The sequence below is a fragment of the Glycine max genome, chromosome 15 (assembly GCF_000004515.6).
Source record: "Glycine max cultivar Williams 82 chromosome 15, Glycine_max_v4.0, whole genome shotgun sequence".
Classification (NCBI taxonomy): Eukaryota; Viridiplantae; Streptophyta; class Magnoliopsida; order Fabales; family Fabaceae; genus Glycine; species Glycine max.
Window position 1 is genome coordinate 11659487 of NC_038251.2, and position 115821 is coordinate 11775307.

Consider the following 115821-nt stretch of genomic DNA (forward strand, 5'->3'; position numbering starts at 1 on the left):
GACAATCATTTCAGTGAGAAATTTATTCCTTTGTGTTACACGTAAGTTATTTTATTAACTGTGACAGATGAAAGTTAATGGCTGAATATATTTATTACATTTTTTATATTTTAAAAGACTAAATTTTATATTTTTATCTTGTATTTATTAGTGAATTAAAGAGGATAAAAATAACTATTTATCCAAAATAAAAATTTATAATAACATGAGTGGAGAGGCATTAAGAAAAAAAAACGCCGTTTTGAAGCACGAGTTGTTCCAAGATACACACTGACACAATAAAAATTATTATTTTATTGAAATCCCTGCAAAACGCATCGTTTCGTGGAGGGAACGCGACGGTACCGAAAGGCATAAAACGCATCGTTTCGTCCAATCCCTTTCCTTCTTTCAATTTTTTCTCCTCTCCTTACTTCTCTCTATTCTGTTTCTGTGCCTCTCCACACTGAAAAAACTGTACGCATAACACAGCAGAGAGAGCTCCCTCGTCGATTCTAAATTCGCATTGTGGCGCGTGGTTCACACTCGACGCGTTTTGCGGAATTTCGACTGGCCCAGGGCACCGTTACTCTTTTTTCGAATTTCACTCCTCAAAGAGGTAAAGGAACCAAACACAACCCTGTTTCTTTGTCCTTATTATGCATACTCAATCTCATTGATGAAACTCGTTTGAATTTGAATTGTTTATTTTTTTTTTCAATTTGGAATGTTTTTGCTTTTTGATTTTTCAGGGATTGGTGGTGGTGTTGTTTTTTGCGCGTGTGTGTTGGATTTTGTTTGATTGGTTTTCTTTGTGGACGTTTTTACTGTGTGTTGTGGTTGTTTTGTGTGGTGGTGAAGCTTTGACGTATTGAATTTAGGGTTTTTTTTTCCAATGGTGCAGAGGAATGTGTGATGGATTCTGTGGAGAGTCAGGGTTTCAGAGGTGTGGATGAGAGTTTTGGAGAGTGCTTCTCCTGTTGAATCTGTCACTCATTTGTAAGTTTTTTGTTTTTTGAATTTTAATTACTCTGCTCTTTGGATTTTCAGTTTGGTGGATGGTGTATGGAATTTGAGTTTGTTCATGGAAGAATTGTTTTGAAAATCGAGTGTCGGTTGAATGTTTGTTTTTTCATTTTATTAGTGCATCTTACGTGTAATGCTGCTGATGTTTCGTTATCCTTTGCTTTTGTTTGAGCAGTTTTGATTTGTTAACGCAGGGAGGATGGACATTCTGGTGCTTAATTGTTTTGTGTGTGCTGATCCTTTCTTGTGTTATTGGTTTACATCTTGGTGTGTGAATGCTGAATAGGTTTTCTTTTGAGAAATGTTCTGAATTTGGTGGGAGACCACACAATTGGGTGATGTTTTCTGTTTTTAACTTAAATATTTGAGGGACTAGTTGCTTTAGGTCATGCATTAGCAGAACAATTGAGGATTTTCTGTTATGTGGCTGGAGCAATTGCCATTTGCCACATATAATGTAGGCATGCTAGAAGAGGGATAAAAAGGGCAATCCAGTGCATGAGGCACTCACCTAGTGGGGTTTGGGGAGGGTGGATGTATGCAACCTTAATATATGAATGTGGAGCGGGAAAAGAGGGATGTAGAGTGGAAAATGGTCGGAAGGATCAGAGTACTTAATTGGAAGTTTAATATGAATGTGCTTGCTGGTTCATCTCTTTGAAAGTAAATAAAGATTACAGAATTTGAATATCTTCTTCGTACTGTGATTGAGTTATGACTTTAAAGAGAAGTTCACCTGCAATTTCATTGGAAGTGTGCTGACTTTCAAAGGTGGTTGATTTCTGGATTATATTTTTCCATAGCTAAATCACATACTATGAAGGATGTTTGGACAATTCTAGGTGATGCATTACAGCTGAGAAAGGGGGGGGGGGGGATATAATGTCCAGTTTTTGATGCATGCTTATCTCATTATTATGCCAATGTCATCAAATTCAAACTCAAATGGGGAAATTTCTTTAGAAAATACTTTAGCAGATTTTAGACCTGATTTCTGAAACAAGTTAGGTGTTAAGGACCTACACCTTGATGCAGAAGACTTGTTGATTGGAAAGCGAAGCAAGGACAGTGCTCTGCATTCCTCAAAGTCAAAGAAAATAGAGGGGGCTTACCCAATGACACATGGGAACTATTTACTGTTGCAAGATTTGGGATGAAAGGTGCCTCCCTTGAGCTTACCAGATCATAAGATGAGAGACCCCACTGCTAGCAAGGCACAACACACATTATGTGTGTGATCATTTAATAGTAGCTCGTTTATTTTAGTCAACCTGTTACTATCAACTTTACCTACCACTTTGCTTACTGACATGAAACTCATCAATTAAACAGAATGTTGACCAATCCCTATCACAAACTCTGGTCACTGTGCTTTGTTTCCTTAAGCAGGTGCTGCAGAGATTGTGCCTAGAGTAGAATGTCACTACATGCTCTCCTATTGCTATACATTGAATGCATGATGGTGATGTGCCTATAGATGCCAATGAAGCATCCATCCATGGTGTGACCCTATAAATATCTGATACTGTGCTAGAGAATGGAGAAAGATGCCTCTGTAAATATAAGAAATAACAAGGAACTCTTCTATTCCTTCCTCCAAAATCTGAACAATCAATTCTCTATGTCCACTCATTTCAGTACATCTTCCAGCTTGAAACATATAAGAGATCTACAAACTTGTGAGGAGATGAATACTTGGAGTATACTTAGATCATACTCTAAGTGCTTGTTGACTGTCTTGGTTTATAGCTGTGACATTTTATTTCATTTGTTCTTTTATCACTTCCTGCAAGGTAGTCTCTGTCTCTGATGGAAATTACTCTTTTCTGGACAGGAACCCACCCTCTGTATCCCATTGTTATCTGTCTGGGGGCTAAGGATAAGCCTCATTTTCATTAAAAACGTTTTTGTTTTTCTAATGTTTTTACTATACTGTTGACAAGCCTTTGTGCAATGGTGAGGTTTTTTCCTTTGAGTTGGAGTTTCATGGGTTCAAATCTTACTGCTTGTAAATTCTAATTAGTCATGTCTCTTGTTCGATAGCATAATTTTGAGATAAAATTAAAATTTGAGTAGTTGTTTGGGATGAAGGTGTGATAGGATGGAAGGGTGGTAATTATGTTTTTCTCAGGACAGTGGAATCATGGGAACAAGCAGGCAAAAGAAAGTGTTACTTTTGTTTTATCTTGTATTCTTTCTTGATAAAGGAATTCAAAATTAGAGTCTTGGCCATTTTCTGTTTGTTATCATCTATTTAATGATTTCCTTAGTTATTGTCTTTTAATTTTTTTAGTTCTATTTTTCTTAACTATATAGGGGCAATTTTTAAGATTAGTGCTTTATTTGTTCTTTTGATGCTTTACAGGAATATGGCTTTGCAGAAGTATGCTCCTTCTGGCAATGCACCTTCTGTTAATATGAAACATTTGAGCTTCTCCAGTAAGGTGCCTAAGAAAGCTGAGCTCGATGAAGCAAATCTGAATCACAACATGGATGTGGATATTGACCTTAGGGAAATTTATTTTCTCATTATGCACTTTCTTTCTGCTGGGCCATGTCATAAAACTCATTTACAGTTTTGGAATGAGCTTCTTGAGCATCAACTTTTGCCTAGAAGGTATCATGCTTGGTATTCAAGGACTGGGGCATGTAGTGGAGACAAAGATGATGATGGTCTATCATTCCCTTTAAATTACAATATGTTAGTAGAGAGGTATATTTATGTATTACATCTCCTTTATGATTTTTCAGTGTTTTATAATTAATTATTATACAGGTATACTCCTTTATTTATGCACCCCTTCTCCTTTATAATATTTTCATTGATGTTGTAATTAATTATTATACAGGTATTCTCATATTGAAAAGGATCACTTGGTAAAGCTTTTGAAGCAATTGTTGTTAAATACAGCCTCCCCATCACTGGGTATGAATCTTGGAAATGCTCCAAATGCAGCTGATGTACCTACTCTTCTAGGAAGCGGTTCATTTTCACTTCTGAGCTGTATGTGTTCTTTATTTGTACTTTAATTATTATCAATTTTTATCACTTTGGATTGCTGTGAAAATTCTCATAATGAATTATGAATTTACTGATAGTTAAATATGGAACAAATGTTGAGTACTTTGTTTAGTGTTTTTGGTGAAAGTTGGGTTTGTGCCTAGGATCTCCAGAAGATACTGCCTGTTAATTTTAGAGATTTTGGCGCCAAAAGATGCTAAAAGGCTTTGGGGTTGTTCTTGATTTGCAGTTGTTTGGTGTATATGGTTGGAAATAAATGTTAGAAATTTTATTGGTTGAGTATTACCTCTTGAGTTTATTTGTGATTGATTGAGTAGTTCACTTACTTCTTTGTGGTGTTCTGCTGTCGGTCTTTTCATGGAGGGGTGTCTCAGGTAGATCTCTAGAGAGATTGGCTTTGGCTGCTAGCCTGCTGCATTGCATGTGTTGTGTTTTTTTTTTTTTAGCTTGTGTTCTGCTATTGATCTTTTATAGGGGTGTCTTTGGTAGAGATCTCTAGAGAGATAGGCTTTGGCTACTGCATTACATCCTTTACATGTGCCATGTTCTGTTTTTTTCCCTCCCCTTTCATTCTTGGTTTAGTAGTTTCTTAGGATTTCTCATCTTTTTTCATTTGTGTCTCTCCTTCTTGATAAATTCTTTATAAAAAAAGTTGCCGTATTAACTATGCCTTCAATTGAATTAGCTTTTCCTTTCTCTATCTGTAATTATTATATTGCTTCTCTATGACAGATGATAGGGACAAAATGAAAGAAGTCAAATGGCCGCCTCCTCATATGCGCTGGCCTCATATGAAAGCCAATCAGGTTCATGGGCTTAATTTGAGGGAAATTGGGGGTGGTTTCCCAAGACACCACCGTGCACCATCTATACGTGCTGCATGCTATGCCATTGCAAAACCTTCTACCATGGTGCAAAAGATGCAAAATATCAAGAGGTTAAGAGGACATCGCAATGCTGTCTATTGTGGTAGGTTATTCCACATAGTACTAATTACTTAAGCATATATTTATTTAGACTTATTTGTGTAACTTAGTAGTACACTTGTTGAAATGAGAATTGTTCTTGTTTCTTTTTTTTTCTTTAATGGTTATAGTAGACACATTATTGGGAGGCCCTATTACTTAATATTAATATTGGCAACAATTTTATTAAAAATAAGATGATTGATGGAATTGTGTAATCCCCACATCAGCTGAGCGGGAGGTATGGGACACTAATTTAAAGTAGAGGTCCTTCCCTCCTAAAGGTGTGGCTAATCCTGTACATCAAGATTAACCAAAGCTCCATTGTCCACCCATTGGAAGTAAAGAAACTTCATGATGGAAAAAGAAGTGGAAAAAAAATTCTTATAAAAGCAATAAAGGCGATTTAAATTCTCTGCAGTATTGTAGGGTCCTATCAAGGTTTGAGAGGAAATTTAGAAGAAAGATTTTGTATACTGGAAAAATGAGTTCTCAATTGCACAGTGATTGATTAGCTATATTAATATATAGCTGAACAGATGAAGCACCTGAAGACTAAAACCACCTATAACTAACTGAGAGTTAGTTACAGAGTACAGTACAGCTGTCAAGAAACTAACTACTGAAAGCAACAGCTATCTACAGTAATTCAGAAGTTATACTCAACTGACCAGAGTAAAACTATACTCTAATAGGTCCCCCATAGGTGAGAGTAACAAAATCAGGTTGGCTTACCAAAACACTTAAAATGAACAATAAACTGCTCTAAAATAACAGACAGATGATGCCTTTTTTTCCTCCTTCCAAATTTGCGGTATATTTTGAATGATCTCAATTACCTTACCTTCCCAAGATTGGATAAATTCATGCTGCCCTATTGTAATTTGGGTATTCCATTGAATTCTTTGTTTTTGAAGGCATGCCGCTTCTTGTCATGCAACTGAGTTTAGCTTAACATGTATTCTACAGCTATATTTGATCGGGCAGGAAGATATGTGATTACTGGTTCCGATGACCGACTTGTAAAAATTTGGTCAATGGAAACTGCATATTGTTTGGCCAGTTGCCGTGGACATGATGTGAGTCTGTTCTTGTAAATATGTATTCTTCTGCTTGTATAAATTTGCATTGCCTTAAATTTGTTGGCCATTAGATTGAATTATGTCCTATATTTAATAGGGTGACATCACTGACTTGGCTGTGAGTTCAAACAATGCTTTAGTTGCATCCTCATCAAATGACTGTGTCATTCGAGTTGTAAGCTTTCATTTGACCGAGCAAGTTTCTTGTTTTTGTTTTTGTTTATCCCTTCTCCCCAGGTTTTTTTTGGGTACATTATGTTTGACTATTTGATTTTCATAGTGGCGCTTGCCAGATGGCTTGCCAATATCAGTTTTGCGGGGACATACTGGAGCTGTTACAGCCATAGCATTTAGTCCCAGACCGAATGCTGTATACCAGCTTTTATCGTAAGTCTTCTGTTCAATAGAGAAAGTAAAGGAGTCAATAGTATAATCTTATTCCCAGCAATGTGGATGCATATGCATGTCAAGTAAGCAAATGCAATAGTTTCATTATTATATTTACAAATATGTTTAGTAATATTGAAGGTGCCAATTCAGTCTTGGTATATTATATTCTAAATATATGTAGTTTGTTGTAATCATAGTAGTCAATGCACGTGATTGTGCTACGATCGTGGGGTGGCGAAGCAGAGTGGCCCCTTGCCACTCCTAAGGCACTCGCTGCGGCATGCTTGGTTGTTGCAGTGCCATTCATGGAACAAATTGCAGAAAATCAGGGTGATTTGTGGACTTCACAGCTGCTCCTTCATTTGCCCTGTTGCCAAACAAGCCCTTGCGACCTTTAGCGTTGCTGGGCAAGGCTGTGACATTTGCTGTCCCTGGAAAAGCGTCTGCAACCTCCCATCTTCCATCCCCTTCTCTTCCACAGGGGTGGTGCTAGCTAACCTAGCAACTGATGGGTAGAGGGTCCTAGTTAGGGTTTCAGTTTTAATTCTCTTGTCTTTTTTGATTTGTTGGGCCTCGATTTGAGTCCAATAGTTGTTGTTGTTATTGTTGTTATTGTTGTTTTTTAATGTAAAACATAGCATAATAAAAGAATATAATAGTATTAAAAAATATAAAAGAACTATTTAAAGCATTGTATATAATAATGTAATGAATAAATAAATTAAATAAGTATAATAATAAAAAAATAAATAAAGCATAATGTATGATATAATAAATTAAATAATAACATTAATAAAAATTAAATAAAGTATAATATATAATATGCTTAAATATGCATTTAGTCCCTCTAAAATTAATGAGTTTTGATTTTAGTCCTTATAAATTTTTTTCTTTGATTTTCATGCCTTAAAAAGTTGAAATCTTGTTTTTGGACCCTACTTTTATGTGACACTCGCTAACAACTTATGTGTTTAGCAAAAGGTCAAATGACCATCCTTGGTAACGCTTGCTAGTCACTAGTGTCTGTGGTACAATGTTTGCATAGGATTTTTTTTTTTTGATCAGCAAAGATTAATATGTGTATTAATTGAGTACCAGAGGTACCAAAAGATACAAGTTAAAAACCAAACAATTTGTTTGCATAGGATACCTCTAAAATTTTTTCAGATCCCTAATATAAATGTTATTTATTTACCTTAAAATGAATTTTACAAACAAAAAAATAGTGATTTTAGATTTTGGAGGGATGAAAATCAAACAAAAATATTTTACAGACTAAAACCAAAATTCACTCATTTTCTACAAACTAAAAATGATATTTTCAAATTTTAGATGGATGAAAACCAGAGAAATTTTTTATAAGGAGAAAAATCAAAACACTGATTTTATAGGGACTAAAAATATATTTTTTCCTATATAATATAATAAATTAAATAATTATAGTAAAAAAAATTCTAAATATAATATAATAATAGGAAATGTTTGTAATAAATAACAAGAATATAAAATAATTATCAAACAAATACATATATTGTTATATAATATAAACTATATATATTAAACATTTTCAAAATTCTTACACACAAAAAAGTAAAATATCGGTCAACTGGCTACCACTATCCTACTAAGCGTTTTCAGGAGTTGGGCATTCTGCACCACTATCGGCTATTGACTTGCTATGGTTGAAATAACATGCAATCTTTCTCATAGCAGCCGACAGGCAAATATGTGAATTATATATCATCCAGCTATTATTGCATACAGTGAAGTTTGTAATTGTCTTTTCTATTTGTTGTATCAAATTCTTAATAAAATCTCTCTTATTTTTCCTTTATTTTAGGTCTTAATAATTGTTCATGAAATATTAAGGGGCTGCATTTAGTATAAATTCACCTGTTACTTCGATTAGTTTTTGAGATATCATCCATGTGAGTTGGGTTGATCCATCAATTGATTTGATTTCTTTTAATGATGCCTTGAACTGATGCAATGTTGTGTGATTATGACATGAAAATTTCCCTTTCAGCTTCAGGCAACATGGTTTTGTGTGCATTTAATCTTCTGGCATGATTTATGTGGAAGATCCTCACCCTTAGGCTTTTCTGGTTTTCTGTTATAAATTAACTTGGTGATGTTTTGTTTACTTTGCAGTTCCTCTGATGATGGAACTTGTAGGATATGGGATGCAAGGTATACCCAGTCAAGTCCAAGATTATATGTTCCAAGGCCTTCTGATTCTGTAATTGGTTAGTAGATTCTTTTGTGAACTATGATTGATTGATTTATTGGTGAAAAGAACTAATTTGGAATACCTTATTGGCTTTAGGGAAGAGCAATGGCCCATCTTCAAGTACTGTACCACAGAGCCATCAGATTTTTTGCTGTGCATTTAATGCTAATGGAACTGTCTTTGTAACTGGTAGCTCTGACAATCTTGCTAGGGTATGTGTTTGTGTGTGTGTCTAAGTGTTTATCTCAGTATCTGTAGTTAGCTGGCATGCATAAGTAACTTTATAATCTTCACACTCAAGGTAAAATGTAGGTTCTATTTGCTTTTTTTCTTTAAATTTTTGTCCTTTCCCCTTCCTGTTGATCTTCTGGTGTGAATTTGTGAATTGTGACAGTTTGAGGAAAAAATAACCTGTACCTCTCCAAAGCAGATGGTTGCCTTTCTATAAATAGAAATCTCTTTTTTCATCCCTTTCAAGCTTTCTATAGGAAATCACTGTCCATGTCCAATGAACATCACCACCGGTTGATTACTGCTAGTTGATCCCTGGTCCCACTTTATCAATTACTTGTTAATGCCTGTCTGTTAGTAATAACCTTTGAGGCTTTAACCATTTTGCAACCACAAAGACATGGTCACTGGCCATTTTTATACAGGCTGTCAAATGCTAGCAATACATCCAGTTGGCTATTAGGTACTTTGTTTGGACCCTGACATTTACTCTGAAGAGTTTGTCAGGTGTTTGATCCTTTTCGGTATAATAAGATTATCCATCTGTAATCAGACATATTGGTAACATCTAAAGGCATCTTTGGTAAATGTAAAATGATGAAAAACCATACATGCCCTAAATTTGTTAAAAAAGATTTTCAGCTTCACAATTTTTTAAACTAAAAAAGTTTTGCAGGTGTGGAATGCTTGTAAACTTAGTATGGATGACACTGGCCAACCCGTTCATGAGATAGATGTGCTATCTGGGCATGAAAATGATGTGAATTATGTGCAATTCAGGTTAGTGTGTTTCAGTATGTTGTTATCATTGATAGATGAAAATTTTGCATGCTGATCACTGCCACTCCTTATTTTGCAGTGGATGTGCAGTAGCATCTCGGTTTTCCACAGCAGAAACTTGGAAGGAGGAAAATATTCCCAAATTTAAAAATTCCTGGTGTGTTTGGGAATTAGGAAGTAACTTCTTAAATGATCTTATTCCTGGCACCCTCCTTTGCTTCTCATAACAAGAAATCATATTCCCGATTCTCTGGGCTTTTACTATGATCTAATATCTAAATGGCCATATTTTATTCCAGGTTGAATCATGACAACATAGTTACCTGCTCTCGAGATGGGAGTGCTATTATATGGATTCCTAAATCACGAAGGTCACATGTAAGTCTTCGGGGAATTTAATTTCCATCTACGAATGTTATCTCTCTCTTTAACAAAAAGTGAGAGTTGTTGGCCAACTTTGTTATTCAAATTGCAAAAGTTGTTGTATATTGGATAATAAGTGGTACTTTATATTTCAATTTGTTAAATTTATTTTATTTAGGGAAAAAGTGGTCGCTGGACCCGAGCATATCATCTGAGAGTTCCACCTCCACCTATGCCTCCTCAACCTCAAAGAGGTGGTCCTCGTCAGAGAATTCTACCAACTCCACGCGGTGTAAATATGATTGTTTGGAGCCTTGACAACCGCTTTGTCCTTGCAGCTATTATGGGTAAGTTGGTTTTGTTTCCCTTTGTTGGAAATTGTTTCTACTCCAAGGGAATTAATGCCTAGGATAGCTAAAAAGGCATATTCATGTATAGTGGCTTATCATTATCTTACGGAGGTACATTTTCTGATTCTTGCTCTTAAATCTAATTCAATCTGAATGATTATAAATAGAAATGTTGTTGTGTGCTTCTTCACTCAAGCATTTCCACCAAAATCTAGTATTCAACTTGGCATCAAAGTGGTTCAGTCCCGCTCTTCCCATCTCCTCTTCTGATCAAGTTTCTGCCACTGTCTAATGTCGTCTGTAATTGTCTGCCACTGCACTGTTTACCACACACTGTTCATCTGCTGCACTATGCATCCACTTTGCACCTGCACACTTCAATGTTGTTGTGCATTCGCAATTACTGGTCATTTATGACTCATTACTAGCTGTTGACTTGCTGTCTCCTCTGTTAATGGAGAGAGTCAAAATGATCTTTCTCAAGTTAACTCACAGTCTAACACTTGTACCTTTTCAATACCTGGAACCATTTGCTTTAATTTTTGACATATTTGGATGACTCATGCGATCATGAAGAAGCTTTGAAGAACACCGGCAGCACAATGATAGAAGAGAATTGACTCTAAGTTTAGCGCATTCAACTTATATGCTCCAAGATGAAGGGGAGTGTTGGAAACTGTATCTATTCCTAGGGAATTAATGTCTAGGATAGCTAGAAAGGCAGATTCTTGTGTAGTGGCTTATCATTATCCTAGGGAGTTATATTTTCTAATTATTGCTTTTAAATATAATTCAATCTAAATGATTATAAATAGAGATTCCCGCTAAGTGCTTCTTCACTCAAGCATTTTCACCAAAACTAGTCTTCAACTCCCTTTCTTGTCTTCCTACCCTGTTTCCATTTTTTCTTGTTTATTTCTTTTCTGCTTTCTTTCTTTTGTTTCCTTTTAAACCATTTTAATGTACAAGTTACTGTGGGTGATATCATTTATTCTTATTAGTAATTGTTCAATTAAAATGGAGAAAAACCTTACTTAAGTTGGCACTAATGATGTTAAAACTTGCTCCATTGTATTTAGTTATCTATCTTTTTTTTTTGGTGTGTTTGAATTTAGCACAAATTTATGTAGATTTTTTTCTTTCTCAAAGAACAATAATTATGCATCAGTAGACTTAGTTTTACAAAAGCATGTTTAGAGTTAGTCTACAGAATAATATTTGAGGGCTTCTGTCACCTTGAGGAATGAATGCATCATCAGTATCATAGAGAACTAACGAGGCCAGTGTTAAAGTCTAGATTCTCCTCTATACCTTTTAGATATTCTTTCTAAGACAATCAGCAATTTGGACCGTTTCAATTAGTCAATTCAAGATTATTTTTTATATGCCTTTATGATTGCAATATGGTAACAATATCTGAAAACACTTTATGATTACTTGGGGAATGCCTGGTCTGAAAAAATATTTTCTGCTTTTATTTAGTATTTTCATTAAAAAATTGGCCAAGTATCACATTGTTTTCAAGTTATTTTTTCTTCTTAAATATTTGATTTGAACAGGAAATGGTGGAAACTACATTTAGGTGTTTTCATCATTTTATGTACAAATATTTGAAAACATGAAACAAAATGTTAACAACCTGGCTCTTTTGTAATTACTAGTTAGTAATAGAGACAGTTGATAAAAACATAAAAGCATTTTCTTTACTTAACATGCATTGCCCTAGTTATCATGCCAATTTTGTGCACGTATAAAGATAATGCTACAGCCATTGTAATCTTCTTTCATGGTTTTAAAGGTAATAGACTATTATTTTGTCTGATTGCAAGATATTCTTTCAGACTGCAGAATTTGTGTTTGGAATGCATCTGATGGAAGCTTAGTACACTCATTGACTGGGCATACTGAATCTGTAAGTGTTTAATTTATTGGTTTTGGTTAATCTTCCTACTACTGTCTTGTGTGAATATAATACTTATTATATGGCTTTTTATGGTAGTATTTAACTAAAAGCATGACATTTGATGCTGAGTGTTGTGTTTCTCAGTTGTTGTTTCAGACATTGCTTAGGACTTGCAGTTTAATTTGATTAATGTTTCAAGAAAAGTGGTCTTTTTATTTATGATTTTACTTCTATAAGTCTGTTTGGATACAAATAGAAACTTCTTTTGCATTGTGAAGATGTTTGGCACCTTTGGAAAAGACTTATTGGCATATTTTATGAACTTCATGTTGATTTGGCCTCTTCATACCAAGTTCTTTTTTTTAACTATTAACAATGAATGTTAAAAAAGAAGAGAAAGGTACAGAAAAGGATAAGAAATGCTCAAGGGCATTCTGGTGGCTTCTTTCCCAATGACGATTACACAAGTGGTGATTTCTCTTCTCACCAACTGCCATTCAACCAGTACTTCTTTCCTCCTGATGAATCATAATAGTGGTGTTTTTTCTTCCATTGGCAATCATTTTGATGGAAATCTATGTTAGCAATTGTTAAAGAGAAGAGAATTTTAGGAAAATGCTTCTGTTAGGAAGCACCCAGCAGCTTCACTATATAAATAATTCAGAAAGAGTACATTTAAGAGCAATAATCATAAAATGTAACTTCTTAGAATAATGATAAGCCACTAAGACTATTCAGCTTTGCTAGACTTAAATTTCCTTAAAACCATAGGAATATTTTCCAACAGAAATTATTGGAAACTGATCCATGGTAATTGATGCATTTAAAAGCTTAGGTTTCATTTTTCAGATTCATGCATGGTGCCTTATCCCATGGGCCTCTTGTATTTATGCTTCTTGTGGATCTAATATGTAATTAATTCAGAAATGTGTGTATATATATATATATATGTATATATTTGCAACCAGCTGGGTGCTTTAACACTCAAGCATTTGACAAATTTCAGTCCCAATATTCAACTGCAATGATTCACACTAGCTTCATTCAATTCCTGAGTTTATTAGGGTTTTTTTCTGAGTTTTTAGAGAGAAAATGAAATCAGTAATCAGTAATTGTATATCAGAATTATGATTTTGCCTCATTGATCTTTCATGATTGAATTAAATTTATATGATTGTACACAAGGTTGTTGGACAAGCTGAAACCTATCTGATGGTTACATCATTACAGCTGTCATAACTAACTATAACAGAAACCCAACTAACTTGGACACTCTAGAATAGAAAGAGTTACGCGAGTATGCTGTAAACTTTATCATTTCTTAAGTCTTAATGTTTGAAGCTTTCAAATGCTTATCATGGAGTAGTTAGTTCTTGCTCTGTATATTTGCATGCCAGGAAATTTCCACTTAGCTTTTGTCTAGTGAAGTCTCTTCTTTGATCATGTAATATTCTTAGGCTGATGATCATTCTCTCTGTCTCGTTGAGCTATCTTTCTAGGAGTTCATCCTTCCGCCATCTCCAGATCCTTGATTGTTTTTCAGCCTTGTTTTATGTTGTCTACTTTATTTTCTTTTTATTCTGTTTTAAGAATTCATCTTATAACATATAACAAGCTTAATGCTTAATAAGCTTTAACATGAGGGCAATGTTAGAATATCTAGAAAATATCTCATATATGCATGATTTCCTTCTCTCAAGTATTTTTTTTTTCTTAGAACACTTAACCTGAAAGTCTAAGCAATTAAGATTTAACATATCAACAATGGGCTTGAAATATTGTAGAGTTTACTATTTCTTGGAGAAATTTCAGTTATAAGAGCAAGGGTAACATGGATCAAACATTTTAATCCATGGCTGACTAGTTTTTGATTTTATAAAAACAAAGTAGTTGATGTTGAAGTTTATAATATTAAGAAAGAAAATTTTCAATGGAAGTTACTTTGCCTTCAGGAGGAATTTGATCAATGTGAGATTATATAACCATTAAGTTACATTGTCAGCCTTTGGTTAGCTTAGCCTCTGCATGCTCGATCACTTTTTCGTTGCTTAGTTTGCTGCTTTTCTCTCTGATGATATGCTAAATTTTTTCTCTTGGTACTAAGTCAATTACTGAAGGAAAAAACTTTAAAATATTGGATGCGTAATATTTTTTGTTGGGTCTATCTGGTTTAACTTGATTTGACTCTTTGCATTTTAGACATATGTTCTGGATGTTCATCCTTTCAATCCCCGGATAGCTATGAGTGCTGGATATGATGGAAGAACCATCGTGTGGGATGTGAGTCACCAGTTACGTTTATCTCACTTCTTTGTAGGCTTTCCTTTACATTTTAAATAACTTTAACATTGTCTGACTTTAGATATGGGAAGGCTTGCCTATCCGGACATATGAGATATCACGTTTCAAGTTGGTGGATGGAAAGTTTTCTCCGTAAGTACACAATGAGTAAACTAGATTAGAACTTTATTTTGCATCAAGTGTTTTTGGGTATATGTGTCTCCCCCCCCCCCCCCCCCCCCCAAAAAAAAAAAAAAAAAACTATTCTAATATCATAATCATTTACAGTTGTTATTTTCAGATTTTTTTTTTTTGCTCAGCAAAAATAAATATATATATGAGTACCAGAGGTACTAAAGATACATGATGGGTTAGGTAGACATTTGGTTCCTATGAGCAGACTTGAATCAGTCTGGAAAGGGACCAAAGCTACATAGTTACAGTAAAAATATACTACCTAGATCCTATAGATCCTACATCTGCTACCCTCTCCTGATCACAAAAGCCTTCTCTTAGGTTGCTCGACCATTGATTGAAATGTATTACAAAATCTGAGCCATAAATCTGAGCCATGTCTAGAGTAAGAATACTGCATCATCCATCAACTTCCATTGAAGGTCTCATTTGAGAAAACTATCTTGTTCCTCTGCTGCCAAATAGTCCATGTTAATGCTACCCACCAACACTTCCATCTATTATACCTTATCCCTGCATCCAACCCATGGCCATGCTGCAGAAAATGTTGTCTCGGATTTTGCGGGAAGGTATCCGAGATATTTACCCAAGACAAAGACTCCCACCATAGAGGTACAATTTTATTGCAGCTGAAAAAAAGGTGAGCTGCATCCTCCTCGTTGTTCCTGTAGAATGGGCATAGCAGGTCATTGATCTGTACATGTCTCCTTCGCAGGTTTAATTTTGTTGACAATCGGTCTCTAATTAACCTCCATGCAAAAAAAGATGATTTGGTTGGGATCTTTAATTTCCATACTTCGTCAAAAACTCCATCTAAGTTCTCATCCGTTGATTCCCCCATCAGCATATTATATGCGCTTTGTGTTGAGTATTGGCCATTTGGGTCAGCTTTCCACACCCAATTATCTCCTCTATGTGCCTGGATTACAATCCGTGCTATATCCGCCAAGAAGCCGTCAGCCATGTCGACTTCATTATCAAATAAGGGTCTCCTCCATGTGAAATTCCATTCCCAGCCTGCATCTGTGTGACTGCCCAGCTGCTGAATGAGGTGCTTTGGCTGACAGGAAATGCGATACAACCTAGGATATTTTATCATTAAAGATACATCATCACCAGTCCAGCAATCCTCCCAGAATCTGGCCTTATCTCCACATCCTACCCTCCAAGCTATTCCATTTTGAAATGCAGTGCCCTGTTGCAGTTGGTTAAATATCGCCATTAGGTCCTGCCACCAAATAGATTCATTGCTACCTCTTGTTCCTTCAGCCATGCACCTCCAACCACCATATTTAGAATCCAGTATCCTGGCCCATAATTCCCCATGATGCTGAAATAGATTCCATCTCCATTTTCCAAGCAGTGCTATGTTAAATGTCTTGATGTCCTTTATGCCTAGACCCCCTTTTCTTTTGCAAGACACATTGTATCCCATTTAATCCACGCAATCTTCTTTTGGTCGATAACACCTCCCCATAAAAATCTGCGTTGAATACTGACCAACTTATCCACTACTGAATTGGGTATCCTGAAAAATGAAAAGAAAAAGATGGGAATGGATGTTAGGACTGATTGTATAAGGGTCACTCTCCCCCCAAAAGAAATGTGTCTTTGTTTCCATTTTGCTAGCTTTCTCTGACACTTACTAATGATAGGATCCCACAACTCACAACGCCTAGGGTTTGCCCCAATTGGTATACCCAAATAGATGAATGGTATGGACAACAGACTGCAATTCATGTATTTTCAGCATCCTTCTTCCAGTGGTCCGGTTTCCCAATTGCCCCAAAACAACTCTTCGCAAAATTAATTTTGAGGCCTGATACAAGTTCAAAGCTCCTCAGAATGGCTTTGGTTGCCTTAACATTTTTCATTGATGTCTCACCAAAAAATATAGTGTCATCAACATATTGTAAGATGCTGACTTCCACATTGTTTTTCCCCACTAAGAATCCACAGAATAGATTCTTGTCAACAGCTTCTCTCATCAATTCGGTTAGAGCTTCAGCAACAATATTAAACAATAGGGGCGCTAGTGGATCTCCCTGCCTGAGTCCTCTTTGTGGAATGAATTCAGCGGAGGGGCTTCCATTCACCAATACTGAAACAGAGGCAGATTTAAGGCATCCCTCAATCCATTGTATCCACTTAGGGCAGGAGCTCAGTCTCCTTAACATGTATAACAAAAAATTCCAAGAAACAGACTCATGCCTTTTCGTAATCTACTTTGAACACCATGCATGGCTTTTGGCACCTCTTTGCTTCCTCCACCGCTTCATTGGCTATAATTACACTGTGCAGCAAGTGTCTGCCACCTATAAACGCGGACTGCCTTTCATCTATAATGGCTGGCATTACCTTCTTCAACCTTTTCGCTAGCAACTTGGCCACAATCTTGTACATATAGCCTATAAGTGAAATAGGTCTGTACTCATTAAGATTTTGTGGAACAGCCACCTTAGGGATTAAAGCGATAAAAGATGCATTGCAACCCTTTGGGAAAATTCCGTTGACATAAAATTCATCCAAGAACCGAATAACATCAGGTTTTATTATGTACTTGTGACAGAATTGTGTACTCTATAATTTTTTGCAACAAATTTTTATTATGTGACTTTCAAAATCATTTCCAATCCCTCATTACATTAAATTTAAATTACTTTAGGGATGATATATCAGTTAAGTATTTTGCTGAGGATGTAGCTTTTGTGTGATTTAGGATCCTCTCTATCAATACACATTCATTATTGGTTAAATTAAAAATTTGGTCCCTATACTTTTTTTTTTTTGAACGGCCAAAATAATCAAATATTATAATAAGATAGTACCAGAGGTACTACACAGGTACATATAGAAAGCCATATAATAAGGCTAGAAAACAAAAGCTACATAGACCTCCCCAACAAGAAAGCTTACAAAACCCAGCCAACCTTCCCCTCCTAGGTGAAAGCTAAAGACATAGATGATGACCATTGTTGAAATGGGACATCAAAGTCCTTTTCCCACCCCTTCAACCAAGTCCAGGTGAGAAAAATTGCATTATCCACCAACTTAGAGATAACAAACTGTTGATCTTTGAAAATCATATCATTCCTGTAATTCCAAATAGACATTGTGGCTGCTACCCACCAAATCTTCCACTTTCTATTAGTAGCCCTCGAAACCGCCAACGAGGAATGCTGAGTGAAGTTGTCCACTGGCCTACAATGCACTACTCTTGCTTCCTTGACCCAAGAGTTAAATTCCCACCACAATGGCATAATTTTCTTGCATGTGAAGAAAAGATGAGAGGCAGATTCCACTTGGCTTTGGCAAAAGGTACAAAGATCACTTTCAAGAGCTACTTGTCATCTAGATAAATTATCCTTGGTTGGTAACCTATCCCAAAGAAGTCTCCAGGCAAAGGATAGAGCTCTCGGGGGAGCTTTTATTGCCCACAGCTGGCTGAAAGCATGATTAAGGTAGGCTGTTGATTGATCACCTTTGATACAGTGGTTAGCAGTGGATGTAGTAAAAGCTCCTTTTGGATCAGCACCCCACACCCATTGGTCCTTGATAGCTGCATTAGGAATTAAAGCTGAAACCTGGTCAATAAAATCTGATGCACTTCCCAGCTCATAGTCAAACAGGTTTCTCCTCCAAGAGAACTTCCACTGCCAGCCTTCTTCACCAAAAAACCCCATGTTCCCCACTATCTCAGATTTGTGAGAAGATATTTGATACAAATCTGGATATTTTTCTCTAAGAGTTCTTCCATCACTCAACCAAGCATCCTCCCAAAATAATATTTGGTCGCCACTACCCAATCTCCATTTGAACTGATTTAGGACCCCTGCCATGCTGCTGTGTAACATTACAGACTTCAAATCAGACCACCAAAAGGAGTGGTTCTGATTGTGAGAGGCCTCTTCCAATCCTCTCCATCCTTTGTACTTTGAGATGAGAATTCTGCTCCAAAGGTGATCTGATTGTTGGAACATCAGCCACTTCCATTTGATGAGAACGGCTCTGTTAAAATCCTTGATATCTTTGATTCCTAGGCCTCCTTTACTTCTAGGAGCACAGATTTTATCCCATGCCACCCAAGCAATTTTCTTCCCTTCATTTGGTCCCTATACTTGATATCACTTTTTTAGAATCACCTTGTGACTTGCTTAAAATTGACTTGCTAAATTTCCAATGCCTTTGCCACTTAAATCAGTGCCATGCTGGAATTGAATCCTTTGCCATACTCAATACAGATTGCAATTTGTATTTGTAATATGATGCTGGAATCACTCTGTGGCATTGAATGCTGTTTTCTAGTATATTTAAATAACATTGACTGGAGAAGACATCATGATTTGTTGGACTCAATCTTCTTGTCTTCTGATTTATAAAAACACATGGGGTGTAGTTATGTTATGTGGACCTTTTTGTAGCCTTGTTTTATTGGTCTGCTGTGTTTCATATATTCATTGTATACTACCTAAATGAGTTCACTTTTGTGTTTTGTTAAAATTTATTTAATGTCACAGGGATGGGACATCAATTATACTTTCGGATGATGTTGGTCAACTATATATATTAAGCACAGGCCAAGGCGAGTCTCAGAAAGATGCCAAATATGATCAGGTACATACATTATCATCGTTTTATGATTTTCTCTTTCCTTTGCTATTGTTTTGGCACTAATGTCGCCTGCTAATATTTGCAGTTTTTTCTTGGTGATTATCGACCTCTGATTCAAGACACTCATGGTAACGTACTAGACCAGGTTAGTTGATCACTTGCCTGCTACTCTTTTCATTTAAGAAAGTTCAATCCTAGGATGTACTGATACAACATGGGTTATGGATACAATGACATTGACACAAAAATATGGCAAATTTGAAAATTTATAGGACACCACAGCTATAGCCTTATATATAAAACTAATCTAAAATAAAAACATTAAATCATGAGAGAATTCATGTCACAAGTCATTATAAAGAAAATATAAAAAGCTATCTAATTTTTGGTATTTTTATCAGTATTGGTATGAAAGTTTTAAAAATTAAAAAAACTCAATAAAAATTATTTCAAGTATCTGACATGGACTCGGACATGACATAGCTGCTATTTTGAAGTGTTTGTACTTCTTAGGTTTCAACATCCTTTCATCTTGGTTGTGTTCCTATGTTATGGGTTTATCATTTGGGTCAGGTTGGGGTGGGGAGGGGGACATTGTGGCTTTTTACTATTAATGTTACTCTATTTTCTTGTCTCAAGTGAAAGATTATGTACTCAAAATCACAAATACTACTTTTTTTACATTGAGAAGTCATTTTGGGCTAAACCAATTCTCAACATGGTTTCTTTTTAATGCATTTAGAAAACCAACTTATTGATGTACGTAGTTATCTTTTATTTATGAAAAAGAAAATACAAGGGAAGTTGATTTGGCCAAAACCAACTTTTTAAATGCATTTAAAAAATATTGTAATGCAAAAAAAAAAAAAAAAGAAGCAAAGTATTTGGCTCCTATAAAGTAAGGGTTTCACTTTAGATGGAAAATTGGGAAGTTATATATAGCCGTTGATTAAAAAAACATTGTTGAAATTGTGATGAAATGCTTGTAAATGTATAAACTGTATAGTTGTTTGAATTTAGATTTTCAACTTTTCAATTAATGGGTATGATTCCTCAGTTCTCCCTCTAAAGTGATTCCCTCACTCCCTCACTGTCAGTTTAGAGGAGCTAAGTTCAAAAGGTTAAAAGGAGTATTTGGGTACAAAATCTTTGATTTATATTAAGAAGGGGGAAAATTAGGAATATTAAAGTATAAAAACCTTTTTGTTAACTGATGTATTTTGGGATGAACCATTTACTAGCTCTGCTTGTAATAAATTTTGTAGAAGCATACGTATGTGATTTTGGTGGGTGAATCCTGTTGTTTAAAATGGCTTTCTTTGATATTGTGGGTTTAGTTTTGAATACATGCTTTCTCTACTATCACATAACAGATGTGTTTTCTAATCTTACGTAACATTAAAATCTGAGCCAGGAAACTCAAATTGTTCCATATCGACGGAGTCTGCAAGATTTGCTTTGTGATTCAGGTTTTTGTTTTCTTGGATATATTCTTTAGTCTTTACATATATCTATTTCTTTGCCGTATTTCTTTCACATTTCTTTATCCCTCGTGTATTCTTATTAATTGTTGGTCATACGCTGCCAAATTTCCAGCAATGATACCATACCCAGAACCTTATCAGAGTGAATTTCAGCAAAGACGATTAGGAGCATTAGGCTTTGAGTGGCGCCCATCATCACTAAGACTCGCTGTTGGTCCTGATTTCAGTCTGGACCCCGATTATCATATGCTTCCATTGGCAGACTTGGATTTGCTTACAGAACCACTGCCTGAGTTTATAGATGCTATGGAATGGGAACCTGAAGTTGAAGTGTTTAGTGATGATACAGATTCAGAATATAATGTCACTGAGGATTTCTCTTCTAAGGGTGAGAAAGGGTGTTCAAGCTCCAATGCTTCTGGTGATTCAGGGTGCAGCACAGATAACAGTGAAGGGGAGGACACTTGCATGGATAACATTCGTAGATCAAAGAGGAAAAAACAAAAGACTGAGGTAAGTACAGATTGAAAATATAATGTGAATATTGCTTATTTTTGTAACAACTTTAAATCATTCCTGCTTTCTTCCCCCCCTGCAGACCGAGGTTATGACTTCTTCTGGGAGACGTGTGAAACGGAGGAATTTGGATGAGCGTGATGGCAATACTTTTGGCAGTAGCCGAAGTAGGAAGGGGAAAAGTGTCCAAAAAACATTAAGAAGGAAATCTTCTAAATCAAAATCTTCCCGACCTCAAAGGGCTGCTGCGCGCAATGCTCTGCATCTATTTTCCAAAATTACTGGTACACCAACAGATGGAGAAGAAGATAGTTTGGTCGGTGATTTTTCAGGTAGTGAATCAACATTGCAAGAGTCTAATATTGACAGTGATGAATCTGATGGAACTTTACAGAATGAACAACTGAATTATTCTAAGGGAAAAGAAGTATCATATTATGAATCAGAGAACACCAAATCTCACGAGTTAACTGAAACTCATGTGAATTTGATGAACAAGAGGAGGTTGGTTCTCAAGTTGCCAAATCGTGATATATCCAAGTCCACAAATGAGTTTGACTACCAGACTGAGTTGGTTGGCTCATCATCAAAATCTTCTCAAGAAGCTACTGATTTTAATGGGAATGGACCAAGTTCTAAGGATTCAGGGTATTATTCTGGCAGTACAAGTTACCCCACAGTTGAAACAACAGATCAAGCAAAACTAGACCAGGTGACAGACCATGTAGACTTGCTGGGGAAAATTAGATGGGGAATGGTTAGGGCTCGTTCATCTAAACCTTTGAGAGTGGGAGAAGCTATGCCATCAGACACAAATCCCTACTCTGGAAAATGTCCTAATCATCTTGATGAAAAAGAAAATGTTGGCAGTGGGCATGAGAAAGAGGACAAGAATTTTAGTGCACTAACCCCCGAGTTAGAAATCCAAAAGGATGACCACAAGTTAGATAGTTTGACAGAGATTAATTATGAAAAAGAAAATGTTAGCAGTGGGCATGAGAAAGAGGACAAGAATGCCAGTGCATTAACCCCCGAGTTAGAAATCCAGAAGGATGACTATAAGGTAGATAGTTTGACAGAGATTAATGAAAATTGTGCTGGTACTACCTCACAGCCTTTTAATCCTACTGAGGATGGAAGAGAGATCACAGCTTCCAGCAATTGCAGGGACAAAGATGAATCACTAATTTCTGCTTATGTGATTCCTCAGGATATTGTTCCTGCTTCCATCAGCTATAGTGAGGTTGACCAACTACCTGAACTAAATATTGGTTTTCCTTCTGTTTTAACAAAATTAAGGTCTAAAAGGGGTTCAAGGGATCCTGAAAGTCCATCCAAGCATGAAACAAAATCTTCAGTGCTAAAGAATAGTGCATGTAGCACTAATGATAAGAATAATTTCAACAATGAACAGCATGTGGTTGTGGATGACCACAACAACACTAGAGTAGCATCTAATCAGGGAGAGAATGGATCTCAAGAAGTAGATCCTCAGATTAGGCAAAATAGTACTTCACAGGATTTGCCAGAACCACATTCACAAAGAGATAAAATGTATAAAGCTGTTTATAGAAGATCAAGATCTCATAGGGCTGTGACTAATTTAGCTGACAGTAGTGGCCAGGGAGAATTCAATTCAAATGGGAGAAACAGTAATTTCAATGCTACAGCAAACTTCAGCAATGGCACAAATGAAGCTATTCATACAAATGGATCCTTAGAGTTGGAACCAACCACTTGTGATCCAAATTATGAGCGGAATAATCTCAAAGTGCTGCAAGGACCTGGAAATTGTATGGTTAAAAGTCCACAGAATGTTTCCACAAGTGGAGGACAACTCACAGAAGAAGAAAGGGGTTCTAATTCAAAATTGACTGTTGGTTTAAGGTCCAATAGAAATCGGAGGTCTAGTTATAATATTTGTGAGACTAGTCCTGTAAATAAAAGGAAATCACTACAATCAGCTACCAGAGGATCATGGTTGCTGTTATCAACCCATGAGGAAGGATGCAGATATATTCCCCAACAGGGGGATGAAGTTGCATATTTGAGACAGGTTAGTTATAAGAGCTTACACATATTTTATCTGATTGTATATTTTTTACTTTTGCATGTGTGTGATCTTTTTGTTTCTTTCTTTTGTTAAATTTTGAATTTTGAATTACCTATGCAAATATCTGTTTTTCAGGGGCACCAGGAGTATATAGATTATTGCCGTAAAAGAGAGTCAGGGCCTTGGGTATCACTTAAGGGACATATAAGAGCTGTAGAATATTGTAGAGTTCAAAGTCTAGAGTATTCCCATCTTCCAGGGTCCGGTGATAGCTGCTGCAAAATGAACCTTCAGTTTGTAGATCCTAATTCAAGTGTTGTTGGAAAATCTTTTAAATTAACCCTACCTGAAGTGACCAGTTTCCCAGATTTTCTTGTTGAAAGAACCAGGTTTGACGCTGCTATGCAAAGAAATTGGACACGCAGGGATAAATGCAGGGTTTGGTGGAAGAATGAGGATAGTTCCTCTGGTAATTGGTGGGATGGTCGAATTCTGTGCATGAAAGCCAAGTCTTCTGAATTTCCAGACAGTCCATGGGAGAGTTATACTGTTCGTTACAAGAGTGACCTCACTGAAACACATTTGCATAGTCCTTGGGAGCTTTTTGATGCTGATACTGAATGGGAACAGCCTCACATTGATGATGACATGAGAAATAAACTGCAGTCCACACTCACCAAATTACAGCAGTCAGGCAACCCAGTCCAGGTATCTGTCCAAAAATTCCATAGGATAGAATTGAGTTTGTGTGCAGGTAAATGTAAATACTCACTTTGTTATTAATATCCAGGATCGTTATGGAGTGCATGAATTGAAGAAAATTTCAAATAAGTCCAAATTTATAAACAGGTATTCCATCTATAGCCTTTCTGATGCGAAACTAGGAAATCTATGAATAACAGTGCATTGGTTGTAAGGAGGAAGGGGATGGGAGGGATTTTAATAGGCTAGAGGTGAAGGAAGGAAGGTTCCGTTGTTATGTTTGGTTCAAGAGAAGGGTAAGGAGGAGGGGGAGGAGGGAATTGGAATTATGGATAAATAAATGGTTAAAACCTCAAAAGTAATAATATGAAGATGCAATTTAGTCCGCGTACCATTCAAAAATTACAGAACTTTTTCCTTCTGACTAATCCTCCCATTTTTGGAGGGGAGACAAAAATACGAGGGAGGGATTTGTTCCGTCGTTTCTCTCTCTGGTTCAAACTTTTTAATCAAGGAAGGAAAATTAAAAAAAAAAAAAAAAATCGCCCCCTCTCCCCTTGGTTCTACTTTCCTCCAACAAAACACTTAAATATTTCTGTTAAATTTGCAGGTTTCCTGTTCCTATATCTATTGAATTGATACAGTCAAGGTTGGAGAACAATTACTACCGTAGTTTGGAGGCACTGAAGCATGATGTGAGTATTCTACTGTCTAATGCCACCACTTTTCTTGAAAAGGATGCAGCGCTGTCAGCAAAAATCAAACGCCTTTCAGAATGGTTCACACGGGCATTATCATCTCTATAGCTCTTGGCTTTCTGGAGTCACAGGCCAGCATTATGGCCGAAGCAGCCTAGCTGGTTATTCCCCCCCCCATACATTTTTTGTAGATAGATTTTTAAATTATCCCCTTGGATTCGTTTTCTCTTGTTCGCTGAATTAGCTTCTGAGGATAGAGATAGGAATATCGAGATAAAGTAGCATTTTGCTGTGGAAAATTCATGCGGCTACATTCATTGTTTGTACAGAGACACCACATTGTGGCAAATGTATAATTCGCATTCAGAATTTCTGGTCCTTGTCTTATGGTGTGGTTGGGGCAATTACTTCCGATGCTTTATAATTTTGATAATTGGGGTTTCTATAATGATACAACCTGAATTGCATATTATTCAAGTATTAAAATATGATGATGAGTTTTAGGGTAAAATAGCTTTTTGGTCAATCAGAATATTTTAAAATATTATTTTAGGTTTAAATAACTTTTTGTCCTTATATATTATAAGGTTGATTTCGTTTTCTTAATTTTTATCCCATTTAATCTCTATTTTTTCCATTTATTTCGTTTTAGTCTCCTTTTTTGCTATTTCAATTCTTATAAAATTATATATATTTTTTATAATTGGGAGATTTTTATTTTAGTTTTTGTTAGTTAAAAAATACTATATGTTTTCAACCATTGTTATCTATGTCATTCCTATAGCAAGAATTTTGACGCCAGGGATTAAATGGTTTATATATAATAGTGATCAAAACAATAAAATTAAGTGGATCAAAACCAAAATAACTACATATTAAAGGAATTAAAAAAAATAAAGGAAGGTGGTATGGTTTATAGAAAGAAAATGGAAGGCGTTAGATTTTTCATTTTGTTTGTATATTCATTTCGCTAATTACTACTATTGTGTAAGCGTTCTTGGTAGCGAGCTTACATGTTTTTATTTAAAATGACGTAATTATGTATCGCGTAAATTTTTTAGAAGCATTGTTTTGACTTGAAAGGCTAACTTCACAAAATCCTCACCCAAGTAACTCAAAACACTGCAAGTAAATTTACCTTAAATTATAGTTTACTTTTACTATGACTTAACATTGCAAGTAATCATAACATGATTTGAGTTTTGCAATAATTACATATTTATTATTTTTTTATGTTATATGTATTTAGGTTTAAATATATTTTTCGTCCCTATAAACTTCTTTTTTTGTTTTAATCCTTACGAAATATTTTTTTATTTTTTGTCCTTAAAGCATTTTAGATAGTATTTTTTCACTGTTTAAAGCTTTTTTTTACAATCCAAAGCGGTATCTAAAGTACTTTAAGGACAAAAAGTAAAATAAACACATTTTACAATCACTAAAACAGAACTATCGTCATCATTATCATTATTTAACCTGGAGTCATGCATTTTCTTCCCATAATGGTTGGAATTAGTCTCCTATGTACAAGAAAAGGTGACCATTGACGGGTATCTTGAGAGGAATACAAATGGAAGGAGGCTCCCAATAATAGTTAAAAATACTTAATTGTCGACTTCTAAATTCTTCATATCATTATTGCTAAGTGTAAATTTTTTCTTGATGACTAATCAAGTTTCAACATTGCAATTAGTGTGCATCAGATTTTTAAAGTTGGAAGCAATGGCTCAAGCCTCAAAGATTAGTTGAAGATCCTATATCAACTAATTATATATGGCCAAAATAATGTATACAATAAGGGCATTGTTTTATGCACCATACACAATTGTTGCAGTATCTAAAGCACTTTAAGGACGAAAAGTAAAACAAACACATTTTACAATCACTAAAACAAAAAACTATCATCATCATTATCATTATTTAACCTAGAGTCATGCACTTTCTTTCCATAGTAGTTGGAATTAGTCTCCTATGTACAAGAAAAGGTGACTATTGACAGGTATCTTGAGAGGAAGATACAAATGGAAGGAGGCTCCCAGTAATGGTTAAAAATACTTAATTGTCGACTTCTAAATTCTTCGGATCATTATTGCTAAGTGTAAATTTTTTCTCGATGACTAATCAAGTTTCAACATTGCAATTAGTGTGCATCAGATTTTTAAAGTTGGAAGCAATGGCTCAAGCATCAAAGCTCATTAGTTGAAGATCCTATATCAACTAATTATAGGGTGTTGCTAGGTGCACCCAGCATTATTGCTGATGCACCCAGCATTTTTAAAAAATACCAAAACTGTCCCTGCGTTTTTTTCGCATTTGTGATAGATGTGCATAAGGGTGGTCCGTAAATCGTATGGATCAAGTTGATCCATAAGGTTGATACAAATCAAGTTGATCCTTATGTTGATATTAAGCATACGGATCAAGTTGATCCATAAACCTTTTACGGATCAACTTAAAAGGCTTACGGATCAAGGATATTTTCGTTATTTCATCTTAAGTGCTAGGTGCACCTAGAAACACCCCTAATTATATATGGCCAAAATAATGTATACAATAAGGGCATTACTTTGTGCACCTTGCACAATTGCTAGTACACCCAACAAAATAGTGAAATTCCATTTCTACCCTTTCATAAAGCTGATACAGAATGACGAATCCGTAAGTCCAATACGGATTCACCAATCCATATGAGGCCCAAACGATGTCAATCCGTATGAGGCCCAAATGATTTTTTTTAAAAAAAATCAACAATATGTTTTACAAATTAATGGCTCATATAAAAATCAAACTTGTGACTTTTGCATTATTAGCATGACGCTCTAACCAACTAAGCTAATAGGCCAATTATGTTATAAAATAATTAATGTTGTTATGTATAACAATAAAATTTCTAATGTATATTTAATACACATGTAAATTTAAATAATTAATTTATTTACATATATAAATTGTAAATAAAAATCATACGGATTGACCAATCCGTAAGTCCAATACAGATTGACCATTCGATAAGCCTCATACAGATTGATGAATCCATATTGAACTTACAAATTTGTCAATTCATATCAACTTTACAGAAGGACAAAAATGAAATTTTATTATTTTGCTAGGTATATAGAATGAGAGCTGGTCTTAGTTATTATTATGCAGATACCGAGCCAACCACCCACAAATATTTAGTCATCCATACTTCTTACACTCAAGAGACTCAACTCTCAACGTGGGGGGCAATGTAAGAGATCTCATCAACCAGCTAGTTTTACGGAATTAAGCAAAGTCCTAACCCAAACTCAAATGATAAATTTTGTGGAATTGAATTAAATCACCCAAATTCATTAAAGTCTTTGACAAAATTGTACTTATATATACTATTATTATATTTGCTTTCAAATCCATAAAATCATAATAATATTTTTACATAATCATTGTATTTTACTCTGAACGTCAAACCCCTGTAGGGGCAGACGGATGGCCTATCTTTCTATGTTAAACCAGTGTCATTCCTCTGGTAAAATAAAAGAGTCCAATTGAACTTTCGATAAGAATTTCTCATCAAATAATATCGCATAAAACAACAAAAAGCAAGGCATTTTGATTCCTAATTCCCCACCAAGAAAGTTGGGCCCATCCATAAAATCAGTGTCACTCATCTTTCTCCTTTTAACAAACCATGAAATTTATGTCCATCCACAAAATTTATCAGCATTAACCAACAACACTTTGTCCATTAACCGTATTAATCATTTGATCAGGAACTGCAGTTAAACAGGAAACGCTTGAGATGTTTGTGGATTGGATTAGTTTTAAAAAGGAAAATCATCCGATCCAATCATCTTAATTTTGTTAATTTATTGTCCAATCGATTTAGTTTAAACTCTTAATCCAATCTAATTTAAAACAGTTTAATTTAAATTAATTTTTTATTTTAATTCTACTTATAATTTTTTTTAGAAAATACAAATTAAAAGATAAGATATACAATAAAAATTTAATATACCAAATATTTTGTTTATATGTCAATATATAACTAATAATAAAAATTATTTATGTATTTTAACTCAAATAATTGGTACAAATATCTTTACTTAAATATATTTTTCATAAATTGATATAAGTTTTATAATAATTTTATAAATATATAAGAAATAAAAAATAGAAATGAGTAATATTATAAATTTATAAATAAAAATATATACATATGTATAAATTCGTTTTAAATCAGTTTCTAAAATCAAATCCGATCCAATAAAAATTTTTAATTTTCCAATTTTTCTATCCGTTCAATTTTTGCTTTATTCAGTTTTCAATTTTTTTAGATCAAATTTTTCATTTCACATTGTATTGAATCGGTTTATGAACCTGTAGGTAACAACACATCAGTATTACTGTCCCCGCATCAGCCATGTTTTTTCAGATAACCACAAATTATCTCTCCTCTATCATAGGGTGGACCACAAAGCCCATCTTTGTTTTAGGTTAGATTTTGAGCAGCAGTTTTTTTTTTCATTAGTTTTTCAGGAAGTTGACAAGAAAAAAAAAAGATTAACTTCTCAAAATAAGCTAAGCCAAATACAAATAAAATATGTTAGATCTCCCCAACATTGAATCTTGATCCGAGGAAGCACAAACTTCAGTCTCTCCATCGGTGTCCACAGTTTGGGTTGCAGCAAACGAAAAAAAGTGTCATTCCTTCTTCCCCTCTAGCAGTTGCCTGAATACATAAAAAAAATTTAGATGTTCCATAAGTAATTAAAATAAAGTGTCTTAACAAGCAGTTTTAAATTTTGCCAAAAATGCGTTCAAGAGTTATGAAGAAATGTGCATTATTTCTTCAGTGTTATTTCAAAGGGAAGTACAACATTTCAGATTCAGAAGGTTATACTGAATGTATCTGCATAATTTATAATGACAGATAGACATGTTTTTAGAGTGTCAAGTGTAGCATGTATATTGGCAGCCAATAGTAGGTCCCTCATTAATGTGTGCTAAACCAGTGTCTAGAGTTCAGTTAAGCAACTAATTTAGCATTTGAAGACCCAACATGAATCAAATCTAGAATTGAAAGACATAGTTTCCAAACCATGAATCAAATCTTATCATGTATTGTAAGATACATGATCAATAACTGAAAAAGAAACATTAAAACATAAAGATATTAGCATTTTTAAGTCAAATTAGTATATAATAACTGAAACACTTCCTAGTTCCTATTTGGGTTGTTGGGGGGGGGGGGGGGGGGCTTTGTTTCTTATTTGAGGATAGACTGCAGAAGGACACAAAATCATCACAGTACAACATTTCACCAATATTTTTTCCAAAAAAGAAAAATTTATTCATCACAACAATCTGCCCAGAACCATGAGCAGTACAATGGATACTAGAGCGGCATGACAAAACATACTGAATAAAAGTCAAACTTGTTCAAGCTTAGTTTTCATTTTAAACTTGAGCTGCCGAGATCCCAACTATTGAAAGTCATCAAACCAAAACAATGTAAAGACAAGAAAAGGTTCTCAAGCAACGTATAACCTATATCTCATGCCTCCTAGTATTCTTAGTATGTATGCAGTAGTCAAGATACTTTCATATCCCTAAACAGATTCACACTAGGTTTTGATATCTTAAGCAGCACAAAGTGTAATATCTGTACACCTTTACACATTATCGTATCGAATTGTTAAGACTTTTAACTTTTTTTAAGTTGCTCTCCTTATACAATTCACTTATTCTTCCAAATTAAGAGGGGTGGCAGTAGAAAGATCAACACTAATGTTAAACAGTGAAATTTTTTACTATATCCACAAAATAATAAACTTGTAACTATCTTCAAATCTTCACGGCTCTACCTCCACATTGTTCCATGCACACAAGGAATAAGGTAATACCCATCTAATGTGGAACTAAATCATGAAGCTCGAAATATGCCCCAACCTTGGCAGGGTACATTGTACAACCTATCTACCCTCTAAATTCTTAATACCAACGTACCAAGATAGCAAACTGCAATTCATACTTGGAACAGGGACTTTACCTGGAAAAAGACAGCTTCACCATGATTGCATTGAGTGCAGCGAACAGACTTGGTTCGAGGAAGCGTTGGATCTGCAGCTACATCCTGCAACACCTGAGTGCGCTCTCCTACAGGGTGCTGTATCTCATTCCTATACACACAGAAGTTATCAGCAACCTCCTAAACAACAACAACAACAAACAACTAGTCAGACAAGTATATCCATCGTATCAAAGTTGATCATATCAGAACTGCAAAGGGTCCATCTAAACACCCGCTTCAAAAGAAAGACAACCAACAAAATTGTCCCATGTTTGGGTACAGCTTAAATCCAGAAAATAATCGTTATTTTCTGCTAAAAAATTAAACTTTTTTTGGTTCCAAAAATAAACCAATGCAAACAAAAACTTGATTTGGCAAAAGCATGAAGAAAAATTCAGTTACACTTGGAACAAAAATCGGTTGCATTCTTTCAAACAGTGATTTGGGGTGTGTGTGAAGCGCGTACACAAAAGGGTAAGAGAGAAGAACCTGATGGTCGCAGTTGCGGCAAGCGAAGAGAAGAACCTTCTGTTCTCTGTCTTCCTTAGGGTACAAAATGTTATTGCTGAACCACAATCAATGAATCAGCAGAAAGAAATTGAAGAAAAGAAAAAGGAAAATCAAAAAGAGGAATATGCAAAGGGAACGAACCATTCACGGCAAAATTTCATGGCACTCATCTTGGCAACGATGAGAAGGGAGTAGCGAAGCTACTCGATGTTCCTTCTTCGCTCCTTTTGGGTGCTCCTGTTTTCCCTCCTATGGCCCGCTGTCTCTCTCTATTATATTTCAAGTATATTTATACTACTAATTACTACTAGCCTTCAAATAATAAGCTTAGTTTTGAAAAACAAAACTTAAAAAATGTCTAAAATCAGAAAAGTCATATATATAAAATAAATAAAAATTAATTATGTCTTATTTTATAAAAAGTTTTAAAATTTTAAAATTTTAATTTTAGTTCCTCATTTTTAAAATAAATAGTTTTAGACCCTTAAATACATTTTAATATTTTAAAAAATTAATCTTTAACTTTTGGCCTAAATATTTTTTATTAAAAAAACATGATTATACATTTTTTCCTCCTAAAAGAGATAGCCCAATTTTGATTCTAAATATTAATTTTATTGGTTAAATAATTATGTTTCATAAGAAATCTTATCACCCCTCCCTAACATGAAAAAAATATCTTCTTCATTTATGGGAAGGTCCAATAGGAAAGAGATAGATATATGGGTTATATAATCCCATCAGGTGGGTCCACAAATCCCATGTGTGAGACGAATTAGACCCACTAACATAACCATTTAATCAGATATGACATGTTTATGTATAATATATTGATCAAGTCATTGTGAAAAAGGTCTAAGGTGAAAAAAAATCAAAACAAATGAATGACATTCATAAATAAATAAAAACTTAAACAGTTAAAAAAAACTTAAATTTCTTTTGTACTTCAAATATAACAAAATTTGATTTTGATCTCCATAATTTTTTATTATTATTCACACCTCTAATGTCTAGTGTCTTGTTTGCAATTTACAGTTATTCTTCACCACAAAAATGTTGATGTGGCTAACAAAAGTCCATTTGATCTAGTTGTGCAAGATTAGTGATGTCCCAATGCATAAGTGTTAGATGACGACATGTCTCAATTAAGGTTTCTCTTTGCCTTTTTTCATCCCTCTCTACTACTAGGGATGTTAAAATGGGTTGAACTCAACTAGTCAACTCATGTAACTCTACAAAATGGGATTATTTTTCATGTGTGATCATAAAAAGCCCAAATGACAACATATCTATTGAACAAACTAAAACCTAGAGTCATTGGCCAAAAGTTGAATCTCCGCAAAGCAGGAAGGAGAATAAAAAATCCTATCATCATCCTTCAGGGATAAACCAAATTTAGCAAAAGTGCCAGCTACACTATTAATTTCTCTATACACGAGTCCAACTAACAACTTGGACCTATTGATTTGAAGAAGAAATCAAAATAACCAACTGATATATGTGTGACTGGGCGGCAAATAACCTTAAAAGATGAGATTATTTGTTGTGAGAGAGTCTATGCGTGTGTATGGATTGGCACTAACAAAATTGATTTTGAATGAAAACGATTTTATAAAATTTATTATGATCAGAATTAACTATGAAGTAATGTGATTTTTGTTTAAAAAACAAATATAAAAAAAGTGATTTTTAAAAAAAAAATATTGTTTGAAAACTTTGAATCAAAATTGATTTTAAAGGTGGGTTTTGATGTCTATGTACACTTTTCTATTATAATTATATATAATTATAATTAAATAGGCAGAATGCAAATTAAGATAATATGTGTATAATATGCTAACTTTTGGAATAGAAACGCATTTCTTATAAAACATTAAAATTAAAATTGGATAAAATATATAATAAAAGTTAACTTAACATAAAAAGCGTAACATGTGTATTATGATTCCTTATATGCAAATTTGAAATTTGGATTACTATGTTGTGTGTGTATCATGTGATGTTTTATTTTATTTTTTACTTGTGTGTTTTAGTATTTCACCTTTGAAACATAAAAAATTTACAAAAATTTTATAATTAATTAATTGAAAAGTTTTAAAGAATTAATATAAAATTTTTCATTTGATATAATTTCTAGTTTAATTCATGTAACAACGATGCATTGTTACACTCAACGAGAATTGACTTGCTAATTAAGCCAAAACCATTCAATGGAGGTACTCTCGCTAAGCCAAAATGTAATTCTACAACTTTGTGATTTTACCGCAAATTTGCGTCTCCTATGCCATAAATGACTACCCTACCATCTAAAATCACCCGAAGAGACCCACAAATGATTCCTTAACCTCAAACATCAAACTAACACTAAATGCCCCATTAATAATGGAATCCCTTGAAAATCTTCAATCTCCAAGTTATGGTTCATAAACTCACTTTGTCCTAAATTCAATCGTAAGACAACCCCTAGACCTCACGATCGCTCACAATTTCTCTAAACCTCGTCAAATTTCTAACTTGGGATGATAATCGAGTTTAGATCTGATCGAACCTAACTAACATACTTCCATCAAGTTTAGATATATTAAGCCTCATGACATAATAATTGAGATTGTTAGCCCACAAAGTAGGTGTGGTGAAGATTGTTAAAGACCATAAGGGGTGTTCAAAAAGCTAGAACTGAGTTGAACTATATAATAACTAAACTAATTTAGACAAACCTTTCGTTTGAATCAAACTAGACAAGAAAAAAATATGCATTATTTTTTTAGTTCAACAAATTATTTTCTCAAATTCAAACTACATTGTACTTTGAATCAAATTGAATTGTTTTCCAACTAGACTGAAGTATTTTTTCATTAATATTAGAAGTAGGAGAATTTATACTCCTTTATAAAACTCGGACAAATCTGGCTTGAGAATATTTGTCGAGATAAATAAATAAATCTTATTATAAATAATTAAAATTAAAACACACAATTCATGAGATTTTTTTTTAATTATCACATTATAATTTTCTAAATGATAATACAATTGATCACTCAATCTTCACCATACACATGGTGACTTGCACTAGCTGGTAATTTGTTTATCTTATTCTCATATAGTGTATGTATGAAAATCAAATAGATAAAAGTCTTTTTACAAAATGATCAGAACTCTTACTTTTCTTTTGGAACGCGAATCAAAGTAACTTCAAGTGCATATTAAACGTGCACTATCATAACCCAAAGGACACAGTATGCTATAAGGGTTACTGTGTTTACAAGAGTGAGAATTATTTATTCAACAGAAAAATCTGTGTTCAATTCCCATTATTTGTAAAATTTCTTTAGGCAAATGATAGTCATTTAGCGTCAGCAGGATTAGTCTCTCACTCAGTGAGCTAGAGAACACCATGATCTCAGACCTAGGACCCAAAAACAAACATGCACAGTATGAACTAGTTTTAATTTGTTCCTCTTAAACGTCTCATGCAAGATACAAGGTTGGATTAATAAGTCGATTATTCGTATGTTGAGTAATCAAACAATGCATATGCATGCGAGAGTCATCACCATCCTCTCTGTTATTGCTGCCCTTAGGCAAACATTGACCCACAGTGTTTCTAACAAGACCCACCGTGCTTGCCTCCTTCTAACTCTTCATCTTCCTCTCCATTCTTGAAACCACATGATTCATATAATCCTTTGTAAGCTTCACTGGCCCCTCCACTTCTACCAGAAAGAGAAGTTATTTGTTACTTTTGTCGCGATGGCGACTTCGGCGGTTGTTTCACTTTGGAGAAGAAGAAGTACGAGGATGATGTCATTATCGCGGAGAGAGTGAAGGCCACACACAAATTTGTTGTCGGCGAAGAGACCATGCACGTGAAAATAAGAATAATAAGGAATGGTGGTGGGCGAGAAGGGTTATAATTCTCCTTAAAGGAATCGTACGTACGAGCCCTCGAATTTGGTGTTCACATAATTACATAAGATTCTGTACCTTTCATTTTTTGTGACCCGCAGGTATAGGTTTGCAAAAGAGCCCTTGCCGCTGTCCTCGGAGATGTCAATGTATACAACGTTTATGCGACCTGCGAAACCCTCCTCGGTTATGGACAATGTTACGAGTGTTTTACCTAGTGAGTATGTGATGCACATTCCCGCAGAGACTTCGCCTGTTTCACCCTCCCTAGATTTCTGCATTTCGGTGTTGACTTGCAACAAAAAAATGCCAGACTTAAGACTCACAGCACTCTTATTTTTTTACTTGCATTGCTTCTGGAATTTTTTTATATTATATATATGATACTATCTTTGTTGAATTCACGTTCTCAAAATTAATCCCGGTCATGCATAATCATTCATTTATCGGTAAAAGTGAACCTACGTACGTAGTACAGATTCAAAGCGTTAAAAGAATGCAAGGCATATATGTTAAAGATCACCACTAAGAAGATAAGAAAGTGACCTAAAAGAGGGGACACAAAAAATCTTATCAAGGGCTTGCTTGTGAGATTGTAGGGTTGGAGTTTCATTTTTTCCTGTGCCATGCTGCAAATTTTAAGTATGGCATCGTGGAAAGGGTAGATATACTTACCATTAATGGGATTAATTTTAGATTTAATACAATTAACATTTAGGAGCTATGGAGGTATACACATGTTCTCGTTGTATCCTGGAGATACATATTCGTCCCCAATAAATGGGTCGTAGGGTAGTAGGATATTCCGGTGCTTGTGACAATATGCTGAGGTTGTTCGGTGTTGTTTCCAAAAAGTAACATCGCACTAGCCCCTCTCTCTCTTCATCTTCTCCTTCATTTTCTGCAAGACATATTCTGAATAATTCATCGCAACCTTCACGGGACCATCCACATCAACACGTAAACCAACTCTGCTAACATTTATTATTTTCACTTTCACATTCAGAGTTTCGTCCCCAACAACAAAGGAATGTGTGCCCTTTACCCTCTCCACCACGTTACTATTGGCGATCGCCTTCTTCTTTTCCATGGTGAAACAACCATAGTTGTGAAATGCATTCCGATTATTGATATGGTCGAAGTAGTGATTCAATGATGTAACTAGTGGGCAAATAATTAATTTAATTTCACCCGTATATATAAAAAATTTAAAATTATATAAATATATAATTAATATTATTTTATTCATTCTTTAAAATCTAAAATAATAATTAATAATAATAAGACATCAAAATAAAATTGTGGAGATGATTTATTTTTTAATTATTATTATTTTTAAAATCGGTCAAGTCGAATTGATCCAATTAAGATCTAATACCTAGTCGACCGGGTTTAATAGGGTCATCCTAATTTAATTATGTGATCGATCCAATAATAAAATTGATTCGATTAGGTCATCGAGTTTCTATTGGACCGATTTGATCAAACATGACCAAAGAGTTTCACAATTATGAAAGTAACTTTTGTGTCATTTAATAAGATGCTACAGCCATAATTTTTTGCAATTTTCAATAAATTTTAATCAATGTTTAAAAAAGTATATTTTAGAATCTGAAGCTAACATTTCTATTTTAGAAGTATTGACACAAAAAGACTTCCATAAATACTAATAAGTTTACTAAGTTTTTTTGGTCAACAAATTCTCATTAAATCATTTACATATATCATGATCATGATTTGTAAATGAAATATTTATCTTATCTAGCACATAATTATCCACTGATCATTCAGCAATTAATAAAAAAGAAAGTAATATTTTCATTTCTTTTTAATTGTCAATTTTTTTTAAGAAAAAAATTGTTTCTATTTTTCTGTATTTGTAAAGTTAATAAATACATCAAACTTCGTACCCCATTGCCCAGAGGCTCTTCGTTATGCGAAGGTATGGGGGAGGGATATTGTACGCAGCCTTACCCTGCATATGCAAAGAGGCTGTTTCCGGATTCGAACCCATGACCAACAAGTCACCAAGGCACAACTTTACCGCTGCACCAGGGCTCGCCCTCTAAAGTTAATAAATACATCAATTTCCTTTTTTTTATCTATTATACATTTACTTATTACATTAACTTTAATTAATTTACACATATTTATTATGAAATTAAAAAAAACGTCACAACTATTTTATTAAAAAAAATTATTATATTTCTTGATTTATACATAACAAGCACGTAATGATGAGGGAGTGTCAACTAATTTCTCTCAACAGTAAAAATATCCATCATTGGATCTATGCTGGGAGTAAAAAATATAATTAGTATTATAAAAGAGTGGATTATTGTTAATAGAACCGTTACCATTGCCTTTAAAGTATCCTCCATTGCCAATAACGGCGATGGGGAGGTTTTGGAGGCCAGGATTAATATTAGCAATTGTAGGATTCTTGTTTTGGCTGGGAATTGGCTCGATGGGATCAGGGCACCACCCTTTCCCTTTGACATCATCAAACATGGACAACAAGGATCCTTTGGGCCGAATAGAAGGCTTCCCAAGCTCAACACTCAAACCTCCATCGCTGCTGCGAATCTTTGCCACAAAAGAGACACCATGAGAACAACACGCCGCCACAAAATAGTGCTTCACGGTGATCATGTAAGGAAGCTCTTCATCGTCATCGCTTCTCTTTTCCCTCAAAATGACGATAAGGCACTTTCTGTCAGTGTCTCGTCCATACAAGAAGGAGGAGGACTTGAGAACCCCACCACCTTGCGAAATAGGGTTTTTTCTCTCGGGAAGTCGCTGCATGCTTCTTGGTCCGTTTAGGGTGGAGCTTGCTAGAAGAAGACCCTCTTCGACACTCATTTTCACCTGAAAGTAGACGTTGTCGTTTGTGTGGTTGGATGCGTGGTCGTGGATTGAGATGGACAACTCTTCTCTGTGATTCTTGGGGTTGGTTTTGGTTAGTTCGAGTTCGCAGCTTGCTCTTCCGAATAAGAAGTAATCTGCACTCCAAGTGTCCACAACTTCACGCCCTTTGGGGCTCTTGCTTTTGCGTACGAACACCACGGATGAACTGTCCAGCGAAAACATCTCGGAGTAATTGTTGCTACTTTGAAAGTTTCCCATGATGGAAAACCTTACACTGGGATTCTGATGTACAATGATGAATATTGCTATTGTGATGAACACTGAGTGACACTGGCATTTCTTATAAGATGCGCTTTTATACACTATTTTATACACTATGAAGCACGGATACTCCAGTTTTTTATTGTGTTCGGTGTTTGACAAGTGTCCTGTTCAATACCGACACGACACCCATATTATATTTTATATTTTGAATATTTTGAACATTACAGGTATTGACGTGTTTATATCTGTATCGTGTTCGATGTCGGTATCAGTACTTCATATAGCTTATACAGAATAATAAATCATTGTCTTTGAATAGAAGGAAGCGTTCATCTTCCGCAATGGTTTTTACTTTTGGATATATATGTATAAAAGTTGTTTGACTGACCCTAGAGTGTTCATTGAAATGGAGAATTCTATTCTCTGTGTGTGTGCGTGTGGCTCGTTTAAGATGTGCGCACTTGAGCAAATGCCAAGGATTAGTGAAGCATCAGCTGTCCGCAATAACTATTTTTATTCCTTATTCTCAGTGCACATCAATTCTTAATTAATTTATATGAAATGATTGATAATTCTCTTTCGCGGAATATGGAAAGATATAGAACAATTTTCCAATATTGTGACGCACAAGCACGTTACATCATCAACATATCTAAGCTGATCAATTTTATGGATAATCATGAAAAAAAAAATTAAACTTATTTAATAAAATAAGTATTTGTTTTAATAAAAATAAATATTTTTGTTTTTTAATGTATTTTTTAAAAATTGTAAAAGAAAGTAATTTTTTATTTTAAGAAATAAATTTTATTTGCTTCTTAAAAAATACTCAAATATAAAAAGTTTTATTTAAAATTTATTTTTTAAAATTTAAATAAACTCATCATATATCTGAACACCCCATAATTTTAAAAAATAATAACATGAAATATTTCATTATTTTAAACACTTTATCAATATTTCTTTTTTTTCTCTCTCATTAGGTGTATAATAACATTTCTAATTATATTTATCTTATTTTTAACATTCAATCAACATTTATCATTTTTCTCTATCTCTCTTCTTATTAAACAATGACTCATTCATCTCATTTTTTTATCAATCACTTTAACCTATTTTTTTAATCTCTCACGGCCTATTGCATCACATCACATGTATGTCATATCTATTATTTTCTCTCTATATATGTCTCTTTCATGGATTCACCCTAATCCATCCATCTATTTTTTTTCTATTTTCTCTCTAGGTATAGAATAAAATTTTAAATTGTTGAAATGTATTTATCCTTTTTATATTTGAGGGTAGAGTACTATTACACAAACACGCACTTTTTAAACACTTATCAATACCCATATAATTTTTCTTTATGTCTCTCGTCATGCTAAATCATAATATCTATAATATATACCTATACTTTTTTTCTTTTATCTCTCACTAAGTATATAATAATACATTGGATGTTTATGAATACTTTTCCTTGGCGGAATTGTCTATGTTGCTCTAGTTGAGACATGACCTATCTGAGCTTATCAACTTTTATATTTGGTGGTACTATCTATGGTGCACACCAGTTGAGATGTGGTGTGTCGGGTTAATAATGTTTTTTTTATCAGCTACAAAAGTATTCATTAGAAAAAATGGTACAAGTGGTACTACGTACCAATATCAAATACAAGCCTGTCTGTTATAGAACAATCACTACCCTAAAAAATCTGGCATAAAACAAAAAGGTTATTTGAATATTTGTGGTGATGAGAAACCACAAATACTTAATAGCCCCCTATTGGCTTAATAACGGTTAGTTGGCTTCTCGTAATATTTCAATTTCCATCGATTTCTACTTCTGAATTATTCAAAAATTTATATTTAGAAATATAAAAGGAATTTAAAAAAATTGACACACACCATGCATTTTCTTCAGATTATCAAGTACTATTCGAATATGATTTTTAAATAATTCAGGACCGGTGCCCAAACAGTTACAAAAATTTCCCTAGTGTCATCAAACTAACTAAAACCCTATTTTTAGCCAAAATATAATTGTAAAAAAATTATTTTTACTTAGAATATTAACTATAATTTAAAAGCATTTTTTGATAATTTTTCGGCAGTTGTCTAGATTTCTTTAAAATTACCAAAAATACCCATGACCTTCTAAGATTAATCATCAACAAAGTTATTAAATACTTCATACCAATAACACAATTAAAAAATGAACTAAATTATTTTTTTTTAAAAGAAAGTAAAAAAAAAAAAAGAAGCCTGCATCATTAAAGTAAAAGAGATATTACCTAGGATAATACCTTCAATAAAAATAAATGTTTAGAATATGTGTAATAAAAATATATTTAAATATTATTGACATATCTATTAATATATATTTATTAAAATTTAAACTGAATAATTAATAATATATTCAAATTTTAAAATAATATAAAAAAATTAGTCCTAGCTATATATAAATTACAAAATGCGAACTTAATATCCTTGAAAGACACATATTTATTAGCGGATATGATAATATAAAAAAGGTCGACAAATTTGAGGCCTTATATATAGGATGATTCTCCAGGTAAAGTTTAACTGGTTATTATATTACATTTATTTACTATTGATATCTGACTTATGTTATAGAGTTCAACAGTGTTATGCTTATTGGTCTTCCTAGACACAAGATATGACTATGATAGACCGTTACATGTTCTGATATAGGTGTTGATTATTGATCCTAGAATACTTGGCTGCACTCGGTTTGCTACAGACAGATAATCATCAAAGTGACACAGCGAAAACGTAATGGAAACCATCCACTATATTTCCTTCCTAGAAAAAAAATCTCTTTTTTCATTACATGCAGTTAGCTTTCGATCCTTTGTGTATATATTTAGGCACGATGTATTCAATTTTATTTTTATATTTTGAATGTTTTGATTTGTTCTCAATCAGATACTAGAATATTTTAGTAGTGTGTTTCATCAATTCGTGGACAAATAACTTAATTTGTCAAGTGTAGATTATTATTCTAGTAGATGAACGGTTATTAAGGAGAAAAAGAGGTATGCGTGAGCAAAAGGAAAAAAAAAAAGAACTCAAAATCCTTTGACAAGAAACTCATCACTGATGACTAAAAATCCAAAAGGAAATGCTTGCAAGTCCATCTTAAATATCTATAAATAACTGTCACAGTTCAGAAGAGAAAAAGGTCACTAAAAGCCAATAAGAACAGGGCATCCATTTAGAAAATTCCAGTGAGAAGATTTGCAGCAGTGGAGATAGCTGCTCCAGTGATGGCACATTGCACAATCTGCTCATGAGTGGAGTCTTCCAATGTAAGTGCAAGGGTCGCCCCAGTGATTGCTCCAGCAACTGCACTGTTTTTCTGCATCAAACATAATACAGATTATGATGTTATTATTGTTATGAACATAATATTTTATGATGGTACTAATGTTTTTTTTTATCGACAAATATGACAAATATTAGTTATTAGAATGTTAGTTTTTGTTATCAGAAGGATTGAACCCGTGACTTTTCCTTTCTCCATTCCTTTCTTCCTTAATCAGTGACCTTTCCTTTCTTCCTTAGTAATCCAACCCACCTTATATCTTGTGATGTTACTAATGTTATGAACACTAGAAGGCAGAGATATATCAAATGGCACTATGCTGATTGCTGAGCACAATACAAATGCAGTATTTTTATCATTCACAGGAGAATGACAATTATGAAGGTAAAAATGGTCCACAAGAAGGGATCAAAATATCCCAAAAATAGGTATTGTTGTTCCAGCAACTTAAAAGTGTAGGATGAGATAGATGTGATGTTCTGCCACATAAGTTCAAATATTTAAGTATATTGTATTATGGTTGAGATCATGAGATGTCAAATTTAAACTCATAAAATATACCGAGAAAAAAATAAGTATTACCCAGTCATGAGCTCCACGAGCTTCCTTTAGCCCATATGTGAGACCTGAATACAATCCTGCAGCCACTCCTGCATTCAACAGAATCTTTAAGGTTCATATGTCCTATAAATAGGGAAATTTGCGTTTAAAATTGTGCAATACAGGAAAATAACCATTTAGAATAAACACAGAACATAAACAAGAGGAAAGCAGAAAATGTTGAGACTCAATTAAGCCTTGCAACTTTGGCAAATTTAAGTTATTACAGAGCTAAAAACAATCACTATTCCTTTTAGCAAATTCAAATTTTAATATAACATAAGCAAGTGGTAATGTTTCATTACCCCACTGTAAGGACTCTTTGCCCGTGCTCTTCACCTGAGGATGAGAAAAAAGAAAAGAGAAGAGACTACACAATTAACAGAACGGCAGGCGTTGAAGGATTATGTTTGAAAAAAGTATATATAATATTATAAACTCACCATGGCCTCAAGAGATTTGTTACTGGTCTCTCCTAAATGCACAAAACAAAAATTAGAACAAAATATCAATGTTTTCCCAACTTAAAGCTTTCCTCCCCACAGAAAGTAATAAATTCAGCATAACAATGAAGAGATTGACATAAAAAGACTTGGACACAATTTCTTTTCTTTCTCTCTTTTTATTTTTGGTGGAGATAGGGAGTTGTCAATCTATTTTCTACTCCAATTCTTTGAAATATTCATATTAGACCCACACTTCATTTGAGAACTGAACAAGAGCAAAAAGTAATTGGATGTAGTTATTAAAATTATCACTGATAATGAATCGGGCATGGCATGTACCTTTAAGACCTGGCAAACGATTTTTCTTGGCGCTTGAAATTTCTGGTGGCAAACCTCCACTATTATCAGCCCCGGTACCTACGATTATGAATAGTTATCATGCACAGCAATACATCAATATCATTGCATAATATTCGTATGTTTTATTTGAGCAACGATTTTTTAACACCCAACTTTTTCAAACATCTAATTAACACTCATGATTTCTATATTTTATCTTCCTATCACATCCAATCATCTATCATATTTATTCTTTTCTCTCTTTTATCTGAATAGGTGTCAATTAAGTTTTTTTGTCCAAAAATCGTTTTTGTTTCAAATTGGATCAACATTAGTTCTGCTGAGAGAGAAAAAAGTTATTCTTTTTCAAAGAAAAAATATATGAAAATTGATTTATCAAGACACCAGAGAATTACATTACATTACATAACATAACATTTCCAATCAAATCTTTAAATCTAATCAATGAATGATTTGTTTAAACTTAAAAAAATAATTTTAAAATAAGTGTTTTAAAAAAGTGGGGTTTTATTAAAAGATGAGATTTGTTTCTCAAAATAACCAGCAAATATCTTTTCTTTTGTAAGTAGTAAGAGTTTAGAGAATCACACTAAGAATACATAAAATTACTTATTTTATTAGAATAAGTATTTTTTTTTCTAAGAAATAAATTTAAACAAACTTCCTGCGTGTTATTTTATATAATAATGAATCATGATAATTTACATATTTAAACATGAAAAACAGCAAGTGGAGGAGTATTGCACCGTCAATGGCTGTGAAATAAGCCTCACGGGACACAGCTTGAACCGCTCCTATCTATACAGTGAAAGAACACACGATCAACAAGCCATGAGAGACAGAAATAGAGAATTAAAACAACAATGAGAAATTAATTGGTTCAAGATGCATATATGCATGCATGCAAACAACAAAATACAGAAAGAGAGAAAAGGGTATATGTAGATATACTCCAGCAGCTTTGACGAAGCTCTCAAAGATTCGATTGAGAAGAGGGTGTCCAAGGTCTAAGAGTCCCTTCTTATTAAAGTTACAAAGCTCATCAAGCAGAGACCGAGTCTCCAAGTCACTGCTCGTGTTCAGGTTCATCTTAACTAATATAAACTACTGATTCAAGATCTCTCTGAGATTCACTTGGTAAGAGAAGAAAAAGGAAGCAAAGTGTTGGTAATAATAGCAACAAAGGGAGAGAGAGAAGAGATAAAAGAAAGAAACCAACAGAATTTTAGAGAAGTGGGTTGGAGAACACGTGTAGCCACACGTGGCGCTTTTCTGAGAAAACGAGAATGCGAAGTTGGTGGCAACTCATTTGCAACAGATTTGACACTTAGAATACGAAGTGATATTTCTGCAACTCCTTTCCTTCCACTCACTACACTACTAATTCTAGCTACTAATCACTGGTTAATGCCTACGACCGAGTCCTCTTCTTCAGATTTTATTTTACAAATTGAAGTCCAATAAGAGCCTCTTTCAACCTTCAATAGATACAGTTTAACCATTTCATAATTTTGAATTATTTATCTCTTCTTAATTAATCTCATAATGTTAAAATCATAATTACTCTAAATCGTGTAGTGTTTATTTATTAAAAATACTTACTACCTCCTACCTAAAAGTATTAACATTTTGACTTTTTTATTTCAAAATAACTGATATTTTATAAATTTCAAGTCTTATTAATTATACTTTCAAAATATCTCAATATATATATATATATATATTAAATAATAAGATTTAATACTTAACAAAAAGAATATTACATTTGTAACCTATATAAAAAATGTATTAATAAGAAAAACTACATTTATATCTAATGTCAAATAAAATAATTTAAGCTAAATACATTAATATTTTAGACTTACTAAATATCCCTTAATGTATATACAATAATATTAAACATTGATAATTTTAGAATATAATTAATAACATTTTGATTAATGTTAAATTTCTCTATTGTAATTTGAAATATTTGAAGAGCTTACGAAATTCAGAGTATCAGCTAAATACATAATTCATACTTTGATGTATTAATGTAAGAATATTCTAATATTTAAAAAATCCAACATTTTGCTTTAAAAACTCTTAATAAAATTTATTAATATTTAAAAAAATTGTTTGATAACACGTCAAATTTTATAATCTTAAGCTCAAATTTATCTAAAACAGATAAGATGATATGCAATATTTAATCCACTAACACCAGCCTAGTAGTTATAAATTTGTTCGCACGAGGACATAAGTTCTATGTTTATTGCCGCGAATGTAAAAAAACAGCATGCAGTATTTTATCAATGTTTCATATGTATTGGTAACTATTGTTATTCGTTTTTAGCATTGTTTCTGTCCGTAAATTTGAGTAAAAGGATGTTATCAAGGCATAGTTTTTTACCGAAAACTTGAAGCCACCTGATTTCAAAATAATCTTATCTGAGCGTAGTAATTAGCATAGTCAAACACTTTTTTTAATCTCTGATCATTTATATTTAGTCCTTACTAAAAACACCTTCAGCATCTGCCTCCAGTCAATACTGCCAGCTCACAACAATGATCTAGGGTTTCATGGCAATGGTAAAACTGAATCTGTGATTGATATCATGGTATAAAAGAAAAAAAAAAATCAAGCTAACCTAATACAAAACGGTATTTCGATGCTCAAAAGCTAAGTGTGAGTGAGCATTGTAATATACCACCACTTGGAAAGTTTCCAGTGATTCCATTGAGTAGAGTAAGAGTTAGAAGGTGAAAGATCCCCATACAGTTTGGGTAGCTGTGTCTAAAGAAACGGAAAAAGGAATGTGCCCCATAACTTAGGACGGGAAAACTGATAAGGCTAGCCATCACAACTAGAGTTTTATACCTAAGACAGTATATTAGGAAATGCCCAAATATAGAATTAATAATAACTAACCAACGCAATTTTAGTTACGATGACAGAACTGTATGGGAAGTCCAACGCATAAGTTACAATCTAATATAGATTTACATCGGATCGTGTTTTCTCCCCTACTACATTTGCAAAAATTGGCCCTAGAAAGTTGAAGCTCACTGCACATATCCCTATAACACATCCACCACAAAAATTGGGGAGGAAAAAAAGTAAAACCTGTATAGGGCGAATATTGGCGCCCTCTATCAATAAGTTAATATAACTATTATAAGTAAAAAATGATAAGAGGATCAACCCCCCAACCCAGAATCCTCTGCAGAATGAAAAATGAACTGTAAGAGGTTGAGAAGGAAAGGTAAAAAGAGAATTACTGCTGGTGAATGTTACACAAAAGCAACAATTACCATGCTCTAAGCCCGAAAAGCCTACTAAAGCATAGGATCGAAGTTGCTGTATAATATCTTGCCCACCTCTCAGTGGCACTGTACACTATTTCCACATGTCCTCCACAGAAGGAATAATCAGAACCTACCCCTTTGTAGAATGCAATCATTTCTTTCACATAGGCACAGCAACCACTTTGCACCAACAAATCCATAGGTCAAATAACACAAACAATCTGCCTTCCTCTGTATGGTTTGAAAATCTTAAGATCCATTTACGGCCATCTCTGGGGAGGATTTCGGTGAAACCAATGTATGTTCCTCACCACCCAACTGTCCATTATCTGAAGTGCCGTACAGCCCATCAGAAAAATTTCTATAGGCAGAAGTTTCTTTCTCTACATGGTTCGCTTCAGCTGTTGCATTGCTATTCTCACAGCAATTTCTAGAAACATTTGGTTCCTTTTCTTTATTGTCTTCTCTACAAGGATCGGTATGAACGTTGATTGAAGGTTTCTTACCAGGTAGCACAGCCTGGCTCAATGTTGAACACAAGGCAGCAAAAACACTATCTTTCGATTTTGAATTTTTGGACAACTTCTTTGCAAGCTCAGGGTTCTTAGAAGGCAATTTTCTTTTCCGACTGAGAGACTCCATTGTCCCTTCATCCTCTTCAGAAGCTTCTGGCTTCTTCTTTGGGGGAGGCCTGTAATCTTCATCATCATCATCATCATAGTCAACCAGTCCACCAGACCTTGGACTGAAAATCATGAGAAATACCTTAAAGAAGTTGTTGAGAAAATTAAAGTAATAGACTAGTGAAATACAACGAAAAACAAGTATACCTTAGCTCTGAGTAGCTTGCAGCAACACCATTGGATAATGCGGGTTGTTGTTGCTGCACTTTCTGATTATGTGAAATAGACGCAGAGGTTGTATCCTCCTCGTCACTGATTAACCACCAAATGTCAAGAGACCCCATGCCAGTTGTATAAAATCTCCTACAATACATGTGAAAGAAGATAAATACCTGTCATTAAAGTAGTCTTCCTCTTCTTTCTCCAGAGCACGCTCATCAAGTCGTCTTCGAAGGTCAATCATAATAGCAGTACCTTTTGCCCCATCATTATCCAAACACTGCAAGCAAGCACATAATCTTGAGTCAGAACTATGTGCTTGCGTAAGGACTGGTAAATATAAGTTTGAAAATACCTGCTCATATTTTACTTTCAGTGAATGAATGGAAACCAAATACTCAAATTTCACTAACTGGTCCCAGAAAGAATCAACTATATACTTCAGCAATAATTTCAGATTCTCCTGCATTATACAATGTTATATCAGTAGAAAATTGCTTGAAGCAATGATATCCACAATGAATACATATAAAAGAATGATACCTTACGAATATACTCGAAAAGTTCAAGAACAGCAGAATGGAGCAGATTGTAGCGATTACCATTAGCAACAAAGGCGTCTACTATTGGTTTGAGAAGGTCACTTCTAACAAAATGATCTACCAGATGCTCATCCTGCAGGGCAACACTTCAAACGGTTACATTTACTGCATGAGACACAATTCATCACATATCCACAAAAAACAAGAATGATATAAAGGGGATTAAAAAAAATAGAATCAGGCAGTTACAGCTTAAAACAATGTTAAAAGCTACCAACATGCAAAACAGCTATTATAACAAAGTAAACTAAAATGCCCAAAAGTTACTTTCTGGCTAACTGATACCATCATCCCCTCTTAAAAATCAGAAGCCAGAGAATAACTTGATCGAAAAGAAAACATTACAGCTATTGTTAACAGTTATTGAGAAAGAAGATGCTCTCTAACTGTCCAAATTTCATTCTCAAAGGTCCTCATACCTAGTTAACTTCTACAATAAAATTTACTGCGATGAGCTCCAAAATGACCAAAAATGTAAAATTCAATAAGTGATAATATGATTTTGCAAGAAAGAAATTGCAGCAGACGAGAACTAAACAACAATGCAGTTCATGTAGAAGTTGATGGAGGGAAATAACTGATAGAATAAAATGAGTTACAGGTTTCACATACAAAACATTTCCAATATTCCATTCATAACGAGATAAAATGAGGAAAAATAAATTTCAGGCCATCCTCAAGCTTAAATCACTTAAACAACTATTCAATATTGCCTTACCCTAAAAAAGAAATAAATCAGTAAAAACACCTCTTTAAATATAAATACTCAGGTAACAAGGTTCATTCTATAATGATTGAGGGAGGGGGATTGTGCTATTTGCACTTGATATAAGGCTATAAGACCCATATGAACCCTAAAATTACAAACCCATGGCGGAATGTCAAGATTGGATTGATACATATATAGAGTTGGGGAAGGGGGTCTTCACTCTGAAAGTTGCCAAAGACAAAACAGAATGTTTAAACATACATGACGTGATAGAATAGTACGAACAAATCGAACAGCGCCAACAACGAGGTATTTCTCTCTTCTCCGTGTCAGTAACAAAATTTTATCAATTACTTTATTAGGAAGAAAGTTGCACCTGCAAAAAGCAGAGACCCATGTTCACAATTACATGAAATGATCAGCAACATTAAGTCATTCTAATTACTGCCTAGCAAGAAGGAAATACTTTATCCTGTATGGGTGGTGTAAGATACAAAAGCATAGCAAGTCACATATGTTTGATAGTATCTCTGGCTTTGTCCCACTCTGATACTTAACTAGGCCACGATCTATTGATTTACTATTCACATGAGCAACATTTTCTGAAAGACATGATGCTGTTATCACTTCAATCAGTTGACCCAGATGCTTCTCATAGAAAATGTCAATAATTGTATCCCTCTGTCAAGTGAAACTGGAAAGTTACTAAAAACAACTCCAGTAATAACCAATCTAATAAGCCAAGAATGAGTCACATGACGCATAACAAACCAGCTTTACAGAAGAAATAGAACATCATATATTATTGCACGATGAGTCAATGACACGACTCAATTTTCAAACTAGCTTGTCCAACAAGCTAATAAGTTAATAACAATAATTAATATAGTTTAATTTAATTTTTTTAAAAGAAAAAGTAATTTTTATACTTTACATTAAGATATGATTTAAATATGAATTTAAAGATAATAGCATACCAATAATAACAATAATTTAAATTTACAAAAAAATTGTAAAATCTTAAAAAATCAATCCAACTCCCAATCCTGTGATCACTCCTAGAAAGCAAGGCAAAAAATAGAGAGATCAGGAAATGAAAATAAACCTGTGCTCCAGACAATGAGCATGAGTCTAATAGACAGCGAAGAATCTCAAGAAACTGGCAATGCATGTCATCTCCAAAGTCTGTTATCATGCCTCTAACCTGTACATTAGAGAACTTAACTAAACAAAAATACTTAAAATTCAGAATCCACATATTTACATTCCACATTTCCATGGCAAAAAAAATCAACACTTTCACATTTTTACTGGGGATAACTTTTCTGCACGAAAGTTTATTTCCATATACTGTTAAGGCAAAAGTACTTTCAGGAACTCTAAAAAGGTCAATATATTGGTGCAACTTTCAATTTAGCTTCTAACAAACTTTCAAAAACAACATAGCAATGGACTACTTAACAAGTATTTAAATTCAGGAGATGTAGCACTTTACATTAACAATTAACAGATGCAACAGATTTAAAAAAGCATTCACATAGAATCTTTAAATGAATAACAAATAGAACATCCTGGTTGTCCTTTTAATATAATATCCATAAGCAAGCTTACTTACACCCTTGATTACTCTATTCTTTTTTGTTAATAACTCTGATCTTACGATCAGAATACAGGATTATACCAACTTTCACCACCAGTTACTTGTGTCTCTGCTTCCTCAAGCTCTTCCATCAGCGCCTAGGTTGCCCTAGTCTTAATAAGACGGGTCTTAAGGTTCCTACTTGCTCCAAAATTTTGCCTTTTGAAATGTGTCTTGTCACTTATGAAAACATACTCATCATACTTTTAGTTATCAAGTCAAAAAAATACTTCATCACCTGGTTCACTCCAAGTCCTGGTCATGTCTATTCAACTTTAGGCTACTATTATTTTATCACTTTCATTGATTATTTTTCCTATTGTACTTCATCACTTGCTTAATGAAAAAGCATTCATGTGTTTTTACTATATTTCAAGGTTTCTTGAGTTAAATTCAAAACCAATTTGGTACTTCAATTAAATTTTTCACATTGATAATGTAGGTGGATATGTCTTCCCAGCTTCAGTCTTTTTTTACTTTACAGGGTATTATTAATCAAACATCTTGTACACACAACACAACAAAATGGTGTTGTCAAAAGAAGGAATAAATACTAGGTTGAAACCACTCATACCCTTCTTCACCATAAAGTTCCCCTTCGTTTCTACTTCTCACATCATGTTATTTGATCAATCACACTTCACGATCAGGTTCCCTACTCTTTCTTGTATAAGATTTCTACCATGTTTCTCCGTATCTTTGGTTGCACATTTTGTCCATGACTTCACTACAAGTAAAGATAAAATTGCAAAATCTCTCAAATGCCAAAATCACTTGATACTCTGATGCTATCTAGGCAGGAACACCATCAAATAGGAGATCCACTTCTGGATAATGTGTTCTTATTGGAGGAATCTGAGTTCATGGAGGAGCAAGCAATAGAACATGGTGGTCATATCCAATGCATGCAAGCTTACATGGCTTAGGCAACTAAGCCAATAGCTAAAATTGGGAAACATCTAGGATACGAAGTCGAAACATATTTGTGACAATCAAGTTGCACTCCATGTTGCATCAAATTAGTCGTCCATGAACGAACCAATTCTAATGACCAATTGGAAGACATGTTCACTAAGTCCCTCATAGGCTCTCATGTTTACTACATTTGTAGCAAGTTTGTCTCGTATAACATATATCTCCAGCTTGAGGGGGAGTGCTATGTAAATAGTCATTACTAAATTCATTAGAGATGTAGTTACCACAGTGTCAGTATTTGATTATTCTAGTGTATCAATAATTGATTATTCTAGTGTATTAATAATTGATTATGTTGTGCTCAAATATTTGATTATAAATAACACTCCCATGAAAAAACAACAGACAACATTCCAATACATTCCTTTTCTTCCTATTACCTCTATCTTCTAATTTTTAACCAACAAAATTCCAATAACAATAATCGATTATTCTCCAAAGCCGTAGAGTTCGACTTCAAATTACATCCTCTCTTCCTATTACCTCTATCTTCTAATTTTTCCTAAAATCAATTAAACCATAGATATTTAAACCTACTAGTGCGGTCGGGGTTTGATAATTTGCATAAAGGTCCTAGGTTCTAACCTTTTTGCCACCATTGTAGAAAAAAAAGATACTTTCTCAATAACTCTTCGCTACTCACATGAAAAGAATCCATTGTTTCAATGTTTAGTTCCTTTCCTTCAACTCCAAAATCCTTTTAGAAATACCATGTAATCCTGTATTCGTTCAGATCCATAAAATAGATGTAGTCCTAGCTACCAAAAACCCTTACTCCTTTTTTTTCTGAACTGCAAATATAATTTATATTAATATAAGAATAGTACCAGTGGTACTACAAGACAACACAGGATATTAACTCTCCTGTAAGATAATAAGGATCAGCAACCCAACAACAAACCCACAAACCCACCCTTCAAAACAAACTTTATAAAAAAGCTAAAGACATTGCTGAGGACCAATGGTGAAAAGGAATATTGAAATCCCTTTCGCACCCCTTCAGCCAAGACCACATGAGGAAGATTGTACTGTCTACCGGCTTAGAGATATCAAAAGACTGATTATGAAAGACCATCACAGGCTCCACAAGCCAACCACATATTCATCCTACATCAGTTTCGAGCTAGACTTTACACTACCATACACTTGTACAAGGAAACAAGTGAAGGTGTGAAACATGACATCAAGCAGTATAAATGGTTTCATAGATCAGAAATACAGAAAGAAAATATGAAGATTTCAGCTACACTATAATATTTGCAAGTCTTCTTAACAGTTCAAACAAGGCATTGGTGATCAAACCCATCTCTCAAATAAATTAAACACAAGCAGAAAGACACACACACAAACACCAAGGTCATTTCATTTCGACTATTTCTTTATATGTGCATTCATCTAGAAAGAAGATGAGACCTCATTTGCATACAAAAACTTACCAATAGCCCAAGAAGTGTAATTCCCTCCTGTTGAACAACATAAGACTGCAGAAGATTAGGATCCTGATTCAAGAAGAGAATGAGGATATCTGTGCTGCAACCATCACAACATTTGCCTCTTAGTAATTAATTGAAAAGAATGTCAAACAGAACACTCAAAAGCAAAAAGGGGGGGATCAATACCCAGTAAGAACAAGCTTCTTGTCTTGACTTTGCAAGACATCAGTGACGATGTCAAAGACGCCCTCATTCATCAGATCCCTACAAACATAAATTCAAATCAAAGAACCAATGAAATTTAATAAGATCCCAAAAATAGAATATGTAGCAAAATAAAATAAAAAAATAACCAGGAATTCAGGTAGATTAAGCAACTGAGTAAGGCATCTATCCTACATGTCAAAAAAAAATTGAGAGCTTACAAATAAAAATTTCAAAGACATGGCTTTTAATGATTATACATGAAGTGCTTTCAAAAGATGTTTACTGTTATAATAAAAAAATTACTAGGCATACACTTGTGAAAATACGAAACTGAAGATATCAAATTTTCTGTTAAGATATGATAATGATAATAGTTTAAAAATCAAAATTATGGAGTTTGAAAAATTTAAAGCAAATGCAAGCCTCCACAGCTCCACCATTGAAGATTCCCATGAAAGAAGCAGTAGCACTTTAAGACATGATTGATCAAATTATTCCTTAAGAAAAACAGCAAACTTGAGAAGAAATACCCCGCTCTGCCTAAATAGTTACCAAGAATGCAATCAAACAATAGAAACTGATTCTAAAATTTGGAGAACACAAACTGCATAACAGGTTGACACTGTCAACTGTCAAGATTCACTACTCCAGATGCTACATACCGAAAAAACCGAAGCTGATGTACCATCTGTAAGCTCTTGCTTAAACTACAAAACTCGTGCAAGAAATGAACCTGTCCACCAAATAGAGAGGCAAAAATATTTAACATAAGAATCACCAGTAACATCAATCATGAACATAAAAAAGATGTCATTAACATTAAAGCAGTTTAACAATACAAGATAAGAAAAACACTACATTAATATAATCATATATCATATATAAATAAAGGTCAAGCAGGCATGCTTCATTTTGAAAGAAAGTGAAGCTCAACCTCAGGTCAAAATCAAATCACAATCTATTTGTCCAAACACAAGGGTGTAAGTAATAAAAACACATTCCATCACAGGATGGCATATGTAGTGCAACAACAAAGATTGGAGAACAGGAACTTCAATTAAATCGGGCTGAGTTTAGCTCTAAAGGACATGCAGTGATATGAAGATTAAAACTAAAGGAAAGAGATTCATATTTGATTATAATGGTACTCTATTAGAACATAACACAGCTACTTTACTATGTGCATACATGTACTGTAATTCCAAATTGTTCTACCAGGGTAACTAACTGAACTGTATTCAGTTAGGGGTTCGTTATTAGCCAAGTGCTCTATTAAAAATCGGTCACATATTCAAATGAATAGAAAATTATGATATTATTTACATATCTGCCTCAAACTCTATCAGTACTAGTACCTTGAATAACTGCACAACAGTTTTTTTTTTTTTGGGGGGGGGGGGGGGGGGCTTGAATAACAAAATGCATATTTTCCTAAGTTTCGAAACAAAATCAACTGATTTGAAAGGGGGAGAATAGAAGATCAATAGTTAATAGAATAATAACCCAAAGAAAGTGTAGAGACAGGGACCATTTATTGTTATAAACTCACACTGGAATTCCGTTTCTTCTTTTAGTAAAATTTCACCAAATGTGACTGCACACACACAAATAATAAGCTACGCAACCAGGAGGGAAAACGTCAACTTATGAAATAGCCATGTCATGCTGGAATAGTAAACGAGTATTAGTCATGGCCAGTAGAAACAAAAGACTTACCATATTTTTCTTTGATTCAGGAGAGGTGGCGGGCGATTTTAACCTAGCAAACAATTCCTGGATAAATGTATTGTCATCCTTCAATAAAGAAACAACCTAAAAATAACAGAGTAGTCAAAACAAAATATATAACAGTCACTATATTATATGTTAAGCCTTCTTTCCATACAAATCAAAATCTTACAATGGCATTGTTTGCATGTATTATGGAGTTAAGATTTGCAACAGTAGCCTCATCCAATACTCTAGCCAAAACAACATCCTAAAAGCAATAACTGAAGATAAGGAACAAATCACAAATAAATAAATAGAGTAAACAAGGAAAGGCTTAGAAGGAGGAAACCTTCAAAAAACCAACTCTATATGTCTGATGTATCTTTGATAATACAGTTGTATTTTTAATAGGTATGGCCTACAAAAGAAAATAGTTAAATACTATGAGTAAGAAGTAAAATTTCCTTGCATATGTAGAGATCTACCTATCACCTAGCTTCTCTCCCAAAATAGAATAAATGATCAGATCCCAAAATATACCTCCTTAAAAATAACATGCTCCTTTAAGAATTTACGGTGATGTTTAACATGGGAAACCTCTGGATCATCTGAAATGACATGAGATTCAAGAAAACTCATTTTTAGTGTTTTTTTACTACAGTACAGTCACTACACACACATGCACGCACACATGTATAACACAGAATATGTTCAAAGGCTAACACCAAAAAACTCATTTTACAAGGTTGAAGAGAAAATCATGTAATGAACTCACACTCAAGGGCACCAATAATGTCCATCATAAACTCATCACTGAATATTCGCTCAAAAATTTGTGTACTATTAAGCAAAACTGCAAGAGAAACAAACATATATCAGAAATGGAAAAAGAAATGTCAACAAAGTGACAAATTAAAATGGCATAAAAGTAAATACTGACTGATCCCTTTGACTATTTTGTAAATCATGTGAAGGCCATCCATATTTTCCAAGTCTTCACAAACTCTAAAAACATCCATGAGCTTCCCAAAAAAATCTTGCTGCATTGGAAATGTAAATTACAAAGGGAAATCTAAAATATACAGGGAGAAAAAAGGATGAAATTTACATAATTCTAATTTCTAAGGTACTCTGACATACAGATGATCAATGTGATGTGTGTAGACTTCAGAATAAAAAAACGGAAAAAAAATGTACTGGAATTGACTCACTAGATAATCATTATAAATTTGCAAACAAGATATGCATTAGAAATTAGTAATTAACATTAGTATATAATGCTGCAAGTAAAAATCAACAGCATAACCATCATCAATATCACATAAGTCTCAACTGTGATACCATACACATTGAAAACTTACTTGACAATATCATCAGGAAGTACACTTTTCTTCAACCAAATAATAAAAGAAACATGCCTCAAAAATTTTATAACTCATGGTAATCTTCATCTAAATTTATTTGAAGATAAGAAAAGTCAACGACTTGTTTAAAAAAAAGCTAGAAACATTATATGAATGAGAAATCATGGATGACTTAAAATAATTATCTAGTGCATCTTATCCTTTCAGTCCTTTTAATTAATGGATGATCTACAGCTTATAGTGAGACATTGCCAAATCATGCAAAATAAAGGTCACCAGCCTAATCTATGAAGATATCATATGCACACATGCTAGTGGTTTATTTTAGCTTACATAGCTTAAAATTAGTTCCACGAGACGCAAATGATCTGTATTGCCACTCTCAACCACCATCTGTGAACAGAAAAAAAGGATGAATTTCACTGAAGCTTGATAGATAAGTGTAAACTTTTTAACTGAAGTACAAGAATATCTACCATAAATCGTGAAAGGCATTGCACTTTACTAAAATTCAACTTAAGTACAACAATGTCAACCATAAATTGTGAAACATCTTTCTCATCAGAAGTAGAGAAGGAATGTCATACAAGCAACACCAACGAGTGTTCGCAACAAAATCATTAAAAAACAACACAAAATGAGTGTGTAACAGAAATTATTAATTTGCAAGTAAAATTGTAAGAAATAAATATCATGAATAATAGGGGAACCTTTGAATGTTCCTCAACCGTTTTGTAGACTTATTTATCTCTCCAATGTGTACAATGCTCCTACAGTTCAGCTTTACTCTTTATCTGATTCTACTGTTTCTTCGAATTTTCATTTCTTAGAAATGTATGATAAGATTATACTTGTTTGAGTTTTATCCATATCTCATCAAATCCAGACCAGAGGATCAGGTCATTTGACACCTCAGGTTATTTTCAAGCAAATCTTATTTCCAGTCTCTCACTTCATCTCCCAACAACGATTCTTTCCTTTCCGATAAACCAATTTGGAAATCAATTACTCCGGCAAAGGCTAAATCTCTTGTTTGAACTGTTGTACTGATCCAAATTAAAACCAATGATTTACTTTAAATTTGAATAATCTTACAACTTTGTCTCCTGATTATTGTGTAATGAGCAGATTGGTGAAGACTAGATTTGCCTCAAGGATTTCCAGAGGTTCCTGTGTTAGTTTTAAAGGTTTTGAAACCAATAAGATGCCAAAAGACTTTGGCATTTTGGCACCGTTCTTTGTATTTGCTTGGTGTATATGGTTGGGAAGAAAAGCTAGAATTTTCCCTATTCAAGTGAAGCCTTCATAGTTCATCTAGGATTAAGTAGTTGACTTGGCTTCTCTGTGATGTTCTGCTGAAGTTCTAATTAGGGGTGCTAATAGAGTAATAGAGTACTTCTCATTTGTTTGTAACATGATTGGCTATCTTCCACATCAGCATAGTTACAGTAGTTAAATCAGTCTCTGTAAGCTGTTTGGCTTCTGCGACATCAGTGGAGTGAGTTCCCTTCTCTTGTAAGCCTCCTATACTGTAACTATATAAACTGATCTCTTCTCTGTGTTCAAAATATCAAATAACAATTTACAAGTTTCCCAAATCTCTTTCTCTTAGAACCCTCCATCTCTGTTTTCTACAGGTGCCCAAAGAGATTGGCATGCTGTGCTAAATGTTTCATTCCATTCAATTTTGGTTTAGTTTCAAAAACTTCAAATCATCTTGCATCTGCATCTCTCGTTTGTTTCTTAAATAAACTCTTTGTTTATTAAAAAATTCTATAATTGTAGGCTGACACTTCTGTTTAGGATAGTTTATTAACATCAAGTTGTCAAATGATCTTCAGTTTGGCTTATATACCAGTTTGTGCATCTAATGATGATCAGCATTGGACTTTGTGCAAGGAATTAGACATAAGGGAAAAGGAATTGATTAGATCAGTATAGTTAGTTAGTTAGTTAGAGGAGTTAATAAGATATAAATAGGGGGGAAGGGGCAGAAGGATTCATTCAGTTTAGTTAACATTTGTGAATTTGTGAATTAGTCAGCAGCCATTGTAGAAAGGGAAAAACCTTGGAAGACAATTATCTCCTTTTCTTTGTTGTCTTTCAATATTCATAAGAAAATTATTCTGTTCTCATATTCTGCTTCTGGATTCCTAATACTGTTGAGAACTCAGCCAAGAGTTAACTAAGGTGGGCTTAAAAAAAGGCTACCTGTGACGGTAGGATGGGTTTGGCAGTTAAGATTTTCATTAGAAGTGATAAGGAACACTATTAAAGAAAAATAATTAGTAGTGAATCCATCATTTGAGTGTATTTATTAAAGATTCTTTTAACTTATCAGAATTTGGCATTTTATTTGTTATATTATTGGTAGTAATTGTATAAAACCAATGATAATTGTACAGCAAATTTGTTATATTATTGTGATAAGTGATAAGGAACACTATTAAAGAAAAATAATTAGTAGTGAATCCATCATTTGAGTGTATTTATTAAAGATTCTTTTAACTTATCAGAATTTGGCATTTAATTTGTTATATTATTGGTAGTAATTGTATAAAACCAATGATAATTGTACAGCAAATTTGTTTGAGAAAGTAAATCAAAAACATGAATGAATAGATTTCAATTAAATAAACTAAGGTTGTAAAGCAATTGAAACAAGTACTTCCAAAGTTCACTCAGAATTGTGAAGATTAAAAGAAAAGGTCAACAATAGCCACAGTTAATCTGCATAAAATTAGATTTCAAATAAAGAGAAATTTGGAAGAACATGTGAAAATGATAAATTGCAAACAATAAATAAAACAAAAAAAGGTAGAAATAAAATAACTGAGGGGATTAAGGAAAATGCCCAAACCTTAAGAATCAAAGGAAGCGTTGACAATTCAACAGCGGGCAACTCCCTTGACTCACTGTTTACACTGTTAAATGCCTCACCTGAAATACACAACAAAACAGTAAGGCTAAGTCCATAAAGCACCAAACAAAATAATTCTGCAATATAACCATTTTCCCCTCCTTTTTAGTCTTTAAACTGTTATAAGTCCAAATTCAGATAAAAGTTTGACATTTAACACAGCAACACTGACATTGGTACAAATTTATCCAAATAGTCATTTATACAAAAACTAAAACAAGGAAGTTTCTCACAAAAGCCATAATATATACAGTTATACACACACTGCAATCTACACCCAAAACAATGGTTACATTACATGAACTCACTACTCAGAGCTCTAGGAGACTAGCACCAATACAGTCATATCATAGGTATTTTACGCCTTAATAAGTAGGAGTAATAGATCCACTCCAGTTCAAGAAGGAATTCTATGTATAGCACCGTAGGGCATTTCAATGCTAAAGCAGTAATTAATTAACATTAATAATCAGCACATGAGATGGTATATAAATAATTCAGTAAAACAAAAATTTATTATTGTAGAGAAGAAAAAACAACTCACATTGAAATAATAATAAATAAAAAAGTATTAAAATATATTTAATAGATAACAAATGTAAACAATCTCCAGTAGAGAGGGAATAATAAGATTCATATTTTGCATTACTTACTATTTAAAGTATTAAAATGCATACTCCTTTGCACATTGCAAATATTGTCCCTGAATAAAACAAGCATAGGAATTAAGATCAATTCCATAGCAGAGAGACGAAAACCAAGAGAAGGATGTGAAGTAATTAAAATTTAACAGTTATTTGCTACCATATGTAAGAGCAACCACCAGATTCTTGAAAGCTAAGAGCCAGTTCTGCAGCATATTCTGGATCTCTCCATGAGATAATTGTATCTGCATGACAAAATAGTGTCTACCATTAAACTGAAACAAAATGATCCCTGATATGCTTCAGGGACAAATAGTGGACTAGTCAATATTAAAAGTATAAAATGCTACGGATTACCTTCTTGTTTCCTATAAATATCATCAGGAGAGATGCGATGCGAAAGTATGTTTTCATTGTCTTCTTCATCAAAAACAAATAAACCCAGCTCTTCCAATCGCTGCATTATAAGATATTATTATTTTTCATTCCTTGTAAATACAAAAATCAAGACAAATCAACCACCTATTTCTGTTGAATATTAGAATCATATTGTGTTGTTAACTCTAAATAGCATCTTTATGCTCTAGGACAGGGAAGATATAATGTTATTGTTATCAGACATGGTAAGACATTAATCCTGATCAGCACCACCAATCCTTGAGGAGATTACATCTCATAAATTATTATTGTCTTAAAATGCAAAGGTAAAAGCCTCTGACCACACACATAACCTGATAACCAGCATTAATGTACATGGGTAAACGCCAAGCGGAAGTCAAGCATACAATGTCCCCAAACAGAAGTGCTCACATATGTAATATACATGCTGGTCACAAATGAAAGCTTTACCAAAACAGTGTACAAACCTCCAAATAATCAACAGTGACATGCCCAGTGCCCTTGTCATCCCATTTCCCGTCATCATTCATACGGTAGACCTTGACACGCTGAAATCCAATAAGAAGAAAGACTGAGTGATAAGTCGTATAAACATCTTAACCACATGAGATATCAAGATTGAAGACACATTCCTTGTAACTTTTTTCCAAATTGAAAAGTAACAAAGAAATACAGAAACTATATTCATTCAGCAAGTTCGGGTAGCCCAAATGCTACTTGCTGTGAAAATAGCAATTTTGTATGACTGAATCACTGAAATCCAGAGTAAAGCATTTATTCAGAGCCATCTTATTCTATCATTTAGCAAAAACTGGATATGATAATAGAATAAGCATTTTTTTAATTGCAATGAGTTCTTACTTCACCAATGACTAGAGAAAAAACGGACAAAACTGAGTGTGTGCTAGAATAAATACTAATCTTGATGTGGTATATGTCCATATTACAATTCATGCCACTCCACATCATTACAGGCAAAAACTAGAATTTGATTCCCAAAAGAAAATAAAGGGGCAATAAATAAAGCACACGTAGCATACAGAAGAAATAAATGCCAAAAAGTTTAAGACAGTAAATAAATAACTAATACCCTTTTGTGCTTAAATGTAATTCTTGATTTAACTGGGAAAAAAAATAAAAAACGGAGGCACATTTCACTATCAAGGAAGAAACCAGGTACATTTAGCAAGCACTAAATGTAACTGCATGAAAAGATGATAAAAAGAATTGAGTGGAACTAGTGCATTGCATCCTGACAATGACATCGCAAGTGTGTGGGAGGGGGCACAATACCAAATTATTGTCTCATAAATCATAACTACAACCCCCAATCACCTCCCAGTGGATGAATAATCTTCACCATTCAGTTCAAGCTTTTAGAAGAATTTAATTTTGATCCACTGTCATTGTATAACTCCTTAACATTATCAATGGAGCCCTAAAAGCAGATATGCAACTAAGCTAAGAGAGAGTGACAGAGAAAGTGACGGTGGGAGAGAGAGAAACAGAGGGAGACAGAGAGAGAGTAAACACGAAACGGCGAGGACGAGAGTGATTGGGAGAGGGAGGGAGAGATTGAGAGGTAGAGCTCAGAGGAGTGCAAGAGATCATTCCTTGTCTTGCGAACGTCATCGGTACCAGAGGAGCCTTAGAGGAAGACAACAAAGGAGATGGAGTAGCAGTGAACAAAGGGAGATTTATGAAGATAGAGATTGGCATAACAAATATGGGAAGGAGGACAGCTATGATAAGGAAGGAAAATGGGCGAAGGTAATAAGCAGGAGGTCAGTGAAAGAAAGGAAGAAGAATGTAGAAAAGAAAAGAATTCCCGACAACCATGGAACAAGGAGCAAACCCACAGATCACCACCTCAACTGGAGAAATAAGGACGACATCACGTCCTTCTACTTCACACACTTCACTGATGAAGTTAATGAAGTAACGCTGTGGGAAAACTTTAAGATATGGGGGGATGTGCGTGAGGTCTACATTACAAAACGCCGCAATAAGGATGGAAGAAGATATGGTTTCGTGCGCTTTAAAGGAGTTTCAGATGTTAAACGCCTGGAGGTTCAGCTAGATAACATCTTCATCAACGACCAGAAGCTTTTTGTCAATCTACCCAGGTTTGCTAGACCAACCAAGACACAATCTGTGCAGTCAGTGATTGTTAACAGAGGGGAGCAAAACAAGGACCTTAACAAATGCCGAGAAGAAGGCCGTACACCACGACTGCGATCATACGCAGAGGTGACGGCCCAGGGTGGTGCTTCAGGAGGTATGGCGACAGGCGTAGGAACACCATCCCTGATCTCCATTCCAACCAACGAAGACGGCGACTACTGGTGCAACGGGGCTTGGGTCGGGAAATTAAAAACACCAATGGCGATGGAGAGTATGGAGGATCGCATATCGTGGGATTTAGGGTACAACTTTCGTACCAAATTTCTGGGTGACGATATGGTTCTCCTTATCGGACTCTCTGATGATAAAGCTCAACAAATTATCTCATCGGAGATTGACGGTGGCAAATCAATATTCTATTCCCTAGAGAAGTGGCGACCAGGGCTTAGACCAAATAATCGGGTTGTTTGGCTCTAGTTATGGGGATTCCCGATTGAGGTTTGGGATATCGATCACATGAGGAAGGTCGTCGCATGTATCGGCGATGTGATTGAACCTGACGACGACACGGATGATCGCCGCCGGTTGGATCGGGCTCGCCTGTTAGTCCGAACTCCACTCCCGCCGACGATCAACAAGTTAGTCACTGTTCGATTGGGGAAGAATGATTATAATGTATGGATGGTGGAGGAGGTTGGAGACGACGGAGACGCGAAGTACAGGCGGACCCCTCTGAACGACGACTAGACCGATGAGATACCCTCCGACGATGGGTTCGACGGGGCTGATGATGACGCCTCCGACACAACGTTCTCATTCTCGCCGGAGCTGTCCTCGAAGAAGATGATCCACAGTACGAACCACTGGTCCCACGACATAACCAACAGTCTCTGCCAAGATACCATTACTCATTTTAGTCCGCGGGATAATAAGACCTCTGACGACATTTGCAGGGAGAAGTCAAAGGTTAGAGGGAACCATACCCAGTGTCCCTTTTCGGCTAAGGTTGACTCTGTTGAGTGCTTTACAGAGAAGAACACAGGTAATGAATCACTAGAAAAGGAAACCTCGGTTAACACAAAAGCTGGGCCATGGCAGGAGAATGGAGATCATTCGGGAAGCATTTTGAATCGTGAAGGAAGACCAAAAAAGGTGCTAGACCTAAATGGGGAAAGCTAATGACTACGGGACTCCTCCTAGACACATTGTCTATGCAGTTCCAAAAAGATATTGGCCCAAGTACTAAGTTGGGCCCAATAAGGAATAATGAGGGGTACAATAAGAATAACTATCCAATCAAGGCCCAATCATCTAAGGGAAGCCCAGACATGTTCTCTAAAGTGTATGTTAGGCAACGAAATGCTTTATCAAAAGCTGCACCTCTCGAGCCTGTTGCTGAAGAACCAAACTTGTTAAATGAAGGTACTGGTCAGCAACATGTTAGTGTGCTTAACGACAGTGACCCAAAACATAGAGTCTCTGAGGAATGTCAAGATTTAAAAAGTATAGAAGAAAGCAATTCCCAAGTTATGGAAGAAGCCAAACAGCAATGGTGTCTTGCAAAGATTATTGGTGTACAAGCTAATACAGAACAAGAAGATGGTATTCACAGCTTTGCTCTTATGGAGTCTAGGGACAGGAAAGAAGCTATGGAGTTGGGGAATAGGAATATTCTTTGATGAATATCCTCTCCTACAACATTAGAGGGCTAGGTAGAGGCATTAAATGGGCCTCTATCAGGAATTTGGTGGGGAAATTCAAAATTGATCTGTTATGTCTCCAAGAAACTAAGAGGGAAGCTATGGATAAAGCTTGCTGCCAATCTCTGTGGGGTCAATCTGATGTGGCTTGGGAATGGCAGCCTGCTGTGAATGCTGCTGGGGGGCTCCTTTGTGCTTGGAACCCTAATAACTTTCAGGTTGACTTTCGGGTTACTGACAAGGATTTCATTATGCTAGGTGGGATATGGCTGCCTGATATGCAAAGGCTGGTTGTGGTTAACATTTATGCTCCTTGTGACCTCCTGGGAAAGAGACAGCTCTGGCAGAACCTAAGAAGTAAAAAGATCCAATCCCAAGACACATGTTGGTGTCTTGTAGGGGATTTCAACTGCATTAGGCACCCTACAGAAAGAATTGGGTGTAATCGCAGCAGCTCTGATAACAGCATTATAGATGAATTTAATGAGTGGATTACTGAATTAGAAGTTGATGATATACCTTGCATGGGAAAGTCTTTTACCTGGGTCAGGCCAAATGGAACTTGTAAAAGCAAGATTGATAGAGTCTTGGTCAGTGATGGGTGGCTAGATAAATGGCCAGATAGTTCCCAATGTAATCTGGAGAGAAACTACTCTGACCACTGCCCCATTATTATGAAATCTAAGAGCATTGACTGGGGCCCCAAGCCCTTTAAGGTTTTTGATGCTTGGCTTAAGAACAAGGAGTACCAGAAAGTGGTGAAGGACTGTTGGGCTGCCAATCAGCCCTTTGGATGGGGTGGATTTGTTTTAAAAAATAAGCTCAAGATCTTAAAAGCTAGACTGAAATTGTGGAGTAAAGAGAATACAGCAGACATATGTAAAAAGATGAAGCAAATTCAGCAAGATTTGAATGATCTGGAGAATTCTATGTCATCCCAGCCTTCTGTCCAGCAAGTTCAGCTGCTGAAGAATCTTCAAGCTGAGCTTTGGAAAAAGGCTAACCTCTATGAATCCACCTTGAGACAGAAGTCTAGACGCAGATGGATTAAGGAGGGGGACAGCAACACAAAGTATTTCCACAAATTAATCAATCACAGCAGGAGAAGAAATAACTTGAGAGGGTTGATAATTGATGACTCTTGGGTTGAAGATCCTAACCTCATTAAGGCTGAAATCCTTCAGCATTTTCAGAGAAGATTTCATGAATCCCAGCTCCATAGACCTAACTTGGATGGAGTCTCCTTCAATGTTTTAACCCCTATTCAGAGGGATATATTGGTTGAACCTTTTAAAGAAGTGGAGGTGAGATGTGCTGTGTGGAGTTGTGGGAATGACAAAAGCCCGGGGCCAGATGGCTTCAATTTCAAATTTATTAAGCACTTTTGGGAGGAGTTAAAACCTGAATTTCTTAGGTTTATATCAGAGTTTTATATTAATGCCTCTTTCCCTAAAGGAAGTAACTCTTCCTTTATTGCTCTTATACCTAAGATAAAGGATCCCCAGGTTATTAGTGACTTCAGGCCTATTTCCCTCATAGGCTGCATATATAAAGTTATTGCTAAAATGCTGGCTAATAGGATGAGAAAGATCATGCCTCAGCTTATTGATGAAAGGCAGTCAACAAGGGAGACAGCTGTTACATGGAGTCTTGGTGGCTAATGAAGTGGTTGAGGAGGCTAGGAGGTCTAAGAGATCCTGCATGGTTTTCAAAGTGGACTTTGAGAAGGCCTACGATTCTGTTTCTTGGCAATTTCTTCTCTATATGCTCAGAAGAATGGGATTCCATGAGAGGTGGATAAGGTGGATCAGGGGTTGTCTCACTTCAGCTTCTATGTCTGTCCTTGTGAATGGCAGCCCTACTGTTGAATTCAAACCTCAAAGAGGGTTGAGACAAGGGGATCCTTTGGCCCTTCTTTTATTTGATTTAGTGGCTGAAGGCTTGACAGGTCTCATGAGGGAAGCAGTATCAAATCAATGTTTTACAAGCTTTTTGGTGGGGAGCAATAAGGTGCCTGTGGATGTTCTTCAATACGCTGATGATACGATATTCTTTGGAGAAGCATCTATGGCAAATGTCAAAACTGTGAAGGTTATTCTCAGGAGTTTTGAGCTGGTTTCTGGATTGAGAATTAATTTTGCTAAGAGCAAATTTGGAGCTGTTGGTCAATCTGAGGAGTGGTGTCTTCATGCTGCAAACTATCTCAACTGTGCTTTGCTCCAATTTCCTTTCTGCTATTTAGGAATTCTGATTGGTGTCAATCCCAAAAGAAAGGTGGTGTGGGATCCTATAATTAGGAAATTTGAGGATAGGCTGAACAGGTGGAATAAGAGAAATATATCCATGGCTGGTAGACTCACTCTTATTAATGCTGTCTTAACAGCATTACCTTTGTTCTACTTGTCTTTTTTCAGGGCCCCTAAAACAGTGATTAATAGGTTATCTTCCATTCAAAGACAATTTATGTGGGGAGGTAACCAAGAAGGGAAGAAGATTGCATGGGTATCTTGGACACAATGCTGTGCTTCTAGAGATGTGGGAGGTTTGGGGATCAAAGATCTTAGAATTCTAAATAATTCTTTACTAATCAAGTGAAAATGGCTGATGTTTCACCAACTACACTAGCTGTGGAATAGGATTTTGATCTCTAAATATAAAGGGTGGAGAGGATTGGATCAGGGGCCTCAAAAACATCAGTTCTCTACCTGGTGGGCTGACCTAAACGCACTTAATCAACACCAAAGTATGACTACTGCTTCTAAACAATTCTGCTGGAAGATGGGCAGGGGTGACCAAATCCTGTTCTGGGAAGATGCTTGGGCTGAGGATGAAATTCCCCTCAAATATCAATTTCCAGATTTATATTCAATTTCCTCTCAAAGAAATCACATAGTGGCTGAGATGGGATCCTTCTCTGAAAATGGGTGGGAATGGAATCTTCTTTGGAAAAGAAACCTGTTTGATTATGAGATGGGAATTGCTTCCAATTTCATTGATCAAATTTCAATGATCAGGTTAAATAGCAACTTGAATGACACCTGGGTTTGGAGAGCTGACATTAATGGAATCTTTTCTACTAAATCTGCCTATCAAGTTTTAAAAGATGAGCAGGCTTCTGAAGTCCAGTACTTGGCATTCCAGCAACTATGGGATATTAAAATCCCCCCGAGAGCCTTGTCCTTTGCCTGGAGGTTGTTATGGGATAGACTTCCTACTAAGGATAACCTAGCGAAGAGGCAAATTCAAACTGACAGTGACTTATGCCCTTTTTGCCACAGCAAGCCTGAGTCTGCTTCCCATTTGTTCTTCACTTGTGACAAAATTCAGCCCCTGTGGTGGGAATTCTTATCCTGGGTGAAGGAAGACAGAATCATCCATTGTAGACCAATGGATAATTTTCTCCAACATTCACCTACTGCAGGAACACAGGCTATTGCTAGAAAATGGAAAATCTGGTGGTTGGCAGCTACAAACTCAATCTGGAAACTCAGGAATGATATCACCTTTCAGAATCAATCCTTCGATATCTCTAAATTGACAGATAGCATTCTTTTCATTATGTGGACCTGGCTAAAGGGGTGGGAAAAGGATTTCACTGTCCCTTTTCTCCAGTGGTCCTCAGCAATGTCTTTAGCATTTATCTAATGCTACTAGGAAGGGCAGGTTTTGAGTGTTGTTATTGTGATGGTTGTCTGTATGGTTAATTCTCAAAAGTCAATTTTTCATTGTAACCTGTAGTACCACTAGTACTTTTAATTATCAATATAAATTATCTTTGCAGTTCAAAAAAAAAAATGGAGCCCTAAAAGCACAACTACACAAGTTTAAGAGCATCTACTATAATTAATTTTTTCTAATTATTTAGATATGAACATATTAAATATTGCATTCCCAGTCCGATAAATGCTTTGCATTTCTTTGACACTTCCTATTTTTATTCCCTTAGTCAATGCTCCACAAGCACTCGGTAGCAAACCTCTTCTCAACTAATCATCCAAATCCAAGCATGAATTGTTAAAAAGGTTTGACTTTCACAACCATTATTTAACAAATCAAACTTTTTAATTATCTCTCGACATATCATCCATTGGATATCGTAAAAAACATAAAAAAAATTAACTCTTTCTAAAATTTAAAAAAAAAAAATCAAATGGAATCAAAATTATTATTAGTTCATCACAGCAGCGAGATACAACATTAAATGCATATTCAAGCAAGCACACTATCCTCCACTTCTTCACCTCATGATTCTAAAAATATCAACCAAGTAAAAGGATTGCACAAAGTATAACATTAACACTAACTAAATGGTAGCTAAGGATAGTGATACACAGTCCAACACTCAAACTAAATTCACAAACACTAACACTTACTGATACATTCAGCAATAAAACAAATCGAACTTCGAACTCTAACACATCGAATAGCAAAACAACACCAATTGCATCCACTAAAATCAACGACAAAGCGTAGAAGCTTCCAATTACACATAGAGCACACTTGCCTGCATCGGATTGGTGTTGGTCTGCGATTTCTCCGGCGCGCCCATGGCAGGGAGCAACTCAAAATTTCAAAAGCCAAAAAGAAAAAAAGAAAGCTGAGACACTGAATTTTGGGGGTGAGGTTCAAATTAGGGTTTGGAGGACGAGTAGAGTGGGAGAGGAGAAAGCAATTATGGCAAGGGAATCGAGCTTTGGGGGATCAACAGAAAACCCTAACTGCCATTGACGTAGCATGGCGAAGTTTCCACACACTCTCCCTCTTGTTTCTCTCTCCTATATTATATTCTCCGCTAAAGAGTGTATCCGCCGACTTCGATTAAGCAAAAAAAAAAGGAGCAGGAAACAGTTTCACGTAAATGAAATGCCGGGAATGCCACTGGGTTTCCGCTGAAATAACGAATTTGCCATTGGCTAGAGAGATCCCACGGGGGGTGGTATACCGACTTGTGTATCGACATATTAAGCCGGCGACGTCCTGAATAATGAAACTCGTGTCATTTAAGTTTAATATGTAAGTAATATTAATTTATTATATTAATATTTTAATTTTTAATTTAGAGTGTTATTGTTAATATGTCATCTTTAAAATGTTGATAATTTTTTTTAATTTTATATATTTTTCAATTTTTTTAAAATATTTTTTTATTACAAAAAATATTTTTTTCAAATTATCATTTAGGCCCACGAACCCATCCATTCATACATGGGCTTTTGCAAAAAAAAAAAGACTATTTATTTTACATAACTTTTGCACAACATTAAACAATTCATACTAGTCCGTATAACCACCTCTAAATCCCATATATCTTATGAATTCAGTTAGAATTAAAATTATTTTTTATGAATTTCAATTGAAATTTTAGGAGATATAAGAAATTACGCATGCATTTTGAGAATGGATTTCATTTATCAATTATATCAATCAACATCAATTGTCAATTATATTATGATAAGAGGATATTTTAAAGAATGTATTATTAGTCTTTTTTATATTTTTGTTGAATATTATATATTTTCACCAATATAGTGTATGTCAATTATATTATGATAAGAGGATATTTTAAAGAATGTATTATTAGTCTTTTTTATATTTTTGTTGAATATTATATGTTTTCACCAATATGATGTAGTACAATTAGTAGATAACTTTGACCCTTAAGCATATGACATATGTTTGATTTTTTACCCATATGTATAAAAAAAATATCTCTTGAGAGAAGTCAATCTCTTAAATAAATTTCAGCACCTCAAAGGATTAATTGTTGTCTTTTGGTCAAGTAATATTTTATTACAAGTTATATGTTATTTTTTAATACATAATGAACATATGTTTACGGGTGGAAATTGGTTGCTAAGTCATGCCCTACCTAATCCTAACCTATTTTATATTCTTATAACTTTGTGAATGTTGCCCATTGATCGAGGCCGTACCCGAATCAAATAAACATGAAAATACAGTAACTAGGAAGTGATTCTAGGTCGTTTCCCAACGAGCAGTGACAAACCAAATGTTCATAATATACTTGCAGTAACAGTAACAGTAACGATTGGGGGGGTTGTTTGTTTTGTGATTAAAGAGCAGAACAAGTAAACTGGAATACGAAACTACTAATATTAAAAACGGGTTGTTTCCTCTGATTCAGAAGCCATTCTCTTATCCTGGGTTATGGAAAATTCGTCCCTAACAGTCAACCACTTAATCCAACCGTATTTCAATTTACTAAGCGAAAATCAACTTAGGGTTTTCAATACGTGATTAGGCACCACATACACCAGTTAGCCCTTCGTCCATTAAGCATGAACGCAAGTTAGGCTCATAGGCAATTAATCGAACACGAAGCGTGCACTGATCAATATTCACGAATTTGGGATACTGGTGAAGGGAGAACTGTCAGGAAACCACATTACAAGCGAAACCTCAAAGAGAGTTGGGCTTCGTCCTCAAAAGGAAACAACACCAGAAAATCTAGCCTTCCATGGATTCAAACAGAAAACGCAATTGAAACATGAAGCAGAAACGTAAATGAACAGAAACGTAAACGAACAGAAATGTAAAATGGAACAGAAACGTAAATGAGAGTAGAAGAAGAAGCAAGAACGAAATTGTAATTAGAAGCAGAAAACGTAAAATTGCATTACGAACTCAGAAGCATCAAAGCAGAAAAACGAAAACCCTAAAACAAAAGCTCTGAATAATGAATAGCATAACAAAATGCCTTGCACGAATCCCAAGGCTGCTATTTAAAAAGAGTCACTCCAAGTCACTGGGCCCTATTACAATACTCTGGCCCAAAACAAAATAAACACTGAACAACATAAAATAAAATTGCGAAATTTCCTAATTAACTAAGGTAAGCGCTGCTTAATTTGCCCTCTTCAAGTCCATAACCAAAATCCGGATTAAGCCCAATGTTTCATTAATTCCTGAAATTAGATTAAAAACATCAAATTAGCTAAATGAGCCCAAATAATAAAATTGTCTGATTAATTGACAATTAAGACCAATCAGTTATTAAAATGGTGCAAAAAGGGTTTAGAAAATAGAAAAAAATGATGGCACATCACCCATCAACCATCACAAACCTATTTCTTAGGCCTAGGCCTAACCCTTCTATAGGCTTGATTTGAACCATTAATCTATTTAAAGGTTTATTTCATATTAAGAAGGGTAAAAAATTATTGTATAATAATAAAATTATTATGCATTGAAATATTAAAGTGTGAAACAATAACTTACATATTATTTTTATGTTACAAAAAATTGGATGTGTTGCATTCCTATTTACTTTTTTTGTCTTCTTTAACACGGGTCAAAAGTTTTCATTAAAAACAATAAGCCAAATGTATACCACAATATGTGACCAAAACTTGGCTATAAACATTACACATGACCATGTACCAAAGCTTTTAAGTCCACCCAAAAGAAAAAAGCTTATGTTCTTGTTACCCATCTATGCTTATAGGAATTAACTTATTTCAAATATTAAAACGATTTAAATCACCAAATAACTAAAATAAAATTATAACTCCATAAAAATAATTATAATAGTAAGGAGTATATCATATTAATTATAATGTTTGTATTAAAAATATTTTTTCTAACTAAGTCGGCCTGTGAGACTTAGTAGACATTTTTTAACATTTATGGCATAACTTATTGAAGCACATGTTGTGGACTTATGTTCAAATTCCTCCAATGCAAGATTTTTAAAAATGACCTTTTCCTTCAAGAGAAGATTTAACAATGATCAAAAGTCTTTAAAAAGGACATAAAAAATAGAGATGAACTAAATTAGTTCTTATTGATTGATTGTTGGGTTTTCATAAATTGTTTTGTACTGTTGCATTTTAAGTTTTATTTTGAGTTCAGATAACTATTATTTTTTAGGATAATTTTTGTTTTTTTTATTTTATGTTCATTTTATATGGAAGTTGATATTGAGTCCATAATTAGGAAAAAATTTATGTGAATACATTATTATAATGCATTTAAATATAAAATTATTATTTGATACAAAAGAATTTTATGCAAATCAACAACTAACATGGTCTATCAAGAAATATTTGGCAATAAAAATTTATGTGAATACATTATTATAATGCATTTAAATATAAAATTATTATTTGATACAAAAGAATTTTATGCAAATCAACAACTAACATGGTCTATCAAGAAATATTTGGCAATGACAACCTATGGCTTAACTTGATTCTTTATAAGGGTGTTCATTCGTTTGCATCGAGTTGGGCCGAGTCCAAAAATATCATCTGAACGAACTCAATGGGTTGAAACTACTAATCCTAAACTGGACCAAATAAACATTTTGTTTGGGCAAATTTTGGTTTGAAACGGTCTAGATCAAAATTAATTATAACAAAATTTATTATGTAAATTTACATGTGCATCAAATATACATTAGAAATTTTAGTGTTATATCTAGCGACATTAATTGTTTTATAACATAATTAACCTATTAGTTTAGTTGGTTAGAGCGTTATGCTAATAATGCGAAAGTCGCAGGTTCAATTCTTGCTTAACATGTGAAGTGACAAAAATGCCCTTCACTTAATTCTTAAAAAAACACATCCCCTCATTTTATTTTCAGGTTGTCCATACAAGCTTCTTCTTTGTTATTCATTTGTTTTCATCTCTGCGTCGTCGCTGCCGATCGTGCCGCCAATGACTGCAAGCGCAGTTGTTGTCATCTCGTGCCTCTCCACCATAAGTCTTCATTCCCTCTTTGTCGATCTGTGGCGTCGTTGGTGATTATATATATATATATATATATATATATATATATATATATATATATATATATATATATATATATATATATATATATATATATATATATATATATTTCGGATGTTATAAAATTTATTTTATAAAAACAAATTATTGTATTTTTCAATATGTATTTATTTAATTTTTTATTTAAGTTTATTTTTAATAATTAATTAATTCCAAAAAAAGTAATTAATCTTTTTTATTTAATAAATTAAATTATATTTGAAATTTGAAATATTTATTTGTTAAATATTTAAATATGATTGATTATGAATTTTTATAAGTATATATTGTACAAATTAGTATAGTAATAAAATCTATATATGTAAACGATTTTTTTTATTGATGTAGTGATATAAATTTTTTGACAATAATAGTAATAAAAATTTATATAAATAATATTTAGTAGTGTAAAAAAGTACTAATTTATTGGAAATTTAAGAAATTGTCATAGGATTTTTATCATATATTTAAGTGTACATCAATTAGTGATGTGTAGTCTAAAAAAATTAATCATGCTTTTGAACGATGCCATTAATTATTAATCATGTTTTTAATGTGCATATTATAGTTAGAACTAGATGTTTGGATTCGGCTTTAGGCAGAGTTATAGGAAGAGCTTTAGGTAGAGAACACAAGTCGTGATGCCGATGAAGGCCCCCAACAGCGAAGGTCCACAGCATCTACACACAGGCAACAACAAGCTACACATGTTATTGAGGATGTTGAGCATATGAATCATGTTGCTGAAGAGGTCCATGAACAACCTTAAGAGGCACCTGCTGATGATGTAGTTAGTGATGTCGATGGTTTTTCAAGTGGGCCTTATGATGCATCAGTTTTGATGGACTATGTTAATCATGTGGTTGTGACAGTTTTGAACAGAAAGATAGTTATATTCTGAAATTAATAATATTTTCATAAGTATTTGTTATTATTGTTAAGATGATTTATATTTTTATTTCCAGGAATGCCTTGAGTTGAAGTTTTTATCCCATGGAAGGAAGGTAGAGAAATTTGGCAGGACTACTCTTGAGATTGAAGGCTTAGTGGCTGCCACATGATTAAGTCCTCTAATCGCATGTTTGCTAGACACTGGTGATCGGAGACTTATGTATGCTTTTGCAAAGAGGTGACATAAAGAGACTAGTATTTTCCATATGTCGGTAGAAGAGGTGACTATCACTCTGGATGATGTGACATTGTTGCTACACTGCCCATTGCAAGCACCTTCCATAACTTTGAGGCTCTTCATGTGGACAATGTCGTCTTCTTCTTAATTGAATTGTTTGAAGTGAGTTCTGAAGAGGCAAGAGCTGAGATGGTATAATACCATAGGGCATATGTTCGTCTATCCTAACTGCGAGACATATATCAGAGCAATTGTGATGCAACACGGTAGACAGTGGTAGCTCGAGCATATTTGTTGCATCTGCTAGGTTGCACACTCTTTACTAACAAGAGTGACACACACGAGCATGTGGTATTCTTGGACGCATTTCGTGACCTGATGCAAAGTGGAAGCTATGCATAAGGAGCTGCTGCACTGGTCCATATGTATGACAATTTGAATGATGCGTCAAAAAGCAGCTCTAGACAACTTGCAAGATATATCACACTTTTACAAGTAATTTAAAATTTTGTTTTTAATTTAGTTTTAGTTCTTTAGTTTATATTGAGTATTGTTTTGATTGTTTTGTTGTTTTTAAAATATGTGTAGTGTTGGATCTACAAGCACTTTCCTTCAGTTGCTTCTACTATTGCTGCTGAAGATTATGATGAAAGGAAACCACGTGCTTGTCGTTGAAAGTCTAGGAAGACATTGATAGTGTCAATGCATCGTAAGCATTTGGATAGATTGACATCTGATGTTGTGTGATGGATTTTCTATGGTGACCACCGTGTATTCAGAGAGTTTGAGTTGATTTCTTTATTTTTTGGAGACATCCGTTGGGGTCCATCTATCGTCATACACTGACCAAAAAAGGTTGTGTGACAGTTTTGGTATATGCAGATCATTTCGCCACTTGTCCATGAACCACCGTAAACAATACATCTCCACCATAGAGGACACAACAAATGAAGGTGAAGGAAAAAAAATAACAAGCTCGCTGAAGAAACGTTAGAAAACAAAGCGCAAAAGAAAAAGTTATAAGGGAGGGATATAATGGAAATTTAAAGAAAAATGTGTTGGGTGTATCAGCAATTCTGCAGGTGCCCAAAGCAAAACCCACCAACTAAACTCATTAATCCGATTTTGTATATCCCATTAACGCGTTTGAACCCACTCAAATCACACTCTTTTTTTTTTTTTGCGGTTTTTTGGTTTCGGTTCAAGTCAGATATTTTTGCACACCTCCAATTCTTTGTTCTGATTTAATGCTTATTATATTTAAAATGCTCAACTTTCATAAGTTTATTGGATTTGCTATCAACCAGCTACCTATATGTTTCTTCCTCTATAGATCTAAATAATTTAGTGTAGAATGGGCAAAAAAGTAAGTCAAGCTTATGGTATTTTGAGTTTTAACAATATTTTCTTAACTTTCATGTACTAATTTTTTTATTTTCTTTGCAGGTTTTTACATGGAATGCATACACATTTAAAGCTTTCCTATTGGTTTATACTATTACAAATTTAATTTCCTCTAAAATGTTTCACATTTTGATGTATTGATGGTATACTGAGCCATATAATTCTATTTCAGTAACCAAACTGTTTGAAGCGATTCATTTGATGTTTAGAAAGATGAAGTTAACCCAACAATAAATCAAACTAAATTTCAGATCGTCCTATTTGATTTTGCACCCATCCTTTTTTTCCCGAGCCACTAGTATATTTATTTCATAATAAATTTAAAATATAACAATAGCTGATAAAATTTAGTAATGGGCTAGACTACAACATAACACATATTTCTGTAGGGCACAAGTTATTACACTAACTAAGAGTGGGCCAGCCTGCATTGGAGGTTAAGTAAAAGGTAGAAAGTAAAAACCAACGGGAAAGAGAAACAGAGAAAGTAATGGAAAAAGAAAGAAGAGAAAAAAAAAAAAAGTAAACCATCACACACCCAACTTATCAACACATGGCAAAATAATGTAGGATTGACATGTGGATGAGAAAATTTGGAAACTGGATATATTTAATAAAACTATTGATGAAAAAAACACAAAAACCAAAAATTCAAATTATTCTTAAAATACAATTTGATTGCATTTTTTCATAGGACAAAATATAGATGTAACTTTCTATGTATTTTTGGTGCCGTTCTCCACTGAGAGTTAGAGTTTCACATTTGTAATTAATATATTATGAAAGTGTAACTCTAATTTTGATTGAAAATGTGCCTAATTGGGATATTTTCCTATATTTCAGTGACAAGTTGGAAGCTAATAGTAAGACACATTGATTGCACTAAGGGCATAGAAATAGACAATAGAAGGTGGTTTATGTTTATCCGCCTCCACTTGGATATCTCCGTCCTCTGTCCCAAATAACAAACTAAACTGCTCCAAACCAAACACAATAATCAACATAACTCATTTTCGCAGATCTTTCTGTTCCTTCAAAATGCAATCTTCCATTTCACTCTCTTCTTCCTACGCTCCCACCATTTCGGGACCACGCCACTCTTTTCCCCTCTCCGGTCGCACTCTCGCGCCTTCGAATCTCCGTTTCTGCGGCCTCCGGCGACAGGCATTCACTTCCACTCCCCTCAACCACCACTTCCGCCTCCGCCGACGCCGCCTCCCGCATTCCGCCGCGGTATCCGCCGCGCTTTCCGCCAACGGTACCTCTCCCAAGTCGTTCGACTACGACTTGCTCATCATCGGCGCCGGCGTTGGCGGCCACGGCGCCGCGCTCCACGCCGTCGAGAAGGTACTCTGAACACGTTAGCTTCCGAAGTTTTGATCACCGAAACTCTTGTTAACTCTCTCACCCTGTCGAGTTGGAAAGTTCAGCTGAATTTTGTAATGAATTAGGAAAGTTACTTTATTTAAGGCTAAATTACACTTTTTTTTCACTCGTCTTATATTTTGGCTTCGGTCTTGATTTCAATTTGGTCCCAAACATTAAAAAGTTTTAATTTGGTTCTTTGTTAAGTTGGTCAACTTGGTGACATGTGACAAACTGTGAGAAATGTCGCATCAAATGAGCATTTGACGTGTCAACCAAGATTAACAGCAAACAACTTAGGGGAGGACTAATTTGGTGTAACAATGATACTTTAAAACTCGGAGGACAAAGCTGAAACAATAACATAAGATGAAGGACAAAAACATATTTTTGCCTTTAACTAATGAAGAAATTGCGTATTGCTGAAGTTTTATATTCTTCGGAGAAATTTTGAAACGAGGAAGTGGTTTGCAGGGTTTGAAAACGGCCATTGTTGAGGGAGACGTGGTTGGAGGGACATGTGTGAACAGAGGATGTGTTCCTTCTAAGGCTCTTTTGGCTGTGAGTGGTCGAATGCGAGAGCTGCGGAATGATCATCACTTGAAGTCGCTGGGTTTGCAGGTAAAAGTGTTGTGTGAGAATGCAAATTGGGTTTAGAACTTTAGAATATAGTGCGCTTCATGAAAGAGAGATTCGTTGTGCTTATGATTAGTTGGTTTGTGTTGTCTTAGGTTTCTGCTGCTGAGTATGACAGACAAGCAGTTGCTGACCATGCTAATAATCTTGCTTCGAAAATTCGTGGCAACTTGACCAACTCCTTAAAAGCACTTGGAGTGGACATTCTCACTGGTTTTGGAACTATTTTAGTAAGTGACAGGTTATTGCCTTCGGAAATTGAATTGTTTGTTTATCAGCCAAGGCTTGGATTGGGACCAGAAAGATCAAATTTCGGTTTTGACATTTTTTGTTCACTGCCTTGCGTGCGAATCCGTGCAGGGTCCTCAAAAAGTGAAAGTTGTCTCTTCCAACAATGTGGTGACTGCCAAAGACATCATCATTGCCACTGGTTCAGTTCCTTTTGTTCCAAAGGGCATTGAGGTTGATGGTACGTCATACACTTCAAGTTTTATCTTTTCAATTCATGACATTATTATTTTATGTTAACACCTGTAGTTTTACTCATTGAAAAGACTTAAGTTATAGGCATGTCATCCTGCTGCTAGGAACTGGGATATGCAATACCGTATATGATAACCATCTTGTGAAGCCCCTAGTGGCTTCAAAAGTAGAATGGTATCAATTATAAAAATAGCATGCAATGAAAAAAAGAAGTGATCAATTTAGCATTAGAGAGATGTTTTGATTCACAGTTCATTAGTATATTGGATGTTAGACTATAGTAAAATGTCTGTAAGGGGATTGGGGATCTTTGTTCACTGATACTGTCCCTCTTGTTTTTCTGTTTTGTTATTTCTTCTTCTTGGTATCATTAATGAAAGCTCACCAAGTAAATGCATTCAGGAAAGACTGTGATTACCAGTGACCATGCACTCAAACTGGAGACTGTTCCTGATTGGATAGCAATTGTAGGAAGTGGTTATATTGGCCTTGAATTCAGTGATGTATATACGGCCCTTGGAAGTGAGGTAGTACTTCTCTTCTGATATATTTTTTTTTATCCTTTCTCAATTGTATTTTGTTCATGAGAAGAACTGACAATAGTTTTCCAATTTTTCTTTTATGACGTTTGAAAGTTTTTTATATTATCTCATTGTTTGAAAAGTTAGAAACCTAATTTGTGCAGAAGAGATATAGTTGGTAATAATGGTACTCTGCAGGTTACTTTTATTGAAGCTTTAGACCAGCTCATGCCTGGATTTGATCCTGAAATTAGCAAGTTGGCTCAGAGGGTTCTCATAAATCCCCGGAATATTGACTATCATACTGGAGTTTTTGCATCCAAGGTAATTACATCTGGTGATTTCTTATATAAATTTTTGTTGGGTAGCTACTTTGAATTTTCAGTCATCATGTTTTCTATATAGATCACTCCTGCAAGAGACGGAAAACCTGTCACAATTGAGCTCATTGATGCAAAGACCAAGGAACAGAAGGACACTTTAGAGGTGCCTTAATTTTTTTCCTGAAGATTTCAATTTATCACTTTGTTATAACTGTTTAAAATTCTCCCACAGAAATACTAATTGGTAAAGGCTGATTAGAGAACATGCAACCTGGGAGCAAACTCATAGAGAATTAGTCTGACCATTTAGTAGTTACCTTTTGTCATACGCATAGTAGGACAATCTTAATACAGCATGCTCTCATGGTACTAGAGACCTTGTAATGAACTCAGATCACATTTTCAAAATCCAAGTAGTTAATATACTCCCCTTCAATTTGGCATATAGAGAACTATACAACAGTACAAATGCATATAGCTGTGCTTAGGCAGACTATTCTATGACTGATGCATAACTAGGGCAGAAGTGGTTAATGTTGAAGGATTTCACCTTCCAGCTTTTCTAAATTTACATTTCACTGTGCTTATCTTTAGGAGCTAGTTTCTTCTGTATATCCATTGAATTTAGTAGTACAAGCTGAGATCATCGAACATTTGTAGCGTTATGGATAGGATTTACATGTGCAGTACCATCACAACTATCTGGAAAATGTCAATTATAGATCACATTTTTCATATGTATAATCTATCTATTCATCCATCTACTTATCTGTCCATCCATTTATGTATATATGTATGTACACACACACACATGCCTTTATCTGCATTTTTAATTACTGAATTTTTACAAGCTGCTGCTTCTGTTATGCTATAGGTGGATGCTGCACTAATAGCAACAGGAAGGGCTCCATTCACACAAGGTCTTGGATTGGAGAATGTATGCCTTTCTAACTGAAGTGTCTTTAGGATAAAATGTTTTCCTCAAACGAAGTGATTGGATATTTTTCTTTACATGTTCCTGCAGATTGATGTTGTAACGCAGCGTGGTTTTGTTCCTGTCGATGAGCGCATGAGAGTACTTGATGCAAATGGAAACCTGGTTTGTTTCAAATGTTTCATGAACACATTATTTTTTTCTCTGTCTGACACATTGTTGCTGATTTAGAGTATGGAATGATAGGTTCCTCATTTGTATTGTATTGGTGATGCAAATGGCAAGATGATGCTTGCTCATGCTGCCAGCGCACAAGGAATTTCAGGTAAGAAGCAGGTAATGTAATTTTGCTACTAATTTTTGAGTCATTTGCTTCCATTTACTTAATGAAAAGATTGTTGGATAGTGGTTGAACAAGTGACCGGAAGAGATCACGTGCTCAATCATTTAAGCATACCAGCTGCTTGTTTCACTCATCCTGAAATCAGCATGGTTGGATTGACAGAGGTATATCATATATTTTTTTTTTTTGTTTATGTTTCATCCTCCACCTGCTGCTTGTTTCATTCTTCTGTACAGATGGCTAAGTGTCCCCTCCTCTGTTCTTCTGATCTGTCACCCCCTTTCCCCTTATATTATTTATATAATAAAATTACTGCTTGTTGTCCTTCACTCGTATGAACTCATGTATTATGATAAAACATATTATATGCAGCCTCAAGCAAGGGAGAAAGCTGAAAAGGAGGGTTTTGAAGTAAGTGTTGCCAAAACAAGTTTTAAAGCTAACACAAAGGCCTTAGCTGAAAACGAAGGGGAGGGTCTTGCCAAGGTTATATTTCTGTATCTTTCCCTTGATACTATTATTCTACAAAAGCTTATAAAGTGTTTGTTTGGGTTTTTAGATTGTAAAGGAAATGGTTTTAAAACATTTGGCTTTTAAATTTGTTTAGGCGTTGTAAAGTGCAATGGTTTTGAAGTGTGATTATTATAGGGATTTTTTTTTGGAAATTTACTGGATCCCCCTTGCTAAATTGATTTTATAGTCTTGATCTTGTAACCATTTTACAACCTTGAAAAATGTAAGAATTGATTTGGTCAAACTACCCAAACATGATTATGGACTCTCCAAAATCAAAATAAACAATGAGCCTTAGCTCACTTGGTATTTAAAGCGCTGCTACTGGGAGTGACAGATTCGATCCCTCTGCATACCTTCTCCTCTTAGATCCCAATAGGGGTCTCTAGGTGACCCAAAAATAATCTAATGAAATTGGATCTAGTAGTTAGATGCTGACGATGAGTTATCTACTAAGGAATCATTACTTTGGTGATATCAATAATATTTGGTTTAGAGCAGGCAGTCCTGGTTTACTTCTTGACCGTATTTAACTCTTACCTTTTTCTCTAGTTGCATTGCTGTTCTTTACTTGCTTTATTGTTTACTAACTACTTTTAAGCTGTTTTCATGCAGTTGATATACAGGCCTGACACTGGAGAGATACTGGGAGTTCATATATTTGGGTTGCATGCTGCTGATCTCATCCACGAGGCATCCAATGCAATAGCATTAGGAACACGTATTCAGGTAAATTTTCCTACCATAGCTGTCACATGTGAGAGACTGGGATTTAGTTCGTAATGGTTGCATGTGCTGCATTTGGTTTATTTTTGTCGATAGCAACAAGAAACTTTTTATCCGTCTATATGGTAACTCCCAACATTGTTGTGCTACAATGCAGGATATAAAATTTGCAGTACATGCTCATCCAACTTTGTCTGAGGTGCTTGATGAGCTATTTAAGTCAGCAAAGGTGAGCTATCCATTATTTACTTCCAGTCTTGCACAAACTAACACACAAATAATTAGTTATGGCTGTCGGTGCTTTAACACGTGCTCCCCTCTTCAATTGCTAAAGCAGGTTAAAGCAGAAGCTTCTGAGCCAATAAAGGAAGCTGTTGCAGTTTAATCTTCCTTAAGTATCTGCTTTACAAGAGAGTTTCCTGTACAATGGAGTTTCAATGCATTTCACATCTTCTGGCGGAATACTTCAACACATTCAGTATCCTACAAAAGAAGGGAACTGTTGAAGGAGTCTCGCCAATGGTATCAGAATGGGATGAGTATCGATATATTATTTTCTTGGCATATAGTTAGTGTCCAGCAAATATCATATTCGTTATTTTTGCACTTTAGAAACTCGTTTCCTCCAAGTTGTGGTCTAGATGCTTCTTGTTCGAAGGCCTGTGAGACTGTAGTCAATTTCTTAGTGTTTCGGTTTTGATTGAACCTGTACATGAACTGTCAATTTTTCTCGTGTAAGGTTTCTCATGAAATAACCCTGTTGACACAATAACGCAGTTATTTGCATCGATCTTTCCAATCATTGTATGGCAAGAAGAAGCTCAAGGACCACGAGATCTAAAATATGGTTCCCGATATGTTCATGTGTTAATTTATAAATGTGTTCTTCATATGCTAACTATAAAACTATAAATTTATGTATATTATCTCAAACTCTCCACCTTTAGACCGATCCTAGTGGTTCAGAATGTGGGTTATGGGCCAACAATTTACAGATATGATCCCTTGTAAATTGTGATAATATCTTTCACCAAAAATCAAAATCTTCTAGCCTCTTCGACTTGCAAATAAATTATCTATTCTAGCAAATAAATTAGTTTGGCAATTTTTATTTTTCACATTTATATTTTATGTGATTTAATTTCACTGTCCCAATACAATTTTCTTAGACAAACTTTCAAAATGCCATTCCAAATACAATTTTTAATGCCAACTCAAATTAAATCATATTAAAAATTAAAAATCTAAAGCATATCCCTATAAATAGATTATAGTTTCATCTTTAATAATCCATATTTTTCATATTGATTGCTCAAACGACAAGGTTAGAAGTCAACTTGTAAAATTCCATCATCAACCATTTTATAATAGTTGCTGCTCAGGCCACTAGTAGAATGCCCCACAGTCCTAAATCCCTACACAATCATTCTACTATAGTTGCTTTATGATGCTTGGGATAGTTCACTACAATCACTACTTTAACAATGTACAACAATAGAGTTTCTTATCCTTTATACAAAAATCTTCCCATATCAAGCACGATTAACTTTGCCCTGTCTAATTTAGAGGTCACGACTTTAGTTTAATCAAGTAATAAGAACTAAGACGTTACTAATTGTGCTACACGACCTACCTGACAAAGGCTAACATGAACCACTTATGGACCACCTTTCTAATCCGTCAAATTCATCTTATCCATACAGTCATATGATGCACCCTCTCCATTATATTTTTTTCTTATTTCTCCCTCTCCCTCCTCCTTTCTCCAACCAGTGACGGCAACCCTTTTTCTAACCCGCCACCACAAACGCCATCACTCGCCGTTACAGAAGTTTATTTCCAACAATGGTGATTGTGATGACGAGCCTCCCTTTTTTCTTCTTGCTTCCCTTTTTCCTTCTCAAACAACGGAGTGTAGTCGCAACATTTTAATCTTCAACAAATCTAAGTCCAACTTCAACGTCTATACCAACAGCAAACCAATCATCGTCATGAGCCTCTAGATCAGTCTATAGGGACATGTCTATCCCACTTCATCATCTACACCAACAGCAGACCGATCGATGATCATCATCATGAGCCTCCAGATCGGTCTACAGGGACCATGTCTACCCGACCATGGTATGGTTCCTCCAATGAGTGACTTCGTTGAGATTAAGAAATCATATACTCAGTAATGATTAAAAATCTGTTCATTTAATCAAGAAATGTAGAATCTCTAAATCGATTCCTAAATGCTAACTTTGGTGAAAATAAAGTTCCAAATATACATGTCATTCTGGGTCCAGTTTCAGCAGTTTAAAATTAACCACTTATTCATTCAACCATTTACCAACAAGCATCGCACCTTTCTTTCCCACATAAATTGATCTTGAATTTGAAGTTGATTGTTCTGATATGACGTCATTAATTTGCCGAAGAGTAGGATTAAGAAAATAAATCTCATAAATTGTCCAGTTCATTATGAGCATCTACAATGTAAGGTGCCTAATAGATTGCTTAAAAAAAATATTTTGATGTGTCACATTGGTTTTGAATTGCTTATATAAATAACTATTGTTTGAATTACTAACCATTGTATTAAATATAGGAGAGAGAAATAGAATATTTGTGAATTAAGGAACTTATTGATACAAATACCCATTGGATAGAAAATTAATTGAATGGCCTAAAATTGAGGTGGCATAAATTGAGTTACTTATATGAGCACCATTGAAGATACTCTAAAATGTTGGCATAACAATCTTAAAACTGCAACTAAACATATTTCTTTTAAATAGATAGTACTAGATTTGTCAATGTTTTTAAATTTGTTTTTCAATTGTCTTCTCCTAGTAGAAGGGATGCATTGTATCAATCAGCTCAATGCATATCATAAAATAATTTCAAGAGCTAAGTTGAAAAGAGATGGTGGGCTCAGACACGCACAAACATTGTCATCACAGCAAACAACTTGCTTTGGTCCTTATCAGAATCGAGAAATGTTCTCCGTCATCACAGCCCTTGGTGTCATTATAAAATTTTAAGAAGAATAACAAAATCAGCAATAGAAGAACCCAAACTCAAAATATAAAATTGATTAAATAAAAAATGCTGGGAGGGAGGGTCAACGCAGCTGGAAATCACCTCAACAACAGTGAGCAGCAGCAAGTTTTTTTTCTTTTTCTGGGGCATGACAAAAAAACAAAAAAAAAGAGGAAGCGGGTGAACAAAGAAGAAAAAATGTAGTGGGAAAGTGCACCATATGGCTGTGGGTGAGATGAATTCGAGGGTCTATAAATGTGTCCACAACAAATCATTTACACTAGTAGTTCACACTAGCCTTTGTTTGACCAACCTACCTATATTACGCTATGAAAGGGCTTTGTTTTTGTGGTAAATGCTAACCAGTATCTTGGTTAAGGAACTTCAAAGTAAAAATGTTTTTATTGGGAGGTAGAAGATTGCATTTGCCCATAATCATTTTTGCACTCTCCTATGATTTCCACTCTGAATACTTTTCCTTTTTAGTTCTAGTTCCTTAACCAATGCCTTAAGGGCACCGGTTAGCAAAACCCTTGTTTTTTATCAGTTGCTAGGAAAGGGATCTGATTCACATTATATCCTCTAAACTGTAAGTTTGAGCAGGGGAGGGAGATTGTCAAAGTAACCCTAAATACGTTCATTCAAAGATCATAACTGCCAATTCAATCTCATTCTTAGGTAAACATAAGAATATATACAATTACTTCTGCCAGCACAAATTGCAAACACACTTCTCTCTTCTCAAGCCTGACCCCCCACCCCCAAATATTTATGAAAGACTAAGTGTGTATGGATATATATTGTTCAACATCAATCCAACATTCACCTTGTTTCTATGTGTAAGCATTGGAAGTGTAAAACATCCAAATCAACATGGACCAAAAAAGTTTCCAAACACACTAAAATCAGTCAGGCGCATCACCTAGGCCTGTTCAATTTTTTTAGATACATGTTAAGATAGGAAGATCCAATTTCTTCCCAATTAAAACTAGATCCAAAAGCATGATGATGTAGTGCTAAGCAAAACATTAAGAGCAAAAGCTAACTCCCCTTTCTTTGCAGCATTAAAAAACAGCTAAGTCAAACATTCAACTCTCACATGAGCATAGCCATAGGCAATTTGCAATGACTAAGAAACACAAAACACCTTAACATTCATTTCACTGATAAATAAATAATTCAAGGGTCTTCAGCAGAAACCAGGAAAATAATTGCTATAAGAGCACTGCATTCTCTGAAAACAAATTTAATTATACTACTGAACGTTGATTTCAAACAAAGTCAACCATTAAAAACAAAATAAAACAAAAAAAAACCGAGCTTAAAAAAAAACCCTAATGGTTCCGTTAGAAAGTGCCACTTCACTCTTCCTCAGTGGCAATTTCGCCGCTCTTCTTGTTGTGCTTCCTCGCGTACCTCTGATTCCTCAGAAACTTGGGATCCATCTACACCAATTGCCAATAACAAAAACTCATAAAAAAGTTCTTTAAAAAAAAGCACAATTAAATTACCCGAAAATAAATAAACATAAAAAAGAATACCCCTTTGGTGGAAGTGTGGCGATGCCTCTTGGGTTTCTTGATGCCGTTTTTGTGGGCCTTGTAGGACTGATTGTGCGCTGTGTGATTCTTAGACTTTGCCATCTCTGCAATAAAATAGAGCAAAATGAAAGGACGATGAGAAGGGAAAGAATAGAACAAAGCGCAAAATTAGAAGAATTTGTTACAGAAATTGAAGATACGAACCGAAGGGAAGGTGAAGGTGCAGTTCGGCCGGCTAGGGTTTTTTGGGAGGTAGCGTTAAATATACTACCTTTGATTGAGACGAAGCCTTTTCGGCGTTTCTGCACTACATGTAACTAGGCCCATAAACCAACGGCCCAGAAAATGGTCCAAACATAATTATTAACTTTTTAAAAAATATGATTTATGTAATCGTTGATCCTAAAAAAGAAAAGTTCCTACGATTTTATACATGAAAGATGAAAGATTTTGATCAGTCTTATACTTTCAAAATTGGATAAACGTGGTCATACAACTAATGGTTCATTTAATCACTATTGGAATATAATGAAATGGTTGATATTAGTGATTATAAAATGAACTAATTCATAAGCTAAAGCATAAAAATTTAAGTGTATTTGTTGAAATGGAGAATAAATAGAGATTCATTTTATCTACAAGTACCTTGGGTGGCTTGAGCTCACATAACAAACCTTCTAGTGGGGTGATAGCAATCAAACCTAAAGAATTTCTCTTAAAGATAAGATTATGACGAATAACGTAAAGATTTCATCTCACTCAAGGGTTGATTTGATAAAGAAAAATTTAATAAAAATTGAATATGAGGATGACAATACCTTGAATGTTTATGAGCAAAATAGGTTGAAGGACTTGAGTATGAATAACAAACTTTAGTTGATGCAACATTTGGGAAAAGTCAATTTTGACTATTATTTTCTTTTCATCTTTTTTTTTTTGTCTCGACAATAAGTATCTTTTGTTGAAGACAGTCTGACTAAGATAACTATGCACATTTAAATATTTGCTGAATCTTTTAAAACAAAGTGTAAAGAACAAATTATACCCTCCCGAAATTAAAGGAAACTATACATGTATTTCTTTTGAAAATCATACATATGTCCCCCCTTGAGGTTTAAGAAAATCACACACGTGTTCCTTTTATTTTTAACCTACACAAAACCCCTAAATGTCGTTTAAACATTTGATAATAACAAATTATGTTCATTGAAAATTTTGATTTTTAAAAAGGTTAAAAAGATGTAAAATAGTTGAAAGACCTAACACTTTGTACAACAACATGCATGTAGGTTCAAATCTATCCAAATTTAACTCTCAACAAAAAGTAACATATTTAAGTTTTACAAGTATGAAAAATAGATAATTTTTTATAGTGGCGGATTCCAAACATTTTCATATTTATGAAGATGAAAAATATATTTTAGTTTTTTTAATCAAAATTATCAATACATAACTTGCTATTGGCAAATATTTAAACGATATTTAGGGGTTTGTGTAGGTTTTAAAAATAGAAAGCAAACATGTGTAATTTACTCAAGTGTAAAATATATGGAAGTACCTAAGTACAAATATTTTTTAAGTTCATATATTTAATTACAATTTTCTAAGTATATTTAAATTATTTAAAAATTCTCAAATTAACTAAAATATTTATTAATTAAATTAACATTCAATAAAATAAAATATCAATGATTAAGTATCAAAACATTTATTATTTTATCTAATTAATTTTATTTATAAATCTTACTTAAAGTTAAAACACTTATAAAATATAAGAAATACTTGGTATCATTTTTTTTAGAAAAGCTAACAAGATATTAGAAGTCTTTAAAATGAATCGAAATTCGTGGGTCAACTGGACCCATCATGAATTTGGGTTAGACAAGACTATTTTTTATTTTTTTATACATTTTGCAGTCATTTTAAAAAATGGACCCAATCTACCTACGATTTGGGCCACCCAGGCTGAACCCATGGTGGATTAAGTTGGTCCACCTAACCCATCTAAAAAAATATAGAAAAATAAAATAATAAAAACAAAATTCTTTTGTCATTTTTCTAAATTTTTGTTAATATAAATGTATAATTATATGATTACTATGGATATTTAACTTGCATCCCATGCTAAGATATTTTCTAGCTTATTGATATGTCTTATTGTAGGTGTGATTGTGAACAAAGGAGGATTTAATTTTAGTTTGATTTAATTTAACTCATGAAATTTAGAAACAAGGCTATCTTTGATTTTTTAAAGTTTTGTTAAATATTCATTTTTTTAAAAAATTGATTTTCTATTGAATATATTTTCTTATGTATATTATATATATATATATATATATATATTTATTTTTTTTTAATTTCATGTGAACCGGTGAGCTTGTTTAACCCACCAACTCCTCATGGGTCGGATAAACATTTTTATGAATCAACATTAAATAAATGGGTTAAATTGACTTATTTATAAAGTGTGTTAAGTTGAAATGGGCCTAATGGACTGGACTCACCCATCCGTTTCCAAGATATCATCTTCATCTTATATTACACCATTCCTATATATATATATACCAATCAAAAAGAGGTTACACCATTCCTAAACTCCTTATATGAAATTACAATTTGTGTCCAATGACAAAAATTAAATCACAAAAAAGCATAAATAAGCCTCAGTTTTTGGTAGATCATAAATAAAACCCTTAAATCAAAATCACAAGTACTGGCCACCAAGTCACAACACACATGGCCAGCCACCACCTACCCACCTTGGTTCCCTGTTTGAAAACGATTGAAAAGAAAGGGTTAAAAACAATAAAAGAAAAAAAAGAAAAAAAACAAAAACAGAGCTGCATAACATTAGCGCATTCCCACCACATGCGCAGACACGTGATCTAGGATCTCTCTCTATCTGGGATCTGCTTCCTTCTCTTCTCTTTCTCAATTCTCATTCATAATTCTAATTCATTCCTCCGATCTGCGACTTTCTATTTCTCCCTCAACACAACACGAGACAACATGTTCCTCTTTGACTGGTTCTATGGCATTCTCGCTTCCCTCGGTCTCTGGCAGAAAGAAGCCAAAATTCTCTTCCTTGGTCTCGATAATGCCGGCAAAACCACCCTCCTTCACATGCTCAAAGACGAGGTTACCTTCCTCCCTCTCCTCTCTTACCCTTCTCATTTTTCTTCTTCCAATTTTTGAAAAAAAAAATAAGAAAAAAAAAATTGAATTTTTGAAATTTGGTTGCAGAGATTAGTTCAGCACCAGCCGACCCAGCACCCCACTTCGGAGGAATTGAGCATTGGGAAGATCAAGTTTAAGGCTTTCGATTTGGGGGGCCATCAAGTTGCTCGCAGGGTCTGGAAAGACTATTATGCCAAGGTTTGTTGTTATTTTGCTTCCACCTCTTTGATCTTTATGCTGCTGCTGCTTATTGAATTTTGATGTTTCTTCATTGGTTATGCGGAATGGTTTGTGTGATTTTGGAGTTTCTGAAAGTGGGGTTTGTTTCATTTTAGGTACTCCCCGTTGGTGATAGGTTTTTTGGGTTTTGTAATGTTCCATTGTTGTTGGCTCAATTGCTTTTGACAAGGTTGTGATGCAGCCAACATTTTCATAACTTGGTTGTTGTATTTGTAGTTCTATTAGGAGCCTAACTTTGTTGTATTTTATTTAATTGGAATGATGTTTTTAAAATAATGCTTCTAATATATTGGTTAGTCACTGACCCTATAGACCTAGCACCTTTACTTCCATACTGGCTTGTTCACCATGGAGTGCCAGATTTTCTAATGAGGTGTTTGTTGCTGTGATTTTTGTTGATGTATTATTGCTGCTTTTGCTTCTGTAAATCTTTGACTATTCTCAACATTTATATTTGGGTTCTGGTTGTGTTACTTTTTACTGATTCACTCTTCTGGTTAATAATCTAACATAACTCAACTATTAGCTTGATTTTTCGTAAGTGCTCGCCAATCTGCAAGTGATGCCTTCATAATCCCAGATGAAGTTCTTTGTATTTATCTGATTCATGGGAGGCAAATATTGACTGTGGAAGTTTCGCTGATAGCACCTCTTTAAATCTTTCTGGAGGTGTTTACTAGTTGATTTCCAAACATATTTTGTTTTTCCCATGTGAATGTGAAAGAGAGAACATAAAGAAGAGGGAAGGAACAAATAGCAGATGCCTTGATCTGTGTACTAGGATAAATATTAGAGTTTCTAATGAACTGAATCATTCTTTTTAAGCATTAGAAGATAGTTAAGACTCAAGACACAATTATAAATTGATGCATTCTTTCAGCTTGTGGGAGGAGATGTATCTTGAAACTAAATTTTGAAGTTAACTTAGATTGGTCTTTGTTGCTTGTTATATGGATGCATCACCTTTCTATTCACCAATTCCTCTATATGTTCGACTAACCTTTCCACTATAACTTCTTAAAGGTTGGTGGTTTATTTAGCAGCAATGAGTTTTTCACTTTTCATTGCCTTAAACTACAATGACTCCGTTGACAAGTCTTATTTTTGTTGGATGCTTTAGAATTCTCACCTATGTTGTCTTTCAGGTGGATGCTGTTGTGTACCTGGTTGACGCCTTTGACAAAGAGAGGTTCGCAGAATCTAAGAAGGAGCTCGATGCCTTGCTTTCAGATGAATCCTTGGCAAATGTTCCTTTTCTTGTGCTAGGCAACAAGATTGACATCCCTTACGCAGCTTCAGAAGACGAGCTGCGATATCATCTAGGCCTGACCAATTTCACCACAGGCAAGGGAAAGATGAACCTCACAGACTCCAACCTTCGACCCCTTGAAGTGTTCATGTGCAGCATTGTGCGCAAGATGGGGTATGGTGAAGGCTTCCAGTGGCTAAGCCAATACATCAAGTAGAGTCCTTATTCATTCTTAGTTCCCCTTTCTCTTGTCAACTAGCCCTGTCTGCAGTTACATCAGAAGATAATTGACCTTTGTTTTTGCTTTTGATGATTTTTGATTGGATTATTTGATACAACTGCAGTGATATTACATGATAAAATTTGTATCTTCAAAGATTTTTTGGGGGGAATGTTCTCCTTTGAAATACTTAATTCTGCTGTAGGATGGTATGGCTTGGAAGGAACAATAATAAATCTGGAAGAATGTTAGTTCATTTATGAGTTTTCTCTTATTTATAGCTTGACCTGAGAGGAATGTTTTTACAAATAAGAACAGAGAGGAGTGTGCTATTTAAATAAAAAAAATATTTTAATAACAATGTAAAATACTTTTCTATTGTAATTTTATTTTTTATTTGTCTAAGACTGGGTGCTTGAAAGCAATATTGGGATGTGAGTAATTTTAGATGATCTTGGAGGACCTATTATAGGAGATAAAGTTCTTACAGTGTCTATCTTTTTCATATAAGGTAGTGTTTGGTCTTTTTTCTTCTTCTAACTTTTCGTCTCCTTAAAAGGAGAAGGTAAACTAAATACATTGGGAGAAAAGTTCTCAAAAAATTTAAGAACTTTATAAAAAAGAAAGCTAACCTAAAGTAATTTTTAAAATAAGTTATACACCTTAGTTCCTCTTTTTATCCCATCTCGAATTAATCCATGAGACAAATACAAAATTTTAGTTTCTCTTCTCTTATTTGGATGCGTAAAAGAGCGACTTAAAATAAATAAAAGAATTATATAAAATATTTTATACTAATTATAAACATAAATTCAACAATTTTTTATAATATTTTTCCTTTACATAAATTTATTTATGCAATAAAAATTTTAAATAGAAAATAAATATAATGAAAACATTTGTAATATTTTAAATTTTAATATTAAAAATTGTATTTGTTTCACCAAGTGATTATGAAGGTGTATTTTTTTTTTTGTTGAATCTGATTATGAAGGTGTATAATTATTCACTGTTTACCATCCAAGATAACTATTTTTAGCCAATGATTTTTTTTTTTTTTTGGTTTCTTAAGTTGTTGGACAAGAGGAAAAACAACTTTCCAATGTAAAATAGAAAACAAATAGAATGATAACTTCCATTTTTTTGGCAAAAGAATGATAACTTTCATAGTATTTATGTCTTTAAATTAAAAATTGTAAAAAGAATTATTTCACAAACTCATTCCAAAGGTGTAGAAAATTATTCATTGTTTACCCTCGAAGATAACTTTTTTCTAGCATCGATTACGTATATAGAGTTGTTGGACAAAGAAGACAACTTTCCAAAGCAACGTATTATTTTATGTTTTGTCACCATCGATTCTGTGTTTGACTGTGTTCTTTTCTTGACCTCAATTATTATTATAATTATAACAACATTCTTCCCTATAACAACACTTATTTATTTCTAGCTCTGCAACTATTTATAAGAAACTAAGTTATTTCTTGTTTCTTATAAATAGAACCGGAGTATTATTTTTCTGCTTTTGTCCTTGAAGGTAGATTGAGAAATAATTGAGGAGATTTATCTTATGTATAAGAGTAGCTGGGAATTTAAAAAAAAAAAAATATGTACATTAAATTACATAAATATCTTAAATAAGCAATGAGATGTAATATATAAACGAGGGAGGAATTTTTATGCTTTTATTAACTTTTTTCTTTCTAATTTGAAAGAAAAACATCTATTTTGTCATCCACAATCATTCCTTTTGTTTTTTGCTTAAACAAACCCTTGCTTGTTTGATTTCCTTTTTTTTTTTGGTTTAAACAATTATGTTTAAAACAATATATTACTCACTAATTAGTATCTCATTTAAAATACATTAAGTTTTATAAATTATTTTCAAAGTAAGTGTTTTAAAAAAAATATAAATAATTAGGAGATGTTTTTGTCATTATCTTCGATTTTGTGATCCTATTTCATTAGTGTTAGCCATATGGAGTAATTTTGCATATGACAAGGCATAAGCTGTGTTGATTTTACAGAAATTTATTTATAATTTCAAAATCTAAAATTAGTTTTTGAAAATGTATGTAGCTTTAAGAAAACAAAAATGTTTTATTTTTTTTAAATTAAATATTTTTATTTTGAAATTATGTTGAATTAATGGTCTATTTTAGAATGCTTATAGAAGCTATTATATTTAGTATACAGAAAAAAGTATTTTTTTTAAAAAAAGTATAATTATTACACATTTTTCAATGTGTTTTAGAATTTAAAACAAGTGTTCTAAATAAAATGCAAACAAAAATTTATAAAATTATAACTTCTATAATGCATTGAAGTTTCATATTTATACAACAAACTTACTTTACTTTTTATGCGTTTTTAATAAAAAGTATATTAATATAGAATGAAAAATATGAGACACAAGAATAAATTTTAAATTAATGAACTTATAATTACATGAAAATTATAATATGTAAACCATAGAAAAAAAATTTAATATTATAATTTCATAGATGTATTTTTATATATGAATTATATGCTGATATATTTATATACACACACATTTTGGTTTGCCGTAGGTTTAAAATTAATTTCTAAATCTAATTTAACTTATGAAAAAATATTTTTTATATTCAATTTATTCAATCTTTATTTTTTATTCATTTTTATCATATTTATTGGATTGATTTCGTTTATTAACATTCCTACTGATTATTATAACTTACCCTTTGCTTGGTAAAGGGGAAATACAGTGGAGATGAGAGAAAATGGTTGGAAATAAAAAAAGAAGTTAATGTATTTAGTTGAGGGGAAATGAGAGATAAAAGAAATTTAAAGTTATAGAACCCATTAGTCATTCATATTTCTACTCATATATTTGTTTTCCTACTTTTCTTAATCCAGACACCTTCTTAGGATCTGATTTAACTAAAAAACTGAACATATATTTATAAGAGTGATTAAGGGTTTATTTGATAGTTAAGATATGATTAGATAGGATATGACAATCTTATCATGTTGTAATTTTTTATTTGTTGCGCCAAAAGAATATGACAGTGTTATCATCATATCCTTTACCCTATTTTATTGATAATTATAGTAATCTTTAACTTATTACATAGTAAAATATATGAATAATATTATTATGTAAAATACTCTCACACACACACACACACACATATATATATATATATATATATATATATATATATATATATATATATATATAATATTTATTTATAATGTAATAAAAGTATTTGAATAATAATTAAATTTTAAAAACTTTTATATTTTTATAATTATTTGAAAAATAATTTCATAAAAAATATAATTTTATATAATTTAGTTAAACTTATATATTTTATTTTCATAATGCGTAAAAAAATTAAAATTTATTTTAGAAAATCACATGTAACTTTAAAGGAACAATAACTTTGTCATTTGAACACAACTTTTTTATGGCAAGACACTGGAATTTATATTATATTATATTTTTATTTGATTTAGATAGAATTAAAGTTTATTCAACTCTTATTCAATGATCCTATCATGTTATTATGTTCTTATCGTATATCTTATTAGTCTTTAGTATTTAATTTTTTCTCACGTTACCTTCCATGAGAACCATTCACTGCCAATATAAAAGCGTTTTCTTTTTCTCGGCGTGTGTGTGATTTTTGTTATTGTTTCAGCTGCTGTTTTCATAATCCCGATCATGACGAAAGTTTCGGAGAAAAAAATAAATGTTTTTTGTTGATTGGTTGTACGGAATTCTGGAATCACTGGGTCTGTCACAAAAGGATGTTAAGATCTTGTTGGCTTTGATAATTCTGGCAAGACCACTTTGCTTCACATGCTCAAAGATGAGATCTTTTGTTTCAAATTTCAATTCTGTTCTATGCTTCAAAAATTAATGGGTTAAATTACATTTTCGTTTTATCGTCTTCTTTTCTAGTTTGAGTTTAATTTTTTAATTTTAAAAAGTTTAATTCAGTCCTGAGAGTATATAAGTCTATGTTAATCTTGTCACCTGATAAATAATGTGATATTTCTTGTATTTGGTCGTATATTAACAAGTTGATCATAGTAAATTGATCATAGTAAGTTGATCTTAGTCTAACAAATATATTTTTAGAGATTAAAGTAATTTTTTTAAACTTAAGGAATTAACTAAAATTAAAATAACAATTATATTTTTCTAAACTTTAAAATAAAATTTTTACTCACGTAGACGTAGAGTTTATTTTCATGCATTTTTTTACGTTTTTATATTCAGAAATTATTCTAACTACTAGTTTTTAAAATAACTAATATCTTATAATGCATTACTATTAAATTCATATAAAACTTAACAAGCTTATCTTATTATCTGTGATTGGATAAAAGTATTAAGTATAAATTATATTCTAATTATTAAATTCATATATGTATTAGTTAATTGAAGATGACCTTGAGAGGTTGAAATTGTGCAAAGACTAGTTCAGCATCAACCCACTTAATTCCCAACTTCGGAGGAGTTGAAAATGGGGAAGTTGAAATTGCTCGCAGAGTGGAGGGACTATTTTGCTCAGGTTTGTTTCTGCTACATTTTTTTTTTCATGCTTATAAATTATAATTATATACCTTCTTTTTATTTAATAATGATTGTGGGGGGTGTGATGTAGTGTATATACGTTAACAGTCGTTCAAGTTTTGAAGGAATATAGGAAATTTTAAGCTGAATATTTTATTGGTTTGAAAGGTCTATTATATATGTGTTTTTTTCTCTCTCAAATTTGTTGGTTCTTCTTCGAATAACTTAGCTGCGTTACTAATTTCATGAAGATGGGATAAATTTGGACGAACAATTGAAACTACAATTTTAGACCTTAATTTTAACCCCCGGTAATATGTAAACTTTTTTTAATTTTAGAAAATAAAAATTCAAGCATCTTGAATTTCTTCCAAAGTATGAAATTAGGTGGAAGATTCGAGATGAAAACCATGCTTTTAGCTTTTGTTATTACACATAATAATGACCAACATAGTATTTTCGGGTATAGCTTCAGTAAGGAATAAACTGATTTCAATCGTGTTTTTAATGGTTTATGTATTCTTCATATATGTTTTCCCCCCAAATGGTTTATAAAGTTGAACTTAATATATAGTTAGTGTCAATTAATTATTATAATTTTATTGTGAGGCCAAATTTATTCAAAACTTCTTGGGGGTACTCTAAGACTGATAGTTTAACACCCTAATTGGTTGAGACTTAATCTTAAGGACTCCAATATTCGGCCTCTAGAAGTGTTCATGTGCAGTATTGTCCACAAGATGGGGTATGGTGAAGGCTTTAACTGGTTCTCTCAGTACATCAAATAGTGTGCTCCTACTTGTTGATTGATTGTGATCATGTTCATGCAATCTCAATTGCAGATGGACATGAGTACCAGTATATAGACTACAATACTCAAACTGCCCCCTACTCACCCACAAGCTCACGTTGTTTCATGTTTGAGTATGTTCACTCTGATTTAATTATTTCAAACATGAAATTAAGTGTCAAAATTAAAATTAATCAACTAATAAAAAAAAATAATTTTTTAACCATAAATAAAAAAAACTACACAATAAAAATAACTTTTGATTGTGAATCAAAATACTACACAACGGAAAATTTCCATTGTTATAAATGAAAGTAGGGGGCGCGGCTTCTAATGATGCAAGAGAAACAAATATCCATTATCTATTAATCACAACAAAAATGTATTTTTGTCAAGGATATTTTTGTTAAATAAAATGAAAAAAATTTGGGGTGAGAATAACGAAAAGGAGCGTGAGAATAATATGAGCTTAGTTATTGTTGCAATTGATCTTCCTAAAGTCCCAAAGACAAAGACAAATCCAAAACTTTATACTAAATGAAATAACTAAATAAATCTAAGAAGGCTTGTTATTTAAGTTACAAACTTGATCTTGCATCAGAAACATCCCTCATAGGGAGCTTAATTACACACGGACGATCCATTCAAGACATTAAAGCAATATGAAAGGGTCATGGGTTCAAATCTACACTAGGGAATTTACAGGATCTACTTTCTATACAAAAAGAAGACACCAAGCTATCACTACACACTAGTTTGTTACAGGAGTTGGCTACATCCCAAATATGGGGAAACCTTGTTCTGGAAAAGACACCAAGCTATGTCTTGGGTAACATGTCAACTTCAGAATCAAGGAATTCTTCTAATTCCAGTTCCAGCTGCATAAAGCAGTTCAAAAAAGTAAACAAACATGTGAAATGAAATAAGTTTAAACATGTTTTTAGTCCCTCAAATTTGGGTAAGTTTAGTTTTGCTCATTTTATGAATTTGAGGGACTAAAAAGAGCAGTTTTTTAATTGAAGGACCAAAATAAAAAATATCTCAAATTTGAGAGACTAAAAAAATATTTTAGCTAATGAAACAAAATAAAAACATGAGACATTACATTCGCATGTGTTACTCACCTTTGCTTGATTATGTGTCAGCTTCATCCTTCTATATTCTTCTTGTGCTTTCTTAGAACGGAACATGGCCTGCACACGTATGACAGACCTCTCAATGCGTTCTTCAGCTTGTTTCCGGCCGGTGCGAAAGAAATCCTCCTCTGCAATTGAATCACTTTCCTGCGTCTCCTCCCTGGCAGGATTAACCTGGAGACCACGAAAGCCTTTTCTCTTTAAACGCCAACGCAGGATCACTTTCTCAAGCACCCCAACAGACCATATGATTTTCCGATATTGCTTCCGTGCTTGAAAGCCCCTGAAAGCAGCCTGCATTGAAAACACAGACGATTAATCTTTTCCCGGGTGTAACTTGTGTTATCCACTCAAGCAGTTGGTCTCAATTAAACTTTAGAAAGCAAGCTATGAGTAGACAGGAAAGAAAGTCCACTCCTAGACTCAAAATTCAAGTGGTATTATACTACACCAACATTCTCTAAAATGTATAAGCCCTATTTCAGATTATGATTTAAGGCTAACCTTTCTTTGCCATGATTTTGGTCAATTTGCTAGCTTCTTACAAACTGGTAAAAAATTATAGTCAACAAACAAATAGTTGACTTGTTAAGTTCAAATATGTGGTCACTAAAAGTGCTTGGATGAGCATGAATGTTCTCATAACTTGTGGCACAGGACACATTATATGTGCTAATTGACATGAATCCACAGTCAATCCATCCAAAAATTGCCTCGAACAAATAACATCATTTTTCATTGTGACATATTTACTCAGGATAGTCAACAAGAACAAAGGATGAGTAGGTCTTACTTGAATTTTGATAGCTTGATGCCGCATGTTGAGAAATTCTCTACGGTACTTCCATGTACGAAATCTATGCTGAATCCGAGCGGCGGCTGTCATCTTTTTTTTTGACTCATAGTTGCGAAAGGCATGTTGAATCCTCATTGCTGCTACTATTTGACGTGCTTCTTCCTCTGGGCTGATAATTTCAACTGCCTTATATCGTAATTTAAATGAATGCTCCCTAAATGCAGCTTGAATCCGTGCTGCAGCCTCGGCAGATATACGGTAAGCTGCCAAAGTCTCCTTAACGTACAGTTGGTCCTCAGTAAGGTTCTCAGCATTTACTGGATCAGTTGAGCTAGTTTCCAGTGAGCCACTGATATTTCCAGCCAAACTCATTTCATTGAACTGCTCAACCAGAGACTTCTCAGAAAGGAAAGCAGCTAAGCCATCACATCCCTTCATATAGGCAAGATCAGCAGCAGTACATCCACCAGGATATTGTGGAGTTGGATCTGTGACCAAGTTTGGCCTTGCCCCACAAGACAACAGAGTTGCAACCATTTTCTCCCTGCAGACACAAATTTTAAATTTTAAATCAAATAAACAATGAAAAGTTTGTTCATGCTCGTTGCTGGATTAAAAATAAATCAAATGCACACAAGAAAGTATCATATGGAAACTGAAAAGATCATATATTGCCAAATTTGATGGTAAGATCATATATATCATGCTCTGCCTGTTTATCTTTAGTGAAAGGAAACTGGAAAGAACTTGAACAGTGAAATCAAGTTAGAAAATGATTTTTTATTTTTATTTTTTATAACTAGTCACAAAATGATTTTCAGGTCAATGTGGTTGCAGCTAGGCTAATTGTTCAGGCAAGTGGAGTATCCATGTATCGTACATTCCATAAGATGCTGCCCAATGAAGAGCTGTCCATCCAAATTTGTCACGGAAATCCAGCGACAAGCCCGACCAAGAAAATAAGGAGATTGCCCAACTATATCCTAGCATTGCACACAAATGAATTACACCTTGCCCTTGCGCATCATATTCAGTACTCTTTCTGCCTAAGATAATTCGTTCCAAAAGCCATTCCTTTAATTTGTTTTTCAATGCAGTTTCAAACAAGGAATCTTTTACTTTTGAAAATGGAATTGTATTGTCATCAATTGACTTCATCAAGTATTGCCAACTTTTGGAGATATATGATGTTTTGAAGGAAAATCTTCTAGCCTCTTTCAGTGCATTCGGTGATACTTTACTTGAGAAAATGTTAAGGCTCGTGTCTGAAGCAAAGAGCAAATGAGCAAGCCTCATCTGAAGTCGAAACTCATTCCAGTTGTATTTCTCTTCCATTGAAGCAGTTGGCTCATGCAAAATAGGAGTACGATACTCAAAATTAACAACTTGGCTGATGGGCTTATGGCCATCAAAGCTCAAATAGAGATTGACCAATCCAGGCGAGTGTGGTGGTACGCAGCACCGGTAAACTCCAACCTGAACAATTTCTACAGGAACACTTACATCACCACAGACACACAGTAGGTTGGACTTTGCAAGGTTTTCATAGTTATTATGAAAATATCCAGTTACCAGGACCTGCAAGAAGTAAAGAGACATTGAATTTTCACTTATAATTGCCAAAAAGAAAAAATGGTAGCAAACATATGAATTGATCGCGCTTGTAGCCAGAGTGCTAATGATGCCTACTGAAAATGCATTTTTTTTACATTGCAAAAATTGACAATGTGTGCTCCACGTGGAGTTGTAGGTTTTATAGTTCGAAGCTTTGAAATTCCATAGCCATACTATATTGTCCAAGACTGAATGAAAACGCAGAGAATTTAACTAAGAAACTAAATATTACATTTGGTGCTAAAGGATACAATTATAACAGAAAATAATTGCTAGCAATTAGACATATTAGAAACAAAAGGATACCTTTGTTTTCTCAGTGGAAGATGCCCATGTAGGGGACACCTCAGTGAGATTAAATACTTGTTCTGGCAGAGAAGATTGCAGATTATCTGCCACCAGTGATGAATATGGTACATGAACAGAAGAAATTGATGCTTTAAGAGCTGATTCATCTATGGAACATGGTGTATCCGATATGATGTTCATCCACGTTCCAAAGCTGTCCTGACTTTGCAAGCCTTCGTTGACCAAAGTGCCCAAGGTGTCAACGCCTCCCGATGATATAGGACTATTTTTCAGAAGAATAGCACTATCTGGGAAACTGTAAGGGGCACTATTGCTCCCAGAAACTGGCTGAGTTAAATTACCAAAAGAAGGAATTTCTGCTGAAGGATTACTGGATACCTGGTAACAAAAGCCCTATATAGGTTACAACAGCAGCTATCACAAAGCAAGTATCACGAGAAGAAAGACAGAAAGAAGCAGAAGAACATGAGAATATATTTAAGAGATACAAAATTTTATCTATATAAACAATAACCTTTTATGTTTTGTCTATTGATAAGAACGATTTTTCTACCAATTTAAGTGATATATAAAATATATTTACATTTTACTTATATAAGTGTGAAAGAAATATTATATACCGAGTTCCTAGGACCTTAGTTAATGGGTACAACTGAGTTAAGTCTTAGCCCAAGAGAACACATGAGAACAAGTAATAAGTGCCAAAAATAAAAGAAAAGAAAAAACAGTGTATAACTTCCTATAATCAACAGAAGAACAATAATTTCAACAGCGAGACAAAACAAGTGCAATTGCAATGCTTAATCCTGAATGCTTGAGCATCTACTTTTATAAATAAATGATATAAACTCTCTTTTGACAGTATTACATACACTTTAAAAAGGATTAGCCAAAATAACAATAAACTCATACAGGACTAACAACAAGGGGATGAAACTTTTTTTGGCTGTGTGCAGCTTGCTCTTTGGTATGTCTGATTGAAAAAGAATGCCTGCATTTTACCCCTAAATGTGCTTTGAATATGCTGGTGTTATTGGCCTTTCTTTGGCATGCTTCTCAAGGCTGTTTCAAGGGAGTTTTCATTTCCCGTACACGAAGATTGGTAGGCCACATTCTTTAATCTTTCTTTTCCCTCTCTTTTTATTTCAAAGAATATCTAACCCTCCCCATAGCTGTGCTTTACTTATTTATTCTCCTATTAAATTTATTTTTCTATCTAAAAGAAATTCAAAGGACTAATGGTCCCTTAAAACCTTCCACAAAACATAAATGAAAAATTACAACACAGCTTAATAAAGAACACAAATGAAAGAAAGACAATATAATCTTACATTGCCAAATCTTCCACTCAGTAAACTTTGATTTTCTTGAAATGAATATGGGACGTTGCCTGGCAAAAGTAAATTTAACATATAAAATATTAAGGTTCTTTCCCAACAAGCAAAGGGTCCTGTTAAAGAGCAAACAATTACCTCCATTAGATGTAGTAGAAGTGTTGACATTTGGAACCACTAGGTCATCCCATTCAAGTGTATTAATCTCATGAAGCCTCTGCTCATGACTTTTGGCAGTTAAATTGTCATTAAGCTCTGTTTATCTCCAAAAAAAGAAAAAAGGGATGAGGATATATATACCTAGTCAAGGAAAGATAGCAACAGTATGTATGACAGCAACAATAGAAACCATATATATAGGATCATTAGATCATATCCAACTAATAAAAAGGCTTTTATTTATGGTTTCCTTTGGAAAGATGGGCTTAAGACAAAAATGGTGGGAGTCGGAGGAATAAAAATTTGCAATGTATAAAAAGACATGCACGTTGCACATGTTCTTTTATTTAATTATCTTAACTAATTATCCTGCTTTTTTTCCCCTAACAAGCACTTACCATCTTCTAAATATAAGATGCCAATATTAAAAAGAAATGTAAGAAGCCTTTCATATTGATAGCCTCAAGAATATAACTTGTAAGAACATAGACTGAAATCATCTAAAAGTTATTTCTCACCAACAGCATAAGCACTGTTCACCCCAGAATCCAAGTCTTCTGATGGAATCCAAGATGCAGCTGGATCAGAGGCAGAACTTGAATTTGAATTTACGGGTGTAGCAGGAGAACCTTGCAATTGTAACTGTAGCATAAACCACCACCTAACAAAGGTTAGAGAGCCAAATTTTATTCAATAACCAGTTCAAATGGTAAATCATAAAAGACACTGATAGAGAGGGAAATAGATGGGAAAGGTGTATGTTAGAAAATACCCTTGGAAGAGTTAGAGAGCTGTCAGTTGTAGGACAGCTAAGATAACTGTTAGTTAGTTAGTTATAACCAATTGTGGTTAGAGAAGAGGCTATAAATAGCTGTGGGAGGGGTTAGTTAGGGGTTGAACAGAAAGTGATAGGAGAATGGGAGGCTGATGAGACCTCAAATCCATCAGAGTGTGTAATTACTGCATTCTAATTCGAATAAAACAATTTCACCTTTTCTGGTCCAGTTCTATCAGACACATATCCAACACTGGGAGTCATGGAAAGGCTCCTCTAAGTAAGGGTGTATCCACCCTTTGATTTAATTTAAATTACAGTGTGATTTTAACTCACTAAAATTTAAGGGTGGATACACCCCTTGCTCACTTTAGACACAAATTCCCTTTAGAGGAGCTTTATTGAGATGCCTTGCATTAGTACCAGCGAAGTTCATGCAGAGAATAAATTTCATTTCCAACCAGACCATTTTAAAAACATGGTTGGTGTGAGACATTATTCTTATAGACAATTTCTGCGCATCCAGAAACACTCAAATGATCAGGCCAACTTGATGTACGCTCTGCTACCAACTTGAAACAGAAACAAGGAACAACTTTTTGACTGAAAAGCTTCCTTAGGAGAGAGTCTCCCAGCCTTATCATATATATAGAAATTTTGTACGAAGGCTCAAAGAGGTTTCCCATAACCAGGGAAAGAATATTACAAGATCTACAAGATATTCGGTAATATTATCACAATTTCAACAATACAAACTCACCATAATCTCTACAATAAACTAAAAATATAAGGTTTTTCTATCATGCAAAGCAACATGCAAATAGGAAATCTTAGTCATCATTTGGATATGAAGTTAAATGTTGTAGAGGAATAAGGAAGAAAGAAAGGGATTAACACAACCTCTTGTGTGTCACGATAATGAACAAGGACTATGTGCTCCAGATTCCTGAATAAAATCATAACATTAGTAAGTCAAGTTCCTATTAGCAAACTTATTTTTATTCTCTGTTTAACAAAAATTCAGGAAATGTATAACCCTTGTTACTAACTCAGTTCACAAATACAGACATGCATGATATATTGGAATTGGGAACCTAAAGTCCAGCAAAACATACTTATCAAGCAACCAATAACATCTACGAACAAAGGTTGGGTTATCTTGGCCATGTGCATAATATACGTGGATCCTTTCTTCATTGCCAACCTGATTGATGATGGAAAAAATAATAGTAGGAATCAAACATTGGAATCACATAACAAAAACTGTAGGAAGAGAAGTTGATAATAGAAAATATAGTGTAATAAGGTGACAAGATTGAAGAGAAAACATAATTTATTCCTCAAATGTCACCAAGAAAGAATGATAAAATATAACTAAATATTTTACAACTATAGATGTACAAAGCATAGAGAATGTGTGATACAAACCTAGCAGTACCCAATTACTGAATTAATACTCCTAAATCTAACATAAATCATGTCTAAATCGACAGAATGTCAAAACTCCGAAGTCCAACAACAAATTACCACTCGCAGCTCATTGAAGAAAGCACATTGAATTAAAGATGGTGTAATAAAACTAGTAAAATGCATAACTGAGCTTTAGAAAGCTCCCAGTGTTTTAATATTTAACCTATTTTAGTATCAAGGTGGCAGGTCATTCAAACCTATAATCACATGAAAACAATCCAAACATCTCACCACTGACCCAATTCTAGAGGCTTATTTCAATATTTAACCCAAATACTCATGAGGCCACTTGATATACTCCATCATATTCATGTCACAATATTTTATTCCCTTCATCTCGCCAAAAACACTCTACATTGATCAGCTGATGCCATTGGCCACTCTAAACAACCAAAGATTCAGTAAAACTATTTTGAAAGTTCAATTAAACAGGATCAGGGAAGGCACAACAAACCATCAGAGACTATTAAAAAAGACCAATTTTACTATAGTAGGCAAAACCATTAGAAGACCAAATTCAATATAGGACAAACCATTAAAACTCCCTAGATACATCTTCAATAAACTACATTCAATGGGGTACTTGCTAGCACAACTTCAAATAAACGCCCACAAAAATTAAAATCCTCACTTTTAAGTGTTCATGGGCTTCTTTGACAGTTTTCCCATCGGTTTTCTTTTTCCAATTGTGCCCATCTTTTCTGAAGTTCCTAAGCATCTTGCGGTCAAATAGTACAATAGTACCACCTGTTTTACAAACAAAATTATAATATAACATTATCACTGATGATTGGAATCCTGTTGGACATCATATAATTCTCAATAATTCAAACAATTTGTTAGTTAGATGCAAAAATATTACTTTAATTAAAATTCCATTTAATAGATCTACGAAGGAATAATGCCAGAAATCAATCATAGAGGTTTTATAGCATATAAACTTGAACAATGCATAAATTTGTGTATAAAACTTTTTCTTCTTTTTATGTATTTTACTTTTTGTTAAGACATGCTTCAACAAGAACTGAAGGATCTACATGTTTACAATAATAATACCGTCTGCAAAACATGAAATGCTCAGAAGCAACAAAATCAAAATGTTTCATGGAAATTAAGAAATAGAAGTTGAAAGAGATGAGAACAAAGTTGATGAGAAATGATCTATTTGACAATGCATATCTAATTTACAACATCAAGTTGCTGTTAATAGCAGCATGTGATTACTTTTGGGCAAATTCACTGGCTTGACATTGATCTTGAAATATTTGTGATTACAGAGTATGGCATGGATCTCATTGGGACGAAGCCATCTGCTTTTTGCTTCCTCCATAGTATTACTAACATCCAAATCTGGGCCACATAAGAAATTACTTTAGAAAAACAAATCAGCAGTTATGATTAATATGCATTGACCATTGACCACATAATTGGTAGTAGTAATAATACCTGCAGTTGGAAGCAAATAGCAAAGAAATACATAGCAAATATAAACCCCATATTGAAAAGTACAATTTTCTATTCCATATTGAACCAAAAGTTAAAGCCACACTTTCACATCTTGAGATTTTAATCTTTTGCTTCCTTGAACTATTTCACATCCTAACAAAAGCCGATATTTATATGTAAGTTGGACATCTCAGCTGGTTTACTGAGCCTTGGGATCAATCCTTGTAAAGTCACTAACCTTCTAAGTTCTATCTACATGCTGCGACATTTTGTTTGAACATATTGCAGAGTTCACAAAATCAATATATTTTGCAATCACAAGTGTCTAAGATACTAACAAGTAACATTTACTAAATCTTATGCATAATACAGGAAATGATTTTACTAGTAGGTTTTAACTAAGATGCTTAAGTAGATTTTAACTTATGGAAGAAGCTTGATTCATTTTGTGTTTTATTTGCTTCTCCTATATAAGCATTTATCGAGAAATTTTATCCACACACAGTCTATCTAATATAAGGAAACAACACAATAAAATTGGGGAGTTGTCATGGTACCCTGCTTTTGACCTCAGTACCAATACCCTTAACCTTAATTAAGTTCTCAAAGAATGATTTCTAGTTGCTTCTCCCAAAACAGTTTGAACTTAATCAAGTTTAAACAACAACCAATACCAGAACAATCTTTAAAACCCCAAATTCCCTTATTTTCTCCAAGAAAACACAAAGAGAAGTTTACACTTGATCAAGGAGAAACAATCCACAACCAAAACCAACCACACTTTCTTTCTTCACTCCAACCTTGCATTGAAAATCACACACAATCATCTCTAGGAGCCAAAAACCAGCTACACATGAGACCAAACAACAACTTACACACACAATTCAAACTTGATCACCCCCCTCCCAAAAAAAAAAAAAAAAAAACAAGAGGGAACTTCTCAAAATTGAAACTTAGTTAAAATTGAGGTTCAACCAAATATGAGCACAAACCAAATAGAGAGGTAAGAGAGGAAGAAGGCAAGTACCCTCCAACGTGTGAAAGCCATGTATCTCTGCACTCACAAGCTGCCCCGTTAAGTTGTGTGACATCATCACAACAAAAGAAACTTTCCCAACAGCTTCTTCTCTTAGCACAAAACTAACAATTGCAGCACCGACAACCTTGGCAAGAAGTCAGATAATATACAGAATCAGATAACTAGTTGTGAACTGAAGAGAGAACAAAAAAAGAAAAAAAACAAGTCAAAAGTCAAATGCGAAGAGAGAAAAAGGTAGAAATTTTACCTGATTCCGGAGATTGGAAGAAAGAGAAACGGTAAGTCGGAACTGAATAATGTCACTCAGGTCTCCTCTGTTGCTTTTTCTTTCTTCACTTACTATTTTCGAATTATTTTCTTTTTTTTAATAAAAATATTCTCGCCTTCTAAATTTCTTTCATTGGCTTCTCTCATATATGATTGATTTTAGAAAGAAAAAAAAAGTAAAAGAGAAAAAGGGTTTTTTTCTTTATGGGCGGAAAAAGTTGAAAGAAAAAAAATATAAATATAAATAATCCATTATTCCATCCAATTTTAGAGGGAACATCATCAAATTACAGTGTTACTTAACCGTAGCACTCCTATTATCTCATTTTTCTTATTCATTGGAATACAAAATAATATTAAATTTATAATAACTTATGTATTTATTTAACTAATTAAGTTAAATTCTTTGACAGATTTCTTAAGTATTATTTCATTTTAAGAATTTATATTACACATTTTTTATTTCCTTGAAAAGAATGAAAATTTTATATTCATACGATAATGACAGTTGTTTTTTTAATACAACTCCTCACTTTTCCTTTATTTTAATTTATCTTTTTTAATATTTTTATTTTTAAATTGAAATTAATGTAAAATATTCTAGAAAATAACAAATGACTACTAAATATTCAATGAGGGGTCGAAGATTATTACAGTACAAATCGGCAAAGCCAAGAAAAACGGTGCCATGTTATCGTCATCAAATCATTATGTCGCATGCAAATGCATTTTTTGATATATATACTCCAATCCAATTTGTATGTAAACTATGTAGTATTCAACAAACAAATCTATTTCCCCAAATTTGTTGGGAAATTGCATAACAAGCACACGCGCAAGTATTTTGGTTTTTGTCTCTTTTTTCTTTTTTTTTTTGACAGATTGTGGTCTAAATACCATATTCTATAATTTATGATAGAATATGTATTAATTCCATTCCTATTGGTTAATAACCGAGTTCTTTAAATATTTGTCATGGGTTGATAACTTTTACGCTTTGGAAAGAATTAAACTCTGATTACTGATAAGAGATATTCTTGATGCACTTTAAAATAAATAATTACTTTAATATTTAATTTTGTAAATAAATTATTAATCACTTTTTATTTTATTTTTATTGTCTTTTATAAAAAATAATACAAAATATATATTATAAATATCTTTAGTAAAAAAAATGCTAAAATTAAGGTATTTTCCCACTCCGTTTAAAAGTGGACAGATTACAAAAAATTCTGATTCTACATTTTTTTCTTATCCTTTCCCATAAAGCTGTCGTTCAATAATTGAAGGAAAATTATCAGTACTTTTTTCGGTCCCTCCATCGTCCTCTTATTTGCTTTCCTTCCTTCATTCCAAAGAATCCAAACTCGGCATTCAGAACTAATACTATATAGGAACTTCTATCACTCACATTTGAATTTATTAATAGTATTTTAATTTTTAAGCACGAGTTTCAATATTAATATACTCATAAGTTCTTAACTAGCTTTAAATGCACCGACGGATGTAGAAGTTTTTAATCAGTGGGGACAATTAATAATTTTAATTTAATTTAAAAAGTTTAAATATATTTTTAATCTCTAATAAATTAACAAATCTTATTTAGATTCTTTCATAATTTTTTTTTATTAAATTTCTAATAAAATTAAATTTTTATTTTTAATTTTGTTTATTTTATTTTAGTCTTTCTAATATATATCTATTTTTTTATTTTAATTTTTTTATAAAATTTTGTTTATTTTATATTAGTTCTTTTGAAAAATATTTAATAAGAAATAATAACAAATGATCTATATACAATAGAGAAAAAATGAAAAAATTGAACAAAATAACATATATATTTTTTATTTGAAACTCAACGCAAAAATAATTTTATTAAAAATAAAAACAAAATTTATTAATTTATCGAGACAAAAACATAATTTATTAGTATTACTTAAAATCATGAACCAAATTGAATCAAATAAATAAATTAAATAATTAAATTGAACTAAAAAACAAATTAAATAACAAAAATAATAATTAAACCTAAAAAGTAAAAGGATAGAATAATAAATTTCATATCAATTTATTTTCTTTATTTTATTTTTTATATTTTATATATTCATTTTTTAAAAAATTATCTTATGAGACAATACTTATTTTTTTAATGAGAAAAAAATTATTATACGTATACAAATAAAAAAAAAAAATGTTGTCTAGTACTCATAGACTTATAACGGGCTAAGTCAAGCCTTGACCGATACCGGACACATTTTAAAAACCAAGTCCTAATTAGGCATCAATCTTCGTCATGATATGCACAACAAGGATGAATAATTAATTTTAAGGTCCACCTACATCCATAAGGTGTTGATTAATAAATAAAAAATATTTATTGTATAAATTATAAGAAAACATAAAAAAATTATGAAGATTACAATTTTTTAGTTTTCAATAAAAGTATTTTTATTTTAAGTTTCTTAATCAATATTAATAAAACACCGGTTAACCTTTGCTTAATTTTAATATCAGCTTGTTTGACAATTAATAAGAGTTAGGTTGAGGATGTTCTTATCAAGGATTAAGAAGCAGTCATACACAGTACAATTAGTGCTGTACATATTTCATTTGGAAAATATATTCGTCCCACTTAAATTTATATACTCGCTGGCCACCTGAAAATGATCAATTATATATATATATATATATATGATTAATTTTATTTTACAAGTGATTAACAATGTTATGAGATTATTGATTATCAGGCAAGATTAATTACATGTAAAAATAAGATTAATTTTATATCTCAAGTGATGGTTAATTTTTTTTGCAATTAATTAATAATGTTATAAGTTATTAGGAGACATAGTTAATCACATGTAAAAATATGGATAACTTTATATCAGAAATGGTTATAGTAGTATTATAAAATCATTGCAATACTCACTAAAAATTAAACACGTGTAAAATAAAATTAATCATATTTACATACATAATTAACTATAGTTATTAAATATATATATATATAATGTGTATATTTAGAAATATACGAATATCAGTGCCGCTTTCAGTTATATGGCTTTCACTTAACTCAATTTTAACAAAATTGGGATTTCGTTACCTTACACTTTATTTCTAACATGTACAATAGTCCTTGCATTGTGAAGTATCATGGGTTTTTTCTAACTTATAAAGTATTTGGTGGAAGTACACATTATTCATTGTTTTTATAATCAATTTATTCAGGAGTTTGTAAATTTTTTATCACGAGCACTAATAATAAAAAGGTAGTGTTAATTTATAAGGGAGGATTAAATGATATCAGCATTGGCGGATCTAGGATACCATATTATTAATGGGGACAATTTTGAAGGTAACCCTGGATCATATAGGTCTGTCTTACAAAGTTATCGGGATAATTATATCTATTACACAATTCAATAATTTTATCTCAAAATTTATCATTATATTAAAAGTTATTTTCATGTAGATTATATTTATCAAATTTTATATTAATAACAAATTATTTGATATCTCAGTAGATTAAAATATACTAAGATATAAATAATTTAATCATATCTTATTATTATTCTTCAATTTTAATAAAATTTTACATAAATAATCACATATTTATTTTAATTTTATTTTCATTTACCTTTTCTATTTGTCACATTTAATACCTGTTCTTTAAATATTAAAAAGTTATTTTTTCTCATCCCAACATAAGTGTCATTTTAAGTTATTTTATATATACTAATAAAAATTACTCCCTTTGTTTTTTAATGTCATTTGAGGTTGTTTTGTAGAAAATAAAAATTGCAATAATTTTTTTTGTTCTAATAAAATAGTTGTGTGCACAATGAATGTATGCACATATTAATTAAGAGATAAATAAGAGTATAATTGATAAATGAGTAACTAATATGATACTAAACTTTATGAATGACAGATAAATAAAAATATTTTTTTTTAAAAAAAAATCTGTCAGTTAAAAAAACAAAAAGAATAATAAATAGATGAAAAATAATAATAATTTTATAAAATTAATCTTGTTATTAATCCTATGTTGAAAAACTAACATTACAATTATTAATATTAGTAAAAAAAACAATATTATATTAAAAACTAATTATAACACTTTTTTTGAGATTTTTTTCCTTCAAATACAATATTTATTTTAAAATGAGAAAAAATGAAAACGCGAAAAGATACCACAAATTTAAGACAACTTAATATCGTACAGAGTGATTGTCAATTGTGAGTTGTACTTGTACATTTGTGTGACTTGGTTTGGTTGTCGACTTTCCATTGAAGAAGAAAACCATGACAGAGTTGAAACTTAAATGTGGTTGGCACACCTCAACCATATATAGCGTTCATTGCATCCATCCACGTAGAACAGAAATTGTGGGTCTAACTTTGATTTCGGCTACTCGTATTATATTTATAGTGTACACATTGCAGAGGTGTAGGGGCGTAGGGCAGCAGGGAATCCATGACCTCCATTTCACATGTAAATTCTTGAATCCTTTTTTATTTCTATTTTACTGCGAGAAGTTGTTGATTACAATTATAATTATTTTTGGTATTGTTCACCCATCACAACGGGAGGGGAAGAGAAGAAAACAAAGCCGAAGAGTTTGAACTTTTTAATTAAATCTCTTGTGATATAACTTTTCAGTAATGACAATTTAATTTGTTTATGGAGATTTTACCATTAATAAAGTGTATTGAACTCATTTAACTTTTTATTTTACAAGAATGTTATTTTCTTAGGTAAATAATCACTTTTATTCTTAAATGTATAATTCGTTAATAAATGTATCCCTTAAGGATAAAAATACAAAATTTAGTTTCCGAAAGTGTAAAAAGTGTGACAAATATATTTTATCGTTAATTTTCGTTTGTCATCGTTAATAAAATAGCTTATATGACATGGAGGGACGAATTTGTTATTGAAATAATTACTAACGTGATTATCTCTAATTGACAATATATGAATACATTTATGGTGAGCTCTTTTCGCAAACACTTGCTTCCATGGTTGTCTCCTCTTGTTCTCCCTTCTCAAGGATCACCACCAACCCAACCATCAGTCACCACTGGCGTCGCCAGTCACGTTGCCATTGCAAGTCGTTGCCACCATCTTCCTCCAACTCTCAAACCTCACTTCTCTCATGGTCTCTCTCACACTTGGCCTTCAAATCCACTTGTGTGCCTGTAGGTGAAGAGAAGGAAATGATGAAAACAAAGAGGAAAAGACATATTTGTCATATAATATTTTATTGACTTTTCGTCTTCCCACTCACTGGAATAAGAATAGGGTAAATAGTCACTTTTGTCCCTAAATGTGTAATTTGTTGACAAATGCGTTCCTGAAAGATGAAAATATAAAATTTAGTCCACAAAAGTATAAAAAGTGCAACAAATATATCCGACCGTTAACTTTCGTCTATCACTGTTAATAAATTAGTCAACATTCGAAGAAGTGAAATATGAAATATATTTATCTTTTATTTATAGTAGATTGTAACTAATTATTATAATTTGGAAAAATTTGTAATGATTGATACACTATTATAATGTTTATTTTGGTAAGTTGATACATTATTATTTTAGATAATTGCTATTGTGATAGATAAATTATGGTTGATAATTATTATTATTATTATTATTATTATTATTATTATTATTATTATTATTATTATGTTTGTTTTAAATTATTATTTTAGTGATGAATTTATCCCTTTGTGTCACAATGTCTATTTTATTAACGGGACAAACAAAAGTTAAGAGTTGAATATATTTATTACATTTTTTACACTTTCGGAGATTAAATTTTATATTTTTATTTTTCAAGAACGCATTTGTCAACAAATTACATATTTAGAGACAAAAGTGACTATATATCTTATCTTCTTTATCCATAAAAATTAAAGACCATATTGAAGAATTAACAACAATTTAGATATCATATTCAACTAACTTTGGACCCTTTATTTTTTACAAAAATGCGATAACTTTCTTGAAGCATTAATATAATAGATTTATATAGTTCTTAACCTTATTTTCTCCCTTTTCGTACTTTACTCTTATATTTAGTTTACCCACATTAATTTATCTTTCTATCAAAAACGAGTATCTCTCAAATATCTCTCTCTCTCTTAATTCCAATCGTCTTAATCAAGGTCAGACTAGATTCTTGGAATTTCATGGCTTTGTCTCTTTGGAAAAAAAAATAGTTGTTCATATTTTTTTAATAAAGAAGAGAAATGAAACAAAATAACAGAAAGACAATAATTCAATGCTCAATAATTATATATTTTAGGAAAATGCTAACCAATCTGGTTAAAGAAATAAAAGTATAACATTTTTGTTGAAAAATACACACTCCTCCATAATTTTCATGTAACTCAAACAATGAAATCTTTTTATTTATCGATTTCTTAAAAAAGTTCCCTAGTGAAGATTCATCTATCTACCTATCGTTACTTATAGTACATATTAGCACTCATTTGTGGAGTCTCCTTGTAGATATAACGAAACATATTATTAGAGGGCGCCACAAAATATGACTGGGGACATACATGCAAGGAGTTTCTTTGGTGTTAGACCCATAATTATGACAACAAGTATGAAATCTTTCAGGTGACTAGATCAAAATTTTGATGGCATCGAGCAACACATGAAATTAAGTTGTTGCAGCGCTATGCTAGAGTTAGTGTTTGAGAGTGAAAAAGTATGCATGCCAATTTCAAATCCTCAAACATTATTAGGTTCATATTATCCAAGACATTATCTACTTTGGTGCTTGGTGGTCAGTCATAATTTTATCCTTATTGAAAGATATCTGGATAGGTTAAAGGAAGAGAGAGTATTTAGAAACTATTATTGATGTGAACTTTTATCTAATATAAGACTTTGGACAGATTAGAACAAAAATTACTACCTCAAATCCTCAAGCATTATTAATGTCACTTTATCCAAAAATTATTCGCTTTAGTGCTTAGTGGCCTGTCCTGTCAGAGTCATCTTTTTCTTTATTTTTTATTTTTAAGACCAACATGTATGTATTAATGATCTAAAGTTACTGTACAAGATGTACATCATACACTTTATTGAGACCATTAAAAAACAAACCCCTCCAATATAAATCCCAAAGATACCAGAAGGGATCAATGATGCTATCAAATCCAAAAAATACCAGGCCATCTATCCCTCCTTCCTACCCCAAAAAACATTGTGTAGGACTTACACACCAAGTAAAAACGATAAACCCAGCCACCTAAATACTCCATGCCAAACCTCCAAAATCATCGGGCAAAAACAAAACAAGTGTTGCCAATCATCCATGCTTTCACTGCAAAAAAATGCAAGAATTGTCAACATCCTAGAGCAAAACGCCTCTCTTTTGAAGTTGATCAGATGTAGGTAATCAATAACCTCCATGAGAACTTTCGGAGGAGAGAAGGTCTTCTTCCCAACAAAACGTGAGAGAGATTAATAGAAAAGATGGAATGATGAAGAAGGAAAAACCAGTAGCAACAACAAACCATAAAAAAATACACATATTGGTGTAAGGGGGAGAGGCTATGACAGAGGGGGAAGGGGAGGAAGGTCGAATTCATGGTAGAGGGGAAAGGGGAAGGCGGCCACGACCACGACCACGATTGAGGGGAAGCAAGAAGGGGGCTGCGGCCGTGGCAGAGGGGTGTTAACTCATTGGCAAGTGCACCAATTCATCCAAGTAGTATTTTAAAACGGTAAGATCGAGTGTTAAGTCCACATAGACTTTGATTGTACTCAAAGTTTATATATGTCCAATTTTAAGTGATTAATGAATTAAATTTGATATTGGTCGAATAATGATACGGATGTAAAATTCAACACAAACAAAGATAATTAAGCAGAGCACATTAAAGAAATATAACACAAACACTTGACGGGTGATTTGTCGGTTGAAGCAGAATTATGGAACGTGTTGGGACTTAGTTTACCAAAACTACTATTGATGCAACATTAAAGATTTTTTATTATTTAACGTTATTTCGATTATTACCTTCATCCACTAACCTACCTTAAGATGATCCCTTATGTGAAAGAGCTTAAATTATATAATTTCACTCCTAATCCCTTAAGAGCTACATCAAATAATTTACTTTAAGAATAAAGATCCATAAATAAGACTAAATAATATCATTTTATCCCTAGACATGGATTACCTAGATGTTCTTTTCAAGTTCTTAAGAGATAAACATTTTCCAATGTATAAACCCCATAACACTACATGAGCATAGGTGATCAAACCATAAACATGATATTAAGCACATAAAAGAGACAATAATATCAAAACAACATTAAATAGATAGTTAGAATCATTACATCAAAAGTGTTTGGTTGCTGAGCTCCTGACAATGAGAGACTTACTAATACAAAAAGGAAACAAGAGGTGTGGAAGAAAATAAAGGAAAGGATCCCAAGTGAGTGAGTTCTCCCTCTTCTCTAGTGCCCTAGCTCCTTATTTTGGTCCCAAAAAGAACTCCCTAATTTTTCCTTTCTTTTTCCTTTAAAACACAACACAATCATGTTTTTCAACATTGACAGTGCGCTAAGCCTGCATGTGCTCGCTAATCGTACATGCAAAGTCTAGCTGACATAAGTGACTGCGCGCTAAGCCGCCAGATGCAGGTTAAGCCGTCAGATGTGCGCTAAATTGTTAGATGCAGACTAAGCCGCCAGATGCGCGCTAAGCAGTCAGATGTGGGCTAAGCATGACCTCCAAGTTGGCTCCTCGCATTGAGCGGTTGTTGACGCGCTAAACACGCTGATCCAGTTCTTCAACCCTTTTTCAGGCCTTCTGTTGTGTAATTCTACAAAAAATACACCCCAAAATACTGTAAATTAACTAATTCTAGCATCTACTAGACAAAAACTTAGAAGTTAAATTCCTAATATTTTAACACAAAAGAAGCAATAAAAGATAGGAAAATTAGATAATTGCTATGTAATTTAAATATTCAAATTACGTAAGCATAACAATTATCAAAGTCCCCCAAATTTAAAGCTTTGCTTGTCCCCAATCAAAAGTAAACTAATACTACACTAAGTTAGATTAATGACAATGTTTAGGATGTAATGAATCACAACAACTGAGATAATTGCGTACTTTTCGAACAATTTTAGCTTCCAATCCTCAAGTTCACACTTGTCACAGTTTTCATGATGGGATCATGTAAAGAATGCACTCAGAGTTTGAAATAGGTTAGCAAGTATGACAGGTATCAAATAAAGATCAACTATGTTTCACTCCTCACAAAGCTAGTGTTTCTCTCAAGCACACAAGTGTTTTCGGTTATGTGTATTTCATTTAAATCGACTGAAGTTATAATCGCCAACTTTTCACATCATCATATTCAATGCAATCACACATACACAATATGGATCACTAAGGACTTTATTAAGCTTGTAACGTGATCGGGTTAACAAGAAAATCATGGTTTTTCTCGGATTCAAACACTTAGGTTCTAGGAGAGCATTCACCCATTTCCTATCTACTTAAAGAACCACTTTTTCTTTGACCTCTCAACCTTTATTGACATGCCACAATTAACAATGCACAAAGGTTTTTTTTTTGTATATATTTGCTTTCAGCTTATATTTCCATTTTTTAGACGATAATAGGTATTACAAAAGAATGTAGTTCTAGTTCTCTGTGTGTTTTTTACTCATATCCTTGGAACAGAATTTACCC

The 115821-nt window shown here is 33.6% G+C and overlaps 8 protein-coding genes and 2 non-coding genes across 14 annotated transcripts; 4 read left to right on the forward strand and 6 right to left on the reverse strand.

Moving 5' to 3' along the window:
* Positions 1-361: 361 nt before the first annotated feature.
* On the forward strand, positions 362-25226 carry LOC100818665 (PH-interacting protein). Of its 2 annotated transcripts, XM_006597643.4 has the most exons (25): positions 362-598; positions 884-978; positions 3371-3718; positions 3855-4009; positions 4760-4996; positions 5962-6071; positions 6172-6249; positions 6355-6461; positions 8616-8710; positions 8791-8906; positions 9602-9705; positions 9785-9862; positions 10005-10083; positions 10247-10415; positions 12260-12330; positions 14521-14601; positions 14684-14754; positions 19314-19410; positions 19493-19552; positions 20822-20876; positions 21004-21404; positions 21490-23463; positions 23596-24168; positions 24251-24309; positions 24773-25226. In XM_006597643.4, exons 2-25 carry the CDS (start codon positions 932-934, stop codon positions 24966-24968), a joined length of 5361 nt encoding a protein of 1786 aa, XP_006597706.1. In that variant the 5' UTR covers positions 362-598; positions 884-931; the 3' UTR covers positions 24969-25226. The 2 variants fall into 2 exon arrangements, with proteins under 2 accessions (XP_006597706.1, XP_006597707.1); XM_006597644.4 differs by lacking the exon at positions 884-978.
* Positions 25227-29341: 4115 nt separating this feature from the next.
* On the reverse strand, positions 29342-31696 carry LOC100802125 (DNA-directed RNA polymerases II, IV and V subunit 9A). Its single transcript, XM_003546279.4, has 4 exons — positions 31564-31696; positions 31402-31477; positions 30892-31050; positions 29342-29571 (listed from the first exon to the last, which is right to left on the reverse strand). Exons 1-4 carry the CDS (start codon positions 31590-31592, stop codon positions 29491-29493), a joined length of 345 nt encoding a protein of 114 aa, XP_003546327.1. The 5' UTR covers positions 31593-31696; the 3' UTR covers positions 29342-29490.
* A 9867-nt stretch (positions 31697-41563) lies between these two features.
* On the reverse strand, positions 41564-44356 carry LOC100305849 (uncharacterized). Its single transcript, NM_001250681.2, has 7 exons — positions 44164-44356; positions 43959-44010; positions 43192-43269; positions 42850-42881; positions 42712-42745; positions 42389-42456; positions 41564-41839 (listed from the first exon to the last, which is right to left on the reverse strand). Exons 1-7 carry the CDS (start codon positions 44299-44301, stop codon positions 41696-41698), a joined length of 546 nt encoding a protein of 181 aa, NP_001237610.1. The 5' UTR covers positions 44302-44356; the 3' UTR covers positions 41564-41695.
* A 1796-nt stretch (positions 44357-46152) lies between these two features.
* LOC100802657 (serine/threonine-protein phosphatase 4 regulatory subunit 3A) lies at positions 46153-68579 on the reverse strand. 4 transcript variants are annotated; one of them, XR_005888821.1, is made up of 24 exons: positions 68273-68579; positions 60412-60492; positions 59903-60002; positions 59706-59790; positions 59555-59604; positions 58842-58921; positions 56315-56374; positions 55558-55657; positions 55393-55470; positions 55158-55225; positions 54967-55035; positions 54808-54885; positions 54624-54719; positions 53570-53640; positions 52887-52964; positions 52704-52797; positions 49759-49857; positions 49120-49334; positions 48915-49029; positions 47886-48017; positions 47516-47805; positions 47331-47435; positions 46507-47245; positions 46153-46415 (listed from the first exon to the last, which is right to left on the reverse strand). XR_005888821.1 is itself a non-coding variant. In XM_006597648.4 (24 exons), the coding sequence occupies exons 1-24, from the start codon at positions 68315-68317 to the stop codon at positions 46750-46752; spliced, it is 2571 nt and encodes an 856-aa protein (XP_006597711.1). In that variant the 5' UTR covers positions 68318-68579; the 3' UTR covers positions 46153-46749. The 4 variants fall into 4 exon arrangements, 3 of the variants coding, with proteins under 3 accessions (XP_006597711.1, XP_003546328.1, XP_006597708.1); XM_006597648.4 differs by having other exon boundaries at positions 46153-47245; positions 47516-47622; positions 47698-47805; positions 54624-54680; XM_003546280.5 differs by having other exon boundaries at positions 46153-47245; positions 47516-47622; positions 47698-47805.
* A 7385-nt stretch (positions 68580-75964) lies between these two features.
* On the forward strand, positions 75965-81724 carry LOC100803176 (dihydrolipoyl dehydrogenase 2, chloroplastic). The gene is made up of 15 exons (XM_003546281.5): positions 75965-76441; positions 76934-77080; positions 77191-77325; positions 77456-77564; positions 77981-78105; positions 78298-78423; positions 78505-78585; positions 79297-79359; positions 79447-79521; positions 79603-79681; positions 79763-79863; positions 80072-80185; positions 80828-80941; positions 81096-81167; positions 81276-81724. The coding sequence occupies exons 1-15, from the start codon at positions 76133-76135 to the stop codon at positions 81321-81323; spliced, it is 1698 nt and encodes a 565-aa protein (XP_003546329.1). The 5' UTR covers positions 75965-76132; the 3' UTR covers positions 81324-81724.
* Positions 81725-83849: 2125 nt separating this feature from the next.
* On the reverse strand, positions 83850-83941 carry LOC112999670 (small nucleolar RNA snoR126). Its single transcript, XR_003264880.1, has one exon. It is a non-coding gene; the product is annotated as a small nucleolar RNA snoR126 (small nucleolar RNA).
* Positions 83942-85097: 1156 nt separating this feature from the next.
* On the reverse strand, positions 85098-85842 carry LOC100499874 (60S ribosomal protein L29-1). The gene is made up of 3 exons (XM_006597649.3): positions 85708-85842; positions 85504-85607; positions 85098-85407 (listed from the first exon to the last, which is right to left on the reverse strand). The coding sequence occupies exons 2-3, from the start codon at positions 85603-85605 to the stop codon at positions 85324-85326; spliced, it is 186 nt and encodes a 61-aa protein (XP_006597712.1). The 5' UTR covers positions 85606-85607; positions 85708-85842; the 3' UTR covers positions 85098-85323.
* Positions 85843-88329: 2487 nt separating this feature from the next.
* LOC100499682 (GTP-binding protein SAR1A-like) lies at positions 88330-90649 on the forward strand. Its single transcript, NM_001369242.1, has 3 exons — positions 88330-88641; positions 88747-88878; positions 90066-90649. The coding sequence occupies exons 1-3, from the start codon at positions 88513-88515 to the stop codon at positions 90384-90386; spliced, it is 582 nt and encodes a 193-aa protein (NP_001356171.1). The 5' UTR covers positions 88330-88512; the 3' UTR covers positions 90387-90649.
* Positions 89494-89617, forward strand: LOC112999664 (small nucleolar RNA snoR83). The gene has a single exon (XR_003264874.1). It is a non-coding gene; the product is annotated as a small nucleolar RNA snoR83 (small nucleolar RNA).
* Positions 90650-96315: 5666 nt separating the features above from the next.
* Positions 96316-106218, reverse strand: LOC100819198 (calmodulin-binding transcription activator 5). Its single transcript, XM_003547317.5, has 14 exons — positions 106069-106218; positions 105810-105945; positions 104561-104686; positions 103968-104083; positions 102982-103070; positions 102767-102812; positions 101610-101733; positions 101071-101187; positions 100930-100988; positions 99596-99976; positions 98556-99253; positions 97673-98219; positions 96868-97173; positions 96316-96621 (listed from the first exon to the last, which is right to left on the reverse strand). The coding sequence occupies exons 2-14, from the start codon at positions 105874-105876 to the stop codon at positions 96562-96564; spliced, it is 2736 nt and encodes a 911-aa protein (XP_003547365.1). The 5' UTR covers positions 105877-105945; positions 106069-106218; the 3' UTR covers positions 96316-96561.
* Between the last annotated feature and the right edge of the window lie 9603 nt (positions 106219-115821).

Coding starts and splice junctions, on each gene's coding strand:
- LOC100818665 (XM_006597643.4), top strand. CDS start 932: ATGAGAGTTTTGGAGAGTGCTTCTCCTGTTGAATCTGTCACTCATTT. Junction 6,250..6,354: donor ATGACTGTGTCATTCGAGTT/GTAAGCTTTCAT, acceptor TGATTTTCATAG/TGGCGCTTGCCAGATGGCTT. Junction 6,462..8,615: donor GCTGTATACCAGCTTTTATC/GTAAGTCTTCTG, acceptor TTTACTTTGCAG/TTCCTCTGATGATGGAACTT.
- LOC100802125 (XM_003546279.4), bottom strand. CDS start 31,592: ATGAGTGCCATGAAATTTTGCCGTGAATG. Junction 31,051..31,401: donor GCCGCAACTGCGACCATCAG/GTTCTTCTCTCT, acceptor GTTGTTGTTTAG/GAGGTTGCTGATAACTTCTG. Junction 29,572..30,891: donor GTGAAGCTGTCTTTTTCCAG/GTAAAGTCCCTG, acceptor TTATGTATTCAG/GCAACTGCTAGAGGGGAAGA.
- LOC100305849 (NM_001250681.2), bottom strand. CDS start 44,301: ATGAACCTGAACACGAGCAGTGACTTGGAGACTCGGTCTCTGCTTGAT. Junction 44,011..44,163: donor GCTTCGTCAAAGCTGCTGGA/GTATATCTACAT, acceptor TTCACTGTATAG/ATAGGAGCGGTTCAAGCTGT. Junction 42,882..43,191: donor TCGTTTGCCAGGTCTTAAAG/GTACATGCCATG, acceptor TTGTGCATTTAG/GAGAGACCAGTAACAAATCT.
- LOC100802657 (XM_006597645.4), bottom strand. CDS start 68,317: ATGGGCGCGCCGGAGAAATCGCAGACCAACACCAATCCGATGCAG. Junction 60,493..68,272: donor CCAACACCAATCCGATGCAG/GCAAGTGTGCTC, acceptor ATTGGATTTCAG/CGTGTCAAGGTCTACCGTAT. Junction 55,471..55,557: donor CAAAATAGTCAAAGGGATCA/GTCAGTATTTAC, acceptor TTTCTCTTGCAG/TTTTGCTTAATAGTACACAA.
- LOC100803176 (XM_003546281.5), top strand. CDS start 76,133: ATGCAATCTTCCATTTCACTCTCTTCTTCCTACGCTCCCACCATTTCG. Junction 78,424..78,504: donor CTGGAGTTTTTGCATCCAAG/GTAATTACATCT, acceptor TTTTCTATATAG/ATCACTCCTGCAAGAGACGG. Junction 78,586..79,296: donor AACAGAAGGACACTTTAGAG/GTGCCTTAATTT, acceptor GTTATGCTATAG/GTGGATGCTGCACTAATAGC.
- LOC100499874 (XM_006597649.3), bottom strand. CDS start 85,605: ATGGCAAAGTCTAAGAATCACACAGCGCACAATCAGTCCTACAAGGCC. Junction 85,408..85,503: donor GCCACACTTCCACCAAAGGG/GTATTCTTTTTT, acceptor CAATTGGTGTAG/ATGGATCCCAAGTTTCTGAG.
- LOC100499682 (NM_001369242.1), top strand. CDS start 88,513: ATGTTCCTCTTTGACTGGTTCTATGGCATTCTCGCTTCCCTCGGTCTC. Junction 88,642..88,746: donor TTCACATGCTCAAAGACGAG/GTTACCTTCCTC, acceptor ATTTGGTTGCAG/AGATTAGTTCAGCACCAGCC. Junction 88,879..90,065: donor GGAAAGACTATTATGCCAAG/GTTTGTTGTTAT, acceptor GTTGTCTTTCAG/GTGGATGCTGTTGTGTACCT.
- LOC100819198 (XM_003547317.5), bottom strand. CDS start 105,876: ATGATGTCACACAACTTAACGGGGCAGCTTGTGAGTGCAGAGATACAT. Junction 103,071..103,967: donor AAGCCCATGAACACTTAAAA/GTGAGGATTTTA, acceptor ATCATCAATCAG/GTTGGCAATGAAGAAAGGAT. Junction 96,622..96,867: donor TGACACATAATCAAGCAAAG/GTGAGTAACACA, acceptor TGCTTTATGCAG/CTGGAACTGGAATTAGAAGA.